Consider the following 110,984-nt stretch of genomic DNA (forward strand, 5'->3'; position numbering starts at 1 on the left):
TGTCTAAATAGAGGCACTTGTAACTTTTTTTTTTCCTGCATTGGATGCAGCTAAACTGCCTCCCTCTACCCTTTTCTTTAACCAGCTCCCACAAGAGTCTATGGGAACCACCAGCTTAAATCAGTCGAAAGATAGATGCAGACCTAGCTTTTCTGGCAGCATACAATTGCAGCTGTGCATGTGCTTTTTTTTCTTCTCTTCCGGTGCAACTTTTTATGTGAGCGAATACATTGGAATCCAATGCCTCAGATGGACACAATTTTTAACTGGCATGAAAACGCGACTAAATAGCCACGTAAAACGCGTGTGACTGAAGCCTCACTGTGTAGAACTGGTATCTTGGCTTATAAGCCTTCAAAAAGCAGTATGTACCCCAAATAGGGAGAAATGAAAAACTTAAAATGTTAGGCAAAAACCAAGCCTTCACCCAGCTCCCCTGAATGGGACATAAAAAGGGATTGTTCTAAACAGATGGAGCGTTGTGTGTTTTATAGTGCAAAAGTAAGAAAAAATAATTTTGTATCCCTGTAATTTTATAGGCCTTGTTTTAACCCTTATTACCTTGGTTTGCCAGACCTTCATCTGATAACTGTGCCAGGTAAGTGAACCTTTACTAGAACTAGTTGAGTATACCCATTTCTATATGTCAGAGAATGCAGAGTTGCCCCACCATTGGGGGCAGAGATGTTTCTGCACACTGGGCCAAACTATTGTCTCGCCTTGTGTTTAACAGTTGTCTTTCCACTGCTGAAGCCAGGCGGGGAGGGATGGTATAACCCTTTTCAGTAGGGTATTCTCTCTTTGGGATCCTTAGCTCTTGGTCTAGGTAGAGTGGTCTCTAGAGCTGGAGGACCCCTCCTGTCCATCAGTGCACGGACCCGATGTTGCTTTTGAATGGACAAGATTTAATTTTACCTGTGATGGTTGTGCAAGGAAACGGACGACTTGCTGTCTATGGACATCCCAAACAGTCTATTGGAGGTGTTAGGGTTTATCCATGTGAAATACTATTGTTGACCTATGCCCAGGATAGGTCATCGATAGTTGATCAGCTGGGGTCCAGTCTCCCCCATCCCTTTCAAAAACCTCATAATTACAACACTGCTAACCCATTTCACACATACGAACCATGAGTCCTATCCTGGGGAAGCAATAGGAATGGATTGGTTCATATTTAAATCTAGCAGCCCCCGTTTACCTAATAGCAGATGTTACTATAGCCAGCTCCCTTGGCACATGCCTTGGGCTTTGTTTACACTGGTGGGTTTTCTTTTTGCCATGGGTTCTAGCATTTGAGGGGTAAAAGGGCACAGTCTGATTCAGCATCTTTACATCCGTACTCTTGCCAGACCCGAGTGGAGTGGTTAAGAGTTGAATGTTCAGCCAAAATAGTTGTGTAAATTGGAGTTGGGTAAAGAGAATATTGTCCCTTTATACTTTTCCGGATTCTCTCCTGGTTTTTGTCATGGATGTTATGCCACCTCAGACAAAGATTCTGGTTTTATTCACTATTGAAACAATGGCAGTTAAATGGGACACACAAGATACCTGCAGTGTACAGAAGCAAAACACTGCTGCAACATTCCTGCAGGGACAGAGGAGCAGATCTACTGTGACGGACCTGGTTAAAAAAAAAAAGTGCCAAAATGTAATGCATGTTGCATCAAGTCTGAGACCTATTTATGAAGTTAATGCACCCCAAATAAGCCACTGCGCCTTCTGCCACAAGGGGGCATTGCTTAACAGTGTGGCTTTAAGCAGTTCTGCTGCAGGAAGCAGACAGCTCTGTACATTGTCCAGTGGCCCAAGTTGGTACTGCAAAAAGAGGACTCTGCCTGCATTACCAACCTGAGCGACTGTGCAATGTAAAAGTCTGTTTCCTGCTGCAGGACAGACCCTTTAAATTCCCAAACTTTTTTTTTTGTCCTTGACATCAGTGGTGGAGGCAAAGCTGTGTGAACAACCCAGAACCTACACTAACTACACCCACCAATACTTGTGCATAAAGATGACCACTATAAAGGTTGCTTTCACATATATGGAATATTTCTGCAAGATGCACCTAAAAAATGCAGCAATTTTGATGCACAATTTTCTGTATCTTCAGGTGCGTCTTACAGAAATGTTCTGTATGTGTGAAAGCAGTTGTATAGGAATAGATGAACAGGGCTGATTTCTTCCACAACCCCCACCAAACCTGGCCAGAGGTTGTATGTATTGGAGCTCGGCTCTATTCATTTCAATAGAGCCGAGCTGCAATACCAGATACAACCCCTGGACAGGGTGGCACTTGTTTGTGGAAGAAAGTCACTAGTTTCTGTGCTGGATAACCCTTTAAGAAGTTAATCAGCACAGATGTTTGACCTAGTGATGTGGATATTCAGTCCAAGATTAGTAAAGTACTTGTAAAGAAAAATCAGAACTGTGAAAAATATTTATTCAGGGTAATATATCCCAGAAATAAACGCTGTCAGAGAGCGCCCGGAGGGCACCGCTGCAGCGGACAGACCAGACACGGTTGTAATAATTACATGACTCATTCAGTAAATCATCGCTATAGTCCGTCCATACCATCAGCTGTCTGATAGTGGGAACACAATTGGAATGAAAGTCTCAGTAGAAGAAGCCATTGGCATAGTCCAGTTCTATGAGCTGCTTGGCAATAGATGGGGCATATACTTATAATCTTCAGTTTTCCTCCTGGGACATTTACCATTTCCTGCCTAATTACAAAGGGGCATTAATATTCAAAGTAAATGGGATTTGTGGAATGAAATAAATACTCATTCGCTTACTAACTATGCAACATGGATATTAAAATGGACTTATGTTCCTTTAACAACTCCTACCAGGGCAGGCCTTAATGTGCGTTCATGCAGCTTGTACCCTACTTTTGTGACTAAGGCTACTGTGCCAGGCTCCTTGCCCTCTACTGGGGTATGGAATAAGGCTTCATGCTCGTATGGATCAAACTTTGAGCCCACTGGATTAAGCTTGACGATTCCGTGCTTCTTGAAGACTTTCTGCATCTGCACTTCAGTCATCACCAGTCCCTCGTAGAGGTTCTTCAGATGAGGGTTCTCAGCCTTGATTTCCTCCTTGGGGATGCTCTGAGTTGCTTTTTCCAAAATATCTGCAACTTCCAGCAAATCCTTGCAGAATCCTTGTATTCCTTAATGTAAGGATATAAAATAGTTACTCTCCATTATCAGTAATATAAAGGGGCTTTTTAATTAGACATCTGTGGCGTATTTATAGGATAAGCCATCAACGTCTCATTAGGTGGAGGTCTCAACCTCTGGGCCCCTTCACACGGGTGTATTTGTGCATGCAATACGCAGAGATTAGTACCCATTTATTTCAGTGGGTTTGTCCACATGTGCGTTTCAGTTGAGCAAAAAAACCCTGCAGCATGCTCCATATTCTCCTGACCACAGAAGTCTATGGGGATGCAGAAGCAATCTTCACATTGTAAATGCAAAAAGTCTCACCTCACTTCATCTGTGCGAGTCTGTTAACTTCCAATAGCAGGGAGGATATACTCCCGTCCAGAACCACTCGAACAGATTGTTTGCACTTGCTGATAAACCTATAATCACAGGAATGTGGACACATGCGGAGTGTAGTCTTTGCTTTATTCAAATAGTGCTTTACATAATCAGATAAGCAGAAGAACTCCGCTACATAGAGCCTTGTTCACCCAAGGCCGCCTGCAGACGGCCGGGTCGGATCCGGCTGCGAGAATTCTCGCAGCGGGACCCGACCCGAGCGCCTGCAGAGAGCACCGCAGACTCACCCGCTCCCGCAGCTCCGGCTCTTTCATGTGCCAGCTCCCGGGCAGCCGGCGCATGCGCAGAGCGGAGCCGGTAAGTGACGTTTCTGTGTGGGTCTCTGTAAGCCCCGCACAGAATTAGAGCATGCTGCGGTTTGTTTGCTGCGTGATTTCGCGCAGACAAACTGCGGCCGTCTTCATGGGACTGCGTGCTGTAATGCAATCCTATGCAGGCGTCCAGGGGCGGAAATTCTGCGGGGAATCCCGCTGCGAAATTTCCGCCTGTCTGCAGGCGGCCTTAATCTCAACCTCACTACCTGCTTATATAAATACTAAAATTCATTTTAAAAAGCTGATTAGTTAACCCTTTGTGCTTGTGGTTTAATTGCTGCCTCATTCCCTTTAGACAGCTTTCCAACCACATTCTTAATTAAACCCATTGACTTTTAAATCACCAAATATACATGTTATGTTGCTCAGAAAATTAATTTTATATTTGTAATCGCAAGTTTTAAATGCTGCATTGCACTTTACAGTGTAAATGGCCTTTGCAAATATATATTAGCATATATATAAATTCTGTATGTATTTCAATAAATTATTAGCAATAGATACTGTGGAAATGACATTAAAAATTAAATACTACATATTATGTAAAACTAAATTTTTAGTTTAACCCATTAATTTTCAAGCGAACACATATAGATGTTACCTATTACTTGGAAATTCATGTTATGTATCTATGTAGCTGAAACGCGTTCTTCCGCTTATCTGATTACGTAGAGCACTATTTGAATAAAGCAAAGAATACACTCCGCATGTGTCCACATTCCCGTGTCTATATGTTTATGGGGATGCACATATGCAGGTGAAATACGCTACATGTGTGAAACACTACGTAATTCCGTGGGGAAAAACATATGGAACTCTGCATTTTCTTATGATGGACATTTAGAGAAATGTTTGACCTGCTGTTTGATGCAATACTAGCTACTTACCGTACAATTTTGCATCTTCCACCATTTTTTGACTCCTTTGTCTCATGTTTTCTGTGTCTGCTAGGGCCCGCTTGTATTTATCCTGGAGACACACAAAAAATACAGTCAGTTCATTACATAGCTCCACCCCTACTGGGGCAAAGGAGTTGGCAGGAGAAAAGTGCCCATGTGTTATCCATGCTGCTGGCCTCTAAGAACCTATAGGCTTGTGTGCCAACAGTAATCTGATCTCTGTAGTGTCATCCTGGTGCCACCGATCCCCCAACGCTCAGCAAGTTTGTCTACGCCCACAGTCAGGCCGGGCGATCATCTGAAGGGCATAAGTGCCAACAGCTTTGGCAGAGAATATGGCTCTGCTCTTACATAGGAGCGATAGTCATTCTGTCAATGAAAGTGGAGCAGCCAGGGATTGTTTCGGCCACCCACATCCATTCACAGTAAACAGGCAGTCACTTAAATATTCAGCAACTCCTGTTTACTTGGGCCAACAGCTGTGTGGTGTTTAGATGAGCTAAAAACCAAGTGACTCCGACCAATGAGTGATTTATCGCTCAGTGCCCCATCGGCAGCTGCTTAAACACGGGACAGCTATGAGCTGAATTAGCAGTTTCCAGCAATAATTAAGGTAATAGTTGGCTTGTGTTATGGTACCGTTACTCTTTATGAACTGTACAGTGGCTGCCTGTGAACACAGGTGTCATGACCCAGGGATTACTCGGACTGCCATTATGGAGTCGGGACGGAATTTTTCCCCAAAAATGGGGTAAATTGCCTTCTGCCTCATTGGGTTTTTTGCCTTCCTCAACAATGCTGCATGGAAACAAGCTGAAGTGGATGGACAGCTGTCTTTTTTCAGCCTAGCATGCTATGTTACTATGACCGACATTGCTGGCATAGTGCTAGGATGTGCCTGCCTGCTCCGATGGGCAGGGCTTGATGGAACAAAGACAGTTCACTAAAAAGGCATTGTGCCATTTTTCTTATTTCGCTCCGCAAGCTCTGATAGCTTCGCAATGCGCAAATATGTTTTCAGGTTTTCTGGACCATTTGTGACATACAGTATTCTAACATTATGTGAATAATAATATTTCTTGTAGAACTTGGCCGCTGTCACTGTATTCTCACAACTGGCATGGGGCATAGCTGATCAGATATTGGTGGCATACCCCAACATTAACAGAAACTACTGGGGGATACGTTTCTGCCAGCCTCTTCTCTCCCTGAGAACAAAGGATGACTGGTTGAAGACCAAAATGTCCTATTGTTGAACCCCCAATAATAAGAGCACTAAAGCGTCACTTAGAGATTAAAAGAGTCAGACATGACAGGATGGCCACCTATAGGTGGCAGTAGAGAGACAACGATCTGGTGTGTATGGCCGGTCTTAGTCTTCTCACTCACCGTCACATCTTTCACTTGATCCTCTAGCTTTGCCTTCTCTGCGGCCAGCTGTTCTGCGCTCTCTTCTGCTTGCTTCTTACTCTTCTCCTCCTCACTTTCGGTCACAGGGTTATTTGGCTGCTGGGCCGCTGTGCACATCAGCTGCGGACATGTCCTCCTGGAGATACAGAATACAGATCAGCACCTGAGCAACACTGCTTCTTTAGAAAGTACTGCTCCGCTCTTCTCTCATCGCCATATATTAATGCTCATATTCACACCAAAATAATTTTGTTACAATAAAAAGTTATTTCATGCCGCTCCTCTGTTATTCCTCCTGGAAATGTATGAGTACATAGTCAACTGGCTATTACCATACACCCCGAGGAGCGGGTTGATCCCTACACAGGAGGACACTATCCAATGTTGACCGTATTAGACTGCATAAAGACACACAGCAATGAGAAGGGGAATGGTAATATCCAGTTGTCAGTTTACTCAAACATTTCCAGGAGGAACAATAGAGGAATGGCATAATGTAAACTTCTAAAAAGAGATGCTCATTACAGGAAGAATACAAGTAGTTACTAAACTGACGTGTCAGAAGAGCTTAATGGCCCTCTTTATAGGAGTTTTATGTAAACCAAGCAGAATCATTCCATAATTAAAGGGCCAGTCCAGTGACAACACATTTTCCTGTAGTACAACCCCGTCTGATGCTTATCAGGCGCATTCTTGATGGTGAGATTTTTACTTTCAATCAATCCCATGATGCATCAGCCTAGCAGTAGTAAAAGGGGATGTCCAGTCACCTGATAACCCCGCTTCGATAGGGCTGAAGGAGTTAAAATAATAAACTGAAACATACTTACTGCTTCAAGGTCACTGGGATCCAGAGCTGCAGCCTTGCTGTGGTCCCAGTGGTTGTTGTGATCGCTGATGTTAGATGAATTCAGGTGACTGCTGCCGCCAATGAAAGGTGCGTTCCTGAATTCTGGCGCTCAGGATGCGAGAAACAATGCCAGGAGAATGAGCGGCGACGCTGCGGCCTCTCATTGGCTGCAGCGATGAATTGCATTCCTGTGTTGTCAACGATCACAGGAACCACCGGGACCACAGCAGGGCTGCAGCAGCGGTAGCAGGCAGGAGAGTCAGACAGAAATAACTAACTAACTTACAGATACTGGGGGTATAGCTACATAATGAATGAAAAAAAGTTAACGGGAGAGCCTTTTAAACATTTTTCGCAACTTCTTAATACGGGTTGTGTTTCAGGTTCATCACCATTTTCAAAATCTCTGCTTGCTGTCGGGTTAAAAGAAAAATTCTGGTTTACACCCAGATATTTAAAAACTCTCATATGAGCATTCTTCTGCTGCGAAATACTCAGCACTAAACTTCCATTTACTTCAATGGGGCCTCTCACATGGACGGTTTTGCGCCATGTATTATACGCACATAAAAAAAAAAAAGATATCGGACGCAGCATGTCGTATTTTCAGTGTTTTAGTGAGTATTTGAAATGAATGGGGTGCGTAAAAAAAAATGCAGTAGATACACAATTGCACGTGCGCTTGACTATGCCACCGGGAAAAAATAAAAAAATTGTGTACAAGTGGCACCCAGGAGAGTGCGGAGCAAGAAATCGCTCATTGGCCGCTTTGATTCAGCTCACTGACGTCTCAGTGGACGGGGAAGACCTGAAAGGGGTATTCCGGTTATTGTAGGAAATGACAGGTTTTCACCCGCAGCTCCAGTAATGGAGAGCTATGCTCCGCTATCTTTGTCAGCCCCATTGAAATGAATGGAGCCGCGGGGTACATCTGCGACCAGCGACCCATCTGCACCTACACTATAGATATATGCTGAAGGGATCCTGCATTGTGAAATAGGGGGCACGTGGGACCCCCACCAATCTATCAGTTTTCACTCACTTAGTGGCTCCGTCGCCATCTCAGTGATGCCCCAATATTCCTCATGAGGCCCCAGCCATAAAGCGTGCACTGCCGAAAAGATGAAGGATTACTAACTGGGATATTACGCAAGCGGTTGTATTGCTGGAGCTCACAGAGGAGTGAGATAACCAGCACACGGCCACAGCTGAGAGATGATGCAACCCTGACCGGTCAGTCACTGCCCCAAGGACGGTGGAGTCACATGATGGATGGAGGCCGCCGCACGGCGTACGGCCGGCTGCACACCACCGGGTTAGATTCTGCATGTGGAACCCCTGTGCCCAGCCGGCATCCGTGCGCACCTGCCTTTCTTCTACTCTGTGCTGCGGTTGGTCCGCACAGCGAGTGTTTGGAAATGTGCGCACCATCACTGCGGAAAGGGCCGCGGATTGGACGGCTTCCATTGACTCCAATCCGTGCAAAAATAAAGCACGCTGCGATTTTTCCTCCGCGAGTGAAAAAGCACAATTGATTTCCGCTCGTGTCGAAGAAAAAACGATTTTCAATAGCGTGCTATGGGCGAAACTTGCAGCGAAATGCGCAATGCAAATCCGTCCGTGTGCAGGCGGCCTAGGGCTGCACTCACACTGCTGATTTTGCCGCACGCGTTTTGTGCGTTGCGTTCATGAAAAGCGTATTTTTACAAGCGCAATATCGGTCAGTGTCTCCGCCAGATATGGCGCTCGCCTGTGATCCCGCGCCATATGTTTATATTTCGCTACATAGCTAACAATGAATTTAAATTTTTCGAGCGCTCCCTTCGCTGAGGACGCAGCCGCCGACTTCAATTTACACATCAAAAGACACATAATAATCACGCGTGGGACACGTGACCGCCATTACAGCACAACATGTGTAAGCTGACTTCGGCAAGTTATTGCAGTGTACAATACAACCTGCAGTCCTATGTAAAACTACAAAGTAACGCATTGCAACATCATCATGTACTGTGCCAAGTGACACACTCAGCTCTGCTACATCTATATGTGACTTTCAGGCCTCTAGCTCCTGGAGAACTACAGTTCTCAGCATGCTTTGGTGCAGCAGAGAGGGTGATGATGAGGAAAACACATGTAACCCACGTCTGTTGCCATGACTACCCCGAGCCCCACAGTTGTTCATAGCTCATCCCTCTTACCGGAGCGGCACCCTATGTGCCCGCAGCAGGTTGTGCCCCAGTAGCCGCAGGCCCCTGGACGCCATGTCTATCCACTGTCAGCAATCACACGTTCTGCACGCAGAGGGCAAGCTGTATCTCAACCTAACCTACTAGGCAGTGACTGTAGCCAATCAGACGCGCGGCTGCGAGCAGTGCGCACGCGCAGGACGACTAAGGTCATGCTGCCAATCTAGTCAAGAGAGGTTGGAGCGGAGTTGAAATGTCAAATACGAAGTTGAGAATGAGAGTGTGCGGTGATTGGCTGGATGGGTCAGTGGGCGGGGCATGAGGCGACGGCTTGTGCAATACTTTGTAATAAGTTCCCGTTATTTCCGGCGGTGTTCGTTCCCTTATAAGACGGATCCGTTCGGCCAGTGGAGTTTGTCGTTCTGCTCTATAATGGAACCCACAACTGGCCGTTCAGTTTCTATCTGTGATTTTTGCAGACATCGGCGTGCAGGCACTGACCTGATACTCCAAGGCTGCTGTCACACCCACGTGAGGGTCAGTTTAAGGATTCCGTCTCTCTGCTCCGTTTTGGAGAGAAACTAAAGAAAAAAACGCCCCCCCCCCCCCATTGGTTTCGATGGGGGTTTAAAAAAAAAAAGCCAAAGGCTTCCATTTGCTTCCATTCTGCTTTCCATTTTTTAATGGTAAAATAAGGCTAAGTGTTGTCTGTCTGCCCCCCATTTCTGTGACAGATCCGTTGGTACGGGAGATATGCAGACGACCTCCTCCACGTTCACATGATGCAGTGAAAAGAACCCATTGACTTTTTTCAAGCAAGGCACGATCAATGGCCTTGCTGAAATGCGCATGACATATCGGAACCGTGTGTATTTGCTGCGCTTATACACACACACTCAAGGTGATTTTTTTTGTGCGTGCAAAAACACGTGTTGCATCTGCACACAACACATACAGGTGAACTACACGGGCGAAAGCGCATTTCGGTTGTGCAAACACGTGCTATATTTGCACACCGGAGTGCGCTTACGCCCGTGTGAGCCCACCCTTATAGGGCAGAATTCCCCCACTTTGGTTTCTGAATTTGTTTCCTCTATATTACGCCGGGTTCACATCTGCGTCATAACCCCCATTCGGAGAATCCGCCGCAGATGCCGCTCAAAATACCGGAGGACAACTCTGCAAGCAGCACTTCTTCCATCCAAAAGCCGGGCAGCTGGGGACAGGGATGGAAAAATGCCTGTTTACCAAAGTGGCCCTTTAAGCACCCATGGATGGCCACTGCACTATCCACTGAGTGCGGTAATGCCTTCTACAATGTATTCATGATACACTTGACAGCGTAGATCAAGAAATGTTAATCCCTTAAGGACCTTTCCCAAGCCCCCCAATTTTGTTTTTCTCTCCCACTTTAAAAAAAAATCATAACTCTTATTTATTCATTGACATATTTTGTTTCAAGGATATTACATTTTTTTTTACATTATTTTCTGCCACCATCTTCTGACAGCCCTGAATTTTTAATTTTTCTGTTGACATAGTTGTGCGAGGGCTCATTTTTTGCGAGTCGCCCTGTAGTTTGCGTTGGTATCATGTCGGAATACATATGACTTTTTGATCGCTTTTTATTACAATTTTTGCTTGGAGACAGGGTGACCGAAAAAGCGCATTTCTGGTGTTTTTAAATTTTTTTTTCTGACAATGTTCACTGTACGGGGTAAATGATGCATTACTTTGATAGATTGGACACAGCAATACCAAATATATATTTGTTTTATTATTTAGATTCTTTTATTATAAATATGGCAAAAGGGGGGGGGGGGTTTCTTAACTTTTATTTTTTTAAAATAATTAGTAAAAAACTTTATTATCTCATTTATACTTTTTTTTTTAGTCCCCAGAGGGGACAACAACTTGCTGTGCTTCAATTGCTCCCGTAGTATGATGTAATGCCATAACATTACATCATATACTGTGATCGGGCAGGCATTCTATCAAGCCACCCCATAGACATGGCTTGATAGGCATGCCATGACACCCGCCCAGCTCTGGCGTCTTATTGCGGGGGGCCGTACAAGACCCCGAAACATTGGCCTGAGGATCTAAATGCCGCTGTCAGAATTGACAGCTGCATTGAAAGGGTTAACAGCTACAATGAACCACGCAGTTTATCGGAGTGGTTGCGTGCTTGCGCCGGCCGTAGGAAAAAGCCGGCAGCCGCAATGCATTTAGTGAGATTCCCCCCCCCCCCCCTCCACGCTCTCCCTCCATACACACCCTGAACGTGCAGGATGTAACCTTCCATGCTGTGTCATTAGGGGGTTAAATGCTCAGACCACTTCAGAAATGGAATGGCCCATCCACTTTAAAATACATACCTCAAACTTATATTAGCTTACCCCTACCGCCATTTTATATATCTATACACATTTCAGCAGTATAAAGTGGTATGTTCTATATGTGGCAGGAGTGCAATTACAATGTGGATATAAGGGTAACAGATTTCTACAGTGGGTTCTGCAGCAAACCCTACAGGTGTTTCTATGGATTTTGCTGTGGATTAACAGTGGATTTCACTCTAAGGCCTCATGTCCACTTGCACGCACGAATTCCATCTGCTGAATCCTGCAGTGGAATCCAGCCGTGCCCGCAGACATGGACAGAAAAATACATTTTCTTACCTGTCCAGATCCAATGCAGGTCCCCTGCTTTCCCATGGACTCACGGCACATCCACAGTGAAGCCAATGGAAGCCATCCGCAGATAAATGGAGCGTGCCGAGGTAAAAAAAAAATTAAAAAATCACACCCACACGCTTTAAATTGTTTTGCGGATGCTACTACAGATCTCCCGTGCTGGTTCCACAAATCAAATCTGCCCGTCCTTATACACTGAAGGGATGAAATCCTTTGTGAAAAGCTGTGCTGTTTTCACAACAGAATAAGCATGAAGATCCAGAGCATGCTCATTTTTCTGCACCGAAAGTTTCATGAAAGTTTTAAAAACTTCATCCACATGTAATTTGCTGCAGCTTTGCAGTGTGAAATCCACAGCAAAACCAAGGCAGAAACCTACTGCACACCGATGAGGGGCAAAACCCCTGAAACTGCTGTCTGTGTATGGATTTATTGCTTTTTAATTCCCAATCATTGTTATAAAGACTTGCATTAAAGGTTGGACACTGATTTGCAGGAATGCTGCCATCCAATAGGTGGCGCTGCAGAGGTATTGTTCCATCTTCCTTATTTGCATATTTCCCAGATTAGCTAGCATGATCTTTTAAGTCTCCTCACTCACCTTATAGGTGCTCCCCTTAAGGAGGGATGATATCCTTCCTGAACTTACCTCAATACATAAGGCTTTCTTCACATTTGTGTCAGCAGCTTACTCCAAAGCTTCTGGTGCAGACCATCACAAACAAAAACAGCGGTCATCTCACCGCCTACAGCTATCTACTCTCCACCTGAACCCAGACAAGACCAAGGAGCAGTGACCACCACAAGCATCAGAGTCCTAATAAAATATCTTCTCTTTATTAGAAATGGATAAAAACAGGAAGTAAATTGATCATCAACTCCAGTAGGTTAAACGTTTCAGTAGTTCACATTACGCATAGCCTGTGGGAGAAACTCCCCCGAAAAGCCCTGAGAAGATCACAGGACCAGCACTGTATGTTCAAAGGAAACTCAAAGACAAACAATGAAGTAACAATTGTAGCAAACCAGAACTGTTCGCAAAAACTCTCTCATCACATGACACAGCAAATGGTTAAAAAAATAAGAAGTAGTAAGCATACACATCTTCAACATCGATATACAAATATATGCAATGGTATAAAGTCGCCCAATAACCAGTCATCGTATCCATTCTGGTCTCCAGAAAAGAGATTTGAGCAATGTAATGTCTGTAGGTGACGAAACAGAAAAATTATACGTTCCAATGCAGGTGTGAACAGAGCTTAAATAATATTGCTATACTGCGCAGCAGCCTTGCAGTACGGCTACACAGTACACACACATTATATTATACATATATACATACACTTATCCATCTTGAAATACGGTCACGTTTCCCTCTTCTATGCAGGTCAACCAGTTAGGTTGTGGAATGTATTAAAAGGGCTTTTCCATGCAAATACTATTGATGACCCATCCTCAGAATAGGTCAATCATTGATTGGCTAGGGGTCCGCTGCTCAGGACCCCGACCGATCAGCACCAAAATACACAGGGGTTGTCCCAGAAACAGATGGCTTCAACACCTTAGCAGTGAATAGCGCTTGTAATTGTAGGCGCAGCTCCCATTAAAATCAATGAGTGTTGCGCTTACTTTTACCAGCACCGGCCACTATACAGGGAGGAGAGCCACTGCCTCCGCTCTGTACCGTGTGTTGTGGCATCGACAACAGGTGCCCGATCAGCCAGGGTCCCGAGTGGCAAACCCCAGCAGATCAACTATTGATGACCTATCCCAAGTAGTGATGCAGTCGGTGATGCACTAGGCACTAGAGATGAGCGAGCATACTCGCTAGGGGCAATTACTTGAGCGAACATTGCCCTTAGAGAATACCTGCCTGCTCGGAAGAAAAGATTTGGCTGCCGGCGCGGGTGAGAGGGCAGCGGGGGGAGAGAGGGAGAGAGAGAGATCTCCCCTCCGCTCCCCCCGGCTCTACCCCGCCGCCAGCCGAATCTTTTCTTCCAAGCGGGCAGGTACTTGCTAAGGGCAATGCTCGCTCGAGTAATTGCCCTTAGCAAGTATGCTCGCTCATCTCTACTAGGCAGCCTTAGAAGATTGTGCTCTGTGGTGCATACCTTGTGAGTGGTAAAGCAGTTGGCATATCACCCGCTTAGGAAGCTAGGAAGAACCCCTACAAAAGCAGTGGTGAGCATTATCTTGTTGAGTAGTTCTATCCATGTTGCTGGAGGGGAGCACAGGACAGTCCCTACTGTAGTGGCTCCTGCAGCAGGGAGGGCCAGTGGATAGCGGATTGACAAGAAGGTCCCGAGTCCCTGGATACAGAATAGGTGTGGGAGGAGAGGGAGTCTCCCTTATGTTGGTGTGCCGCAGTGCTTGTCCGATATCCCTCAGCTATGGTCTAGGAAAAAGCAGAGTGTTTGTGTGCAGAAGGAAAGTCTCTGTCTTCCTTGACCAGATGAGATCGCTGTATGGGAGTGCTTTTCTAACTGCAGAATATTGGCTCTCTCCAATCAGTTGTACAGAATGAGTAGTCATAACCAGGGGCGTAACTATAGAGGATGCAGGGGATGCGGTTGTACCCGGACCCAGGAGCCTTAGGGGGCCCATAAGGCCTCTCTTCTCCATATAGGGAGTGCAGTACTATGAATAAAGCATTATAGTTGGGGGCCCTGTTACAGATTTTGCATTGGGGCCCAGAAGCTTCAAGTTACGCCTCTGGTCATGACCCCAAAAGCCAGCTACATTGTCTCACACTTGTAAACCACATGTCCCATAAATGCACACGGTCTCTATTCGCTTCCACCACACTGTACCAAGTACCAATCACGAGGAAGGAGATGACACACACTGATATCTTATAATATAAAATTTTATGTATTACAAGATTGTAATACTAAAAACACATGTAAAAAAAATGAAATTCATTGATTTATTCCAATCCGAGACAGAGGAAAAAGAAAAAACCTCTTGACCACCATACCGATCACCCCCTAGTGGTGAAAACCAGAAGCTGATATTTTTATATTCATGTAGGGAACTACAAAGGAACATTCTCATTAAGAAATATAGCACCGCTGATTTATGAAATATATTACAAACATAATCCAAATTATTTATGCTGCTGTATAACAGTAGCCACATTATTGACAGATACCATGTTCTACCTGCAGAGGGAAATGGGAAAACAAGCACTATATTGAGATTACATATGACTAGTACCACCCAGACCTCTCATATTAGGTTTAAAGGAACACATGGTACATATACAACTTTTGTATTATTAAATACTGTTATTTTTGGAAAGTCTATGGTGTCAAATAATATGCGCAAGTCTGCTTTCACATCAGCATTGGAACCTCCGCCGCAGATTTGTCACAAAATACCGGAAGAAAAAGCGCTACATGCAGCGCTTTTGCGGCCAGTAAAATGCCAGGCAGCTGAGCGGAAACCAAACGGACCCCATTATAGTCAATGGGGTTCATTCTGCGCTGATCAGTTCCATCATAAAATGGATCTCGTTCGGCCAGGGGATTCCCTTTTCCTGCACCCCAAACAGAGTAAAAAAATGGAACCCCCAACGCTGATGTGAAAGCAGCCTAAAATCTAGTGCCACAGTATAAATGTAACATCTTCTTTATTTATTAAGGCATAATTGTTAAAAACTGTTTCAACGGCATAGAAGGTCACCTTCACGTTTCAGGCGTTACAGCCCTTAGTCGTGGCAAAGTAAAAACTGGAGTTTTCCAGGCAGTTTTTATGGATGATCTGACCTTAGGATCTGCTAGGGTCTACTGCTCGGTGTATCAACTGTTCGGCGCCTGCAATTACCAGCGCTGGCCTCTACACAGGGGTTGGAGCCATCGGCTTCCGCTCCGTATCCTGTGTGTGTTGCGAGCGCATACCCAGTGACAGCGACTGCCCGAGCAGCTAATTGGTTGGGATTCTGATTGGCAGACCCCAGCCGATCCTGAGGACAGGTCATCAATAAAACCTGCCTGGAAAACGCCTTTAAAACTATACTGAGTCAATCAAAACTGTGAAACTAGTTACATGGTTCATGTTCACCAATAAATGATTAATCCACTAGATATATACTTTCATTATAAATAATAAGCCTTTATTAAAAAAATATAATAATTTATTTCAAGTCCCAGCGGACATTGTGTTTAGGCGCTTTTGGCATTCTATGCTGTTGAAACAGTTTTAATTTTGCCGTAATAAACAAAGATTTGACAATTTTACCACAGTGCTGGATTTTCTGCATATCCTTTGAAATGATCCCCCACCTGGCCGTCCACTGGGATTCTATCCACCTTATCTGGGGTGCACACAGCTGGATACCTGGATTCACCATAGACAGGTGAGCTGCCGCTTCCCTTTCACAAAGTCTATGGTGTGTAGACTGTAACATTTGTATCCAGAGTCTGCTGTAAATCCCTCATGAGGACCTTTGGGAAGATCGCCACCTTTTGTTCAAAAAGTTCCACTTTGTCTCTATAGTCAGCATCATGGTGGCAGTAAAACTGTGAACACACTTTATTCTTTCACTCTGCATTCTGGATCATAGCTTCTTGCTGGAGAAATACAATACATAGGTTATACATACATTCAGTTTAATTGCCATCAATATCAGAGAGTGCCGCAAATACATTCTGGTAAATCTAAAGGTTTACTTTGTGCCAAGTTCTGCTGCCAGCAGGTGGCAGCAATCTATTAATTCTGTACGCTTTAAAAAGGGAACCTGTCATCAGTTCTGCAGCTAGACCACTAAAACAAAGTAATGCGCATTTCCAAAGTTATTTTGTTAGACATCTTGGTGAAATCATACCTTTAAATAGAAGGTATTCATGTTTTCCATGCTGCATGCAAATTCCCTGCGAGCGGTCTGGTGGATCTGGCTGGACTATCTTTGTTAACTCCCAACTCTTTCTACTACTGTGACATAGTAACACAGTATGTAAGGCTGAAACAAGACATGTCCATTCAGTTTAGCCTATTTTCCTGCAATGTTGATCCAGAAGAAGGCAGAAACCCCATGAGGTAGGAGCCAATTTTCCTAATTTTAGGGGAAAAAAATTCCTTCCCGACTCCAAATCTGGTAATTGGAATAATCCCTGGATCAATGATACTTCTAAAGCAGGGGTGTCAAACTCATTTTCAAACCAGAGGGCTGTATCAGCATTCTGGTTGCCTTTAAAGGGCCTTTTTAAAGGCTCATTCACACAGGCGTATTTGCGCTCCGTATTACGCACACAAAACGGACAGCTTAAACACCTTTGATTTGCATTGCGGTATTCAGAAATGCATTTTTCTGAATACCCATCATGTCCTATTTTGGTTCATCTTTTGGAGTTCAAAATCTAAAACCGAACCCTCTGCCAAGCAGTGGCTGCAACCTTCACGGAAAGTGAAGAGCTGGTCGTTCTGCATCCAGACCTAGTCATGGGCTACATAAAATGACATGGTGGGCTGGATTTAGCCTGTGAGCCTTGAATTTGACACGTGTTATAAAGTAAGCTGGGACCATAACATGTAATATTAAAGCTTTCAAGAAAGGCATCCAGGCCCTTCTTGAACTCTTTTAGTGAGTTCTCCATCACCACATCCTCAGGCAGAGAGTCTCACTGCTCTTACAGTAAAGAACCCCCTTCTATGCCGGTGCAGAAATCTCCTTTCCTCTAGACGCAGATGATGCCCCCATGTTACAGTCACAGTCCTCCTTGTCTTTTATGACATGGACTCAATGTTTAAACTAATCATAAAACTGGAAGTGGTAATTAGTGATGCATGTGCAGTGAAGTTTACGAAATTTGCCCGCAGAAAGGACAGATGAATTGTGCAAGAGCCGGTCCTAGTCGGTCAACAGTTTGGTGACCATGCTGATGACATCACAGTAGCAGAGAGGAGTGGTGTGAGGGAAGGTAAGTAGGCCAGAAGAGACATAGTAACATAGTATGTAAGGCCAAAAAAAGACATATGTCCATGCAGTTCAGCCTATTACCCCCCAAGGTTGATCAGGCCCCTTACCAGACCACTTGCAAAGAATTTGCATACAGCATGGGAAATGTGAATACCTTCTTTTTGAAAGAAGGATTTGACTAGAATGTGTAACAAAATAACTTTGGAAATAAGCATTACTTCATTATGTTATCAGTGTAGGCGGTTTTATAGCTGCAGAAATGATGGGAGACTATTGGCGCTGTGTAGGGGCAGGTGACAAGAAATACCTGTGCGGTATCAGCTACACCAATACAATGATCTTTTATTCCTTGGCGTGCTGCTGCCGCGCAAGTGTTTTGTTGGTGAGACAACTTCTTCACATGTTCTCCTGCTCTTTCCAGTGAGCGCTCCACAGCTCTAACACCCATAGTGGGCTCCTGCTTGGACTCTGTAATGGTCTTCAATGGAGCTCAATCAATAGAGAGGAAGAGCGCTTGGGTCCCATCTCCAGATCATTTGTGGTGACACATGTCATGGTATAAAAATGTATTTACTGGATGTAGCCGGTAGGAACATTGTGCACACAGGTATGTCTGAGCCCAGCTATCCCAACCTTACAGAGAGCTGTCAGCAGTGCTGACTGCCGACAGACGCCCTTTACATTCTACCACCAAGCATACAACACTTTTATTGACATGTCTCAGATCGTATTTAGTGTGGGCTCTTGGTGTATCTATACACACACCTCTCATCCATCCCGATTTTTGCAGGTCTGTCCAGCAAACTGGGCACAAAGTGTATGGAGGCTTATTCAACATTTCATAAAAATGTGCATTCCTGATAGGTTTTGTGGGAGTTCCCAGATGGGTCAGGGGTTGGCTTAAGCGTTCCACAAATGGGTATGCAAATGTTGGGAGGTATGACTATAGCAGGTGCAGAAGTAGCACTTGCACCTGGGCAATGGCCCAAGGTAGGTGTGTAGCCATATAGGCATCACAACTCCTATAAAGTACTTTGCAGTACTTATCTGGAAGTCTTCAGACATGCACTTGGATGAACTCCAGGGATCCTTCATTATAGCGAGTCCAATCTCAGGAACCTCCAACTATGAAAACGTCTGACATGCATTTAAAAAATAAGGTTAAAAATGGAGGCAATCAATTCTGAGCGTCACTTACGTTTTTTGATCCATAGAGGACGTTTCAGGATTCCAGCCTGTTATAGAAAGTGAGAATGCAATGATTTTCTTATAAGGAATAGGCTCAGCACAGAAGTTTTGGAGATCCATAACAGAAATGTATAAGTATCTTTCTCTATACTTTGGTTTTATACATAGAACAAAAAAGACAATTGTGATATATTGGAAGTTCATATTTGACATCCACCTGGCGTACATCTAGTAATTACTGTGCCCATTGTATTCCTAATCTTATAAAGTGATGGCACATTGCTAGTAAACACCATCACTTTATGATAGTTGGGGGTCCAATCTCCAGGATGCCCAATGATCCTGAGAATGTGGGGTCAGTAGCGCTGATTTAGCAGCCCCTGTCTACCCACTATGCAGGGGATCCTTAGAGGGGATCCAGCAGTGCTAAATCTGTGCTGTGATCCCTGTATTCTCAGGATCAGGGTGTGGATCTCAGAGGTTGAACCTCCATCGATCATAAAGTAAAGTGCATATTCTAAACATGTGTCATCACTTTATAAGCCCTCATGTTACAGGGCTGCACTTGGGCTCATCTTCAAATATATGGCCCAGAGGCAGACGTATAGATGCATCTGCCAGGGCCCACACCCTGGGAAGAGGACGGTGTTCCTATATCCTTGGCCATGCCCAGTAGACCACTAGGCAAAATGCAGGTCGAAGGCAGACTCCCTATTTGCCTAACCTGCTAAGAGCTCTGATACCACCCAGGGGCCCCCTGTTACGGTGCCACAATTGAAAGATATCTCATATCCACAGCATAAGGGATGACTTTCATATTGGTGGGGGTCTGACCACTGGGACCCCCACCAATCCCAAGAATAGTGCGCTGCTACATCCTGAAGTATGGATAGCAGTGTTCATAGGAGCATACTGCCACTTTATTCATTTCAGTGGTACTACTAGAGACAGCGGAGCACTTGAACTCAGCTGTCTCCAGAGGTCCCATTGAAACGAATGGAGCTGTGGTGCGCATGTGTGACCGCTAATGCCCACAATTCAGGACATGCAGGTCCCTGTTCTCAGGATCAGTGAGGTTCCCAGCGGGCAGATCCTCCCGCAATCTGAAGTTATCCCCTATCCTGTGGATAACTTTCATGGCCAACTATGGCCAATCATCTGGTGAATGATAATTTTTTCCAGACGCAGCAATAACATTTTAGCCCATATTGACCATTACAGTTGTTCAAAGCGGACATCTATCCAGACGATGCATGAAAGATATTTATGGGTACATTCTTTCAAAGAGAGCTTGTGCGAGAATAAAAGATACATGTCACACATGGCCGATCCCTTCCCAAAATGATGACCGTCATCAGTTGTCTGAAACGATCATTCATGGTTAAACCCCAGCCTGCCATTACAGAGCACTCTGCAAGGGTAGGGGGAGTAGTTGTTAAAGTAGTAGCAGTGCAGCTAAGAGCTTACTGGAATGGGATCACAGCATTGCAACAGCTTTTCCCACAAAAGCAAAACCTTGTATACCTTAATTAAACATTCCAATTTGATTTCCTCACATTGAATAGTTTTCTTCCAACTTTTACTTGCTCCTCTTCCACCGTATCTTTCAAACGCTGTCACTGAAAACTTCTTGCCTTCAGAGCGAATGCACAGGTCTTTACTCGAGTCTACAAAAATGAGACATTGGATGGCTAGAATCTTTATATGCACGTGGGCTCATTCACATTGGCTTATGCCATTTTGGTCCATGAAAAACACATGTGCATATATGTTTTCTACGTCCGTGTTGTATCCATGTGTATCCGTTATTATGTGATGCCAGTTTTGTCATAACCCACAGAAAACAGGCTGCGCTAAAAAAAAAGTGAACGTGGATGCCAATGCGTATCCACTGTGTGTTTTGGTTTTTTTTAAGCATCCATATAGACTTTAATGGGGGACCAAAATGGGACATGATGGAATTTTTTTTTCATGTTATTCACGCACAGCATTGGTCGATTGCTAAAGACTCAAGCTGCAGCTGCAAAAAGAGGTTTGCACAAGTTCACCAGACTAGTTACTGTTGAAACTAAGTTCCGCGAATTGTCCCCGCCCCCACCCCGCCTCTCCCCATTGCAAATAGTGCAGAGGGGCGGAGAGGAGGCAGAAAGGGGGCGAGAGCTCAGTTCCTGCTCCTGGCTCTTCCATCCTCTCCCCCCCCTGCACACGAGGGCAACGTATATCGGCTCGGCGTGAAAACCGAGCCAATATACGTTCGTGGGAATGCAGCCTTAGGGTAGTGAATTTGGAACAGATTTTCTGCAGTTGCAAATCCACACCAAATTATGCGTTAAAATCCACATCATTGATACAGATTTTGATGCAGCTATGCAACAGATTGCACTCATCCAATTAAAAGGGTATATGGAATATGCTGGGGAAACGCAACAAACTCTGCACAAAAATAGAATGCACCTATAGAGAAGATTTCTGAGATTGTCATATCCTAAGTATAAGCCATCAATATTTCATTGTGGGGATCCTGACACTTTTATCAATCAGTTGCACGAAGAGGCTACAGCAATCCAGATCACGCAATGTCCCCTTCATTACTTACCCAGCACTACACATTTGATTGTGGTGGGGCCTGGTACTGCAGATCAGTCTCATTGGCGTTAATGGGACTCAGATTCAGCACCAGGCTGAGCCACAAGGAACAATAGGTCTATTCCTGTTGGCAACATACCAGTGTATGTATCATAAGACCACCTGCTATTCATAAATGAGGTATTTTATACATCCTCACGGGCTTGGTCTTCTATCTACATAGCAGCCACTGTAGCCCCTTTATTCAGTTGATTGGTAGGAGTGCCAGGAATTAAATCCCTCAATGATCAAATATTGATGGACAGCTATATTACAGAGCTGAAAAACCCTTTAAGGACTTCTGGATACATATAATGCAGTGTATAACTTTTGTAACTTTTTTATTTGGAGGGCAGGGAGAAAAAAAACAAAAACGCCTCAATTCTGCCATTCTTTTTTTTTTTACAACAGGAATCATGCATATTATGGAGGATCATGGTGTTAATTGATCAGAAGTTACAGTGTGGTGCAACTCATCAATCAAAGGGTGAACTGGACTGTTCTTTTTTTGATGCCGCTTTCTTGAACTCACTGTAGCAGAGAGTATACACATATATAATGTGTGGGCTGTGTCACTGGGGCAGCGGAGGATCTGGACCACCATATGAGATAAATGCAGCTTCAAATCTTAGAATATGTAAATATATGAACTGTGAAACAAATGACCATCTATTTCAGTACTACAATTGTAAATGGTGATAGATTCTTAATAACATAAACATTTCGGCCTGCTAAAACACTTACGTCCAGTCCAGCGTTTCTTCTTGAAGATCCCAGTCTTGTTCCCACATCGCACTTTAAATTTGTCATTGAAAACTTGTTTGGGGAACTCTAGTTTTACACTCACAGGTTTAGTCGCTGGCAACAAGAAGATTTGACATCAGTTATGAAGCTGTGTTCTATACAAAATTCCCACATGCCCCTCTCTAAATACTGTGAGATGAAGAGGCATTATGACTAGAGATGAGCGAGTATACTCGCTAAAGGCAATTGCTCGAGCGAGCATTGCCTTTAGTGAGTACCTGCCCGCTCGAGACAGAAGGTTTGGGTGCCGGCGCGGGGGAGCGGTGAGTAGCGGCAGTCAGCAGGAGGGAGCGGGGGGGGGGGTGGGAGAGAGGGAGAGAGAGATCTCCCCTCCGTTCCTACCCCCTCTCCCCCGCTGCTCCCTGCCCGCCGCCGGCACCCGAACCTTCAGTCTCGAGCGGGGAGATACTCGCTAAAGGCAATGCTCGCTCGAGCAATTGCCTTTAGCGAGTATACTCGCTCATCTCTAATTATGACCTCTTTAATCACTTAGATTCCCTTTAAAGGAAGGGTCTTAGAAAAATGACTTCTGTCTAGGATTGCAATCAAGAAACGACATTTCAAGATCCTTTCTGGCTTAATATATCACAGAGCAACCGACTGACATGGAAATTCTACATCATAAAACATTACTAAAACGTAAAAGCAAGGTACTGTTCTCTGCAACAAGCCATTTCATTGATATATTACAGAACATTACTAATGCAATGGTATGGGATGACTAAACTGATGCTTTAAACGGACAGCTCAAAGGGGTTTTCCAATACTTAAATAATAATGTCCTATCCTTACAATAGCCTATCAATATTTTATTAATGAGGGGGGGGGGGGGGGGTCAAACTCCTGGCAACCCGCCAAATAGCTAAAAGAAGGGCAGCCATATCCAGTAAGTGTTGCATCCCCTTCATCGTTTACCCTGAAACAGTGTGGCTTGCAACAATTGTTAACATTTTCTGAAAAATTACAACCTTCCCCACATAAAGTGTATTTCAGAGTAAGAAATAAGGCACAAACCTTTCACTAGCTCAGGGCTCCTCTTTAAATCCAAGTGGTTCATTCTAAAGCTATGGATGTTGGTTTCTCGGGTTCTTCTTTTTCCATATTTGTGTCGTTTTGAGTTTTCTGAAGCTTTTATATTACGACAAAGAATGAAGTATTTTTAATGTAAGCAGAGACTCAACAATAGAATTCACATTTGGTATGTCTAAGGGGTCTTTCAGACTAGGGGTTTTTTTTTTGGTTCCAAACACCATTTCTATTCGAGGTTTTCAGAAAACAACTTAGGGACAGAAACCGGAACAGAATCATATGGTTCAATATGTGAGATGAAGATCTTTTTTGGCCTCACAGTTTCCATGTCAGTCAGTCTTTTAAACTAGATGGAAAAGCAAAATCCTCGCCTGACAGAGTAGACTGACAGGAATGGAAACTATTGATCTCTATGGTTCCATCACTATCTAGTTCTCTTCATAGAAAACAGAAGCCCTGGACAGAAGAGGCACTGGAGACATAAAGGTAGTCTGAAACAAGCCTAAGGGCTCATGTCCACGGGGAAAATATGATTTAGGATCCGCAGCGGATCTCCCGCGTGCGGATCCGCATCCCATAGGGATGCATTGACCACCCGCGGGTACATAAATACCCGCGGATCGTCAATAAAAGTGATTTTAAAAAAAACGGAGCATGAAAAAATCTGGACCATGCTCCATTTTCATGCGGGTCTCCCACGGGGACGGCTCCCGCGGGCTTCTATTGAAGCCTATGGAAGCCGTCCGGATCCGCGGGAGACCTAAAATAGGAATTTAAAGCATTTACTCACCCGCAGCGGGCCGCGAAGCTCTGCTCTTCCTCACGGCCGCATCTCCCTTGCTTCGGCTCGGCGGATGTGCCCGGCGCATGCGCGCGGCACGTCGACGACGTGCCGGCAACGTGCCGCCGGCGTCAGGAATTCATCCGCCGGCCGAAAATGAAGATCCGGCCGTGAGGAACAGCTGACCTTCCCCGCCCGCGCCGGATAGGTAAATGCTTTTAAATTGCTATTTTCGGCGCTCATGTCCGCGGGGCAGGAGGGACCCGCTGCAGATTCTCCATTGAGAATCTGCAGCGGATCTGATTTTCCCCGTGGACATGAGGCCTAAGAGTTAAAGAGTAGAGATGAGTGAGTATACTCGCTAAGGCACATTACTCGAGCGAGTAGTGCCTTAGCCGAGTATCACCCTGCTCATCTCTAAGCATTCGGGGGCCGGCGTGCGGGGAGCGGCGAGGAACGGAGGAGAGATCTCTCTCTCTGCCTCTCTCCCCCCCCCGCTCCCCGCCGCAACTCACCTGTCACCCGCGCCGGCCCCCGAATCTTTAGAGACGAGCGGGGAGATACTCGGCTAAGGCACTACTCGCTCGAGTAATGTGCCTTAGCGTGTATACTCGCTCATCTCTATTAAAGAGGGTACTCCATTAGATGTTTATTTCCAAAATGCTCCGTTCTCCAGATATTGTAGTTATTGATTCCTCTGCCCTCTGGTTCTTTATGTTTGTTGCCAGGGAAATAGACCACCTCTTCTATGTCATGGGTGAATGCATTGTTTTGTGATTTCAAACACACTGAAATACAATTCCCTAGATGGGGATACTCCTATAAATATACTGAATGAGCTCTGATACACTTTCCTGTGTAGTGCCAATAACCAAGGACTTAATGGCATAATGGAAAATGAGGCCTACTCCACCATGACCACCTTTATGAGGTCCACAGATGACTAGCTTATAAAATGTTGGTGTTCAATCTAAATCTTTTGTCCTCATCTTCTTTCTTTGACTTCTTAGAGATCAGCCTACAATTTTCCACTGACCCCTTTCTTAGGCATAACTGAATCTCACCTTTGAATGGGACAGACCCACCGGCTGCTGGATCCCACGGTAGCTGCTACATATGCTACCCTGCTAGTTATGCCAATGAATAGGCAAAAAGTAGGGTTTCCCGGACATCGATTCTAATAAGGTCTACTATTGTGCTGACCATCCTGTCTGTGAGAAACAAACTATAATCTTGGTGATATCCCTACTACATTTAAACAAATGTCATATTATAATAATCTCTGTTAGAAGGGTCATTTTGGTAGGTTTCCAGCTTATGGAGGTCACAAATGTGGTCTTTCTGAAATGTACTTTATAGTTTACATATGGAAAAACTCAAATTTAAAGGGGTATTCTGGGAATTTTACTATTGATGACTTATCCTCAAGATAGGTAGTCAACAGCTGATCGGCAAGGGACTGCCGCTCAGGATCCCTACCGATCAGCAGATCATCTGGTCAGCTGCAATGCAGCAGGGTGGATGTGGTTATCGATGGACAAGGCTAGAATCCTTGTATTGCAAGCCATGCAGTGCACAATAATTCATGTACTATTTATATTTTAGGATCCTACAAGGAAGATAAGCTGTACGGATTAATGTGAACAGAGGAAAAATTATTGTTATTATAGCAAGAATAGTTGCAACAGAGGATTCAAAGAACTCTTAGCAACTATATTGTGCAATTTCTGAATCATAAACAAAGCTCACTACTTATCATAGGTACACAAACCTTTGTCTTTCATTTCATTATCGGCTTCCCAGTCAAGATCTGGAGGTTCGGAATAATTTATAGGCTGCATTCTGCATTTTCTCACTGTCGTTGGCGAAGTGCCATCTGAATCTGTAATATGGTGCAAGTTGATAAAAAGGGCAGTTTAAAGCAACCTTACTCTAACAAGTATAGACTAGGACCATATTGAGTAATCATGTTATATGGATTGCAAAGTATAAAAATATACATTTTCAATTACATACAATTCATCATAATTAACAGTTAGGTAAAAGAAGGCGAGGGTAGAAGCTGCTTAAAAAAAAACGAATTAATTTGCCAGCTCCTGGTACGGTTTTGGTGGAGAAACAGTGTCAGGCAACTGCCACAGTTTCGTCCCGCTGACTGGGGATAAATGTATGTGCAGATGTGGATCTGACATAGATAGGCCTATGTGAACGTGCCCTTATGCAGTGCAGTTCTAGAGTTTAGGCAAAGGTACAAGTGAAATCTTGAAGACAATGATGTAAGGCGGACAGCAGAGAAAGAAATGTCTTATGAGGACTGAAGAATAGTTATGGGGAGTTATCAGGAAATTAGGGCAGAGATGTATGAAATGGAAAGATTGTGGGGGACTCCTTGTAGATCACTGAGTATTTTGAAGTGTATTTGTCTGGGGATAGCTAGTCAGTCTAGGTTCTGGCAGAGGTGAAGTGGTAAAAGAACAAGAGGACAAGTGGTTAGAGAGATAGATTTCAGTGTCATTAGAATAAGAACGGTTTTAAAAGCCATGAGATTTTATGAGCTTTCCTAGGATTTACATAAAGAGTAATTGTACTCAAAGACTGGTGATAAATGGCTGCACATCAAAGTGGAAGAATGTATCAAGTGGGGTACCACTAGGCTCTGTCCTAGGCCCAGTGGTGTTCAACATTTATATAAAATGATCTGGAGGAGTGAATTGGGGTGAATGTGATCAAATTTACCGATGACACAAAGTTAGGAGGGATAGCTGACACTAGAGAAGAGAGAGAGAGGATTCAAAAAGATCTAGAAAAGCTTAAAGAGTTGTTGTGACTAACAGAATGGTATTTAACAAGGAGAAATGCAAAGTCCTACATCTGGGCAAGAAAAATGAAAAAAGCACCTACAGAATGGGAGGAATTGGGCTAAGCAGCAGCACATGTGAAAAAGACTTGGGTATACTAATAGTTCACAGACTGAACATGAGTCAACAATGTGATGCAGCAGCCAAAAAGGCAAACACAATTCTGGGATGTATTAAGAGCAGCATAGAGTCTAGATCACGTGAGGTAATTATCTCCCTCTACTCTTCCTTAGTCAGATTTCATCTGGAATACTGTGTCCAGTTCTGGGCATCCCACTTAAAAAAAAAGACAGACATACTGGAGCAAGTTCAGAGAAGAAATACCAAGATGGTGAGCGGTCTGCAATTTATGTCCTATGAGGAATGCTTAAAAGATATGGGAATGTTTAGCTTGCAAAAAAGATGGCTGAGAGGAGACTTAAAGGGGTTGTTCCGCGCCGAAACGGTTTTTTTTTAAATTCAATAGGCCCCCCGTTCGGCGCAAGACAAACCCAATGCATGTGTTAAAAAAAAAAACCGTTTAGTACTTACCCGAATCCCCACGCTGCGGTGACTTCTTCCTTACCTTACTAAGATGGCCGCAGGGATCTTCACCCACGATGCACCGCGGGTCTTCTTCCATGGTGCACCGTGGGCTCTGTGCGGTCCATTGCCGATTCCAGCCTCCTGATTGGCTGGAATCGGCACACGTGACGGGGCGGAGCTACGAGGACTAGCTCTCCGGCACGAGCGACCCCATTCACCAGAGAGAAGACCGGACTGCGCAAGCGCGTCTAATCGGGCGATTAGACGCTGAAATTAGACGGCACCATGGAGACGAGGACGCCAGCAACGGAACAGGTAAGTGAATAACTTCTGTACATTACAAAGTGCATTAATATGGCCATACAGAAGTGTATAACCCCACTTGCTTTCGCGGGACAACCCCTTTAATAGCTGTCTACAAATATCTGAAGGGCTGTCACAGTGCAGAGGAATCAGCTCTATTGTCATGTGCCCAAGGAAAGACTAGAAACAATGGGATGAAACTGAAAGAGAGGAGACACAGATTAGATATTAGAAAAAAACTTTCTGACAGTGAGGATGATCAGTGAGTGGAACAGGTTACCATGGGAGGTGGTGAGTTCTCCTTCAATGGTAGTGTTCAAACAAAGGCTGGACAGACATCTGTCTGGGATGATTTAGTGAATCCTGCACTGAGCAGGGGGTTGGACCCGATGACCCTGGAGGTCCCTTCCTACTCTAACATTCTATGATTCTATGAGAGTTGGTTTCCCTGAGCAGAGCCTTGAGAGACATTAACAAAGAGAGGATGAGTGTGGTGTGCAACTAGGAGACACTAAGTTTTTGGTTGATGAGATATGAGGAGATCCAGGAGAGGGCCAAGTCAATGAATGTGTTAATAGCAGTGGATATGTTGGATAGCTTTGAGGCAAAGGAGAGTAGCGAGATAGGTGGGTATCTGGACAGAGGACGAGTCACGGGATGGGCTATTAAATTTTTATGGTCTTTATAAGAAAAATACCTGTGGGAATCAATGTGATCAGAGGCCTTAATGAAGTCATCGCTATCTTTTGGAATCTGCATTATTAGATTTTTGCCTCAATAAAGTAATATTATAATAGTTGTAAAAAAGGATCTTCAGAATACTTACAGTAGCAAACTAATCACATCAAATGCATGTGTGCAGTGAATGATGAGAAGTAGCAAATTTCATTTTCAATCTCCAGAATACAAACCTTTACACTCCTGTTCTCCATTCATATATTCACAGTCATGGTCTGGTGGGTCATAAAAACTATTATTCTGCATCCTTGATTTTCTGACCGATGACAGCAAAGCCTCATCTGAGCCTGTATAATACCATAGTGTAGGTCAATATTTTAACTAGTACATTAAAAACAACTTTCTCTAACAAGGACAAAATGTGACTTATATCGAGTTATCACGTTACACGTGAATACCAATGTATAGACTGCATAAAACAATGCCAGCTCAGAACGAGAATTAAGCGTCGAGTACGTCTTCCATCTCCAAAAAACTGCAATAAATAGCATAAAAGGGGTTTTCCAAGGAGAATACTACTGATGACCTATCCTCAGGATAGGTCATCATTAGTTGATCGGTTGAGGTCCTGAGCGACGGACCCCGGTCAATCAGCTAAACAGGTGCATGCTGTCAGCGCCGCAAATAAACAGAGGTCAGAGCTGAAGCAGCGGACCTCTCCATGCCGACCTCTGTGTAGTGGCCAGCGCTTGTAACTGCAGGCACAGCTTTCATCGATTTCAATAAGAGCCGTGCCTGCAGTTACAAGCGCCGGTCACTACACAGAGGTCAGTTAGGAGACCTCCGCTCTGACCTCAGCTGACAGCATACACCCGCTCAGCTGATCGGTTGGGGTCCCGAGTGACAGACCCCAGCCAATGAACCTATCCTGATAAGACATCAGTAGTATTCTCCCTGGAAAACCCCTTTAAGAAGTCTTCCACACCGTAAATTTTACCTATAGCTTACAGACATCAGCAATGCGAATACCTCTATTGGTCACTGTAATCATGTGAGGATTGTGGTGCTGGTGGCAGTAAAGACTTCCTGAAATAATTGTTTCTAATTTTTTAAAACTAAAAGCCTAATCACGTTAGAAAACAAGAACTAGTTGTACGAAAATAAAAAGTAAGTAAAAACTCCTAAAACATTGCAGAAAATTACAATAAAAGGGTTGTTCGCCTGTAGAAAAACATGCCTGCTTTCTTCACAAAACAGGTTGTATCTGGTAGTGCAGTCCAGTCCTATTCTCGGCAATGGAGCTGAGCACCAATAACAAGACATAACCCATGCACAGGTGTGGCACCATCTCTGGAATAATGCAAGCAGGTTTTACTAATCCAGGACAACCCCTTTAGTAATCCAACAAATAAGTTATTTAAGGTTTTTTAACAGGGAGAAATACTATGGATGACCTATGCTCATGATTAAGTCATCAATAGTTGATAGACTAGGATCCGCCACAAATACACAGGGGCTGGAACAGAAGCCACTGCTCCGATCCCCGTGCAGTGGCTGGTGCTTGTAACTTGTAAGCTCCTCCTGGAGTTACAAACACTGGCTATTACACAGGACTTCGGAGCAGAAGCTTCCCCTCTGACCCCTATGTATCTGTGGGATTATCAGCAGGCGCCCAATCAGCTGAATGCCCAGGGCCCAGAATCATCAATTATTGATGACCTATCCTGAGCATAAGCCATGAATAGCATTTTTCCTGAAAATATTCCTTTAAAACCAACATTAAAACATTCGGCAGTTCACTTGGAATTACTATATTTCCACACTACATAAGCGGCAGCATACAATTACACCACTTGGATAATGGACTTGTTTTAGATTTACAGCCCTCTTCCTGAATTGTGTCTGAGGGGACGGGGATGTCACTTCCTTTCATCCACACATACATCGGGCATAAAAACTGATGCAGTAAATGTATAATATAGCTTCAGGACCAAATTTGGGACCAAAGCTTTACCAATAATGTATGAACTAGCATTCCTATTTACTTCAATTGCGCTCATAGTTGAAAATTTGGAACTAACGACCTTTAACTGACTGTGGGGCTCCTTCACTGTGCTGATAAGCAGGGTAAATGGTGATTGGACCTTCACTGATCAAATACTGATGGTCTAGCCTAAAGATAGCCAGTCAGTGTGGAGTTCTCCAAAACCTCTAACCACCAAACTAAGGCAAAATTAGCTAATGAGCATATTCTTTCCGGCTTATTTTGAGATATGCCTCAACTTGCAAAATAATACTAGTTACATTTCTATGTATTAGACTGGTTTGTATGAACTACTTCAAAATTATATTGGTGTTAAAGTGGAGCGGTTTTCTAAAACCTTTTGACATGTCATAGTGACATGTCAAAAGTTTTGATCGCTGGAGGGTTTGGCTGCTGAGACCCCACCGATTCTAGGATGAGCCAGCTGAAGCTCTGGGTGCTATGACTGCTCACTAGCTGAAGACAGGCTCAATAGAAGGTCTATGGGCCTTTCTTGAGCTAGTGAGCAGTGACAGAGCTTGGATAAGCACTTTAGTGGATTCGTTCTAGCAATTGATGGCAGTCTCAGCAGCTGGACTTCCAGTGATCCAGACCTTCGACATGTCAAAACTTTTTAGAAAGCGCAGTTACACTTTGAGGAATTACAGCTCCTCCACTTGTCTTGCATCTGGTTGCTTTAACTGCACTTGAGTAAGGTTGATGTGAATAGAAGTACCTTGGAAAGGTTCTCTGGAGTCCTGTTCTGATGTTTCTGCAATTTCATCCTTTGGGAATACTGTAACAAAAGTATCAGAAAAGTTAGTCCAAAACATTGTAGCACAATGTATCCTAACTGCATCATAGACTCAGTCTTTCCCTCATCACAACCTGCTCCCATACCTAAAAAATATTGTGTATGTTAACAAAACCCACATTTACACTCTCACTAGCTCTTGCAATTTCCAACCCCAAAGAGATGTCCCGTATCTGTGCCTTCCTCACCGAAGAGACAAACAAATGCTAATAATATCCTGTTTAGATTATGGTAACACTGTTGTTTGTAGCCTGGCACATATTCAATCTTTCCTAAACTCTCAAATGTTACACCCTTCACCCAGTCCCCCCCCCCCCCATCAAGCAAAGTTCTTGCCCTAACCTACAATACCCTATCAAAATCTGCTCCAGCCTATATTCATTCTTTAACCCTTTCCAACCCAATTTGTATCCTGGTTTTCCTAGTGGGCTCACTCTTTTTCTGCCGTTATACAATGGCGCTATGTGCTGGCTAAAGCCATCACTGCATGAGGTGACACTTAGGATAGGCTCCGACAGCAGAGAGACTGGCAATATACAGTAAGAGAACCCCGACGGATGTCTTTCTACTTCAGAGCTGTACAGCCTTAAATCATGAGGTCTTCAGAGGTCAGACAGTGGATTGGAAAGGGTTAATTCACAAATACCAACTGACATGTAACCCACCTCTGCATACGAGACTTCTCTTGCTTGTCCCATCTTCTGGAACTCCCTCGCCACAACTAGTTTTCCAACAATATCTCCACCTCAGAGGTCTGGAGCTTCTTACTCCATCCCCTGACCTCTTGGATCTATTCCCTGTTCCTTACAGATTGTAAGCTTGTAGTTAGGGATCATACCTAATGTATGTCGTAATTGCGTTCACTTGTCAGTACTATACTGTAATAGTTACAATGTTTTACCCCAGCACTATAAAATTCCACGAAAGTTGATGTCCCAATACCAATAAAGAACAGTAAAGTCAGGACTAGATTTGTATAGAAGAATTTAGATACATCCTAGGTCTCAATTTGCACCTTACAATTTATTTGCACAGGGTTGTTTATCTATCTATCCATCCATATAAGTAAGAGATTACACTATCAGAGCAAAAGGAGAATTTAATGTGGAAAACTGATCACTTGAAGGGAGGCTCTAGTGCCCTGTTATACCACCTCTAGCTTGGATACAAGATGTGATGCGGGCGGGCATGGAGGCTCAAGTACCCTGTTATACCACCTCTCGCTTGGATACAAGATGTAATGCGGGCGGGCATGGAGGCTCTAGTACCCTGTTATACCACCTCTAGCTTGGATACAAGATGTGATACAGGTGGGCATGGAGGCTCTAGTACCCTGTTGTACTGCCTCTTGCTTGGACACAAGATGTGATATGGGTGAGCATGGAGGCCCTAGTACCCTGTTGGGCCGCCTGTAGCTTGGCAGCATATCAGTTCACATTTGCTGTAACTGAGCCTCTAGATCGTGCAAACTCATAATCTGTCAAAGTTGAGGTCCCAGATAGTGCATATACACGTTCTATTGGTGATAAACCTGATGACCAGGCAGGCCACGAAAGTGTGACAATGTTGTGGAGACATTCCTGTGACATTCTTGCTGTGTGTGGCCGAGCATTATCTGCTGGAAAAGGTCTCTTGGAAGCCGCCATGAGAGGAACACATGTGGCTGCAGGATGTCCTGAACATATCGCTGAGCTGTCATTGCCCCTTGTACCACTACAAGGGGTGACCGACTGTCATATGCGATGGCCACCCCCAGACCATCACACCAGCAGTGGGGGCAGTGTGCCAGTCTACAGTAAAGGCAGGATTAAGCTGCTCGCCCTGAGGTCTCCAGACACGAACACAGCTATTGTCAGTGCCCAAACTGAACCTGGATTTGTCGCTGAAGACAACCTGGTTCCACTTTGTAGCAGTCCAGTTTGGCCTTTCATGACACCACTGCAAATGGAGGTGATGGTGGGTGTCAAAAGCAATACATCCAATGGACACCATGAGACAAAAAGGGCCTTCAGCCAAGTGCCTGGAAATGGTTCTGACAAACACAGGGGATGTAACAATGGTGTCACCTGTCTCCTGATGACGGACAATGAAACCATTGGAGCTGCTTGGGCTTGTCGGATCACAAGATGACCCTCTCTACTGGTGGTTTGTTGAGGGCATCCTGAGTCCAGTCACCTTGTGTGTGTGCCCTCATGCATCCACTGGTCCCAACACCTCCTAACAGTCTAGGAAGAATGGCCAATGTGGCGGGCAATACGTCGATATGACTACCCAGCTTCTTGCATTCCAATAATATGCTACCTCTCAAATTATGCTAATTGGGCAAAATCTCTTCTCTGTGCCGTAGAGGCGTCTAGTGGTCAACAAGCTCTACACAAGCAGAAGAGGAGGTCACTACACACAAGTAGCCTCTGAGAGCCTTTTATAGGCCAAGGGTGGAACCACTTTTAGGGCCTCAGGGGACAACACAGTTCATCTAATCACTTCGCCATTCTGATATGTAAATTTTTAGAGTTGTGAAGTTTGGTTTTGCAGCAATACATCAACTCTTTCCAGGCGCTTCAATTTTTTTGACAAAGTGAGATTTACCTTTATACGTTTATCATATGCGCGCGCACGCACGCACACACACGTACGCACACACGCACGCACACACGCACAGAGGGAGTTCTCAAGATACCTGTGAAAGGGCTTCAGGATGCAATATTTTCAGCAAACAATGGTTATTTATTGGGCCATTATCAAAGACTGTCCAGATCTGCAGCATGCAAAATGTGATGGAAAACCCAGTGAACCCGCATGGGCATTACACTGGTAAAACCCTACATCACTGCAGTAACTGCACTAGTTAGCTGTATAATAGCACCTCCCTACAGTGCAGTGCTACAGTACATGTCCTGTACTGCCCTTTACACCTGTGCATGGATGAACTGCTGCTTTAGACACCAGGTGAGGACCATTCCATGTTATTTTCTGGTACATTGTGTGCTCTGTACAGGACCCTGAAGACGTTCTTCTCCTCACCATAGAAAGCGATTTACATCTTTCAGCAGCTCTGATTTTATATGTAAGGACTTGCTTTATATGTATTAGTTATCTACTTAATTTTCTGTAATGTATTATCTTTGTATGACATTTTGGGGGATTCTGAACCAATTACCAGTTTTACATAGAGTTATGATTTTAACATACAAGATTTTCATTATACAATGGTCATCATGGAACCAATTAATATTGTATGTTAAGGGTCCACTGCAATATATAAAGAGACACTCTAGAGCACGAATCCAATGAACCTTCCCCAGGTAGTTAATCTATACTATATTGACATGCATTTTAACTTGGTAAATAAAGTTATGGTTGTATGACAAGGTTATTGCAGCACCTAAAACAATGTGAAAGAAACGCACAGATGGTAAAAGGGTTTCCTGGTAGATTATATATAACCACTTTTACCATCTGTGCATTTCTTTCACATTGTTTTGAAATAACATGGTCATACAACCATAACTTTATTTACCAAGTTACAATGCATGTCAATAGGAAAGCAGGTTTCATCACCAACACAGAAAAGGGTTCTTTACTGTAAGAGCAGTGAGTATGTGGAACTTTCTGCCTGAGGATGTGGTGATGGCAGGATCCATAGAGGAGTTTAAAAGGGGACTTGATGTCTTTCTGGAGCGGAAGGATATTACAGGATATAAATCTTAGGTTAATTGTTAATCCGGGTATACAAGCAGGTAGGAACCATTAGGGGTTGATCCAGGGATTAGTCTGATTGCCATTAGGGAGTCGGGAAGGAATTTTTCCCCAAAAAGGGCTATTTGGCTTCTGCTCTTTTTTTTTTTTTTGCCTTCCTCTGGATCAAAAACACAGGAGGATAAACAGGCTGGACTAGATGGACATTGTCTTCATTCAGCCTTACATACTATGTTACTATGTAATATACTGTAAAGTAACTACCTGGGGAAGGTTCATTGGATTGGTGCTCCAGAATGTCTCTTTTTTCACTTTCATATAAGACTGCAATCATTCGAGGGCAAAAGAAAATTAAGAACTAATTGACTTTACCAGAGAAGCTCTTGAGGGTAGTGAATAAATTGGGCATTCAGTAAATATGTAGAAAGAATAGGATATGACAATTTTTTAGTTGATGGCGATGACACAGCAAATCAGACAGACAGGCATAGTGGGAGTTTGGGTTTACTAGGCAGGATCAATTTTGGACAAGAAAGATGCTTAATGGTACTATATAGATAACATTCCCAAAGCAGTGTCTATAAGAGGAAAGGTCAAATTGGCAATTCTATGGTATTTTTTGAGACTATGGTTGTGGTGAAGGGAAAGAACAAGAAAATTAATTAAGTCGTCAAAGACTTAGCGAAAAATATGCAAGTGGATTTTGACAAATGACCAACTTGGGGTAAAAAAAAAAATCAAGAATCAAGATTTATTATGAGAAAATCCAGTTCAATACAAGACATTTATGCTCAAAAGAGTTGAACAAAAGCATAAAGACCTAAACAGAAGACAGGTAATCCAGAAGAAACACTATTAATATGGTCACCAAGAGTCAAAATCAACTTAACAATTCTTGGTGTAAAATGGTGTGACAAGAGGTATATTTTTAGAAGACTTGCGTATTGGAGAAATAACAAAGCTGAGGCCTCGGTCTGCCTTGAATAACCTATTAGTGATGTGATGCTGATGTAGATATACCTGTGGAAGGTGTAGTCGAGTTCTGGTCAGGTAGTTCCATAACTTCATCTTTCACTATCACTGAAAACAGAGTATAGAAAAGGTCAAGAATTAATATCTATTATGATTAAAGATGAGCGAGCGTACTCGGTTCAGGTGTTTTTGCACTCGAGCACCGCTTTTTCTGAGTAACTGACTACTCGGACGAAAAGATTCGGGGGGCGCAGGGGGTGAGCGGGGGGTTGCAGAGGGGAGGGGGGGGGGGGAGAAAGAGAGAGAGCTCCCCCCTGTTCCCCACTGCTACCCCCCGCTCCACCACACCGCCCCCTGCCCCCCGGCGTCCCCCGAATATTTTTGTCTGAGTAGTCAGTTACTCGGAAAGAGCGGTGCTCGAGTGCAAAAACACCCAAACAGAGTACGATCGCTCATCTCTAATTATGATCATATCCAATTTATTAAATGTACTTATATTTTTATCTAAGTTAAAAAGGCTAGGGGACAGATAGAAGGGAGTATGAATATCATACTACAAAGGGTTTGTTTGTAGTCTGTAACCATGGAGACACATAGGTCTGCATAAGAGCTGTAGACACAAAACAAGGATTTTTAGAAGTATCATAGACGTTAGCATTTAAATTACATTAATTTAGTGAGAATTGTGTGAGAAAAAGTAAAGAACAACAAAACAAACAGGGAAATCCCTAAGAAGTATAGTCCTAGTGTGAAAATTCCCTTCTACCCATCTTGCTATGGCAATAGTGAAAGTGATGAAGCTATACAGGTGAATTGTAATAGTGCATATGGTTACATGAATACCTGCAATAGCTATACTGGAGTCTTCTGTTTCCGTGGTTTTCCCTTTACAGGATACTGAAAAAGATTACTAAAATGTTAATGTCACAGCATCATAGCTATAGAAAGTTAAGGTTTTTCTAAACTGTATAGGGAAATTGTGAGAAGATGAGGTTAACCATTCTACGACTAACTTTAGTGGCGAGATTACAGAAGTGCCTATATATCTAACATAGTTGTACCTACTGTAGGAGAAGACTGCTCTGCAATGGAGCACGGGTAAAGCAAAGAGTGGAAAAATATTGTTCCGTGCCATCTTCCTCCAAAGGGGTTAACTTAACCAAATAAGCTTTTTTTTTTTAATTTAAAAGAAGTCCACCTTGACGATCATCGGATCACCATCGGCCTAATAATTCACAGCACTCAGCCATTATTATCGAGTAAGCTGAGCCACAAAATGCTCCAGCAGGAGAATGAATGGTCTGAAAAAGTCCACCATAGTGGCAGCCACTTTTTCTTAGCAGTTTTCCACTCAGGCTAATAGAGGGTGGTCCCGAGTGGTGTATTCACTCTGTGATTTCCATATACCCCAATATATGATTTCTGTCTGAATTGATCTGATTAATATTAGCCCCTATGGGTATGCCTCTGGTATAGACACTTTCCTATGGTCAACTCTACAGAGGATGTCCAAATGACCTCATCAGTGTCCTACTGTCTAGCACTTCTGTACATCCGTGGCCAATGGATGTGGTGGCTGTAGAGAGCTGTGTTCACTGAAAACAGATTGGGACAAGAATTCAATATGGTGGCCTAGTTGGGGGTGATTATTACATGAGATCAATGTTTAATAAATATATACTACAGAAATAAATTACCGTATATACTCGAGTATTAGCCAACCCGAGTATAAGCCGAGACAATAAGTTTCACCACAAAAAAAATGGGAAAACGTATTGACTGGAGTATAAGCCAACCTATACTAAAGTATATACTAGGTAAAAAAAAAACCCCTCCATACTCCCCTCCCAGATGGCGTCTGTGTCTGTGTGACAAGCTGCTTGAATTCTCCCCGCTGTCCTCTCTGCTTGGCTCTGTCAGTGCTGCATAAGTAAGCGCTGTGATTGGATTGAGCGCCAGCCAATCACAGCTGGCGTTCGATCCAATCACAGCGCTTACTTACACAGCACTGACAGCAGGGAATTTGAAAGCTGAGCAGGGAGATGACAGTGGGGAAAATTCTAAAGCAGCTTGATTGGCTGTAAATGATCGAGCAATGGCTGTGATTGGCTGACGCTCGATCCAATCACAGCTCTTACTTACACAGCGCTGATGGCGGGGGATGACAGAGCTGAGCAAAGAGGACGGCGTGGGATGACAGCGGAGAGAATTTAAGCAGCCTGCCGCACCGCCGCCAGGGACACAGACGCCAGCTGGGAGGTGAGTATGGAGGGTTTTTTTTTAAGCCTTCCCTGACTCGAGTATAAGCCGAGGGGGGCTTTTTCAGCACAAAAAAATGTGCTGAAAAACTAGGCTTATACTTGAGTATATACGGTATTTAAACCATTACCCCTTTAGTAGTATGTGCACATGGTGTGTAAATTCTGCAGAAGTTACGCATAGAAAATCCACAGCATTTACAATACAAGCCATGTGAATAAGATTTTAGCAAACCTCATCCGCATGGTATGAGGAAAATCCTATTGGAATCCAGATCGGAATTGATATATGTTGCAGATTATCAGTGGAGATTTCATTTCTTTAAATGCGGTCAAATCTGTGTCAAAATCCACACCAAATCCCGCAACATATTTTCCGCTGTGGAAGATAAGCTATTGCAGTGCTGCCCCACCACATGTTCTAGTCCTAGAGTCTTCTAGTTACTTTGGTTGCAGTGGTCACGTTTAACCGCGTGACCACTGCAGTCAATGAAAGACCCAACAGCGACATCATCAGTGACGTGCTAGACCTCTTAGGGACCTCTCTGGTGACATCACTTGCCAGATGCCATGGCTCTGGAGTGCCGAAGCAGCTCTCAGGTGCCACGGTAAGTATATTACTTTTAGATAGACTTGAATGGGTGGGTGTTAAATTCTCCTTTTCCACAATGTGAATTTGAAAATTTTCACGTGTAAAAAACTGCACCATATGAACTAGCGTGTGGATTTACAGGGCGCTCAATAGAATGCTAAAGCGGTGCGGATTTCATTGCAGATGTGGACGTGTAATCCACACCAAAATCCGTGGAGGAATTTTACCATGTAAACGAGGCCTAAAAGGTACAAGTCACCCTTGTGATACCTCAACTGAGCTCCCACGAAGTAATGCTCTCTGCTGCACTGCATTCTGGGACAGTTCGTTTTTCAATGAAGGGTTTTTGCCAGGAGATGTAAAGCTGGGAAGTAATTTATTAAAGTTCTGCACATTGTAAAGTGGACTATACAATACATTGTATATATGCAAGTTTGTGTTCAGAGATGAACCTGAAGTTTAACATATTAGGCTGGGCTCACAGGGCCGTAACTAGCTGCATGCCACAGGCGCAAGCACGCAAAGACACGCATACTTGCGCGCCGCCAATCCCCATGCACTATCTTGGCATGTATATAGGCAAAAATAGAATACGCTGCTTTTTTTTTTTTTTTTTAACGTACATATTTTGCACAGTTCTGAGGAGCAGCATGGGAGATTGCTACTGCGAATTCCGTATACAAAAACTGAGTGGGTAATACGCCATTAACATACAGTCGTGTAAGCCTGGCCTTAGAAAGCAATGTAAGAGTAAATACCTGTAGACAGCGCATAGATGTCAAGTGTCAATGCTGCATTTAAACCTGCAAAATGCAATAGCCGATTTTAATTAAACACACATGTATGCAAAACTTGTTACTTATTAGGCATTATTCTACTTTACACATATGTATCCACACAGCAGACCATTACAGAACTCTACTTACATTTATAACATCTACTACTCTTGTTTTATGTGTCATTAAATAGGGGCATGACACATTCAACAAGTATTTAAAGACTAGACTTCTTTAAAATGAAAAACTAATCATTTTCGGATATGCTTTTTGAATCCATTCCTTGCGAATTTCAAGATCTCCGCTTGTTGTTATTCAGAAATTTCATGGTTTATTTGCATTGGATGATCTATCCTGTTGATGTGATGGGCACACAGGGCTTGTTACAAGACACATAGCTGTACTGGAGATGGTACAAAACGAATACCTGTGTGTTCATCACATCAACAGGACAGATGATTCTCTTCTGGGAGTAAACAATTAACCATTTCCAATCCAATTTGTATCCTGGTTTTCCTAGGGGGCTTACTCTTTTTCTGCCGTTATACAATGATGCTATATGCTGGCTAAAGCCAGTACTGCATGAGGTGACAGGTTGGATAGGCTCCGACAGCAGAAAGGCTGGCAATATACAGTAAGAGAACCCTGACGGACGTCTTCCAACATCGGAGCTATACAGCCTTAAATCACAATGTCTTCAGAGATCAGACAGTGAATTGGAAAGGGTTAAGGTTCCCATTAACTCCCTCCATGGTGCAATCTTTTTCACTTCTTCAGTACCAAAAGTGGCATACACAAAAAGATATTTTTCAGTGTATGAAAAATGTAGTCCTTTCCAGTCCAATGTCAATCCTTGTCCAACATTAAGATTTCCTTTCATAGCTCCAGTGTTGGACGAGGCCCGACACACATTTCTAACAATCTCTGGCGCATTGAAGCGCCAAAATAGGCTCTGGCGCTTCGATGCCATAGCCTATTCTGCATATGTATGTAACAGTATGCAGGACAGCGCTCCATCAGAGACGTGTCAGACATCATCCAACATTGGAACTATACAATGAAATCTTAATGTTGGATGAGAGCCGACATGGGATTACAAAAAGGGTTAATTTTTCAAAAAAATTGCTAATAAAATCATTATTCATGACAGGTCATTTTTATGGAGCTTCTGTTGAGCAATTCCAAGGAATAAGAGCTGGGAAGTGTGCGGGTGCAGGAAAATTGGATTGGAAAGTGTTAAGAATAGAGATGAGCGAGCATACTCGCTAAGGCAAACTACTCGAGCGAGTAGTGCCTTATTCGAGTACCTGCCCGCTCGTCTCTAAAGATTCGGCTGCCAGCGGGGGGGCGGCAGCGTCGGGGAGGAATGGAGGGGAGATCTCTCTCTCCCTCTCCCCCCCCCCCACTCACTGCCCCAACTCACCTGTCACCTGCACCGGCAGCTGAATCTTTGGAGACGAGCGGGCAGGTACTCGAATAAGGCACTACTGACTCGAGTAGTTGGCCTTAGCGAGTATGCTCACTCATCTCTAGTTAAGAGTCATTGGTATGGTGGGAACCCAGGAAATATTGTACACATCATTACCCCAAGAAACAGGTTAATGAATAAATGCCTGTTCCCATCTTTTATTTCACATTAATTGGAGCAATAACGAATGGTGGTGGATATTCTTTAGAAGCCATCTAGCTTAGCATTCTACATCTGCTTTTTTTCTCATTGAAATGTACAATGTGACCTACATTGTAAGATCTTATGGAGCTCAGGGTACAGCTTGAGGTAGAATTCTTGAAACAAATAGGCAAAAAAGTTTTCACTGTCATTTATAGTCTTGATGTGAGACAACGCTTCATGTAGCACCTCCTTGGTGCACCTCTTGTCCGCTTGCAATTTCTACACAGAAACAAATTATTACACAGTAAGAATTACAGGACACCAATGTATTCATAAAGACATGTAAAAGTAAGTTGCAGACCATTCACCTAACTGGGGTATGCTCCTCCAAACATTGCTCAAACTAACGAGGATGAGGAGTGTGGGTTGATAGAAATTGCTTAGTTGTTGATTTCAGCAGGTATCAAAAGGGTGCCGCATCACGACAACCAAACTTGAAACCCTCTTCTGCGAGTCAGGGCGATGACAGCATTACATACTGTATTTGTCTATTTATTTGAATTTGGTCCCAAGAGGACTTCTTAAATTTTCAGGATCTATTAGACCTCCTAGCTAAACTGGACCAATATGTGGAATGGACACTGCACTTGGTATGTTTCTTAGGGAGAAAAAAAAATTTGCTTGAAACAGACAAATGTTGGCACAAAGACCATATAATCCATCTTGACTAGAGATGAGCGAGCATGCTCGTCCAAGCATTAGCCTACTCGAGATACTCGTTATTCGAGACGAGTACCACGGGGTGCTCGATAAAAATTTATCCACATGTTTTCAATGGAGCCGCGGCTGCTGCCGGCGGCTCCATTGAAAACAATTGTCTGCCGGCACCCCTGAATTCTTTTTCAGGGAAGGGCTTTACATATAAGCCCTTCCCTGAAAAAGAAAGATTTTGGTGTAAAAAAAAAAAAAGTAAACTTACCTCTCTGCCACTGCCATGTCCCGCGGGAATGCAGAAGATATCTGCCGCGTGCGGCACTGGCGTAACTATAGGGGGTGCAGGGGATGCGGTTGCACCCGGGCCCAGGAGCCTTAGGGGGCCCATAAGGCCTCTCTTCTCCATATAGGGAGTCTAGTACTATAAATAAAGCATTATAGTTGGGGGCCCTGTTACAGGTTTTGCATTGGGGCCCAGTCTGTGACAGATGCAGCAGAGGAATTCTATATCCCTGCGGGGAATAAAGGATTCCCTACCGCAGCTGTCACACATGACAGCTGCGGTGGAGGATCCTGCTGCCGGCACCCCTGAAATGTTTTTCAGGGAAGGGCTTTAAATATAAGCCCTTCCCTGAAAAACAAAGAACAGTGTTAAAACAAACAAACAAAAAAAACATACTCACCTCCCTTCAGCTGCCCGAGCTCAGCCGTGCCTTCTCCTGGCTGTCCCCGGCTCTGTAGTTCTGAGCCATCAGCAGGCGGGGATTTAAAATCCCCGCCTGCTGGTAGCTCTGATTGTGATTGGCTGAAGCGCTTCAGGCAATCACAATCAGAGCTACCAGCAGGCAGGGATTTTAAATCCCCCGCTGCTGATAGCTCAGAACTACAGAGTCGGGGACAGCGGCAGAAGCCGCGGCTGAGCATTATTATTTTGATTTTATTTTTTACACAATTTTAAATGGCTTTTCAGGGAAGGGCTTATGAAGCCCTTCCCTGAAAAGCCATTGACGGCTGCCGGGGCTCAGCAGCAACTTCTGCCGCTGTCCCCGGGTCTGTAGATCTCAGCTATCAGCATGCGGGGATTTAAAATCTCCATTGGCTCCATTAAAAACAAGTCAGGCAGCTACCGAGCATCGGTCACCCTGAAAAATGCTCGAGTCCCCCATTAACTTCAATGGGATTAGTTACTCGAAACAAGCTCTCGAGCATTACAAAATGGTCAGCTGATCTTTGCTGTCTGGCTGCCCTGTGGAGTCATTTTGAGGTTGTCAGAAATCAGAACCCCCTAAATCCTTATCTTCTTAAGTCCTGGATAATAGAGAACAGCCAATATGATACTCATTACAAGGATTTCTTCTCCTTACATGCATTATTTTATATTCGGAAGCACTGAACTGCAGTTTCAATTGTTTTAACTGTTTATCCAATAAAGCTAAATCGTTCTCCATGTTCAAGACACCACCAGGAATATCAACTCTAATGCACACTTTTGTGTCATCAGCCAATAGACAATCCTTACCTATTATATATTCTCTTCTGTTCTTTATATGAACATATTAAATAGAAAAGGATCCAGGACAGACCCTTGTGGTCACGACTTGTAACTCACCCCAATTCAGAATACACTCCATTAACAACACTACTACTCCGATATCCATCTTTTAAGCAACTGCAAATCCACTGGATTATCAAAGGGTTAAAGGGGTTGTCCCGCGCCGAAACGGGTTTTTTTTTTTTTCAACCCCCCCCCCGTTCGGCGCGAGACAACCCCGATGCAGGGAGGTAAAGAAAGCTCACCGGAGCGCTTACCTGAATCCCCGCGCTCCGGTGACTTCTCTACTCACCGCTGAAGATGGCCTCTTCCTCCGTGGACCGCAGCTCTTCTGTGCGGTCCACTGCCGATTCCAGCCTCCTGATTGGCTGGAATCGGCACGTGACGGGGCGGAGCTACACGGAGCTACACGGAGCCCCATAGAAGACTGCAGAAGACCCGGACTGCGCAAGCGCGGCTAATTTGGCCATCGGAGGGCGAAAATTAGTCGGCACCATGGAGACGAGGACGCCAGCAACGGAACAGGTAAGTATAAAACTTTTTATAACTTCTGCATGGCTCATAATTAATGCACAATGTACATTACAAAGTGCATTATTATGGCCATGCAGAAGTGTACAGACCCACTTGCTGCCTCGGGACAACCCCTTTAAGTCAAATTTTCAAGACCTTATCTTTGAGCTCTTTATGTGGAACTGTATCAAAAGCTTTACTGAAATCTAAATACATGACATCCAAGGCACCAACTTCGCTTACCACTTTTGTAACATAGTCAAAGAAATCAATGAGATTAGTTTGATATGATCTGCCCTCAGTAAAGCCGTGCTGTTTAGGGTCCAACAAGCAGTCAGTTTTTAAGCGGTTAAATATCCTCTTTCAGAATTAAGTTCAATGTAGATAAATGTAAGGTTATGCACATTGGCAGGAGAAACGGATGTCACCAATATACACTAAATGGGGCACTGCTAGGGAAAAGTGAGATGGAAAAAGATCTGGGGGTACTAGTGGATTGTAAATTAAACTGGAGTAACCAATGCCAGTCAGCTGCTGCAAAGGCTAATAAAGTCTTGGTGTGCATTAAAAGAGGTATAGGGGCGAGTGATGAGAACATTATCCTCCCACTATATAAGGCACTTGTCAGGCCTCACATGGAATACTGCGTACAATTCTGGTCACCAGTGCTCAGGAATAATGTTGCAGTGCATGAGGGGGGTTCAAAAAAGGGCAACTAAACTAATACATGGAATGGGAGGATTAGAATACTCAGAGGCTATCCAAATTGGAATTATTTACCCTGGAAAAAAGACGGCTAAGGGGTGACCAAATAACTATGTATAAGTACATGAGGGGACAATACAAGGATCTCTCCCATGATCTGTTTATACCCAGGACTGAAACGGTAACGAGAGGGCATCCGCTACATCTAGAGGAAAGCAGGTTTCATTGCCAACACAGAAAAGGGTTCTTTACTGTAAGAGCAGTTAGACTGTGGAACTCTCTGCCTGAGGAAGTGGTGATGGTAAAATCCATAGAGGAGTTTAAGAGGGGACTAGATGTCTTTCTAGAGTGGAAGGATATTTCAGTCTATAGATTTTAGGTGACCAGAAGGTTGTTGATTCGGGTTTACAGACAGGTGGAAACTATTAGAGGTTGATCCAGGGATTAGTCTGATTGCCATTAGGGAGTCTTGAAGGAATTTTTCTCCCAAAACAGCTAATTGGCTTCTGCCTCTTGGGGTTTTTTGCCTTCCTCTGGATCACCAAGGAGGTTGAAACAGGCTAAACTAGATGGACATTGTCTTCAATCAGCCTAACATACTATGTTACATTAATTTAAATTGCTACAAATATAAAACTAGCAGGCTTGTAGTTCCCGGCTTCTTCTCTACTACCCTTCCTTTGGGTCAGTACAACACTGGCTATTCTCTAATCAACAGGAATATTGTCTATTAGAAGAGACTATTTAATCAAATCGGTTAGTGGTGCAGCAATCACATATTGGAATTCTTTAAGAATTCAGGGCTGAATGCCATTTGGACACGTCGCTTGTATCATGCACCACTTATACTGTGTTAAGTCTAGTGCAGAACATAGTTGCCTCTGGAGAGTTCCTTTAAATCTAAATCAGTCCTAAAGAAAAAGTAGGAACTTACCAACAACTCCATACGAGAAAGCAGTCCCCGATCATGTAATCCGTGTAGGAATGGAAAGCGTGCATTTACAGCTTCACATATGTAAGTTTTATTGTGCTCAAAAAATTCAAGTAGATCATTGGCAATATTAAACGTCGGGTATTGTCCTCCATTAAATGGGGCAACAAACTCCCCACTTGGTTCTGCAAGAAAATATACATTATTGGCAATTAACAACATTCACCCGACTTGTCAGCTCTGAATAATTACTTATTCTATCAGAATAATCGTATCAGAGAGCATGTCACTAAATTTGGCCACTTTTGAGATGTAGTACCTTAAAGATGACAAAGTCAGCTGTGCATAGTCAATACCTCACCTCCACAATAAGAACTTTATCCTAGTTCTATCTGTTACTCATTGTAAACCTTTTAAACCTTGTACATTCATACTTGTATTTCTAAGAGCCTTCAGACCCTTTCACTTTTTTATATTTTGTTATGTTGTGGCCTTGTCCAAGTTAAAAAAAAAAAAAGAAATTAAAGTTTTTCCCCCCATCATTCCTCACTCAATACCTTATAATTATGAAGTGAGAGCAGAACATTAGAAATCTTTTATCCATTTACCCCATTAAGGGCTCAGCAAAATAAATTTATGGTGCTCGGTCCCGGGCTTTAATCCCAGAACCAGCTGACAACCCAGAGGAGGAGGGAGAAGTGTTTTTTAACCCCTTCTGCCTTCTCCTTTCACTAGTATTTAGTGTTCAATAAACGCTATGTACTAAAAAGTGGAAGTGTTTCTTCCACTATGCGAGTCGGCGGTCACGTGACCGCTGGGATCCCCTGGCACAGCAGAGCTGCAGGGTCCTAGCAGACCCTGATCAGCTCTGCCAGTGACTATTGTTACCACAGGGGATGTTTTCCCTGTAACTGGGGCTCCCATGGATGCCTCAGCTACATTGGAAAAATGTCAAATAAAAAAAAAAGACTATGTGAATGCCCTACAGAGGTCTTATATGACATCATGGGGAACATAGTAAAAACAATAATTACATAAAAGAATTGGAGACCTCTATAAGGAGGGGACCATTATGGACTTCCCCACAGTAGGTAAAATACATAAACTTCCTAACAAACTAGGCTTCTCGCACCTAAGATTAAAGTACGCACTACAATCCATAGACGTCCACAAGCCCATATTCCCCAAAGCGGCCTTCACCTTCTTTTCACTATCAGCAGAGGTCTCCGGAGGTATATCTACCTTTTACGAGTCTTCATTCTCCCAGATTGCCCAAACTAAATCAACCCACATGACACTATGGGAGCTTGACCTCAAACAAACTTTCAGTTTGGAGGAGTGGCGCCGGGTGCTTTCATGGACCAAAGATCTCACATGGCATCTCTCACTGGGAATCTTCCCAAAAGATATTTCTCCGCTGGTATCTTACCCCGGCAAGAATAGCCAAAATGAACCCTTCAACCTCGGAAACTAACTGGAGAGAGTGCGGTGCAAACGGCACCTACTTCCACATGTGGTGGCTATGCCCCCCGATACGGTCCTTTTGGAACCTAGTATTTAATCTAATATACTCTGTCACAAATCAGCACGTACCCCCGGACCCTAACTTGGCTCTCTGCTTCTTGAAAACAGACAAAATATCCCCTTTCTATTCAGCCATCACCTCACACATTATCCTAGCGGCACGTCTAGCAATAGCTAAACACTGGAAATCAAAAGAAGCCCCCCTCCATATCAGAGGTCTGAAACTCGGTGGAACTCACCTTCCACCTAGAGGAAGCTTACTCGCGCAGATTTGTTTCTCAACACCCCCGTACATCCTTTTGGGCAACTTGGCTGGACTACACAACCAAGAACCCCCTATAGAGAGGACGGGAACCAAAGAAATAAATGAAGGGACCGTGAAGGATAGACAGAGAGGAGACTTCCACAACTCAACGACTCCCCTCCCCCCTACATACCTCAAGTAACCTTACACCACTATCCCCTCTACCCTCCTCACCCCCCTTTTTTCCAGCTACGGCTTTCAAATTTTGAACTCACTCTAGAGCGAAATGACCTGTTAGCAAAACCCTAAATCAACCACCTTCCTAAATACGGAAATGTACCTCCGATGTTTTCTGGTTTACGTCTTTATACTTACATATGTTTTTGTGTATGTTTATGTTTTAATATCAACACTGCTACGATTACTGCTCACCTATTAAGGTGCCTCTTTAAAACTGTAAAATGTTGTTTATTTTGAAAAATTCTAATAAAAATCCAATCATTAAAAAAAAAACAAAAAAACAATAATTACATAAATAAGTAAAACAAAATTACAGAATAAAATAAAAATATATACATAAGAAAGAAAATAACCCAAAACCAACGCCAACCAAAACTGTCGCCATATGCTTCCTGTAATCCAAAACCAATATTAAAATTATATCAAAATGTAAAAAAATAATAAAAATAAGGAACCCATTCCCATACTTTATTTTAGCATAAATATACTAATTTAAATAAAAAATAAACTATAAATGTTTAAAAAAAAAGAAAAAATTTCAGCTTTTTACCCCCAGTGAAAACAAAGTCTGTGAAAAAAAATTTCCCTATATGTCATGTAAAAAAAAACAACAAAAAACATAAAAACAGCGGAAATAATTTTGGTAGCTGAAGTAAATAATATAGGGCAGTTAAACCACTACATTGGTTAAATCCCTAAAAAGTGTCTAGTCCTTAAGGTACAAACCGCCTGCTCTTTAAGGGTTTAAAAAAAAAAAAAGTATAAATATTTTGCATTGACATCCTATACTCAGTTTTTAGTTTAAGCACCTTTGACAGCAATTACAGTATGCTGCCACAGGCTTTCACATCCAGATTTAGGAAAACCTCTCTCCCCCCACAGCCTGATGCTTCACTGTAGGGATGGGTTGGTTATGAGCAGTTCCGCCAGACATAACGCTTAGAACTGAGGCCAAAATGTTTAAGCCCTGTTTCATCAGACCAGACAATCTTGTTTCTCACAGTCTGAGAGTCCTCTAGGTGCTCTTTTTGGAAAAATCCAGATAGGCCTTCAGGTTTGTTTTTTTTACGGTGGAGAGGCTTCTTTCTGGCCACTCTGCAATCAAGCCCAAATTGGTGGAGGTTGACCTTCTGGAAGTTTGTCCCATCTGCACACAGGATCTTTGGAGCTTAGCTAGAGTGACCATTGAGTTCTTGGCCACCTCTCTTATCAACCACTTGTCTCCTGATTAGTTTGGTGTGTTGGCAGCTCTAGGAAGAGTCCTGGTTGTGCCAAACTTTTCAGTTTAAGAATTATAGAGGCCGCTGTGCTCTTGGGAACTTTCAGTGCAGCAGAAACATTTTTTGTAGCCTTCACACAATCCGGTCTGAGCTCTACGTGCAGCTCTTTCCTCCTCATGGCTTGGTTTTGGCTCTGATATGCATTGTGAGCTGTGGGATCTTATATATACAGGGGTATATCTTTTAAAATTATGTCCAATCAACTAAAATTATCACAGGTGGACTCCAGTCAAGGTGTAGAAACATCTCAAAGACAACCAAGAGAAATGGGAGGCTTCCAGAATTAAATTTCAAAGTTTCAAGTGTTACACAAAAGGGTCTGAATACTATCAATATAAAATGTTCATTTGTAACATCCTGTTTTCAGTTTGTCATTAGGCCGCCTGCACACGGGCGGAAATCATGCTGCGGGATTTCCGCCACTGAAAGCCTGCATAGGAGTGCATTACAATACGCACGCCTATGCAGACAGCCGCGGTTTGGCTGCGCAAAATCTCGCGCGGCAAACAAACCGCGGCACGTCCCATTTCTGTGCGGGGCTATGTCACTCACCCGGCCGCCGTCTCCGGTCTGCGCATGCGCCGGCTGCCCGGCAGCCGGCACATGAAAGAGCCGGGGCCGCCGGGCGCGAGTATGTACGCGTTCCTCCCTGCAGGTGCTGGGGTCGGGTCCCACGGCGAGAATCCTCGCCGCCGGATCCGACTTGCTCGTCTGCAGGCGGCCTTATAGGTATTGAGTGCAGAATGATGGGGAAAAACTTGCTTTTTCCCCCTTATTTGCACAAGGCCACAACATAAAAGAATGCAAACAAAGTGAGAGGATCTGAAGACTTTCTGAATAAAATGGTAAGTTTTCAGGTTGATATTCTATTATGGAAAACAACTTAAACATTGGGATTAGTAGGATCTACTGGTGGTATATATGGGATCTGAACAAAGCTGCATCCCCATGAGATGTGCTGGCGGATTGGAGCATAAACGTAAAATTGAGGACAGAAAGCACCATAACAGAAATTCAAATATGGCTTTCCCTTAGGGTATAGTCACACATTTTGGATTGATTGCAAACATTTCTGCAGCTGTCCCATTTATCTGACCAGGGCTTGCAAAAAATCCATATACCACATTTTTCATTTTATAAGACACACTTTTCTTCTCCTCAAAGGGAGGGGAAATGTTGCTGTGTCTAATAAAGTGAATGTGCCGAAATTCGTTGCATTGGCATTTGCTCACGCGATCGCGAGTTTAAACACGCAATTGCGCAAACGAAATGTGCAATCAGTTACCAGTTCTCTCTACCCCACTGTCACCCATATGTGCCGCTAATTGGTGGTGAACGCAGACAAAAACAGTCTGCCAAGAAATGTGACATCACCCTAGGAGTCAGTCTGCTTGCACCAGGGGACTTTACCGTTAACAGGCATTGTGAACTTGAATGAGGAGGCTTTGGAGAATGTACTGCTGCTGCTGCATCTGCATTAGCCAGTATATATTATATAGGGGTCACCAAGTATGCAAGTCAGATATCTCCCTTTAAGATCCATAATATATATATTATACATACATACACACAATGAGGAAGTATTATGAAGGGTTAAAGTACCTCGTAATATGTCTTGTAAACCAGGATAAAGATTCAAGTAACACTGCTGGAATATATACTCAAACACTATATTTAATTTCATGTCTTTCTTCTCAATTAATGACAAAGATTCATATATGACACGAGAGACGGGCCTCTCATCCGCCTGTAGCTTCTATAACAAATGGAGAAAAAGTGTACAGTTTAAGGGTTAAAAATTATTTCTGCATTAAAACCAGTAGTAATACACATCAGTTCCGGGCATTTATGTGGTTTCCAATTAATGACTCTTAATATTGTGACCTCTCATTAACTGCAATGCTCTTACTTGTTATGGGCAGCACAATTACATTGATACAATCTTCTCTGCCAAAAAGCTGGGTGACACAGATATCTTGTATGTATCTTGACCAGGAGAATAAAGAGAAATCATAGGCCTCCATAGCAAAATTCAGAAGGCTTCATGATCCCCATCACCGCCAATTTGTCTAACAGAAAAAGGCAAACGGTCTGTCTACAGCCACCACAAGGTGGAGCTCACTGTATATGGATTTATACATTTACTTCATTAGGTGCTGTCTAAGTCTTTATGAGGTGAGCTCCCCCTAGTGGTGGCTGCACATCAATGGAATTATATGATTTTTGTTCAATGAGGATGTGAAGAAAAGAAATGGGAGTAGTTTAGTGCCGCTACCTCCCACAACGAGCCGTATAGCAGAGGCTTGGTTTGCCTCCATGAGAATTCTGGCAGTGATCCTGGAGCCGTGACAGCAAGGTCATCTGCAGATTTCTATAACTCTAATTGAGTTTAAGTAATGGCTTTGCAAGTGTTACAAGAGCTATATACAATGCTCAGTACAGGATTATAGTGCTGCTCTTTTGTTACATAGCACCAGGAACCTATTGGGCTCCAGACTACCTATAGACAAAATGAAGTGAAAGACAATGTGGACTTTGCCCATCTCCCCTACTGTATTAGGCAAAATTGTGCATGATTTAATGAGGTTTTTCCTGACTGTAATATTAAGGATAGGTCATGAATATCTGAGAGGTGAGGGTCTGACTCCATTCCCCTCCAAGGTTTACTTAGGCACATTTCATTTTGGCTGCACCTGCTACTACAGCTGAGAGCAATTTGTTTAACCCGTTTAGGACCAGCCACAGTAAATTTACGGCGGCTGGTCCTGGGCTTAGAGCACTGCCGATAGTAAAATTACGGCGGTGCTTTAAGTCTCCTGTCTCTGCAATCAGTCAGAGGCAGGAACAGGTTATCAGTAGAGATGAGCGAACGTACTCGTTTCGAGTAATTACTCGATCAAGCACCGCGATTTTCGAGTACTTCAGTACTCGGGTGAAAAGATTCGGGGGGCGCCGGGGGGAGACGTGGCGGCGCGGGGGGTAGCAGTGGGGAACAGGGGGGAGCCCTCTCTCTCTCCCTTTCCCCCCCACTTCCCGCTGCAACCCCCCACTCACCCACGGCGCCCCCCGAATCTTTTCGCCCGAGTACGGAAGTACTCGAAAATCGCGGTACTCGGGCGAAAAAGGGACATGGCCGAGTACGCTCGCTCATCTATAGTTATCAGCTGTTCGTGACAGCTGATAACCTGGAGCAAAAGGCAGGAGGGGTTTTTAACCCTTCCTGCCTTCTGCTTCCCCGATATACAGTGCTCAATGAGCACTCTGTGGGGAAAGTGAAAGTAACATGTACTTTCACTACGGGAGCCTGGGGGGGGGGGGGGGGGGGGTCAGGTGACCTCCTGGGATTCCCTGCTACTGCAGAGCTGGAGGGTCAGACTAGACACTGGCAGCTCTGCAGGTGACTAATGTCACCACAGGGGTTGCTTTCCCCTGTAACTAGGGCTCCTATGGATGCCCCAGCTACAGTGGGAAAGTGTCAAAGAAAAAAAATATATATATATGAATGTCCCCCAGAGGTCTTATATGATGTCATGGGGGACACAGATAGTAAAACACACAGTTACATACATCAGTAAAACAAAATAACAGAATAAAGCAACAATACATAAATAAGAAAGAGAATAACCCAAAACAGACGCCAACCAAAACCGTTGCCGTATGTGCCCTGTAAACCAAAACCATACATACTATATATCAAAATGTCCGAAACAAATAGAGGAACCTATTCCCATACTTTATTTTAGTGTAAATATAAAAAAAAAAAATTTAAATTATAAATGTTAAAAATGATTTTTTGTAGCTTCTTACCCACAATAAAACTAAAAAAAAAAAACAAAAAAAAGTCAGTGAAAAAGATATTAAAAAAATAGTCCTATATGTCATGAAAAAAAAACGCTGCAAAAATAATTTTGGTAGCTAAAGGAAAAAACAATAAATAGAGCAGTAAAACCGCCACATGGGTAAAATCTCTAAAAAGTGTCTGGTTCTTAAGGTACAAAACAGCCTGGTCCTTAAGGGGTTAAAAGGAACTGATCTGCTATGAGCAGTTGTATCGGGCTCAGCCATAAACAGATATATGGCACTGTTTCAGGGTGAGAGTTGCGGCCCATTTATTCATTTGATTGGTTGCGGTATGGGGAGTCAAAGAACCAATATTTCAATAGTAAAATCTATGGGGACTGTTGCATTTAGTATTTGCAGCTCACTGCTTGTCAGGCCCATTTAGGCGAATGGAACTGAGCTGCAATACCAGACACAACAGCTTCTAAAAAATACAGAGCTGTGCCTGGTAAACACTGAAGGGGATGCAGTGATGTATTGAGTGCTGTAACCTATTCAGTCAGCTGATTGACGGGAGTACCAAGAATTTAGTCTATGGCTGGCTTCTCACGGGTGTAAGCATATTTGCGCACGCCTGAGCACTGCATTTTGGGGAATTAGCCATGCTTTTTGTGCACCCCACATTAACTTCTATAAATATGCAGAAAAATAGAACCTGCTCAATTTTTTTTTCACAACTGCGCATGCAAAATACATAAATGTGAAAGAACCCATTGAAATCAGTGTGTTCTATTCTCTGCATATTGTGTGCACAAATACGCTCATGTGAAGCCGGCCTATTACTGATAGCCTATCCTACAGACAGGCCATTAATATAGTCTGAGATGACCATTTTAGGTTATCTAATGTCTCCAGCTAGCTCTAGATTTACACTGAACAATCATTGCATTAGGAACAACTGGAGTAAGGCGTCTTGTGAGCAGTCAAGTGGTGCCATGCGATGGCCGTGTCACATCAGTAATGTCCTGACTCCTCTGTGTAACAGAAGGCAACATTTGGCAGACATGGGTAAACATAGTGACTTTGACCATGGACAGATGGTTGGTGCTTGGAGGTTTGGTGTCAGTATTTCTGAAACAGTTCCACTTCTTGGCTGTTCCCGAACAGTGGTATCAAGACTGGTTGAATCATGGACAGACATCACACAATGGCAGGACAAGTGTGGTTGATCTTGTAGGTAAGCCTCAGGTGGCATGTCTGGTATCTCAGCATCAATGTTTCACAGTGACCAAGCAGTACAACAGATAAATTTCCACAATGACTGTGGTTCAATAGCCGAAGACAGACAAGGCTGCTCCTGATGACCCCGCATCATGACCAACAACACCTTGCATTTGTCAAGGAAAGATGTGCATGGACCTTGGACACATGGCAGAAGATCATCTAATTCAGGGACTTATTCAGTTTCCTGCTGAACCATATGGACGTCCAGGTCTGCATCTAGCGTAAACCACATGAAGCTGTATTCCATGGGTGTACTGTTGGGGTTCAACAGACTGGTGGTGTTAGTGTCATGGTCTGGGGAGCGTTTTCCTTGAATGCTCTGGGACCATTGGTCATCATACCACAATCCTTGAATGGTAAATGCTACAGGGACCGGTTAGCTGACCATCTGTACCTAGATTTTCAGGAAGTCTTCCCTGACCACAATGCCATCTTTCATACGACAACGTACCATGTCATTGAGCTTGAATCACTAGGCTCAAGTGGTAGGAGGAACACGACAATGAATTCTCCATACTGCCTTGGTCCTCAAACTCACCGGACTGTAACCCCATTGAACATGTTTGGGATATGCTGAAAAGGGCTGTGAGATCTGCTCATGCTTATCCACAAAATGTGCACCGACTAACAGAGCTGCTGCAGCGGGCATGGGGCGAATTAAGTATGCAGGATGTTTGCAACCTTGTAGAAACTGTTCCCCAACATCTGAAACCTGCGATTACCCAAAAAGGTGGACCAACCAGTTATGAAGTAGGTGTTCCTAATGCAGTGAACATTAAGTGTATATACCCTGCATAAAAGTGCTTAACTTTAGACACATTGACTTAATATTTTAGGTAGAATAATAATCCCTGTGGACTTTAATCCTTAAAACACTCGCAAAAGAAATAGCAACAAAGTCTTACCAGTGACTCGGATTCTGAGAGAATTGTAAGATCTTGCAATCCGTGCAGAAACGGAAATCGATCTGTAATTGTTAAACAGATCTTAACTTTATCCTGTGCGAATATAAGCGGGTCCTTGTCCTCATCAGTCGTACTGTGTATGCCATACCGATATTTTTCCTGGACGTATTCTGTGCAGAAAATACCAAAATACTTAAACAGTCATTTAATAATAGCAGGAAGAATTTTTCTGAACCACACATTATTGTGATGTTTGCCTCCAAGGAGGATATGGACAATGTACGTATGGAATTCTAACCTGCAGGGGTTTCCTCATCTCAATATGGCCCCCTAGAAAGTAATGCAAATGGCTTATTGAGGACATCACATACTGAGAATAGTTTGAAAGCTAAACTCTTTCATGATATGTGGAATGGGAGTGTAGAACAGAATTTTAATACTAATGCTCCCTTATCTAAAAAGGTCTACACTATAGATGAGCGAGTATATTCGCTAAGGCACATTACTTGAGCAAGTAGTGCCTTAGCCGAGTATCTCCTCGCTCGTCTCTAAAGATTCGGAGGGCGGCGCGGGTGACAGGTGAGTTGCGGCGGGGAGCAGGGTGGAGAGAGCGTTCCTCCCCGCTCTCCCCCGCCGCTCCCCGCTCTCCCCCGCCGCTCCCCGCCCCCGAATCTTTAGAGACGAGCGGGGAGATACTCGGCTAAGGCACTACTCGCTCGAGTAATGTGCCTTAGCGAGTATACTCGCTCATCTCTAGTCTACACCAATGGAACACATTTGAATGAGCCAAATTGCTTAAAAAGGTATATTTTAGCCCTAGACCCCTGATAAAGCCTGCACAGATGAATCGTGTTGGGGGGGCATTTAGATTGCAATTTTTAACTTGCAGTTCACTGAAGAACTGGGGAATGGAGTCCCACATAAGAGGGTTCCCTAAGGTGGAGTACGGACCCTCCGGGATGACAGTGAGTAGGGGCTCTGCTGCCAGGTTTTTAAGGCCAAGCGGGAGAGCATGAGGTACAGCTCTCAGAGCTGAAGGGCATCTCTCCATTTGGGATAGCAGTCACAGGTAGAGGGCAGATTCTCTGCTTAGTTTCCTCAGTGTCAGGAAATGTCCCCGGTTGCAGACCTACATAAACAGGGACAGTGGGCAATGGCAGAAATCGGAGTACTCAGTAGCCATGTTCCTATTAACCTATTAAACAATTCATCAAATGTCCCTGGTGACTGGAAGCAAATTGATTTTTTTTAACGGTTTCAATTTAATAACTAAAGTATGACAAAAGTGCAGTCCTTGTGCTCGCAGGCACTGTAATGTGCACGTGGCGTAATATATATATTTACATATACTATATTTATTATATGTGTATATATTTCCATGGTCCAGAGCCCAACTGAAAATCAAAAGGTGCAGGCCTTTATATCACAGGTTCCATGTATCTTCAGTAAGCACAGCTGCGCTATTACTCACATTTAAGCAGGTCTGAGCGTCACTCAATACCTTGGTTCAAAAAGTTCTTACTTAGTAGGTAGTGAAGAGCACATGGCAGGCCTGGCTACGAGGGAGAAATTGGCACCTCTACTTTATAGAGTCACCACATACGTTCTGTTCAGCACACGGAGGTACTCTGATACCTCGCTGCAATGCCAACCAGTTGCTGGAGCTGGTCTCTTCAGGATTCTTGGTTTTTCTTTTGCTGTGCAGGAGGTCCTGGTACAGAAACCAGCCAGACTCTGATTCACATCTGCTCAGTGCTGTGGTTTCTGAGCCTCTGACACAAGATTTTACACACCAATAATAGATCAACCACTCACATAACTCAATTTTTAAACTTCAAAACTAGCTAATAGAGATGAGCGAGTATACTCAGTAAATGCAATTGCTCGAGCGAGCATTGCCCTTAACGAGTACCTGCCCGCTCGAGACAGAAGGTTCGGGTGCTGGCGTGGGGGAGCGGTGAGTAGCGGCTGTCAGCAGGAGGGAGCGGGGGGGAGAGAGGAAGAGAGAGATCTCCTCTCTGTTTCTACCCGCTCTCCCCCGCGGCTCCCTGCCCGCTGCCGGCACCCGAACCTTCAGTCTCGAGCGGGCAGGTACTCGCTAAAGGCAATGCTCGCTCGAGCAATTGCCTTTAGCGAGTATACTCGCTCATCTCTACTAGCTAAGCATGACACTGCAATCACATATTCTGTAAACTCTGCAAATGAACAACAGCATTACCCCTTAACAGAACACCAACATGATTTTTTTGACCGTTGCCTCTTTATATTATATTATATACCCTAGCAAACATTGGGTGTGATAACAATTGACAATAACAGCTCCAGCCTAAATCATCCCCGAGCCATAATAGGATTGCATGATACAAGACCTGTGCCCCAAGCTATTCTATGAAAGCGGCGAGTAAAGGGGATGTAGCAAAAATACATTTTTAGGGGTTTTTGTTACTTCCTGACTGCTTGCTTTCTCACTGCCAGAACCCCTTCCAACCACAACGCTAGTTAATTCAATTGGCTGTAAGGGGCTGGTTCTTCCTCTTTAAGACGTTCACAGTGCCACTCGTATGTCTCTCCTTCTCCTGCTGTCTTTCCTGTGTGAATCATATGTATGATAGTATGCTGTATTAGAATTCTATATGTCTACACTGCTACTTGTGGTCCCTAAATGCTTCTGTAATTGCAGAGTCTGTTCCTGGGAAGGAGTTTCAGCCTGGACAGGAAGTAATTGGGATTGCAGTCTTGAGAAAAACTGGTATGTACAAAGAAGAAAGAAATATCCAGGGTTTACAGAGTCTAGAGTGATCCGACCACAGAGTATCCTCTGCGGCATTCAGACACAAGCCCCAGTGCTGACTCACTAGCAAAGAGGCTGCCATTGCCCACAGAGCAGTACCAGAGATAGTGAGCCGGCCTGATACCAGAAGCCTTATCAGTGACCAGCACAAGTACAGCACAGGCAACGCGGAGCGTGTCCCCTTGTCCACTGAAGGGCTCCTGGTATATGCTACCACTAATCTAGAGAGATACAGGGACTATAGAGAGACTGCTGAATTCCAGTTATATATATATATTGGTATTGATCTGTTGCTGCATAACCTACAGTAACCCCCTCTCCCCCACAAAAAAATAAATAAATAAAAACCTATTGATTGCACCCACTACCTCATTGTTACTGGTGAACATCTACCTGCTCCTTCACAAGTTTTCCCAGAACAGAGGCACATTGGGGCGCCTGCTGCACAGGGATTGCTGCTGGGCAGGGAAAAATACTAAAGTGAACACTAGCCGCGCGCCTACGTCCTCTCGTCCTTGGGCTTATCCATAGAGATCAGGTGGGATTTGTGCCGGGGCATGAAGCCGGGGACAACACAATACAGACTCTATCACTGATAGGAAGAACGCGAGAGGCCACTATGTCTTCTTTCGGTCGACGCCAAAAAGGCTTTTGACCGCGTAAACTGGGCGTTTCTAGAGGCCACGCTAAGGAAAATTGGGCTAGGTAGCAGGATAGTAAGCTGGGTAATGGCTCTTTATAATAATCCCACAGCACAGGTCCGTGTAAATGGGAAACTCTCTGACCCAATCCACATTAGGAATGGCACACGACAGGGCTGCTGATTATCCCTGACACTATACGCTCTAGTTATGGAATCGCTGGCCAACGCCTTGAGGGAAAACAACAATATACAGGGTTATAAAACAGCTAGTTGGGAGCATAAAGTGGCCTTGTTTGCCGATGACTTGCTGGTGTACGTTACGAACCCTAGCCAGGCGTTGCTGGCTATACTGCAAGAGTTCGATAGATATAGCCGGGTGAGCAAATACAAGATTAACTTGACTAAATCGGAAATCCTGAATATCACACTTCCGACGTCGGAAATTGCGAGGCTCAAGTCCCTGTTCCCTTTGAGCTGGCGCGAGGATTACATAAAGTACCTGGGGGTGGTTCTTTTTCCCAACCCGGGGAAAATATTTGACCTGAACAATGAACCCATGTATTCTGCCATGGTGAGGGATATCGAGAGATGGAGACCGCTGTCCCTCTCGTGGTTCGGCAATACCATTAAAATGAATTCCCTCCCTAAACTCCTCTACCTCTTTCAAACACTGCCCACACAAATCCTGCAGAACTACTTCATTAAGCTTCAGAAAGCAGTGATGCGCTTTGTGTGGGGTGGGGCCAGGCCACGCCTCAGCTTTAGACTACTCACCCAACCAAAGGAGAGGGGAGGGGCGGGACTGCCTGACCTGCTTTTTTATTATAGAGCCGCTATCTGCAAGGCAGTTTTGGACTTGGTCCAAGAGGGATCATCCAAGCTATTGGTTGAATTAGAACAAGATGCTGGTTGAGAGGTGGACTGGGAAGATGGGGCATCAGGGTCTCCTCCTTTGTGGGGTCCTTCCTGAGGAGTTGTGACGGTTTTGCGCATCGACATGGACTGGTAGCGGTCCCGGGGCCCTGGACACTACTAACTGGGAACCCGGACTTCCCTCAGGGAGATGCAGGATTGCCCTTGCTAGGCAGGTTGGGGACTCGGTCTCCTAGGGTCAGAGACGTGGTTGACAAGGAGGGCCTGCTGGCACTGAACACACTCCTGGGGAACGGGGAACCCGTGACGGGTGCGTGGTTCCAATATTTCCAGTTAGGCCATTATATACGAGCCCTGGGTCCGATCTCAGACTTGATGTCGCCACTCACCCCATTTGAGGAGATGTGTGGGAGACCTCAGAGGTCGAGAGGTGAAGTCTCCGCGGTGTATGGCATCCTGATAGCCGGGGTGGGGCTGGCTTTAAGAGGTCATGGGAGAAAGAACTGGGATGAGCCAAAGCAATGTGTCTAACCCATAAGATGACGGTCTCAGGCAGCCACCAGGAACTCAACTATAAGCTATTAACAAGGTGGTATCGTATTCCTGCACGCCTGGCTAGATGCTATCCGGGAACGTCTGACCTGTGTTGGAGATGTCAGGGTGAGGTTGGCATGCTCACACATATTTGGTGGTCCTGCCCTCAGATCCTGGCACTCTGGAGGGAGATCGAGGCCCTGCATAACACTCTGAACAGGGAATCTCTGGTGCTGGTGCCTGACCTGGCACTTCTGTCGGTCCTACTGGGACCTATCAGAGCTAACAAGAGAAGCACGCTCAGGTTTTTCCTCCTAGCCATGTGAGTGGTAATACCTTGGCTCTGGAGGTCTCAGGTCCCACCAACAAGAGTGGATTGGGTGACAGCACTGGATGAAATTGGCCGCATGGAGGAGCTGAGGGTCAGAGACAATGCTAAATATTCGGCATATCACGCTACATGGGAGAGTTGGCTGACATTCCGCAAATCCCCAGGGTTTGGATACTGGCTGGTGAACAGTGTTATGTCAAATTAAACACAAATTTGGGTGTTAAGAGACGGACTCGGGAATGAGATACCCATTTTTCTCTCTCTCTCTCTTTTTTTCTCTTCTTCTTCCTACTCTCCCTCATCTTTCCTATGAGCCCGTTGGAGGGACCTCTTGGATGCCTCCACGGGCCTCCCCCACTTCCTCCCCCTAGAATGTTATATAATCTAACCAATAGTTAATTATTTGCTCTAATTGAAGTATATACAGTTAGTGGTTGCTATGTTTCATTGTGTGGGCATGTTCGACGTGGAAAACGCTACATGACAAGAGACTCTCGTGAAGCGACATCTCATAACGAAAGGGAGTCAAGACACGTGACTTTATGGTTGCGATGAGGAGTAAATCTCTGCAATGTTTTAATCTGGAAACTCGTTCACCACATTGGTTGTAATATGTGAAACCTTTAATAAAAATACATTTTGAACTAAAGTGATCACTAAGTAGCAATATGCCACCGCATCGTATGATGGGATATGACTGACAATCATGGATAATGTAACCTACCTGAATGAACAGGCTTTAGAGCTGGATACCTTTTCAATAAAGATTTTTGGAACAGGAAAGTAAAGAAATGTTGTAAACCAATTTCCTTCTCCTCTATCCAGCAGAGACATTCATACACAACTCGTTGGTCAGTCCTGGTGTCTCCTTGTAATTCCTGCAACAAAAACAGCTTATTCTCCTTATAATTTCAGGAATGGCTCTTTTTTTAAAAATATATATGAGCAATTAAAGGGGTTATCAAGGGTTTATAAATTTATGCTCTATCCTCAGTATAGACCATCAATATCTGCTCAATGGGGATCCGCTACCCGGGATCCCTGACGACCAGTTGTCTAAAGGGGCTGCAGCTTCTTCAATGTTTACATCAGAGTACAGTCCTTTTTGTACTCAGAATGCAATATTTTTTTTATTGTGGCTGTTCTGCATACTATATGCTGGTCCCATTAACCCTTTGCAATCCAATTTTGGATTCAGGGTTTCCTAGGGGGCTTTCTCTTTCTGCCATTATACAATGGCGCCATCTGCTGGCTAGAGCCAGTACTGCGGTATGGGACATGCTTGAGAGACCCCCGACAACAGAGCGGCCAGTAATATACAGTAAGAATACCCTGCCAGATGTCTTCCAACATCAGAGCTGTACAGCCTTCAATCAGAATGTCGTCAGACAGTGGATTGGAAATGGTTAAAGAAGCATCAAAAAGGATGAAGAATAAAAAAAAAACAAAAAAACACAAAAGGGGGAATTTATTATACAAGCTGTACCAGAATCATGGTGTTAAAAAGTCACAAACAATTGCACAAGTTGTACTTGCACAAACATTTGCACTTGTTTGAGTTTTTTTTTTGCTAAATGCTCACCCCTTTTCTAAAAGTGGGTTGACCGGGTATTTCCACAGCCTATGACTTTAGTATGATTTATGCCAGAATCTGGCATAAATTAAAATGGAAATCTACCTTCGCTCTACCAGATACACTTCACTCCAGGGCACTTTTTACTTAGACTAGCGTTTTCTACTCTGGTCTAAGTAAATTTCTTCCTAAGTATTTCAGAAAATGCATTAACTAGCACTAAACAAAGACTGGCTGTAGTGGTCTGTCTCTGTACATACAGGTCATAAATATGGTACAATTGTAGTGGAGGTGCACCGGAAAGATTCAGTTACTTCCCCTACTGTATTTATGTTGCTTTTTGTTTTTATGTATAGTAATACAATAGAGAATAGTAGAAGGCTTATTGTGCCTGGCAACTTGGTCAACAGCAACCTTACATGGTTAAAATATATATATAGTATGATTCTAATATCCTGGTTACATGAAGGTCACGCAAGAGGAGGATGGGTTAATATCATTTTCTATACTTAAGGCTCCAACTGTGCAGAAATGTGCATCACAAGGGGACTGTGCCGACAGAAAGTGTTGTGGCAGACGGTACCTGCACCAGGCCGCTGACCATAGAGCCGCTTCTCATAACCCTATGCGGGTAGGATGGTGCCTGAGAAAAGGTATATTACATTGAGGCAGAACCGATGACCTTGTGAAGTGCCTCTTTTCCTGGTGACTTCAGAAAGTACAGAAAGTTGACTGTGCAAACTGTATCACCACTCCAGCAACAGCCACTTGACTGCCGGCTCCTCTGTGAAAACGAAAGTGCTCGTTCCAAGCTACCTTCTTGGCCAGCTGGCTTGGACACTGACAAAACTACTGGCACTGCAGGTGAGGACTTAAGAATTACCATACTATTCCTCAAACGAGGATCTCTTTTGCATTTGTTTAACAAATTTTGGTGTTCTGAGCAAAATGGTGATACCTCCTGGTGAGCTGCATAAACCATTGTCTGATCATCTCCTGCCCTGCAACCGGGTGCATTACCAATGCCAGGGACAGCTTAAGCAAGTACCTGGAATTGCCAGTGAATTTATGGCATCACCTTCCACATCAGAGAGTTCCACTGCTTAAGCGAGTGTGACCCTATCTACTGTGCCTTCAGGGACTCCAGTGATGGTACCCACATTGGTAGGACCAGAGGCGTATGTTGATGCTTCTGGGCCCCAATGCAAAATCTGTAACGGGGCCCCCAAATATAAGACTTTATTCATAGTACTGGGATACCTGTATGGAGAAGAGTGGCCTTATGGGCCCCCTAAGGCTTCTGGGCCCGGGTGCAACCGCATCCTCTATAGTTACGCCCCTGGGTAGGACCCTCCTCCATGTACCCTCCTGTGTGTGTTACCATAAAGTACCTCAGTGCCCTTACACAATGCCATGAAGCTGCACAAACTGAAGGCTAACCAGTTGGGTTGTAAATGGTTTGGAGTTGTCATTTTGGGAAATAAGTATTTACTGTTTACACTGTGCTATATTATACAGTATTCTTCAGTAGTAAAAAGTTATCATCCTCACCAACACCTCCGCTTCAGTCAGGATAGCGGCATACATCAGTTTGTTCAGAAAGTGAAAGCTATCCGTTATTGCCAGACAAATTGGGACCTTTGACTTTGCATAAAACCATTGGATGTCCGCCATGGTTATGCAGTCCGGGTTCTTGGTGCATTCTGTGAAAAGAACAATGTTAGCTTGCCGTGACATTACACCTTCACTACGATTGTCTGTTGTCTCTAACATCATGTCCTCTCTTCGTCTGAAACAATCTTTCAAAAACTGATAAAGCCGTCATTGATCAGCTGCACGTGAAGATATGCAGCTAAGCAGCAAGCATTTTTCTGCTCACTGAATTGAGCCGATTAGTCGAAAAAAGACCGTTTGCTAGTTTGTTGGCTGACCATTGGTCCCTTTACACGGCCCGATCATTGGGCAAGCGAGCATTCGGAGGAACGCCGAGACCCAATAATCGGCATCCTGGTACACAGTCATATTAACTGGTAGCACTACTGGCGGCCAAACAGAGCAGGATGGTGGATGGCAAGCTTTATCACAAATTTAGGCCTAATGAACACGGGCGTATTTGCACCGCGGGATCTGGAGCTCTGGTAATCCGGTAATCCGACCCGGCTGTCTGGATTCGGCCTAAGGTATCATTACACGGGACAACCATCAGCCCAATAATTGATTGAAAGAATGCGTTCAAACAAATCGTTCAGTGTAAAAATGGCAACAGACAGGGTGAACAGCGATACTTTGTTTTGTCTCAGTTTACCAAAAATAGTCGCTGGTTGATCAATAGTTGCCTGATGTAAAGTCCCAGTTGTTCGTATTTGAATGACTAGTGAAAGAATCTGCATGGAGATTCTCTCTAGGAATGATATCTAGGCAAACAAGTAAAGCACAGGGCTGTATCGGGGCCCAAAGGGCCCATAAGGGGAGGTCCTGCATGACAGGGTTGCTAGGGACCAAAAAGAAGGTGCTGAAGGGGTTAAAGTATAGTGAGTGTAGGAGCAAAGAGGAGGGGCGTGCTTGGTAGGGGAGTTAGGAGTTGATTTGTTGAAAGAGGATTGGGGGGGAGGGAAGTTAGGAAAGTTTTAAAAGGGGGATGTTTAGGCGGGAGCGCCATATTGGAAAAGAAAATCAGGGAGAGTACATCTGTGTGTGAGGTCACTCAGCGTGAGGAAAAAGTGAAGTTCAGTTAGGAGTGTGGAGCGACAGCGGGAGTGAGGAGAACAAGTGCGGCGTTTGAATTGGTACAGCTGCATTACCGGGATAGCGTCTGTGGAGGATACTCTGCATCAGCTGCGGACAGCGGCGGAGCTTCACCCTCCAGGGTAGCTTCAGCAGCAAGTGGCCGGTGTGTTGCTTGTAGCGCTGGCTGAAGGTGAGGGACCAAAGGATAGAGCGTGGCATGCACGTAGGGCCCTTCCTCAGGCTCGATTAATTGCCGAGGTGGCAGAGCTGCAGACCCGGCGAATGATGAGGAGCCCCTCCAGGGACCCTCGGGACAGTTGTCCCCTTCCCAGAGCTGAGGGGGGGGGGGGGGGGGGGAATAGATCAAGCATCTAGGAGGAATCCGGACCAACGGCTTCCCGCAGGTCTTGCTTTCCTCAGGGGGAAGGGCTTGCGGAACATGGTGTCATCGAGCAGGTAGAAGCAATGGCTGGCTCCATGAATGATTTACCGATCCAGGAACCAGCCTGGCAGTGGGAGGCAGGATACAGCAGTAGCAGAGGGGCAGCAGTACAGCACTGTTCTGCTACGGTCAGCTCACTGGGAGCAGAGCCAGGCAGAGAGTGGTCTTGTTAGCAGGAAGATCCGCCAACGGCTACAGCGAGTTCGGCTGAGTGCACCCGGAAGGGGAGGAGGTATGGGGAAGAGGTGGTAGAAGTGGGGGAAAGGAGCCATGGGAGGTCTGATGTGTTTGTGCCGCAGTTAGATGGGCGACAGGAGAATTTGTCATGGGGAGATTGACACCATTAGAAAGTCTGTTCTGTTATCAGCTGGAGGATGTGGCAAGGATTGCAGAGAGGCGCGGAGTACGGCTGGTTGGAATACAGCACCCATGTGAGCATAATTTCATGTGGTGTATGTCAAATGTTAATGATAGGAGTCAGGTCAGGGAGATTGATAGCCATGCAGTAATCAGGGGATTCACAGAAGGGAGGGCAGTCGGGCACTAGGGGGTGATTTACCGTGGTTGTTGTTTAATATGTACGGGTTGTTGACTAGCTGCAGACAGGATTTGGGGGCGGGGAGTCAGGTGGCTCCATCGCCACGTGTTGGTGTGGTTTGCTTCGGGAATGGTGGGTAGCTTGCAGGACGAAGGAACCATGTTAGGGAGTCAGTGTGACAACCGCTTCAGGGACCTCTGGAGTTACAGTCGCAGTTCAAATGGAAAAAGATGGGGCAGCGATTTGTTTAGATGATAAGGTGAAAGGGGAAATTTACGTGTGTTTTGAGGGACCATTTGGGGCACATTTAAAAAAGGAAGTTAAAGAAAAAAATTTGGCGAGACGAGTTTGTGGAAATTTTCTCTCATCTGCCACTGGAGAAATGTAAGTTAGATAAAGGAAAAAGGACAGATTCCAAAAAGGCAGATGAAGAAAAGCAGTGGCGGAAGATTTCGCAGAGTTTTCAGAATTGGTTACAGGCTTTTGAAATTTTGGCAAATATGATTGGTGAAAAGGCTCCTGAGAATTGTTCCAGATTGTTTTGCTATTTAAATGCGATATGTGAAGCATATCGGACTTATGGTGGTCAGACTTGGCTCAGGTACGACGATCAGTTTTTTCAGCGAAAGGCGGTTAGGCCAGGTATTCGATGGGACCATAAGGATGTCTTGTTATGGCTGAAAGTGATGGCGCCAGCAAGGTACTGGCACCCCTTTCAGGGAGGCTCCGGCTTCAGTGGTAGTGCAGGAGTAGGGCAAAAGGCAAGAAGCCCGGAACGTGTTGGAAATTTAACGACAGGAAGTGTAAAATTGTAACAACATGCAGATTCAAGAATGTATGTTCAGTGTGTGACAGTACATCACACGGGTCTACCCGTTGGTTTAGGAGAGAAATGGGAGTGGGGTTAGTGAAAAAAGGGATGACGCCGATGAGGCTTTAAAGGATGGTCCCTTATCTAAATAGATATCCGAATAGGGAAAAAGGGTTTCTGTTGTTTGAAGGTTTTAAGGACGGGTTTCGTATATCCCCCCACCTCACCCCATGGGGCACCAAGTTCCTTTTTTTAAAAAAATTTAAACAAATCACATGGAGTGATTTGGTTGTTTTGCCACTTGGGGTGGTACCCCAAAAAAGAGCCGAACAAATTTTGGGTTATACATCATTTGTCGCACCCCAAGGTGACGTGGAATCGACTTTTCACTTACTTATGGTTCACCCGGACAGTTGTCAGTTATTGGGACAGTTTGTTTTTTTTGACAAGTGTTTACCAATGGGTTGTTCGATTTTATGTGCATATTTCAAAGCATTTAGTTCATTTTTGGAGTGGGTAACTTGTGACAAGCGAGAATTCGGTCAGTCATCCACTATTTGGATGATTTCTTGTGTATTGGCCCGGCAAATGAGTCTATTTGTGGAATTTTTGTTTGCAACGGTGCAATGGGTCACCGGACATTTTGGCATACCATTGTCTTTGGAGAAAAAAACAGAAGGGCCTGTGACGTGCTTGTTTTTTTTTTTAGGGATCATAATTAATACTAAAACAATGGAGTGCCGATTGCCGCAAGAGAAGCTGGAATTGCTGATACAGGATTTGCAGAAAGCACGATCGGGAAACTAAATTTCACTCCAACAATTGCAATCCTTATTGGGAAAGTTACATATTGTGTGTAGATTTATGCTCATGGGCCGGGTTTTTCTGTCAAAAACTGTCATGGGCTACAGCTGGGGTAAAATCGCAGCATCATTTTATCAGGCTCACAAGAGGTTTGAAGGCTGTCTTAGGAGATGCGGTGGATAATGTGGATTGTAAGCTGTTTACTGATACAGCTGGGAAGCGTATGTTTCAGGGCATTTTTCAAACGGAAACGGTGTGCAGCAGCTTGGTCGGTAGAGTGTGTGGAAGCAGGGTTGATTAGGAATTTAGTGTTGCTTGAGTTGTTTCCGATTCTAGTGGTACAGGCTGTTAATGCGATGACCACACATTCTCTGCCTGTGGTTGATTTATTATGCCACTTGGTGGTGTTGTGTTTGTCATTAAATGCATGGGTGGTGGCAGTAGATGTTCCTGGGGTCGAGAATGCCTTAGCAGACTCCCTTTCTCAGTTTCAGTGGGATCGGTTCTGGACTCTGGTCCCGGATGGAAGGAAAACAATGCACTCAGGAACTTTGGAATCTGGTCGACGAGCGGTGGAGTACCTGATACAAGGGTTGCTGGCAGTTGGCAAATGGAAGGCCTACAAGGCGTCATGAAAGGAATGAGAGTATTGGTTAGAACATATATGTGAAGTAGCGACAAAGGAGGATAGGATTAGGGCGTTATTGTGGTTGTTGGGAGAAGCATCAGGTGGGAGTGGTCTGTGGAAAGGTTGATCGAGTAATGGCGTGTCTGGCATTTGGTTTTAAATCACAAGGGATGCGGGATAAAACAAAGAATTTTGTGGTTAGGCAGGCCCTGAAGGGTTTGTAAAAAGTTAGACGATTGAAGGTCAAGAGGAAGCCAATTTTGTTTACAATGTTGGGCCAGTTGGTGAAGCATTGGAGAAGGTTTGCCATAAGGGTCGGACGTGGTTTTATTTCAGTCGGCCTTCTCATTGGCTTTTTTCGGGGAGTGTTGGTGATTAAGCCATGCTTAAGGGAAATGGGGTCCTTGGAGTATGTTTTTAAAAATTGGTCGGGGAGGAGGGGGAGGCAGGGTGTATAGACACTTTCCCCCCTCTCATGGGATCGTGTGTTTGGTGTCTGTCGCCTCTTGGCACTGACAAGATGTGAAGCCTTGCAGATGGCGGTGTTTCTAGCCTTGTAAAGGCTAGTGGGTCTCAAAGTCAGAAAGTGAACGGCTGGAGGCAATTTGGGATATTTCCCTTTAAATGGTGCGGTGACAGATGTTTTGTGGCTCCAAGGACCTTCCCTCTCTGGGTGGATAGTGCATATTTAATTAATAAGTTTTATAGTGTGGAATGATATGTGGATGCTGGCAATACAAGTGGGGAATGAGAGGGTGTTGCAGTTGGGGGGGGGGGGGGACTGCGCAGACTTAGGGGGTAAGTCATGCTCGCTGTAGCGGCATCCTTGGAGGCAAGTTTTTTATATTGGGTGGAGGGAGTTTTGGTGGGTACAGTTTCACCTGTAAAACTTCCCACCTGTTGGTTTTTAGTGGTTGGGTCTGGTGCCTTGGGGAAGGCCAGGGAAGGTACCCTGGATGGCCTTGATCAATTTTTGATATTCTAGCCTCCCAGTGGGGTGGCAGTGTGGACTAGTGGTGTCTCCGAGTCGGGTGTACAGTTGGAGGTAAGGTTTGGTTTTATGTGGAAAGCACCAGACCCTTAATTTTGGTTGCGTTTCCAAAGGCCTCCTCTCCGTATTTGAAAGTGTTAATATGTAATGTTTTTATTAAATAAAATGGTTGCTGTGGCCAAAATATCCAACACAAAGTTTGGTCTTAGTCTATTATTGAAGGTAATAAGGGAAGGTGGTACGCCTGAGGTGAGTCTACCATACCCAAGTCATGAGTAATGATTGCTCTGTGTTCATATGCTTCAATGACTTTTCTAAGCGACTATCTGATTAACAGTTGCACCGTGTAAAGATACCTTTACTAGGTAAGTATTCTTTTTTTACAGCTGTTGTGTCAGTGGTGGAGACTTTTTATTAAAGGTTTGACTTTGGAGATCTTAACTAATCCCAAAAATGGAGGTACCCAATCCTTGTTTCTGATGGAGAAGTGACCACACATGTATAGTTACTCTCTACTGTAGTCTACGAGAGATGGGTAGAGCTGAGTGAGGACATGGTAGCAATGTGCATTAGCCATCTCCGCTCACACAACGCAGGCGTTATAACACAGATCTCCCAGATCCCTGAATGGTAAACCTGCCCCGATATACAGCGACATGGCAATAGGCATTAATTTCTACATAACCAGGCAGATTTGACATTCAGAAGTCTAGAAAGACTGGGAAATACACTCTACAAGACCATATTGGTTGTCACCCAGTTTTACCAGAACTAAAATGATGCAAGGGCTTATATTCAGGGAGGATATTTCAAGGGTAAATGCATAGATATTAAAGGAGTGATCTAATAAAGATCACTCTTTATGAGATCTTATAAAGTGATAGTATATTATTATAGATATATTATTACTTTATGATCGGGTAAATGGGACCTGTGGGATCCCCTCTCATGCAGAGAATGAAGGAAACACAGGTCTGGTTAAAGGCTCCTTCTCACTGGCAATCGAGATATCGCTGTGAGAAAAATCACAATCGCAAATCGACATGTCTAAGCATCAGCAATGCTTTTTCTTGCAAAGACATTGCGATTTTCTCACAATAGACAATAGGAGTTTCTAATGTTAATAATTGCAAGTTTGTGCATTGCGATGCGATAAAAAGGAGGCTCCATAGGGAAACATGGGAGATTTGAAAAAAAAAAAAAAAAAAAAAAGTTAGGGCAGGCAGAGATCTTCAAATCTCACAACATCGTAGGACAGAGAACATCGCAAATGGGAGTGAAACCATTAAAAAGCATGCGTTCATAATTCTGTGTTTCCTTGTGCAAAAATAAAAAATAAAAAAATCATGCAATTTTATGGCAAGTGTGAAGGCACCCTTAAAGCTGCGCCCCCTTTTACGTCTTCCTTGCTGTATATATAAATACTATATTTGATTCTTGCTCAGGTGTCCAATTACTTTTAGGCCCAATATCCACGGGCGAACTTGAATTGCGTAATCCGCACAGGGTACCCACGCAGATGATCCACAGTTCAAGCTGCTCATAGGGAAGTATGGGCATCCGCAGCTGAATTAAAGCATGCATATTTGTTTTGCGGACCAGAAAACAAATCGCAGTATGCTGCATTTCAGTGCGGTTCCCGCATGAACTGCTTATATTAAAGTCAATGGAAGCCGTCCGATCCGCGGCCTGTAAGCAAATGAATTGCGGTCGGGTCGCGGATTCCACAGGAAAGTAGGAGTATAAAAAAAATAAATTTCCACACACATCCGCAGTGAAGAAAATAGAAGACCCTGATGAGTAAGCAGTGTCCTCGGCTGTGGGCTCTCACATACGGAATCCGATCCACCCGTGGACATGAGGCCTTAGTATTATAGTGTAGTATACATGCTTGCATGCATTTATCTAATTTGTGGCATTTGCTCATATTGTACACAATCCAATTTCCTTTAATAAGGCATGTGATAATCCAGAAGGTCTGATAATCCACCATTTGTTTGCAGCAATAATCCAAAACTACCAGATCTCTTTCATGTCAGATTAAAGGAATTGTAACATATATCACACTATATAATATCAGTTTGTATCATTCAGTAGGACTATTGCTTCAATGAAAACAGTGCTTGTGGAGACCTGATGAATATCTGCTAGTCTCCTCGAAAAACAATTGGGGATTTGCAGTGTTACCATCTACATTGATACAATAGTCTCCCCCTGAACAGCTGACTATACCTCAACTACTAATTACAGTTCTAAAACTGTATACTACTTCATCATTTCCAAGCTATTAGTTTACGGTCAGTGAATGAGAACCTTCTTGTGTACATTCAGAGGCAGTAAGCCTGTATATATAGCTAGCCCTGCTCTCAGCTGAGAAGTGGATATAGATGCATCCAGTCTTGGCAACCTTCTTACACAAAGCAGACATGCTAGACCGAGCGCACAGCTGCGTATACAGCATATACTTACTGCAAGATACTCCATAGCCATCAGATGACTGCGGGAGGAAATGGAATGCAGCTCTGTGACCTCCGGAACAACATTGAGGTTTCTCTTCCTGGGCAGCTTTCAGTTTCTTTGTATATCTCTGGATCTGAGAGTCCGCCTCTGTATACACAGTGTGAAGCAAGCCCCTGCTGGCATGAGTATACAGAGTAGGAAGGGTCTGAATACTAATGAGCACCACAGCTGTCCACTCAGCACCACTTCAGAGACCAGCAGATACAGATAGCATGGCAGCAGGCTCCATCCTAGAGCATTCCTCTCCACAAACCCATTAGGATGCCTTCACATCTATCTATCTGCATGTCTGTATGATTCCCCCTGAGTAAGCTGCATGGAACGTGGCGATCCCCATGGGGATTAGCCTTGGATTACCTACATTCACTTTCTGCAGCATGTATGGTATTTAGGACTTTGCAATACTATATGATATCATTCTATTCCATTTAGGACTTTCCATTCTGATTATTTTCTGCACCTTATTGTATATTGTCCTATTTCATTGTATGTACTTTGGTTGTTACACTATGCTGCTCTCCTTAGGAGGTTTATGTTTAAGGCCCAATGTCCACAGGCAGGTTTGATTTGCAGAATCCACATGGGGCATCCATATATCAAGCCACCCATAGGGAAGCATTAGCGTCTGCAAATAAAAGCATGCAGATGTGTTTTGCCGACCTTTCAGTCCTGAAAACAAATCGCAGCACACTCCATTTTTGTGCGGTTCCCGCACGGACGGCTTCCATTGAGGTCAATGGAAGCCATCCATCCCGCAGCGAGCAGAATCCGCGTCATCGCCAGCACAACGGCTCGGCATTCTCTGCACTGTGCATGTGTGGCAGCGTGCCAGCCGGCACATCCGCAGAGAAGAAGAGAACTGACAGGTACGTGGGGGTCACTGCCAGGGCACAGGGTCCGATTCCACAGCGAAATCTCGTAGTCGGAATCCAACCCGGCCGTGGGCATGAGGCCTATCACTGGAAGTTGCCTGTATTCACCGTTTGCTTTATTGTAGCAGAAACAGGATATTAATGAATACATGTTTTATGTTTTCAATAAAGATTGTTTTATTTTGGGGGAGTGTTACTTTTTTGGATGTGATATTTGTTGTGTTGTAAATGCGGATTTTGACATGGAATGGCTGCAAAATCGTATCTTTGTTCCCTGCGATTTGAGCATCAGCGATGCTTTTTTTTTTTTTACAATAATCTCGCATCGCTGCTGCCCGCGATAAAGTCGCACGATTTTTTATCGCAAAAGTTAATAGGACTTTCTAATGTTAAAATCACAATGCTTGTTTGTTTCATTGAGATGTGATAAAAAGGAGGCTCCGGAGGGAAACATGGGAGATAAAAAAAGACAAAAACCCCCCAAAAAACGCACGTCGCAGAAAGATGGAGCATGATGCGATTTTGTTTGTTCTTTTAACATCGGATCAGTGAAAAAATGGCTAATGGGAAGGAAACCATTGTAAATGATTGGTTTTTACATTCTGCTGTTTTACTGACTATCGCATCAGGCGAAAATCGCACAATTTTCTCGCCAGTGGGAAACCACCCTAAGGCCAGTCTTACAAGACTGGATTTAAATTGCAGCTTCCGCCATAGTCATCTGCGCTGACCAATCGCAGCATTGCAAAGCATGAATTTTTCGAATTTTCCATCACACTCGCGGGTATGAATTGTGAATTCCGTGAGCATAAGAGCAGTTGCAACATGCTCTATGTTAAAGCGGATTCTGTGCGGACAGCCTCCATTAATGTCAATGGAAGCGCGGGACCTGCGTCATCACTAAGCGACGGCGTGCGAATTACAAGCGAAAAGAAAAACCTGTACTGCGCATGACCACCTCTGCGGTCATACGCGATACTCAAGGGTCACCAGCCGGAACCTGCTGTGGGCCTCCCGCATGCGGAATCCGACATGGTCATGTGAGTTATTTTCAAATGTGCATTGAAATCCATATGTTAGGCGGCTTTCACATCTGCGTCGGGTTTCCATTTTCCTGCTCAGGGAACTGGAAAGGGAAATCCTCGGGCAAAATGGGTCCTTCTAATGACAGAACTGAATAGCGCCAAACTGACCCCATTAACTATAGTGGGGTCCATTTGGTTTCTGCTCAGCTGTGCGGCATTTACGCATACGCTCTTCTGAAGGACGTCTAAGGCTGTTATTAGGCCTGTATCATAAGCGCATATTGCCAGTGTGCATAGAACCCGTTGATTTCAATGGTTTCGTTCACATAAGCACATTTTGCATGCACTTTTTGTTCACACAAAAAAACCCGAAGATATTGAACTAATTAACTTAATTGCATATTGAAATCAATGGGAACATGCCTGCACTTTTTTGTGTGCGCAAATGTCCACAGCTTGTCCTTGGAAAAAAAAAATACTATAAAACACACATAGGTATTCACAAAAACACCAATTGCGCAAATATGCACCGCAAGTGCGCACGTAAATGCTCGTACGCCCTTGTGTCACCAGCCTAAGGGTGACTCACACGGTTTTTGCCCAATGCGAGAGGGAGTGATAACGCAGAATTATGAAACCAACTATTTTCAATGGTTTCATTCTCATTTGCAATGTTTTCACTCCTGACACAGGTATAACGAAGTCGTCTCCGCTGCAGCCACCCCTTCCAATAACCCCCCAACTTACCTAAAGTGACCACAGACACCTTTTTCTTTGGATTAAGTTTGGCCATAGCAGCCATATTTATTAACCCCTTAGTGACGGCCCAATAGTGTTTTTACGTCCTGCTGTTGCAGGACGTATATGGAGGAAGATAGCGCTGCTATCTCCCTCCATACAGCGTAGGCGTCAGCTGTTTATTACAGCTGCCACCCGCGAGCAATAGCCGCAATCGGACGTTCGGTCGATCTCGGCTATTAACCCCTTTAAATGCCGCTGTTAATTCTGACAGCAGCATTTAAATCCTCCGATGTTCGGGGGTCCCGTACGGCCCCCCACGGTGAGATCGGGTAAGCCATGCAGGTGTCATGGCAGCCGGGGGCCTTCTGAAAGGCCCCAGGGTTGCCTTGGCAGACTGCTTGTTAAGCCATCCCCGTGGGGTGCCTTGATAGACTGCCTGTCAAAAAACAGTATGACGTAATGCTATAGAATTACATCATACTGCAGGAGCGATCAAAGCATCGCTGGTTGTAGTCCTCTAGGACAGGGGTCCCCAACTCCAGTCCTCAGGGACCACCAACAGGTCATGGTTTCAGGATATCCTATGGTAAGAACACATGTGGCAATGTCTGAGGGGCTGACAATAATTACATCACCTGTACAATACTGAGGAAATCCTGAAAACATGACCTGTTGGGGGGCCCTGAGGACTGGAGTTGGGGACCTCTGATCTACGAGGACTAAAAGAAAGTATAAAGATAAGAACAAAAAAGTTTTACTAGTAATAAAAGTTAAAAAAAGTAATAAAAGTTAAAAAAAAAAACCCTTTTGCCATATTTGCAATAAAAAATCAAAATAATAAACCAAAAATACGTGTTTGGTATCGCTGCGTCCGTAAAAATCCGATCTATCAAAGTAATGTATTATTTACTCCACACAGTGAACGTGGTCTGAAACAAAAAAAAGAAAGAATGCCCGAAATGCACTTTTTTGGTCACCCTGTCTTCCAGAAAAAATGTAATAAAAAGCTATCAAAAAGTCAATTGTATGCGGATATGGTACCAACGGAAACGACAGGACGTACCGCACAAAATGAGCCCTCACATAACTACGGTATGTCGACAGAAAAATTAAAAAGTTATTGTGCGCAGAAAATGGACACAGAAAATAATTAAAAAAAATAAAAATATAAAAAAAAAATACAAGTAATACAGCAAAAAACCCCCAAAACTATATAGTTTGGGATCATAGTAATTGTACTGACCCATACAATAAAGTTATCTGGTCATTTTTGTTGCAGTTTGTGTGCTGTAGAAACAGGATGCACCGCAAGATGGCGGAATGTTGTTTTTTTCCATTTCTCTCCGCTTAGAATTTTTCAAAAGTTTTTCAGTACATTATATGGTACAATAAATAGTGCCATTGACAAATAAAACTCATCCCACAAAAAACAAGCCCGCATACAGCGACGTTGATGGATAAATAAAGGAGCTACGATTTTTTAAAAGGGAGGAGGAAAAAACGAAAATGGAAAAAGCAAAAAAGCTCCGTCCCTAAGGGGTTAACAAACATGACATTAACATATCACAACATTTTATAACCCTATGGCCTTATGCACACGGCCGTGACGGGCTCCGCAAGCGGAATACCGCAGCGGAGTCCGTCAATGCGCCCCCCCAAAGACTGCATACTTACCCCCGGATCCGCTACCCGAATTCTTGCCTAACGCTCTGGCGCACATGCACAGTGCAGCGCATGACGCCCCAGTAGTGTCATATGAGGGCAGTGGGCGCGGCGCGTATTCACGCTATAGCGGAAGTATAGCGTGATGGGCGGCTTCCTTTGACTACAAGGGAAGCCGCCACGAGTGTACCTGCAGCAAATAATACATGCTGCAGGTGATTTCATGCTGCGGAATTCCGCAACATGTACATTAAGCTATTAGGTTCAATAGTACCTAATAGCTTCAGTGAAGCGCGGCGGAAATCCGGACGTGTGCATTAGGCCTATAGAAAACCTAGGGAGAGATCCTTGGAGTTCTGTAAGGGTGCGTTCACACGAGCGTAGGCGTATTTACGTTCGCACGAGCGCAGCGTATAATCGACGGAAAGAACGTTTTTCGCCGATCACGACCAGAGCTAGAAAGCGTATTTTTGTTTGTTCCTACTTTGCAAACTATCTTTTCGGCGATCGAATATGCGTTGGCGCGTATTTTGGTCGCATATGTTCCGGTTTTTTTTCGGGTTGCCATTTTTACGTGCCGTAAAATCGCCCGTGCAAACGAATACATTGGAAACCAATGCCTCAGATGGTCACGTTTATACGATTGGGCGCAAAAACGCGCCGTTTATGCGCTCGTGTGAACGCACCCTAAAACTCTGTTGCCTCCCCAACCCGGGAAATAGTTGTAATTGCCACCCGTCGCATACTAACTGACCCTATTTCCCAAAAGACACATCTCACAACAAGCAGTGGTGCGGGGCGGAGAGGGGGAGGGAGCTCAGTGCACTGCTGTCGTCCAGGCCCGCCTCCTCCCCCTGCAGAGAGGGACAGCGTATATCGGCCGGGCGTGAAAACCCGGCCGATATACACACCTCTGAATAAGCCCTATGGGCGACTTCACGGAAGCATATTCGAAAAACACTTGCAATGTATTTGCGCATGAAAGAAGTTGATTTGCATGCGTATCTGCACACATTACTGTACTATTTGCGCACCCAGGGCTAGTTTACATCCGCACGACACACCCCTTCCATGGCTATTTAGCTTAATTAGGTCCAGATGTGTTCCTTTTTTTAGTGGTTTTGTGCAGTGCTTCACCCATCCTCTTGTGTATTTGTCCGCCTCCTATAAACATCAATGGGGGCCTTTGCTGCGCCAAACGCAGGAAGATAGAGCAGGTCCTACACATGCGAAATGTGAGTGCAAAATCCACTCATGAGAACGAACCCATCGACTTCAGCGGGTGCAAAAACATGGCCAAGCACGGTCATATGAAGACGACCCAAGTGAAAAAAAATAGCAGCATGTCCTATTCTTGTCTGATTCTCAAATGGCAATACTACATATCAATGTGCGGTGTCCCACTCATCAGACAGCACATACACGGCATATCCGTGCGAATGTCAGGCGCAACTATTTGAACATCCTCGTGCCTGTAGCTTATTGAGCACTGAGCCTGCCTCTTCTTGCTATGTCTATGTGTTAGTATAGTACTAAGCAGCTGCCCTATCAGTATAGGGAGGTGTGTGAGTGGGTGCTCATCAGTACCTTCACCTGTGTGGTGGTTCCTCCATGTAGTGGTTTGTCTGCATGTTGAGGGATGTGGCGCCTCTACCTGCTCTCTTGTATCAGTATATTGGTAAGTATATGGCCATTTTCTGTGATTTATGTATTCTTTTATGTGCACATTGTGTTCCGCTTCCTCCCCTGCCTGATACTGATCATGGAAGGTAGAGGGAGAAGTGTGCGGCTGCGGTATGTATTGCTGCACAGTTCTCTCAGCCAGCGCACTTTATGAATATGGTTGCTATCAGGCCAAAAAATGACTGTCTTGGCCAGTCCCGATAAAAGCTCTGCAGTGGTAATGTTAGACAGGTTCCACATAGGTAAAGACTGGAATTTCTGCAGCAAATCTGCACACAGATATACGATCAAACCACTGCACACACTCTCATCCGCTAGCCATGCAATTTAACCCGTTAACGACCAGCCCATAGTGTTTTTACGTCCTCCCGAAATGGGCTTTATTCTCTGAGGACGTAAAAACATGTCTCCTGCAGAGAATAAAGCTCCTCGGGCTGTGGACGTGACAGCTCCATGCTGTCGGTGTCCGCAGATAGCTGACAGCATGGAGCTGTCATCCCGGGCTGTTTGGACCCCCCCCCCCCCCCCCCCCGGCATTGCGATCGGCACTATCCAATGGATAGCGCCGATTGCAAAAAAAGTAAACTAAAAAGGCAAAAAAAGTGACATATTCAGCTGCCCTGATGGATCGGATCCATCGGGGTAGCTGAAACTACTTACTGAGGTGCACCGCACTGCTCCCCGCTGTCCCGATGCTCCGGGCCCCGTAGTTGTCCTTCTGCGCATGCGCGCTAGGCGGCATTACGTCAACCACATGCACAGAAGGCCCGGCGGCGCGGGAAATTTAAACTCTTCTGGCTCCCGGCTCCTGTAGGTAGCCGGGAGGCAGGAGATGTCAGCGGGGACTGAGGTGAGCGGTCCCCGGTACCGCGATCGCCATTATCCAATGGATAATGGAGATCGCGAAAAAGTTTAAAAAAAGTTAATGTTTCAGCTGCCCTCATGGATCAGATCCATGAGGGCAGCTGAAAATACTCACCTCCATCCTCCACGATGTCTCCGGTGATCTGGAGCCGCCACGGGCTTCTGCGCATGCGCCCAAGGGGAAAATGGCGGCGCATGCGCAGAAGCGCCGCAAAATTTGAAAATCCCCTGTCTCCCGGCTACCTTCAGTAGCCGGGAGACAGGAGATGTCACCGGGGGCCGTTGGATACCGGCGATCAAAAAAAGTTTTAAAAAGTCTAAAAAAGTTGTAGTTTCATCTCCCCTTATGGATCTGATCCATGGGGGTGGGGGAGAGGAAAATGCTCCCCCAAGGTCCCCAAAAGCCCCCCCCAAAACACAGGGCATTACCCTCTACTGCGCATGCGCCGAACAAAATGGCGGCATATGCGCAGTAGAGCCTAAGGCAAAAGTTGCCTTAGGCATAGTAACTTGCAGGGACCAAAGTAATTGGTCCCTGCTGACATGGGTGGCTGTGATAAACCTATCACAGCCACCCATGTCATTTGTTTAATAAATATGGCACACAATTAGTCCTGGTATCTCTCCTCTGTCACTCAGAGAGATAGCTGAGAAAAATCGTGTGCCATATAGCGAGTTAAAAAAAGAAAAAAAAACCCTTTATTACCCGCCTTCACCTTCCCTCATACCCCAATTACCCCATTTTATCCCTGTCCACTTTTTTGGGGGCTATTTTTTTTTTTTTACCCCTATTAAAATTTTTTTAAATAAAATGGAGCGTAGGCGCTACACCGCCAAGCAAGCGTACGCACTGCTTGCTGTGTCAAGCTCTGGTAGCGATGCTACCAGCGAGTCGGAGGAGGTTTTTTTTGAGAGTGATGACTACGCTATGGAGGTAGAGGAAGTCGTTGGGGCAGCGGGGCCAAGTTATGCGGCGCCCGCCACTGTGTGGAGTGCCGCAAGTTTGTTTGCGCCCCGCATCCCAGAATTTTTAGCGGCTCCAGGCGTTAATCTGGACGTCGCAAATTTCACCCCGTATAATTTTTTAATTTATTCATTACCGACGATGTGCTGCAGTTAATTGTCCAGCAGACAAATATATACGCTGGACAATACGTGAGCACGCACCCCACGTCAGTTTATTCCGTGATGTGGACCGCCGTAGATGTCCCTGAGCTAAAAAAATTTTTGGGACTTATTTTACTAATGGGACTCGTAAAAAAGTCATCCATACGGTCCTATTGGTCCACGAGCGCCATTCACGTGACGCCCGTATTTGTGTCGATAATGCCCCGACGCAGAAACGAAAACATTGTGTTTTCTTCATTTTGCGAATAATACGCAAATCCCCCCGAGAAGTGACCCAGCATACGATAGACTGGGCAAATTAAGGCCCCTTATATCGCTATTAAGGGACGCCTTTAAAAACATTTATACCCCCCAAAAAAATCTGGCGGTGGATGAATCGCTGATGAGTTTCAAAGGGCGTTTATCTTTCCGCCAGTTTATTCCCTCAAAGCGCGCAAGATACGGCGTAAAGCTGTACAAAATCTGTGAGAGCGCCACAGGTTATACTTGCGACTTTTTTATTTATGAGGGCAGGGATCGCCAATTAAACCCCCCCAACTGTCCAGAAGACATTGGCGTCAACGGGAAAATTGTGTGGGAGCTCGTGGGCCCTTTTTTAAATAAGGGGTACCACATATATACCGACAACTATTATACGAGCGTCCCCCTTTTTAAAGCGTTACACGCCGCAGGTACAGGGGCCTGCGGAACTATCCGTAAAAATAGGGTAGGATTCCCACAACCCCTTGTTTCCAGGCGTGTCGACAAAGGCGCGTCTTACGCACTGGCCTATGACCCCTTGCTGGCAGTAAAATGGCGTGACAGAAAGGACGTCTTTATGCTGTCCACTGTGCACGCAGACACCTCCGTTACAGTTAGGGAGAGGGGGGCTGCAGCAGAGAAAATTAAACCGGTTTGCGTCACAGAGTATAATAAATTCATGCGGGCGTCGATCTGTCAGACCAAGCTTTACAGCCCTACCTTGTAAAACGTAAAACGCGAGCTTGGTACAAGAAGGTAACGATCTACCTTATACAGATGGCTACGTATAACGCTCACGTAATTTTTAAATCGTCCGGGGGCACGCTGAGCTTCCTCCAGTTTCAGGAGGTGCTCGTAGAAAATCTTTTATTTGGGATCACCGCACCACAAGACGCATTGCAATCGGAGGAGGTGCGGAGGCTAACGGAGCGTCATTTTATGAATCCCATCCCCGAGACTGCGAGCAAAAAATACCCCCCAAAAAAGTGTTGCGTCTGCACTAAGCAAGGGAGGAGGAGAGATACGCGTTTTTATTGTCCCACGTGCCCATCCCACCCTGGCCTTTGTAATTATCCCTGCTTTGAAATTTACCATACAGTTTTCATTATTAATTTTATTTCACATATAAAAAACGCCAAAAGGGTGTGTGGGTGGGGTGGGGGTCTTTTTAGGGGATCAGTTTTACTTTTAATAGTCCGTCTCCCCAGTTTTTCCTGCTTGAAACAAAAAAAAAACTTTCCTAAAAGTGTCAAATTTGGTGAAAAAAATGAAATCACATTTATATTTCACTCACATTATAATTATTTTAAAAAATAAAAATGTAGCGACAGAATACCCAGTACACCCCTAGATAAATTAGCTAAGGGGTCTTGATGTCAAAATTGGGTCACTTGTGAGGGGCATTTTATTATTTTGGCAGTTTATTGTCTCTACTAGTGTGCAATGGGGCCTGTAAATTATTCAGTTGCGCCCTAAAATCAAACGGGTGCTCCATACACTATAGGCCTAGCCATGCGCCCTCTAAGAAAATTGGGGCTACAATGGGTATGTTTCTGAGCAAAGGACAAACAGGGGTATCCATTTTGGGGTGCAGGTCTTTATTCATATATGTGCTGTACAAAAAAAATATCGCTTTTAAAACGACAGAATTACCAAAAAAATGAAAATCGTAATTTTTTCCTTCTGCTTGGCTTAAATTCATTCAAAAACCGTGAAGTCAAAAAAGACATTGTACCCCTAGATAAATTCGTTAAGGGGTCTAGTTTTCAAAATGGGGTCACTTGTGGGGTTTCTCCATCGTTTTGGTCACTTAATGGCTCTACAAGCGTACAATAGGGCCTAAGTCTCCTTCAAGCAAAATTTCTGTTCCAAACGTCACCGGTTGCTCTTTTCATTTTGGGCTCCATTGTGCATTCAGACATAAGATTAGGGCCATAATGGGTATGTTTCTGAACACGGGAGAAACAGGGGTATCCATTTTGGTGTGCAAGTCTTTATTCATATATGTGCTGTACAAAAAAAATCGCTTTTAAAATGACAGAATTACCAAAAAAATGAAAATCGAAATTTTTTCCTTCTGCTTGGGTTAGATTTATTCAAAAACCGTGAAGTCAAGAAAGACATCGTACCCCTAGATAAATTCGTTAAGGGGTCTAGTTTTCAAAATGGGGTCACTTGTGGGGTTTCTCCATCGTTTTGGTCACACAATGGCTCTACAAGCGTACAATAGAGCCTAAATCTCCTCCAAGCAAAATTTCTGTTCCGAAAGCCATCGGTTGCTCCTTTCATTTTGGGCCCCATTGTGCATCCAGACATACGATTAGGGGCACAATGGGTATGTTTCTGAGCACAGGACAAACAGGGGTATCCATTTTGGGGTGCAAGTCTTCATTCATATATGTGCTGTACAAAAAAAACCTGCTTTTAAAATGACAAAATTACGAAAAAAATGAAAATCGTAATTTTTTCCTTCTGCTTGGCTTAGATTCATTCATAAACCGTGCAGTCAAAAAAGACATTGTACCCCTAGATAAATTCGTTAAGGGGTCTAGTTTTTAAAATGGGGTCACTTGTGGAGGTTCTCCATCGTTCTGGTCACTCAATGCCTCTACAAGTGGGCAATAGGGCCTAAATCTCATTCAAGCAAAATTTCTGTTCCAAAAGTCACCGGCTGCTCCTTTCATTTTGGGCCCCATTGTGCATACAGACGTAATACTAGGGCCACAATGGGTATGTTTCTGAGCACGGGAAACAGGGGTATCCATTCTGGGGTGCAAATCCTCATTTTCATGTGTACTATAGAAAAAAGTCCTGTCTTTAAAATGACATATTTGCAAAAATATGAAATTTTAGTTTTTCTCTTCTAAATTGCATTGACTCCTGAAAAAAAACTGTGGGGTTAAAATACTCCTGACACCCCTCAGTGAATACGTTAAGGGGTATAGTTTTTAAAATGGGGTCACTTGTGGGGGTATCTATCATTTTGACTCCTATGAGCCTTTCCAATCTTGGCTTGGTGTAGGAAAACAAAGTGTTCCTCAAAATGCTGAAAAGTAATGTTAAATTTGTACGTCTCCTAAATGGTTAAAAAAAACAAGTTTTCCAATGTGCACCCAAAATAAAGTAAACGGATGGAAATATATATCTTGGCAAAAATTTCTATATTATGTTTGCACATTTTTGAGATATTGCAGTTGGAAATGTGAAAAAATGATGATTTTTTTCAAAATTTTCCCAATTTTGGCGCTTTTAATAAATAAACACAAATTCTATCGGTCTATTTTTTCCGCCTAAATGAAGTACAACATGTGGCGAAAAAACAATGTCAGAATCGCTTGGATATGCAAAACCTTTCTGGTGTTTTTCCATGTTAAAGTGACACATGTCAGATTTGCAAAATTTGGCCTGGTCATTAAAGCGTAAACAGGCTTGGTCACTAAGGGGTTAACAAACATGCAGCACATTCATTATTCCACACAGGTTTATTTCTAAACCATGTAAATGGGGTATAAACTATCTCATTCATGTGTATTTCTAGTGGAAAGTCAGCGGATCCCGAGCACTAGATCTCTGCACAGCCTGTATTATACTGAGACGGATTGCATCCAATATTCTGTGCAATGGTGCCCTCTGCTGGGCAAGCATCAAAAATGCCATCTCATTCTAAATCTGGATTTCTTTAGCTTTACCTCCAGCAATCTCCTGGTTAGTGGAGGGAGCAGCAATGCAGAAACATGACTGACACCCAAGATTAGTAGTGCTTTAGTCCGAGCTGTAGTTTGTACATGTCTGTTCCGTTTTTGTGGCACTGCTTTTAAGGGTGCATTCAGACCACCGTATATCGGCTGGGTTTTCACGCCGGCTGATATACGGTGTCTCTCTCTGCAGGGGGAGGAGGCTGGAAGAGGTGGGAGCAGTGCTCTGATCTCCTGCTCCCTCTCTGCCTCCTCTCAACTGCTCCCGGCTCTTCCAGCCTCCTCCCCCTGCATAGAGAGACGCCGTATATCGGCCGGCGTGAAAACCCAGCTGATATACGATCGTCTGAATGCGCCCTAAATGATACACTTTATTTTTATATATTTTTTTTTCCAGTGGCATTTTTTTTATTTCACACATTTTTTAAACATGCATATTTTTCTTTCTCATTTTTCATAAATGATAGAAAAGCCTATAGAAAAAAAGCAAAAACAAAAAAACGGACATCCTGCTGCAATTGCAAAACAAAATAAAAAATAAAAAAATGCACAAATCAAAGTCACAAAAAAAAGTGTTTCTTACAACTTTAATATTTCTCTATTGATTTTCAGCTTAAAGGGGTTGTCCTGCGAAAGCAAGTGGGGTTATACACTTCTGTATGGCCATATTAATGTACTTTGTAATATACATCGTGCATTAAATATGAGCCATACAGAAGTTATTCACTTACCTGCTCCGTTGCTAGCGTCCCCGTCGCCATGGTGCCGTCTAATTTCGGTGTCGTCTTGCTTTTTTAGACGCGCTTGCGCAGATGGATCTTCTCCCTTCGGCTTGGCTCGGAAGCATCGGTGTTTTGGCTCCGCCCCCTTGTACGCGTCATCGCGTAGCTCCGCCCCACGACGTGTGACGGTTCCAGCCTCCTGATTGGCTGGAATCGGCACGTGACGGGGGCGGAGCTACGCGATGACGCGTACAAGGGAGCGGAGCCAAAACGCCGATGCTTCCGAGCCGAAGGGAGAAGATCCATCTGCGCAAGCGCGTCTAAAAAAGCAAGAAGAAAAAAAATACATGGCAAAACAGCCACTAAAAATTCTGGGGGTAACGTTATAGAAGCTTTTACACTAGTTTCTGGTGTATAAAAGTTGCAAAATTTTGTGTAAATGAGGATTTGAACAAAAATGTGGCTTTCCAGTTTTTTGCGCCACTCTTGCCACTTTTGTAAAAAAACAGTGGGTGGGGCATGATGTGAGGGGGCGTGGTCGTCACCCAGACCTATAGACTTTGGGCTTATTCACCCGGTCGTTGGCGTTTTTATGTGCCTCTGCCAGCGCTACAAAAACGTGTGAACGGGCCCACAAAGCTAACGTTTGTGCACCGTTCAGAAACCCGAGCCCAACACGTATACGCCGAGCCCACAATGTTGTTGGGTGGCGGGAGACAGTTAGCTCTGCTAAACTGTTCTTTCACCTTCCCTCACCTTCGCTGACTCTCTGCAAGGGAAGGGGCAGGAGCTAGTGTGCTAAGCTCCAGCCCTCTCTCCACCGCTTGTTGTCAGCAATGAGAGGGGTGCAGAATGGGGTGGAGCTTAGCTCCGCCCCCTCCCATTACAAACAGCAGCAAAGGGCAGAGAGGAGCAGGGAAGGAGGTGGAGCGTTAGCAGTTACGCTGCTAAACTCCCTCCCACCTCTCTTCTCTGGCAGCTGTCATGTGCCCCAATAGGAGTCTATGCTACCGGCGGTGTAAAAGCACCTGGCCGAAATGCACTATCCTGGCCGGCCGCTTTTGCGCCATGGAAATACGGCCCTGTGCACTGATGCATTGTTAACCAATGCATCAGAGGGGCAGTGTATATCGTCGGGGCGTGAAAACCCTGTCTATATATGCCCGTGTGAATCCAGCCTTACGTATAATTTTGGCCAGAGATTGTCGTAAACTATGCCAGGTCTGATCTGGCATACATTTCAGTGTAGGGACATGGCGGTGCTGAGATGTGCCTTATATGAAGAGGCGTGCACCGCTTCATTGTGCGTCGGCAGAAGAAACAAGACCAGCGTTTAAAATACCAGTGGTAATAAATGTCCCCCCTATGTGTGAAGCCACCCTGACATGGACACTAATAGGACTGGCATTAGACTAAGGGTGGCGTTACATGGGACAATTCTCATCTGAATAGTCCCTTGATAGCACGAAGGTAAGTGACAGTAGTTCCATGTAAACCTGCACACCAACCGTGAGACGAGTGAGAGTTCATTCACGAGTTGCTAGTCACTTTGTTTTAGTTCACTGAAAAATAGTGCCTGGTTGATGAATTCTCATCTGGCCTGGGGCTCAAACCTGCGAGTGCACTTTAAGAACACTCATGAGACTGCTCGAGCTATCAAGGGCATGCACATCCGCAAAGCCACAAAATAGCTGAAGAAGCTGTGACTTCCCTTCTGTTGTTGAGATGTTGGGCGTTGTGCTCAGGCCAAAAAGTGGGCCTGGACACCGGGACGTTGGCCAAACAAAAGCACAAAACTAATCCTGCACATGCTTAACCCCTTAATGACATGGCTTATTTGGGTTTAAGGACGCAACGATTTTTGGAGGATTTTCATCTCCATTTTTCAAAAGCCATAACTTTTTAAATTTTGTGTTGACGCGGCCGTATAAGGTCTTGTTTTTTGTGTGGTGAACTGTAGTTTTTGATGGTGCCATTTTTGGGTACATAGACTATATTGTAAAACTTTATTTTTTTTTAAAATGATAACAGGGAGAGAAAACGCATCAATTCTGCCATAGATTTTTGTTTGTTTTTATTTTTTTTTACAGCATTAATGATGCAGCATAAATTATACATTTTTTTTCTGCGGGCTGGTACGATTACAACGATACCAAAATTCTTAAATTTTTTTTCCCTCCGACATCATGACAGCATACACCTGGAGGTTGCTCACCTGCTGACCTGATGGGACAGGAAGAGGCAGAACATAAAAGGCACCTCCCCCTCCACCAAACACCAGTGCTTTTCCTGTCCCTCCAGGACAGCAGCGGCAGAGCTCCAGCGATGCTGTCCCATGCTGGGGGTTCCGGGACTTACCAATGAGCGACGGCATCTCTTCTGGCAGCCCCGGTTGCCCCAGTGGGAAGTACCTCATCTGGGAGCTAACCGAGGACTGCGTGGGCCTGGGTCCAAGGACGGACTTTCCGGCACCACTGCGGCCGTCATTCAGGCGGCGGCTGCCATCTCTAAGATATCATCTTCTGGCAGCCCCGCTTGCCCCAGTGGGAAGTACCTCATCTGGGTGCGAACCGGGGACTGTGTGGGCCTGGGTCCAAGGACGGACTTTCCGGCACCACCGCGGCCGTCAACCAGGCGGCGACCGCCATCTCTGGGTCCCGGCTGTAGCGGGCGGAACACAAGGAGTGTGACGCCAGACGCTCTGCAAGAGGGCGTGGCCTCGATGGCGCACACAAAGGGGGCATGGCCTGGCGCGGCTTGGCGCCAGATTCAAAATTTAAAGCCCCTGCACCAGGAGAAGTTGGCTGGTGTTTTTTTTTTTTCTTTTCACGCTAGGAATCGATTCTAAGGACAGGAATGGATCCCACAAGCGCAGGATGTCGGCCAAGAGAGGACCCAGAGAATCTCCAAACTGTAAGTGGTCCTGTGGGCCAACCTACAGACACCTGCACTACACTTCCCTTACTAACAGAGCTCTCCCTTGTCATGTACGACAGGGATACTCAAAAACCTAGGGAGGCTAGGAGGAGAAGTAAAAAGCATCCTGTATGCTTACAAAACTTGACAACTCCTATTCTAAAACATTATGCGCTTCCTGCTCAGCGAAAATTCTGCAGGAAGAAAAATCTTCCCCCATGTCTGAAATCCAGTCAGTTGTCCGGGAAGAAACAGTCCTACCTCTCGGACCTCCAACCAGGTCCTTAGGGGCCACAAGAGGGTCTGCTCCGGCAGTGTTAGAGTCCGACTCTGACATGGCAGAAGAATTCAATCTTGAAGATCTTGGAAGTGTCGCAGGGGGAGAAAAAATATCTCGTTTTCGAAAAAACGCTAACAGAGAAACCCTGCACTGTGCAGGACGTCATGTTGCGAGTCAGCTTCCACAACGTAAATCTACATTCCCTGTAAACGCACACTTAAACCATTGATCCTTAATGATTGGAATTGTATGGATCAAGCTCCATTAATTTCTAAAAGAATTTTAGGAGTGTCCTTTATTTGCAGACAATGAAGTGGCTATCCTTGAGGAGACGCCAAATGTTGACACTAAAAGAACTGGACTACCATCTGAGGATACGTCCCACTTAAAGGACTCCATGGACAACAAAGTAGACATGACCATGCGTAAGGCTTGGTCCACGTCCAGCTTCATTATAAAGCTAATATTGCGGCCACCTTGGTGGCTCGCTCTATGGCGGTTTGACTAGGTCAGCTTCTACGGTCCGCTTCGGAACCCGCGTGGCAGCCCTATCCAACACGAGCATCTCTTCTGCCAGCCCCGGTTGCCCCAGTGGGAAGTACCTCTTCTGGGAGCTAACCGGAGACTGCGTGGGCCTGGGTCCAAGGACGGGCTTTCCGGCACCACTGCGGCCGTCATTCAGGGGTAAAGTAGTGGTCAAGAGACATAACCTCCAAAAATAGGTTGTGTACCCTACCCTTTCGGGGTGGCTAGTCATCAGACCCCGCAAAAAGCGCCTTAATTCCATGTCCCTCGTCTAAAACATAAGTGGGGAATGGAAAGACCGGAGGAAGCGGTAAGGCTCTTACTGTTGTCCCTCAACCTGCATTTTCATGCCCGCAGAAGATTAGTTCACGTGTGCACTAGTTGGAGAAACATAGCTACTGACGGTGCCTACCACACGCTGGGAAACGATCCTAATGACAGCAATCGATCCCACAAGCGCAGGCCTTGTGACGGAGGGGTACAAGATTTGAGCTAGATCCCCGCCCTCCAAATAGATTCATTTTAACTTCGGACTGTGTGGGCCTGGGTCCAAGTACGGGCTTCCAGTTCCACCGCGACCATCATCCCGGCACCAACCCTAGAGCAGGCTCTACTTAAGGGTGAACAAATCGTGCTGGATATCGGTGCAGTTATCCCCATCCCTAAGACGGAATGGGGGAAAGGGTTTTACTCCCCTCTCTTTCTGGTTCCCAACCAGATGGCTCCCACCGATGGAGACTATCAGAACCGCAACCCCCCTGATTGGAGGGATAACGTTATGGCTACGATTGACATAAAGGATGAGTATTATCACATCCCCAGTTATGTCAACTCGCAAAAAGTTCTAAATTTGCGCTGAGAATGGCGCCTTCCCTTTTGGAATCTCCTCTGCTTCACGGATCTTCTCCAAAGGGGTGATTGAAATGGTAGCCTTTCTGCACAATCGTGGGATTATCATCCTCCCCCATCTGAAAGGGGGCATAGCTCAGTAGATGGTTCCCTGCTGGTGGCAGATCCCCTCACTATTCTGAGGTCACACTGGGGGTCCACGCTTCAGCTATCTAAGGGTCTGAGCTGGATCATTAATGATTTGAAATCCAACATGGATCCGGACACCAGGAAAAAATTCCTGGGAGTCATTTTGGATTTTCGTCTCCAATGTTCGTCCCTTCCTCCTCTAAGGAAACAGCTCATTCTAGAGAATGTTCTGCTCTATATAAAAAATCTACAGTTTCAATAAGAGGCGATGCGGATCCTGGGGCTAATGACTTCATGCATTGGAGTGGTTCCCTGGGCCCAGTTCCACAGCGGTGATCTCCAGACACTTATCCTCCAGAATGGGGACAAGTCAGTCCTCACTTGACAGGACAATCCCTATTTCCACTAGGGCTAGATCCTCACTCCGCTGGCGGTTGTCCTCAGACAACCTTTTAATGGGGACTCCGCGATAACTGATGCCAGCGCAAAAGGGTGAGGGGTCACCTTTGAAGGTGGCCATATACAGGGTACATAGGCGCCACCAGGGTACTACCAGGAATCCTCTACTTCAGCATTTGGCGGGAAGGTTCCTTCAATGGGCGGAACTCACAACTAAGTCACTGTCGGCCTTCCGTATAAAAGGAGCCGAGAATTCAGTCGCGGGCTTTCTAAGCAGGAAGAAAGTGGACGCAGGAGAGTGGGGACTCCATCCCGAAGTGTTTAGCCTACTCAGGACAAATAGGGGTTACCCGAAATAGTTTTGTTTGCGTGAAGCGCAAATACCAATTGCCGTCTTCTCTTTTCCCGAGACTCGGAGAAACAAGCCTTAGGCACCCCCTCTCACTCCTGGGTTTGGGACTTGGCTTACGCTTTTTCCCCTTTACCCCTGATTCCGCTACTCCTAAGAAAATTACTGCGGCCAAGGCTGTCAGTAACGTTAGTAGCGCCTTATTGGCCCAAAAGACCTTGGTTTCCTCTCCTGAGATCTGTCAGTGGGAGAGCCTCTCCATCTTCCGTCAAGACTGGACCTATTGCTGCAGGGTCCTCTCCTCTACCCAGAGGTTCACAAGTTCAGGCTTAGAGTCTGGATCTTGAACGGGTAAAATTCTTAGAAAAGGGTCTATCATCTAATAGGGTTTCCACTAATTGCGAGAGCCTTATGCCCTCGATGGAAAAAATTTATTCCAAAGTCGGGAAAAAATTCTCAGAATGGATGGGTCAGGACATCCAATTAGACATTCGTAAAAAATTTTAAATTTCGTCCAGGCAGACCCGGATAAGGGTTGAGTCCAGATTCCCTCAAAGCCCAAGTAGTGGCTTTGAGGGCATTCTTTGATCTCATGCTTGCTGAGCACAAGGGGATCAGGAAATTTCCTAGAAGGGCGAGTAGACTGCATCCATTCATAAGGCTGATGGTGCCCCCCCTGGGATCTGACTATAGTCCTTCAGGCCTTCTGCGATTTTCCCCCGTTTGAACCTATTAGAAACCTATCCATCGCATTGCTGACGTACAAGGTAGCCCACCTTGTGGCAGTTATGTCGGCTATGTGCGTGGGTGAAATTCAGGCCCTTTCGCAAAGGGCCCCATATAGGACTATGCACCCTGGTGAGATCGTATTCTTCCTAGACCCTTCCCTCCAACCCAATGTCTTGTCAGACTTCCACGGAGGCCAGCCAATAGTCATTCCAGCCTTTGTCTAAATTTTAAAAACGAAAAGGAGAGCTCCATAATCTTGAATTTAAAAGAGCTGCATTAGCGTACCTTGAGGCAACGGAAAGTTGCAGAAAGACTGACAAACTTTCGTTCAATTTCAGGGGCAGGCCAAAGGAAAGGCTACTTCTAGAGATTCAATAGCCAGGTGGCTCAGAAGAGCCATCCAGGAGGCTTACAAGGCCAGGGGCATTCCTCCCCCAGAAGGTTTGAAAGCCCACTTTACCCGGGCAGTGGCATTTGCCTGGGCAGAAAGAGCGCACGCCTCAATCAAACAGCGGCGCGGCTCGGGAGGAAAACGAAAAGGACCTACCGGTATGGCAACAGTAGAGGAGGCCATTGCGGTCCTTAGGGCAGCGGCGGAGCGCCATCCCCCAGGGTGGCTGCAGGCTCAGGTGTCCAGAGTGGAGAGGGGGGAGCCGGCAGCAATCAGCAGTGAAGGAAACCAGGCGAGGCGCGCGCAGGGCCAGACCTCCAGCTAGGGTTATAGCCGAGGAGGCGGAGCCCCGGACCCGGCGCAGGGTAAGGAGCCCCTCCGGGGACCCTCTGACCGGTCACTCAGCGCCCACAGCCAGGGGCATTGGAGGCAGATCGGGCGGGAGGAATCCGACACATCGCCCGGGTCCAACGGCCAGCCGCAGGTCTCGCTCTCCTCGGGGGCGGGGCTTGCCAGGCCCAACGCCATCTTGTCCGGTCAGGATACGGCTACCCCCCAGGGTGAAGTGCCGGCCCGGGGGGGGGGGGGGCAGGCAGCGTGAGAGGACAGGTAGAGGCTCCAGGCTCGCGGTGCAGCAGGTGACAGAAGCCGAGCGGCAGCAGGAAAATCCGCCCAGGGCCACGGGGAGCTCGTCGGAGCGCCCCCGGGAGCCATTCCAGCAGCAGGAGGCAGGATCGTCGCAGCAGCAGGAATATCCGCTTAGGGCTACGGGGAGCTTGTCGGAGCGCCCCAGGGACTCATTTGTAGGATTACAGTGCGAAGTGGCAGAAGGCAGCCGACAGATTAGGTCCGCTATATTTGTGCCACAACCAGACGGGCGCCAAATCGGCTCGGGGCAGTTTGGAGATCCGGGACAATCCCAGCAGGGGAGTCTTTTCCGTTACCAGCTGGAAGAGCCGGCGACAGACGGAGCGAGGATGGACGACAGACGACCGAATCCGCGGAGGACGGCTGATGGGATCACAGCGCCCATGCGGCCCGGTGAGCATGATAGTCTGTCACAGTTTCATAACTTTGCGAATGTTAATTTGCCTAGGGGGGGTGGTGAGTCTGGTATGGTAGGTACCGGGGAAGGTTCAGGAGGCGGACAGCAGGAAGTAGAGATACGTACATTATTGGGTAACATGCGTGAGATGTTGGTCCGCTGTGAGCAGGGCCTGGGTTTGGGAAACCAGGCAGTCGCATCGCCAGTGGCGGCGTGGTTGATTGGAGGTTCGGGTGGCGGTTTGCAGGAGAGGGGCGTGTTAGGGGAGAGTCAAAGGTTAACTACCGGATCAGGGGTGTCGGGGGTAACCATAGGAATACAGACTGAAAAAGACGGGGACGCGATCCGTTTAGACGATAAGGCTAGAGGGGAGGTTTATGTGTGTTTTGAGGGGCCCCTGGGGGCTCACTTAAAGAAGGACATCTGTGAAAAGATATGGAGAGATGAGTATGTGGAGATCTTTTCCCTTTTGCCCTTAGAAAAGTTCAACTTGGATAAGGGGAAAAGGACTGATTCCAAGAAGGAAGATGAAGAAAGGAAGCGTTGGCGGTTGATTCCGCAGACGTTTCAAAATTGGTTGCAAGCCTTCGCTATTTTGGCTAGTGTGATAAGCGAGAAGGCCCCGGAAAATTGTTCGGGGCTTTTCTGCTATTTAGACGCGATAAGCGAAGCATATCGCACTTATGGCGGGCAGACCTGGCTTCGCTATGACGAACAATTTCGTCAGAGAGAAGCGGTCAGGCCAAGTATATGGTGGGACAACAAAGATATAGGGCTTTGGCTAAAAGTGATAGCCCCGGTTAGGTACGGGCATCCTTTTCATGGTGCGGCCGGCGCTGCCGGCGGGGGGACTGGAGGCGGGGCCGGGCAACAGTCCGGTCAATCCAACATTAAGAAGCCCGGGGTGTGTTGGTTATTTAATGAAGGAAAATGCAAGTTTGGGGCCACATGCCGTTTCAAGCACGTCTGCTCAGTGTGCGACGGCGCGTCGCACGGAGCAGTGCGTTGTTTTAAAAGAGATAAGGGAAGAAGTGGTGGTAATAGTGGAAAAAGGGACGACGCCGGTGAGTCTACAAAGGATGGTCCCTTATCTAAATAGATATGCGGACAAGGAAAAAAGCGTTTTATTGTTTAACGGTTTTAAGGAAGGTTTTCGTATTCCCCCTCCGGGGCATACAGTCCCTTTTTCGTTGAGAAACTTAAAATCCGCGTTGTTGCATAAAGAGGTAGTAAGGGATAAGTTGAAAAAGGAGGTGCATTTGGGAAGGATGGCGGGCCCCTTTTTTAACCCCACCATGGAGAGACCCGATTGTGTCACCGCTTGGAGTTGTACCTAAAAAAGAGTCGAATAAGTTTCGGCTTATACAGCATTTATCCTACCCAAAAGGTGCTTCCGTCAATGACAGTATCGACCCTGAGCTTTGCTCGGTGGAGTACACTTCATTTGACACAGCGGTAAAATGGGTTCAAAAGTTTGGTAAGGGAGCCTTGTTGGCCAAGACTGATATAGAGTCGGCGTTTCGGTTGTTACCGGTTCATCCGGAAAGTTGCAGACTGTTGGGGTGTTTTTGGGAGGGGCAGTATTATGTTGACAGATGTTTGCCCATGGATTGCTCAATTTCTTGTGCTTATTTTGAAACGTTTAGCACTTTCTTGGAATGGGTGATGCATGAGGTATCAGGAGCGCGTTCCATCATCCATTATTTGGATGATTTTTTATGCGTCGGTGAGGCAGATTCGCCGATGTGTGGCAATTTGTTAGCAACGGTTCGATGGGTGACAAATCATTTCGGCGTACCATTAGCTCCTGAAAAAACAGAAGGGCCAACTACGTCTTTGAGTTTCCTAGGAATAACGATTGATACCGAGAGGATGGAATTTAGGTTACCAAATGATAAGTTAATGGCGTTGAGGTAGGATCTAAATTCCTGCGGAACCAAGGAGGAGAGGTCAAGGAAGGAGGATCCTAGGAGCATACACTGCCATCCATATGTGCATCCAGCAGCAACGCCACTGAGTGATTACCAACCGGGAAATTGCGGGTGGTGATCACCTTCATGGTGACTAGTAGAGATGAGCGAACGTACTCAGTAAGGCCAATTTCGCAATCGAGCACCGCGATTTTCACTACTCGGGTGAAAAGATTCGGGGGTCGCCGGGGGGCGTGGCGTGGCGTGGCGTGGTGGAGCGGGGGGGTAGCAGCGCGGAACAGGTGGGAGCTCTCTCTCTCTCCCTCTCCCCCCCACTCCCCTCTGCAACCCCCCGCTCACCCCCGGCGCACCCGAGTACTTTTCACCCGAGTAGTGAAGTACTCGAAAATCGCGGTGCTCAATTGCGAAATCGGCCTTACCGAGTACGTTCGCTCATCTCTAGTGACTAGACATCCCAAAAATGGGACAGCCTTTTAGCCCACTTGTGGACCCTGAGGAAAGTGGGACACGGTCCCAAAGCAGGATTGTCCCGCTTAAATCGGATCATCTCTTACGCATGTACTTAGCGCAAAAATAGAAGATGCTGTGATCTCTTTTACGCATTTAACATACGCCACAAATATACGCAGGTGTGAGTGGAACAAAGGAAAGCAATGCACTTTCATTGCTGCCTACTACCGCATATACATTGTGCTCTTAATACGTTATGGAGATATGTTCGTGTGAGCCGCCCTACAATGAATAAAGCTAAAGAACAAGGAGTTCAATATGTGAACAATAAATAATCTCCAGGAAAGAAGGAAATTACAACTAGATTTATCTCTAGCGAGACCCAAGCCCGGGTGAAGGAATATAGAACGGAGAACTTGGATGAAAAATAAGAAATACTGGCAGGGAAATGGTTTTAAGGGGTTGTCTCATGATTTAATATTCTATTCCACTGTTTCAGCTCAAATGTGCAACTACTAGACCACCAGGGAACAACATTTCAGTTGGAATAGTTAAACATGCTGTTGCATCAGATATTGCTCTTACCTGCTCTTTATGGTGCCCCCTAGCACTTTTTAAGCCTTATCCCAATAAGCAAATTCTCTACTTGCCAAGACCAAATGTCTGCCATAGCAATCTAGAAATTGCCTCCATATAAAATCCTATTCACCCCTAGGACATTAGGGGGGAGATTTATCATTCCGTTTTTAGCGTACAAAAGGTGCCCAATTTGGCATAATCGTGCCTTGTGTACAAATTGTGAAGCTTTTAGACAGGTATGCTGCTTTTCCAAAATTGGGTGTGCCTTGTCAGAGGGGGTGTGGTCACACAGAACGACCTATTTCTGTATAATTTATGCTAGAAACTAGTGTAAATCATACCAGAAATTTCCGCCAGCTTCTGTGTGTCCTTTTTGTAACTGAGCGTGCTCGGCCATCAGCCTTAGTTTACTGGGAGTTCCCATCTCTGATGTAAGCCAGGATCCCACCTCCTCTCAATGGATTGTGTATTAGGATGTAATGTAGTATGTAAGGCCAAAAAAAAGACACATGCTCATCTAGCTCAGTCTATTAGTGTTGATCCAGAGGAAAGAAAAAAAAAAAAAAAAAAAGAAAAACCCCGATGACTGTATGATGAGATAGGGGGAGTTACAGCCAGTCATTGGCTGGAGTGTGTGACATAGGGTTGGTATTAGTGGTTCAATATACGTATTTGCTCACCGCCCATAAACTTCTATGGAGCCTTTGCTATGCAAAATGCAGGAAAATGGAGCAGGTCCCTTTTTTTTTCTTTTTCTTCCGCGTTTATGAAATGTTCCGCAAAACGCACTCATGAAAACAAACCCTTTGAAATCAATGGGTTCTATTCTTTGTGTTTAACGTATGCAAATATCTGTGTGAACACAGTCTTGTGAAGAACCCCTAAGTAATTGACCCTTGCTGAGCTTCTAAGACATTTCTGATCTGCCTCTGTGTGAGCATGTATTTGTAGGCGCTGCAGAATATGTTGGCGCTATACAAATAAAGATTATTATTTTTATTATTACTATTTGGTGAGTTGTGTATGTATTTTATATATTTTTTTTTTTGTTTTTTTTTAAAGACTTCTGCAACTTAAAATCAATTGCTTCTATGTAAATGTGTTTGGTTCTGCAGCATGTAGAAGGATATTTGCACTCTGTACGTAGTCATGGATCCGGGCGTAACTTAGGCAATGCAATATGATCTGCTAATGTGCAGGTTAGAATCCCATGTACATTATATCACAAAGGTCAGCCCCATTTATTTTAAGAAATGACTTTGTAGCTTTTCTGATAAAGACTCCATTATGATAGCAGGGTTACATTTAATGTTTGCAGCGCCGTGTTCTGTCTATCTTGAACCCACCATGCTAGGAATTTCATGAATAAAAATTAATCATCTGCGTTGCCAACAGAGGGGTCAGAAATGATTGCTGCCATGCCAGCATTGGAGGCACAAATTGCCTGTGGTATTTCGGGAGCCAGCTGCGCTCTCTCCCTGGTCACCGTGAGCAGAATACATGACGTATAGATCAGACTAATTGTACAGATCTGCAGCTTTGAACTGGGGCTCAGAATTAGATACATATGTTGAATATTTAACCAGATTGCATTTATTAAACCTGCATTAACTTGTAACGTTAAATTGGAATTAATCACCCTTTTTAATTTAAAAATTTAAAATGAATCCACAAAGTAGTAGACTGTTTCCAGTTATTTAATATTGCGATATGTGCATGTCCAGTGATGCCTGACCTTAAAGGGGTAGTCCGAGTAATCTTTTTTTAAAATTTTTGCACCCCATACAAAAAAAAAAATGGTATACTCGCCTCTCCTGCATTCACGCAGCTCTAGCACCGCAGCTTCGTTTTCCACACTGGGTCTGTGTTGAGCCTCTTTACAGTTCATCACAGGCTGGTGCAGCCAATCACAGACCTCAGTGCTCAAACATTGCGGGCTGTGACTGGCTGCAACAGTATATGACATTCTGTTCACATCCTAAGGCTTTATTCGCACAAGCATTTTATCGTGAATCAAAAATCGTGACCATCTGATGCACTGGATTCCAATGCATTTCTTCAGATGGTGGTTTTTTTTTTGTTTTTTTTTTTTACACTGACCAGAAAACATAGGTCCAGGCTTATCTTTTGCCGGAATACTTTGGACGCTCCCATAGACTCCTATGGGAGCCTATGAGGGCTGCCGGAAAAGGGTGTTGGGAGGGAGTTTAGCAGCGGCTCTGCTAAACTCCCTCCCCCTCTCCGCCCCTTGCCGGCTGCCAGCCAGGGGAGAGGAGGGGGCGGGAGATTAGCACACTGGCCAGCCAACGACAATGGGAGGGGGAAGGTTGGAAGTAAGGGGCGGATAGTTGGCAGGATTTTAGCACACTAGCTCTGGCCCCCTCCCTTTGCCGACAGCTGGGAAGGAGAGGCAGTTTCTCTCTTCACCCCCCCCCCCCACGATGGTATTCCAGGCTGCGGCGTATATATGCTGCACCTGGCTGTCCGCATGAGCTTAAAAATGGAAGATGCAGCCTCTCGTTGATGCAATTATTTTCCACCCAGCCTCGATGCGGTCGAAAATCGCAGCACCAGTGTGAGGGAGCCCTAAGGGTAGTTTCACACGGGCGATCACGATATAGCTGCGAGGAAAATTGAGGCTATATCACAATTTTGCTCGTGAGATGTCTGAGCGTCAGCGCTGCTTTTTCTCTCAAGAAAGACAATAGGACTTTCTAATGTTTAAAACTCATAACATCACAAGTTCGTACTTTGCGATGCGATAAAACGAAAGCTCCATAGGGAAACATGGACAATAAAGAGCAAAACGCAGAAAGATAGGACATGCCGCAATATTTTTTTTCACGTAACATCTCATGAGTGAAAACATCGCAAATGTGAAGGAAACCATTGGAAAGCATTGGTTTCATTCTGTGTTTCACGCTCTTGCATTGCGTGATTTTTATCACCTGCATCAAACCGGTCTAATGCAGCCTGTAAACATAGTGTCCTAGAGAAGACTGGAAGATGCAGTGCTGGAGCCGTGGGAACCTGAGAGAGATTATTATATGAGCTATTATTTTTAGGTGTAGGGAGCAGGAATTAAAATGAAAGTTAACTAACTGTAGGGATCCGAAGTAGGGGCCCCCACAGCACTTATGTGACTAATCTCATGTGGTATGTATTTGTCTGTCTTCGTGTATTGGCCTAGCCAGGTCATTGTCTGGTGTCGGTATTGTCTAATTTGTGTCTGTCGGTGTATTAATCACCCTAACCCATTCATTGTCCTGTTAATTATCCCTTAACCAGCCCTGGGATTGGGTGCTGCAAGTTCCGTCAGGATTGGTTGAGAGGAAATGTAATAAAAGGGCAGGCATTGGGTGAGGCGGAGGGAGGGAAAAAAGAAAATGTTGAGAAAGAGAGAGCCTCCGAGGCAAGTCGGGCCCCTAAGTTATCTCGTTAAGCCTGAGCTCAAAATCCAGCTCATGTCCGTTCCAGCTGAGCCAGAGCTGCATCTTTTGAAGCAGTGCCTGAGCGAATGCAATTTGTAAGACCGTCCGCAGGAGTCTTTTTTTTTTTTTTTTTTTTTTTCCCCCACCCTGCCAGATGGTATCTGAGTAAGGGCAGACCCCGCGCAACTGAAACAAAAATAGGCCTGGTTATCGTGAGTGATCCACAAATCTTGCCCTTCGCCAAGCCCTGCCAATTCCTCCACAAATAACCACTCAGGGCGACAACCAGATAACTTAGACTGGCCATGTCATCACCTTGCATAGGGAAAGAGGAATAGATAGTTAAAGAATCAAAGACTGTTATATGACTCTGTAAAGTACTGTTGGAGTTTCTATTGTCTGAAAGAACTGTTCTTTGTATGTAATCTTCATCACCCTACGAGAGAGAGTAAAACTGTGTGCCTCCGGTTTTGCAGATTATTCCTTATTTATTGTCTGAGGGCTTGTTTTTGTGGGAAGAGTTGTACTTTTAAATGGTACTACCGTATTTAATGAAATATGCATTGTACTGAAAAACTTAAAAAAAAAATGTAAGTGAAATTTAAAAAAAAGCTAAGCCATCTTTGGGGGGCTTTAGTTTTTACGGTGCGCACACTACATAAAAAATGACCACTTTATTTTATGGGTCAGAACAATTTATGGGTCTGTACTACCTTGAAAAAAAAATCTTTGAAAAATATTTTCTGCCGCCATCTTCTGACAACCATAACTATTATTTTTCCTTTGACATGGTTGTGCAAGGACTTTTAAAAAAAAATTTTTTTTTAGCAGCTGCGATCAGCATTCACAGTGACTGCAGTTGTTTTGGGTGAGTGCCAGCTGTCAAAACTGCCAGCACCCAATGTGTAGGGAGTAGGATCAGTAGCCGCGGAGGAGTTAGTACAGTTCACTTAACTAGTACTTAAACGTTCCTTAGAGCTCTATGGCATGTGGATTCAATGTACCATAGGTGCTGGGTACATCTTCACTCCCATCGGAGCAACAAGGCACTTTGAACTCTCTAGTAATTAAGCATAATTATAGTCTTAGTACACTATATTCCTTAATTGTACTCCGTTTTACATCTCAAATGTCCACGGCACTGCAATGTCATGGCCTCATGCACTGTAGGGGCCAGAGTAGGTCAAAAACAAAGGACTCCTGCATCCTAGCGGACTCAATGTATAATGGCCCAGAACACCATACTGGTCCCCTCCATAAATGTCATACATGTTTGTCCTATGTAGATGCACTGTGCAAAGCTTGTCTTGTCATATCCATTGTATGTTGCACAGCTGCAGCGCTTGAGAGGTAAACCTCACTAAAATCATAGCCTGCATGTGAATGTAACAGTCTGTCATGTGATACAAGTGAAGGTATAAATAGGACTCCTTGAGAGTGGGAAAGGGAGTCTTCATCTCGAGTTCTATCTTGACTGCTCCCTGAGTGCTAACACAGAGCCACATGGAAGCACCTTCAGCTTCTATGTAGGTGAAGATGGAGGAAGAGGAGAGACATCCCACAGCGATTGGAATGTGAAGGAAGTAAGTCCTAAGATCCTAGAGAGCGAGAGCAATTTCCAATAGTTCTGTATAGAGGAACCCACCACACAGGTATCAATTCACACTACAGGCTTTTCCTGTGCGGCTGGCCAGAGTCAGGATCACTGCACAGAGGTACACTATTGAGACACACCCACGTACCTGCCGTGCGAAGTGATATTGTTTAAGCCTTCTTGTAAATAATTGTCTGCTGGAGTGACAACCCCCCCCTTTCCTCCTCCGGATTGCTCCCAATCAAAGAGCGGTACCATACAGATAACTAGGACTGGTTTTATCCTGTCAATCCTCCCTGACCTCTGAGCTTAAGTCTACTTTCACTTAGGATGCCTGTCCACAGGCGTAGCAATATCCCGCGGTGGATCTCCGCCGGGCAGCAGGAGCCAGCTGACGAAGAATCACAGCAATTTGCAGAATGCTGCGATTTGCCAGCCACGAGCAGAAAATCACTATGATTCTCTGCTCGTGGACAGGGGGGTTGCGCTCTCGGAGATTATCGCTGCGGGGAACTCAATGCAAAAACGTCCGTGGACAGGCAGCCCTGTATCACCGTGAATACCTGTTTGTCAACGTTTTTTACTTAAGTAAAGTTATACCGGGCCCTAACCGTTCCTGGGGACATGAGTTACTATTCACAAGTCTCTGTTATTTTTCTGCCACGTAGCATACTGGTGTGTGGGAACGGTGGCGTCATGAGTTATAATTACTACCCCCATCAACCCGTTTATCGGCATTCCCTATCTTGTCGGGTGTCGAAGGTGACCTGCAATCCTGCTCTGGCCTTGGCTACGTGTTATACCTCAGGGACCAGAGCCTAGTGGATGCCACCGTGACAAGCCAACACTTATCCCTCCCAGCTCTACATAGTAGTCAAGTGTCTGCAGTCATCACTCTAGGACGTGTTGCAAATGTACCATAGGTGCATACAGACATTTCTCATGTTTTCATCTCACCTCAGCTTTTACTAGCATATAGCGCTATTCTAAATGTTTCCCCCATGACAATATCTTCCAGTTACATATGGCATAGCTTTACATGTTCAATTACGCATGCCGTCATTTTAGCACTTATTTACCAATCCCTGTTACAATTGTAACCCTTGTGAGGGTATATGTATATATTTCCATATGTTCTTTATGCTTTTATACCTGTATGCAAGTTCTATTCAATGCTAAAATGAGAAAAACTTATATGTCGCCTTACATCAGATATTCCAAAGGCCTTGCAAGGTGAAGACAAAATGTATCTTGAACAAAATGTATTTTAAACACAGCAAAGAAGAATCGGACGAAGGACGCGTACTCGGCTGTTTTCCCGGAGGCGCCAGTAGCAAGATAACAACTGTTCAACTATGCATCTGAACTTTCACTGTCTCAGGCCGGAAATCCGGACTTCCCATATATGGTTATGAACCCATCACCCATTCCTGGTGATGAGACAAAGGGTATAAGATCTCATGTAATCTGAAATAAAGAAGCGCAGTCATGTCCCGTGTGAGAAACTATACCAGACCTCCGTGTGGTGTCTCTTCTTACCGCCGGCAGCGGGGCAAGTGGGGTGGGCCTGATTGGTGCTGTACTTAGAATTTTACCCTGACACCCTGACTGGGGGTATAAATAATAATCCTCCCCAACATAACCCATATGGGACACTGAGACCGGGCACCTCCCATGAGTGGTAGAATGGGTGTATAAATGAGTTGTTCTCAGTGCTTTCATTCAGGATGAAGCCTTTGACATAACGGGGATCGCTTCCCGAGAATTACCTATGCATTACCATAAACAGGCAACCAACTCTATATTCAGACTATACAACATTATTAATTATACTGAGAAAACAATAAAGATCATCACAGCAACTTTATAAAGTCATAATTGGAGATAGCACAGATATACATTACATAGAATATAACAGTCAATATTTAGGCTAGAAGTCCCAATTAACTGTACCTATATACCACTGTGTGTAAAAATTATTATATATATTATGTGCAGGAAGTCCCATGCACAATACCTCTGAAATAAAATGGATCTTGATGCAGGGGCCCCCTGTAGCTAGTGGAAGAAGCAGGATTTCTCAGAAATAGCAGGACAATCTGCTGCAGGTCAGGAGACGAGTGAGGATGATCATGACTATAAACTTCTTCGGCCGACTATTATCCAACAGGATGGCAGATGATGATGGCAAGCCTAACTATACTACACTAGCTCCTTAACACTAGCTTAACACTATCTAGTCTACCAATGTGACTGGACCACTACTCTCCCTATGGGCCAGCGGTCACCTAATATGTCGCTATCTCTATACTGGATACCGGTCCCTGTCTAAATACTAACTAATAAAATGATCAATAAATTCTTCTGATGAACTAAGTGATATTGTGTGCGGCTTTATTTTAAATATAGTGCCATAAAATCAGTTCTGGATAAGAGGCTGGTGTTACTGAGGTGGTCTTTTGGACAGGTTTCACTATATAGATTTAATCTGCATATTTGAGTGTATTGGTAAACACGAGGTATATTTACTTGGCCTGGCATTTCATACTTCGGTATAAGTATACTTTGTGCCCCTGTAAGTGCAACAAATGTAAAAGCCTCTTTTTATATTTATATTTGCTGCTTTTGGTGGCACCTCAGTGCACCAGACTGAAACCTACACAAGCTATAATTTACACCAGTTTCTGGCATAAATGTTATAGTAAAAGTGGCGTGGTGCCTCTAAAAACACAGAAACCCATCTGACAAGTCCAGCTGAAAGCAAAGAAAGAAAACTTACTGCGAGTGAGCAAGTAAACAACGTGACCAACGACTTCAGAATGTGTGGGAAAGAGCCAGTACATCAAGGACTGCAGAGACCTCAGAACAGCATAATCTGCAAATTAAAGAAAAGAGAGGGAGAAAGAAGCAAGACATCAAGGGCTGCAGAGATCTGTGAACAGCATGAAGCATGAAATCAAAGGGGGGGGAAGAGCCAGTTCATCAAGGGCATTAGACCATGGAACAGCATGAGGCCACAATTCAAAAAGAGAGGTGAAGAACTAGGACATCAAGTGATATCTGGACAACAGGGAGTATACCAGCTAGTGCATATAAAAAGTTTCTCAACTTATTATATAATTAGTTTTATGTATTCACTATTAAATTGTGTTCAAATCTGAACATATTTTTTAACACCTTACTGACGAAGCCCGTTTGCGCCTTAGTGACAAAGCCAAATTGTGGAAATCTGACGTGTTACTTTAATGTAGAATAACTCCGTAAAGGTTTTGCATAGCCAAGTGATATTGTACTTCATTTAGGTGGTAAAAATAGACAATTTGTGTATATTAAAAAAAGCGCCAAAATTGGGAACATTTTGAAAAAATTGTCTTTCACATTTTCAACTCCAGTATCTAAAATATGTGCAAACATACTGTACAAATTTTTGATAAGATATATATTTCTGTCTGTTTACTTTATTTTGGAAGCACATTGAAAAAAAAGTTACTTTTTTTTTTTTTAAACCATTTAGGAGGTGTACAAATTTAACATTGATTATTAACATTCTGAGGAACATTTTGTTTTCCTACACCAAGCAAAGATTGGAAATGCTCATAGGTGTCAGAATGATAGATACCCCCACAAATGACCCCATTAAAAAAAAAAAATACACACCTTAATATATTCACTGAGGGGTGTCATGCGCATTTAGCCCCAAGGTTTCTTTTCAGGAGTTAATGTAATTTAGAGGAGAGAAAAAATAAAATTTTATAGTTTTGCAAATATGTAATTTTAAAGACAGGATTTTTTTCTATAGCGAAACATGAAAATGAGAATTTGAACCCCAAAATGGAAGCCCCTATTTGTACTGTGTTCAGAAACATACCCATTGTGGCCCTAATATTATGTTCGTATGCACAACGGGGCCCAAACCGAGAGGAGAAGCCGGTGGCTTTCAGAACTAACATTTTGCTTGAAGGTCTTTTAGGCCCCATTGCACACTTGTAGAGCCCTTGAGCGGCCAAAACTATGTAGAGCTCCCACAAATGACCCCATTTTGAAAACTAGACCCCTTAACGAATTCATTTAGGAGTGTACTGCAGATTCTGACCCCACAGAGGTTCCAGGTGACATCTCCCTGCCCTTGGCTACATATGCTAGCCGGAAGCTGAGAGATTTCAAACCTCCCGGGCTGCCCAGCCTTCTGCGAATGATGCGCCTGACGTTTTACATCTGGCTTGCATGCGCAGAAGACTGCCTCAGGTCCTGGAAGGACCAGAACACCACAAAGACCTAGCGGAGCATTGAGGGCAGTAGTTTCAGCTCCCCTCATGGATCCGATCCGTGAGGTGACCTGCAACTTTTAACTTTCTTTCACTTTTTGTTTACTTTCATGCGACCGCCGTTATCCATTGGATAAAAGCAATCGCATGAGCGGGGAAGAAGGGGAGGTCATATTTCACGGCCCTTCCCTAACAGCTCCAGGTTGTCGGCTACCTCCGGGAGCTGTCACCTCCACAGCCCCCGTGACTTTAATCCCCAGGACGAGCGTGCTTTTATGGCCGTGGGGATTAAAGCCCACTTAGCCAGCACATAAAAAGACTTTGGGGCGGTTACTAAGGGGTTAAGACGATATACTATACATATTATATAAGACTATATACAACCCTTTCTAGTTTGTACTATGATACATCTACTGTTTCTTGCATTTTAATGTTCAACAGTTTTATCGTACACATATATGCAAGTTTACAGGATCCAAATGGCAAAAATGATGATATTCTATCCACCTGCAGGTATTCCACACTGCAATATCTAAAAAGTAGTATGACAATAAAATAGCCCACATGTTGTGCCTGCCACCCTGAGTGTCCCTAAAATTGGGCCTCCACACAGCAGTGCACATAAAACACTCATATAAAATTGCTTGCAACTAAAGTTTTCTATACACTACACTAGGTGGTCCTCATATTTCTACATGACAAACACATCATATCCAAGTACATGCTGTTCGACACAACGCTGTAAAATATAGGTTATAAGAGAATGCCTGGGATGACATGTGCCCAGGACAAAAGTGTGGAGAGCTGTCATCTCACCAGTCTCTCTATACCATCTGTTCTCAACCTGTAATAAGTATGCCACAGAAATCAGAGCAACATTCAATATATTTAGCATTTTGTATTATATCAGTAACTAAACTATAAAAAGTATTTTCAAAGAGAGGGAAGGGGTCACATGCAAATGGCTCACTGCCCCCCACCCCCACACACTAATTTTGCCAACTTCCTACATGTTTATTAATAACTGTGGGTAGTTGTCTAGGGTGTTGATGAGTAAATATTATTGGTAGTGTTCTAGAATGGTTAATGGTTACATCCCTGGTGGTCTAGCTTTAAGAATGTCATCTCTCGTTGTCTAGTGTGGTGGATGGGTTAATGGGTATGTTCCTGGCGATATTGGTTCATCATTTCATTTACAGTACAATACATAAAAATTCAGAGCCAGTTAATTTCATAATATACTTTTTATGGGGGGAGAGGTCTAGTTGTACTGTTGGAGGTCTCTGGTTAAAGTGCACCTGCCTTGCCATATTACCTACCCTATATGAATGGAACTTCATTGTGAATTTCCTACCACATGGACACCACCTAAACTTCCCTATACTTCCCAATGTTATGCGAAGCCAATTAAAATTCTAGCACATTTTGGAATGTGGAAGGAGACTTGAAGACAGGAGGAATCCCATTCATACTTGGGAAGAATGTGTATGGGAAAACTGGAGTCCCCCATTGTATTTATTCATTAGGGGTCCTTTAGATAAAGTGAAGAGATTCACTCTGGTTGATTTGAAACTTGCCAATTTACCACCCGTAACCTTAGTTTTTTGATTTCTTTATAGACACACTTTCACTCGTATTCTCCTAACGGATAAAATGATAAATGGCACAAACTAAAAATGTTCTGTTTAAGAAAATAAAGCTTTAGGCTTTCCTGGTAAATAAGTACTTAACATATCCTGCTAAATATTAAAACTCCTCTTAAATATAGGACATTATTGAAGCTGTTTATGTTTGATTTGTATAAGGCTTCATTCACAGGTGTGTATATCGGCCCCGATATGTATGCTACCCATCTGATGCATTGGTTTCCAATGCCTCAGGTCAGGTGGCCGTTTGTGCGGTGCGTAAAAATGGCCAGCCAGAAAAGATAGCGCATTCTGGTTGGCCATTTTTACGCCAGCCCAAAAAGATAGTTCTGGAATTATTCTCTGGCCGGAATATGGCAGCCAGTCCCATAGACTCCAATGGGGGCTGCTGAAAAATAGAAGGGGGAGGGAGTTTAGCATTGTCTCTAATAAACTCTCTCACGCTCTCCGCCCCCTTGCTGTCTGCAATAGGAGGGGGTGTGAGTTAGTGTGCTAATCTCCCGCCCCTCCTATTGAAGAGAGCTGTCAAGGGGCAGAGAGGGGGCGGTCAACCGAAAATCGCAGCGCCCGTGTGAAAGAGCCCCAATGCACGTTAGAGGTCCCTAATCCCCTTTTTTGAAAAGAAAACTTAAATATGATGGTTTGAGAGCAGTTTGTAACCAGAGTTATCACTTTAAGAGGGTTAAAATTCTAAGTGCAACACCAATCGGGCCCACCCCACTTGCCCCGCTGCCGGCCGTAAGAAGAGACACCACACACAGGAGTCTGGTCTAGCTCCTCACACGGGAGAAAAAACTGCGCACTTTATTACAGATTACATGAGATCTTATACCCTCTGTCCCATCCCCACTAGGGGGTGATGGGCTCATAATCATATATGGGCAGTCCGGATTTCCGCCTTAGACAGTGAGGCGCCTCTGGCTTATACAGAAAATCACGTATTCAATTAACTCCAGTACAAAGAATTACCCACACAATTCTAAGAAGTCCGGCCTAACATCCATATATGGGAAGTCCGGATTTCTGGCCTAAGACAGTCAAAATTATGTACATTTGAACATCTTGTTCCAGCGCTTCTGGGAAATTGGCCAAGTACATGCGGCCTTGTCTGGTTCCGTATCTTCTCTGAATTTCTTAGAACATCTCTCTCAGCCTTGGGATATCTGATGTAAGGCGAAGTATTAAAGTTTTTTCTCATTTGGAATTGAATAAAACTTGCATACAGGTATAAAAGCATGAAAAACACATATGGCAATATATATATATACCCTCACAAACCCCCCTAAAAAACTTAATATGGAGATCAAGCATCAGACCTTGCACTCTTCCTCGGTCGTCTCTCCCTTGCGTCAGGGTTTCTCCACTGCCCGTAAGTCCCTACTCCTAAAAGGGAGGGATCCCTACCTCACCTCAGAAGGAGGCCATGGATTCCCTGGGCTTATTTCCGGGCCTCCATACCCTCTATCTGTACAAGTTAACACCCCACAGGGTGTGCCCTTGCCGGAACCTAAGGTCTTCTGCACTTTCCCTAGGCAAATGGGAAGTCCACTGACAGTCCATCTTATGAGACTGAGGCAGACACAGTACTAGTCCATCTCTCCATTCTTCTGGTAACATACGTGGTTGCCATTATCGGAACTGGCTCTTCATCTTTTTTCAAACAAGGGAAATTTTGGTCATATTAAAGGGATAATACACATACAGAAAATTACATACCCAACCTCTTTCTGCTAAAATCATATCCAGGGCCACTCTATTTTGGAACGCCATGGATGCAGTAGGCCCTAACTGGTCAGCTAACCCTTGCAAAGCATCTCTGGTGTAGTTTACAAACCTCTGCTGATTGTAATAGATATAATTCATCCAATCTACATTATTATTAACAGTGACAATAGCAAATAAGGACTCAAAACCTGCTTTACCTGATCTCTAGAATTAAATTCATCTGGCACCCCCCTTGGCACTCTTATTGCATCTAGGTATACATGTGGATTAAAGTTACCACCTGGAGTGTCAATGTCTCTCCTAGCACGATGCGGTGTTGGATTCTCACCCTCAGTGTAGTCTACATATTGCACATTCGATTGTATTAATTTGTTCTGAAACAGGGGGCTAGTGTACAGTAGTCAAAGGTGTGTGTTAGAGGAATTGTACCACATTATAGCATGTAAAGGATATGCAGGATCATTAGTTTTTTCAGTGCGAAGTGTGGATCCAAGTGGGTTTTCCTTCGAGCTTGACTGCAGTTGGGGTGGTGAACAACATCTGGTAAGGACCTTTAAACCGGGTTTCTCGCTCAAACTTTTTTTACATCTGGTCACCTGGTTTTAGATTGTGACACTCATCTGTAGGACCTGGGATAAAAGCAGAGACTACAGAATACATTATTGACAATTCCTTGGAGAGGCCTATGACAAAATTAACAAGAAAATCATTCCCCAAACTCTGCTACTGTGGCATGTATCCTCCTGGAAAAAAAGAAACACTAATGAAAGACACTCAATTCAAAATTTACCCATTTTCTCTATTGTCTTTTGTATCTACTTTCCCCCTACTCCGCGGACGGTAGGGTGTGTGAAAAGCCTGGAATATACCCAAAACAGACATGATGTGTTGCATTATTTCACCTGTGAAGTGTGTACCTTTGTTTGACTCAATCACTTCCGATCCCCCATATCTGCGGATTACCTCATTCATGAGCTTCTGTGCGATTACCTGCTTATTTACTTTGGTAACAGGGTAGGTCTCCAACCTGAAAAGAAATCAACAACAAGCACATATTCATGCTTCCCAACAAGTAGGAGCTGAGTGTAGCCAATTTGCAATCCCTGAAATGGGTAGAGTGGTCTAGGCAAGTGTGATGTGGCAAATTTTACTTCTGCCCTGTTGCTTACGGCAAAGATCATGCAAAATTGGACAAATGATGCAGCAGCTACAGAAAACCAAGGAGCCACCCGTCCTTGTTCAAGCGTCGACATCATTACTGCTTTGAGAGGTGCGTCTTTCCGTGCGTCAGCTGGGCCATCATGGGGCACAGGGACTATGGTAAGCAAGTTCTGTTGACTGTTCACCATACGCCGTCCCTTTTTAGTCCATTTGTAGTTTTAGTCAAAGTCCAAAGTTATAATCAAAGTCCAAGATTTTTATCAAAGTCCAAGATTTTTATCAAAGTCCAAGTTCATATCAAAGTAGTCAAAGTCCAAAATTATTGTTAAATTCTTCTTTTCTTCTTTCTTTCACGGCTTCAGGGCCGCTGCTTTTGCTGTGTGGTCTGTGATGGCGTTGCCTCTTGCTTCTCCGGTGTAGGAATTGGTGTGAGCTTTCCACTTTGTCAGGTAGAAGTAGGGCCTCCATGAGACTCTGCACCATTGCATCATTTTTAATTGGCTGTCCTGCTGTGGTAAAAAACTGTCTGGCCTTCCATGTTGGGCCGTAATCATGAGCTATGCCAGATGCATACCGGGAGTCAGTGTAAATGTTTGCCGTCTTACCTGTGGCCACTCCACACGCCTCCGTGAGTGCTTTTAATTCCGCTTCTTGTACTGCGACATGCGGAGACATTCTGCTTTAGGACATCTTGTTGTGTAACCACCGTATATCCAGTGTGGAGTCATCAATCACCCTGGTACCATCTATAAAAAACAACTCAAAATATGCATTATTAACAAGGGCTTTCAGTAACTTTTTAAAACTTAAATTTTCTTGTTGCATCACTGCTAGACAATCATGCTGGTATTCTATTTGAAAAAGATCAGAATCTTGTTGCAAAAAATTTTAAAAATTTAAAAATGGCTTGCAAAAAATTTAAAAATGGCTGACTTGCAATACCTAGATCACCTATGCCTTCTCCTCCCCCCCTTTAAACCAGGGTACACAATTGGAAGAATAGTAGCCGGGTTTAAGTTATTACAACATTGTAAAAAGATTTGATGGATGCAGATAAGGCCTGTAAAATGTTAGCACCTATAACAGAAACATGAGTTACATCGGGGAAGAATAACCTACAAACCATCTATTAATATTGGAAATGTGATATCCCTTTAAGTGAATTCATTATTAGTCTGTTCCTGCCTGCAATTTCTTATCAAATCTCAGACAGGAGAAGAAAAACAAAACAGGAAAAAAAAACAAAAAAAACTAGCTGCTCAAAATTCTCCCCCCTCCCTTGTGCAGGAGGGATGAAACATTATTACGTACTATTACATCATATAGCTCCACCCCTTCGATATTGGCTCCGTGCGTCCGTCTTCTCAACTTAATTTCAGCTTAACCGTCCAAGCATCCACATCTCAACCAAGCAAAGTCCCATGCATGGGGTAGGACTTTTACCCCCAGTCAATTTCCACATCACACATTCCACCACAGCTCGAACACGGGTCACTAACTCACATCCATCCATGCGCTCAAGTCTGCTCCGTCACCCCCCTTGAAGGTGTACCAGTACATGCAGATGCACGGACAAAAAAAGTTTGACAAACATACATACATCAGCTGAAAAACACCGAGGTGAGTGCTATAATTTTTATAAAGTACATAATTCTATTGAGATGAGATTGTGAATGAGCGCTATCTTTGACAAATTATGTGAAACAGTTTGCTGAGTGACTAAAATATTCTATATTTCTTATCTACTGAAGCTATTATATGCTGTATTAAACGCTGAAGTGTTTAGTTTCTGTGACCCTGAGCTTCGAGTGAATTCTGAAAGCCCCCACTTTTTTAAAATAAATCTCTTATCTCTCCGCGACTATGAAACACAAACTGATTTGTTTTAGCTTAAACTATTGAAAAACATTTTGAAATCATAATTAACACATATGCTGGGACCTTGCAACATTCATTTTCAACCCCTGTATAAGTAAGAATATACATTAGAAATTACTATATTTCCCTGCCTACTAAGACAGTATAACTAATTAAATTAATTTCAATTCATTGCAAGCAAGCAAAGATATTAACCAAGGATGTTATTGAATTTTCTCTCTCGCTGTTATCTTCCTGACCTTGGAGACTGAACACAAGCTCACAGCTATATGTCAACAGACTCTTCTCCCCTTCAGCTAACTATTTGCACTTACAGTATATATATATACACATATATATCCACCTAGTATGGATTATACATTATCTATTATCTATATTGTATTATACACATTTTCATCTCTCTTTACCAACAAATCACGTGCATTGTAACTTCCTTATCGACTTGCTTGTTACTCATCACTTTTCTCTCCCCTACCTAACTGCCAATATAACCTTCAATAGACACTCTCCTGACGCCCTCTTGATCACTTACTGTACTTTTCAACATTTCACTTACGGATACTTTCTTAAACAAATAATGTGTACATACCTAACTTACTCTGACTGTCTCTCTGCTTCTAGCAAACCTTGGTCTTCCAAGGCACCTCTCGGTCCTAAAGACCTCCTCCCAGACACCATTTTGTAATCTGCCATGCGGGTCGGTGTCACACATTTTCATTAGAGTTTTCTTACATTCTACAGATTCATCCACACGGCGGCAGCCCTTGAGGGGCTCTATCTTCTTTAATAAGATCTTACGCATATTACAACAAAAACAA

The 110,984-nt window shown here is 44.5% G+C and overlaps 2 protein-coding genes across 2 annotated transcripts; both read right to left on the reverse strand.

Moving 5' to 3' along the window:
• Nucleotides 1–2,420: 2,420 nt before the first annotated feature.
• On the reverse strand, nt 2,421–9,361 carry GRPEL1 (GrpE like 1, mitochondrial). The gene is made up of 4 exons (XM_066573323.1): nt 9,244–9,361; nt 6,172–6,328; nt 4,771–4,852; nt 2,421–3,172 (listed from the first exon to the last, which is right to left on the reverse strand). Exons 1-4 carry the CDS (start codon nt 9,306–9,308, stop codon nt 2,826–2,828), a joined length of 651 nt encoding a protein of 216 aa, XP_066429420.1. The 5' UTR covers nt 9,309–9,361; the 3' UTR covers nt 2,421–2,825.
• Nucleotides 9,362–12,742: 3,381 nt separating this feature from the next.
• Nucleotides 12,743–71,288, reverse strand: LOC136572601 (nuclear body protein SP140-like protein). The gene is made up of 18 exons (XM_066573325.1): nt 71,212–71,288; nt 63,353–63,504; nt 60,953–61,106; nt 55,057–55,226; nt 50,690–50,843; nt 45,803–45,984; nt 41,513–41,663; nt 39,755–39,799; nt 36,990–37,043; nt 36,195–36,254; nt 31,398–31,457; nt 28,872–28,985; nt 26,046–26,156; nt 23,479–23,592; nt 22,405–22,518; nt 20,560–20,702; nt 19,046–19,082; nt 12,743–16,501 (listed from the first exon to the last, which is right to left on the reverse strand). Exons 2-18 carry the CDS (start codon nt 63,473–63,475, stop codon nt 16,464–16,466), a joined length of 1,824 nt encoding a protein of 607 aa, XP_066429422.1. The 5' UTR covers nt 63,476–63,504; nt 71,212–71,288; the 3' UTR covers nt 12,743–16,463.
• Nucleotides 71,289–110,984: the final 39,696 nt, after the last annotated feature.

The sequence above is a fragment of the Eleutherodactylus coqui genome, chromosome 7 (assembly GCF_035609145.1).
Source record: "Eleutherodactylus coqui strain aEleCoq1 chromosome 7, aEleCoq1.hap1, whole genome shotgun sequence".
Lineage (NCBI taxonomy): Eukaryota > Metazoa > Chordata > Amphibia > Anura > Eleutherodactylidae > Eleutherodactylus > Eleutherodactylus coqui.

Bases quoted from the DNA above. Each gene is read 5' to 3' on its own strand.
- GRPEL1 (XM_066573323.1), bottom strand. From the start codon at position 9,308: ATGGCGTCCAGGGGCCTGCGGCTACTGGGGCACAACCTGCTGCGGGCA. The intron at 4,853-6,171 runs GTGAGTGAGAAG...GTGTGTCTCCAG, and splicing joins ATCAAGTGAAAGATGTGACG to GATAAATACAAGCGGGCCCT. The intron at 3,173-4,770 runs GTAAGTAGCTAG...CCTTACATTAAG, and splicing joins GGAAGATGCAAAATTGTACG to GAATACAAGGATTCTGCAAG.
- LOC136572601 (XM_066573325.1), bottom strand. From the start codon at position 63,475: ATGGCGGACATCCAATGGTTTTATGCAAAGTCAAAGGTCCCAATTTGT. The intron at 41,664-45,802 runs GTAAGTTCCTAC...GTTTCTGTGTAG, and splicing joins TTTCTCGTATGGAGTTGTTG to AAATTGCAAGCGGACAAGAG. The intron at 26,157-28,871 runs GTTTGTATTCTG...ACCATATTACAG, and splicing joins TGGAGAACAGGAGTGTAAAG to ATTCAGATGGCACTTCGCCA.